Raw genomic sequence first — 144,179 nt, 5'->3', positions numbered from 1 at the left:
AGAGAGAAAGAGAAAGAGAGGTCCCCTAGAGGGGACGCAACGCTTTTTTCTTACATGACGATTACGACAAAAAATCTATCCAAAAACACCACGCATTGCATAAAGACCACTATTTTGCAATATTGGTACATTGCAGTTTGTATAATAGCGACAAATAAAAGAGAAATTTAAAATAGGGGGGGTTTCGCCTGTATTTCAGATCAGATTCGAACATTACATATGTGTGTGAGACGAACAGCACTACAGTTTCGCTTTCGTCTATTTAGAAATAAGTGTGTGTGAAAACGATGTGTATCTGTGAAAAGTAACTTTTTTTATCATATCATAATCTGATCAATATAACTGCTCCGTCCGACATTTTAAAAACAACCGACTCAACTGACGCGAATGTTCAAAATAGCCTTACCTCTATTATATTATAATAGTACTGCCAATCTTAAAAATAAAGTATGTATACACAGTTAGAAATATAATTTCGGGAAATAAAGTGAAATAAAGCGCATCCGTAACAAGTTTAGTATTCTTGAGAGTAATGATACTTTTTATGCCAGAAAAGTTTTGTTCAAATTCGTTAAAATGTTACTACTAGCACAAAGAAGTTAAACTTCAGTAAATACAAAGAAAAAGATAACATTTTTATCGCGCATTTCTGGAAGAAATAAGCGCCCGTATGATAATTCCAAAGAAAATAAGCTCCGGGCAAATGAAACGGCCTTGCGAGGAACGTTTTATGAATTCATAACATCTAGATGAAGTTTTTATTTTGTTCATTATAAGGAAAATTCGATTTCATTATTTCTCTCACGAAAATCATGTCAGGTTGTTCGTTCGATTTACTTTTCCAAATGGATAAAGAGATAAAAAATCGTTTACGTGGAAACGAGAAATAATATAATATTTCATTTACGTAAAAATTAAAACAATGTAAATGATTTTTTTTGTAATAGTAATTTTTTTTACACATTCATAAATGTGTACTTATGTATATTTAGGTAGGTACCGCCCACTCATCAGATATTATACCGCCAACAGCACTACATAGTATTACTGTATTATTGACGAGATTTATTAACGACAGGCATAAGGGACATAGCATCCTAGCTCCCAAGGTTGGTGGCGCTTTGGCGATATAAGGAATGTTTGATATTTCTTACAACGCTAACATCATGGGTGGTGGTGATTAATTACCATCAGGTTGCCATTTGCCCGTCAGCCTACATCAAATTAAAAAAAAAAACCATAGTAGATATGGAAGATTTTTTTTTACAATTCAAAATATTCTTCATTCAAGCTCTTATTAAAAACTTCTAAATTGCGTTAGATTATTAATTAAAGCGATCACCGGAATGTAGATTCTTTCGAAAATGAGGGGCAAGAATCTCAGTAGTTACTGGCCGTCAAAGACTTATTTAATTGTTACTTGATCGAATATCATTACTAATTCCACTTAGATATTCCCGTTGTTTCGTTTCGAAAACATTTCGAATCCTTTTCTCGAAAACTGGTCTCGGAAGTCAATCTCCCATTAAAAGGACATATGCCGAATAAAATGAAATAACGAAATATATCTATATCTATATATAGATTTAAATATTTCATGATTTATATAGCGCTTTTAAAAAAAAGTGCATAACATAGCCTTTAACTAATGTCGGTCTTACAGCTGGATTACATCTTATATTTTTATTTAACGTTTTTTTACCCTTTAAATCACCTATGTAATTACTTGTTATTTTTTTAAGGAAATATAATCTCTAAAATATTCTAAAATAATTCACAATATGAGTAATATAAACGCTATCGTCCAAAACGTAAAACTTACTTTAATTTTTGTATCTATAAAGCGCTGCATCGGAGCTTTATCCTAATGGTATGTTATTTGAAAACAAAACAACGCTAAGACCGAAAATAAAAGTTAAAAGTTACAGCAGCTGTAGTCTTTGATTAAAATAAAAACGTAATTTGTACCTTTGTTGGCGGAGTGAGCGCGCGACATTAATTCCCCGGACCAATTGAATCTGCCGAGATCGAGTGTCCAGTCGAAGGTTACTTGCTTTTGTAACATTAAGAGAGAAATACGAGAGACTGTGAGCTCTTTATCGTAAATTCTACCTAAAGTTTCAATCGCTGCTCTCCGGTAATAGTTTCAGTTGAATTGAAAAAGCTGTAGAGTAAACGAATAAAAACTAGTGCACTTTGCTGTTTTAAATCAACAAAAACATCTGTTTTTATTTATATTAGCTTTATTGATCTTGTGATCAATGCTCGTGCATTTGCAACTTACAAAGGCAAATTTTGTGCTAAGCAGATATTTACGATCGCGGCAAATTTTGAAATTTATATTTACAAAAGTTGCAATTATACTAGGATTCCATTATAAATAACCGTATTTATTATTGTTCCGGTTTCAAGGATGAGTGAGCCAGTGTAACAGGCACAAAACATAACTTAGTAACCCAGGTTGACGGCCAATTACCGGTGTCGCTCTCTTAAAAAAAGTAGTCTATGGATCTTAATTGAGCATAATGCAACTTTGGAACAATTTAAAGTATTAGGTATATCAGGGCAAATGTGCCGTTCATTATTTTATTTTATCTATTGGTATATGTCTAGTTAATGTGCTTATTATAAGTAACTTCTGCTTTTATAATTACCTTAATAGGTATTGCATTTAGATCAAACTTAAAAAAATGTATTAATGATACATTGGTGTAAGAATCGAAATCAATAAAATTAGAAAAAAAAAAACAAAAAACCGAAGTCACATTCTGTATGTTTCATAAATTTTTATTTAACTAATAAAAATCTATCGACACCAGAATTCCCGAACCGCGATAAATATTCAAGTCTATCGAAAATGGATCTTCTTTACTAGCAAGCGACTAACCTTTCGCCTTAACTCCATATTTTATTTCAATAACGCAACAAGGAAACTTGTATTGTTGTATAAAAGAAATACTGGCAATGTTACACACGTGTAGCAACGTATCTTGCATAATAAATCTGGCGAAAATGCATTAAATGCTATCGTAAATACTACTCGAATTCTTAAAACGATGTTATCAGCTGGAAGGTAAGCTAGTGAGCTTAACAACAAGAGTTATGGTGACATTTTCTATTACCTATCCGGAATTATAAGACGTATTTTTTTCCTCGTCGCTATAGTAGAAGGAGTCGATTTATTTAGCAATATATGCTTTTTGGATACGGGGTAAATTTTGCTCTGTTCTCTTTAAATAAAAATTGCTGGATTTGTTTAAATTAATTATTCCACATAGTGATCGTAGAATGAGGTGAAGCCACGTCTAAATATCTCAGTGCTTTTGAAAACCATTTTCTCTTAAGGAGTTGCCACACTATTCTCCTGAGGGTAAATAAATTATATGAGGGTATACTTCAAAATGAAAATCGCAAACAATGTCTACGAGAACAAAGTCGCGGCATGTAAATACATTATTAACTACAACATGGAGTCAACGACCCGTACTAGGATAACTTGCGTCGAGGGTCTAGAAACAAAACCACAAAGGCCTAGATCATTAAAACTGTCTGTACGTCTCATACCAGCACTTGTCATAAGTGGTGACCAACCCGCTAGCTTATGAACAGATGTTACTACAGCATTATTCTCCAATTACAGAAAATCGACTATTGTATGCTAATTATCGCAGGCTTCTATTTAACTTTACCTTATTGGTGAGTATATTCAAATATACAAAGAAAAAAGCGTTCAGTACGTTTTTCATTCCTTTTTCGAATGATTTTCTTTTTTTGTTGTTTGCAAGCCATTCATAAAAAAAATATCAGTAGAAAAATAAATGTTCGAAACATACAAACTCGTATAATATGTTTTATTCACGTTATCAATAATAGTTTTGATCGAATTTCGACCACGAGATGAACATACTAGTCCTCGCGTATTAAAGCTTTATCTCTAACTGAAATTAGATCCAGTTCCAACCAAGTTGAAATTTTGCAGACACGTTTGATACTGGTCACAATTGAATCTAGTTGAATTGAATTCGTTTTAGTACATGGATTAAATTAAAAGTTTCGTGTTTTTAAAAAAGATTACCTTAGGTATAAAAGCTCAGTTCTGTATTTATATATCTGTTACTAATATGGCTATAAAATTTATATATACATACGTTTACTTGGTGGTAGAGCTTTGTGCAAGCCCGTCTGGGTAGGTTCCACTCACTCATCAGATATTCTACCGCCAAACAGCAGTACTCAGTATTGTTGTGTTCCGGTTTGAAGTGTGAGTGAGCCAGTGTAACTACAGGCACATCTTAGTTCCCGAGATTGGTGGCGCATTGGTGATGTAAGGAATGGTTAATATTTCTTACAGCGCCATTGTCTTTCTATGGGCGGTAGTGACCACTTACCATCAGGTGACCTATTTGCTCGTCCACCTACCGATATCATAAAAAATAAAAGGGAAATATTACGCTACGGTAAAAATATAAATTGCGCCAAAACTCTAGGACTTTAGGTAAAAATTATTTTGTCGCGCTCGTGTCGATATAATTTGGTTACTATATCGATTCACTGCACGGGCTAATTGACATGGACGGGAAGCGGAAGTGACGTCATGGGCTAAGATTTATTAGAAGCGGCATCTATTGTATCTGATTTGAAGGCAGGCCTCCTGTAATATATGACGCCCATCCATCATTTCTACCATTTTAGTAGATTTATGCGCTTCGTCGATAACTTATTACTACTATCTAGTAAATCACTATGGCCATAAAATAGTATAGGATAATGACCTCCTTTGATCCCTTAGGGCAAACCATGCAACCAAAGGTGTGTTATTTATTTATTTCGACACAAAGCGAATATTTTAATAATTTTTTTTTTCATTTATGTCGTTTATTTGTAACATTAAAAAACACTTGATAAACTAACAAACTAAAAGTGTATCAGCTTATTTTATAACTGACATACATGTACATGTTCAGTCTGAAATATCCTTTATCCTTTAAAAAACAACGCGACATTGGATTTGGGACACACTCGCGTAAAACCCTCACGACTCTCTTCTGTCTCCTGTAGTAACACCCTTTTTAGCAATATGATAAATGTATAATCTACCTAATCCAGATCTGACGGGTTCATATTTTTTATGAATTACCATTTAGTATAATATTTTATGATTTTTTTCAAATCCTCACAGTTTTACCGGCGTTACATTTGGATATCAAACGCATCCCTCATGATGTGTTTAGTATTCGTTGACATTTATGGATAAAGGTCCTAAGGGTTATGAGGTAAAGACATAGTCATAAAGATCTAATATGATATATATATTTTTCTAATCTGATTTTAATTTCTTGATATTAACATACTCAACTAATATTCGATAGAAGATAGACATAAAATTATTCTTTGATTACTTTAGTTCTTTCTTTTTGGAATCACTGAGTCTGGGTAGGTGGGTGGACTTTTTATAGCAAATTCTTCAGCCAAACACGAATACTTTGTATTGTTAAGTTCCGGTTTCAAGAATTAGTGATACCGTGTGACTAAACTTCCCAACTCTGATGGTACATTCTTTCTTTCTTTGAGACTTATTGAGTATGGATAGGTGGGTGGTCCACTTATCGCTTATTCTTCAGCCAAATACCAATACTTTGTATTGTTACGTTCTGGTCTCCAGCATGAGTGATACAGTGCAACTAAAGGTAAAGAAACATGACATTTTGGTTCCCAAGCGGCAATGAACTTGGGCGATTATGACAACATACCATGAGGTGACCTAGCTGCCCATTCGCCTACGTATGTTATAAAATATATATATATATATATATATATTGATCCGTATTAATCTAGATGTATAATTTGGGTAAGATATTGGGAATTATATGTGTTGATTCGTTCTCTTTCCATTCTCTATTGGTTCATGAGTGGAGATTGACATACTCTACTTTGTATCCTGAAAAACTGCACGCCAACAAAACAACAGGCAAAAATTGGTACCGTGTAATTTCTATGTTTTAATTTGGTCTTCTTTGAATATATATTGTTGGAGATTTCTTCAGTTAAGAGTGGGGTTATGATGACGGTTGCTACATAAGCGGCTGAATACCAGCGCCTCGCCCTATTCTGTTGGCAGCCGTCGGGCGAGATAGACGTGTGTCGTAATTTAAGTTTTGTCATATTTTATAAATTGTTATTTGTTATGATTTTGAAAGAATTTGTCTCATTTAATTCCAAATAATTATTTAAGTAATTATAAATTTTAGTTTTAGGTAATAAATGGTACTTTTAAAAAAATTAAAACCGCTTCTGATTTCTAATAATATCATATATATTTAAAGATACCTATACGTATGAGAGCCGTGTACGTCGAAATTTTCCTTTTTTATGTAACTATAATAATTTCAAAGATTAGAAATTATAATATTACTACTAAGAATAATTAGTTTTGATGCACTTTCTTGGTATTTTGGTTCAGACTTTGTTTTAATTATAAATATTTAGTCTTACACTTAAAAAAAAAAAACAAAATAGTACTAGACTGTAGTACTAGTAAGTTTTGTTATTATTTCATTCCTGTGAGATTGTGTTAGACTTTTAGGACTACCTAAAAATTTGAGATTAAATTAGCCATTGTATTAGAAAAAACCTTCCATCAATTATTAAAATCGAAATATTTTGTATATATGTCCAAAAGAATACTCAATATAGAATTTTGGGTACCTATTAAATATATCCCTCATAACTCGCGAGACTGAACGATCTCGGCGTATCTGTTACTGGTTTAGACAATATGCTCTTCCAGTCTATGTAGCATCCTTGGTATGCACTAATGGAGCTGCGATAGCCGTTGACAGCTTCCGCTTCAATTATTCGGCGCTTCAGATTTTATCTGGGACACGAAACTGGAAATGGCTTCGTGAGCCTACTTTTAGTGTCCAACAATGTCTAGGCTGTAATTAGTATTGCTCTATTATGTAATCTAAGTGTTTTCACTGAAACAAAAAAATAAACTTATTATTTTCCGAAAAAAAAGTCGGTCTTATGTCTTATATCGTAATAATCATTTTATAAATATTAAAACAATTATATTTTTAAACGCGTGTAACTTCACAAGCGAATGTCTTGGCTGGTCGGATTTTTTAGAATAAAACATATAAATAATATGGTATTACGTAATACTATGTTGCTTTTGTGTTGTAGTACTTCTTTATATATTAATTTGGTATTCATTATCGGGCATGTAATTCAATCTATTAAATAGATAAGTTTCGGATGTTTAGGCATTTGTGGTCTTCCTGACAGGCGTTAGGATAAGCTACATTATATTAATTTGTAAGAATTATTTTTAATTTACTTTTATATACAATAATATTATCTTCAAAATCATAGACAAAGTTTGATACATGAGCTCAATGGACACTGATTTGAAATCAATCAGAAATCACTTACTGAAAGCAACGTGTAAAAATATCTTACTTGTAACAATTCTTAATTCAAAAACATTTCGAATATCATTCCAAAGGTGCAACTTCAAATTGAATACAGATAATAAAATGTACAAACCAAGAAACTAAGTAAAAGAGTTAAATTAATATTCTCGTGATTCCCTTTTAAATGAAAAGATATCTCCTCTTGATTTATTAAAATTCAGAACATACTTTTAAATTTGCAGCCTTTCATTTCACTCTCCTTGATAATTAAGTCGACACGAAATTTAAATACTTTTAATCAAATTCTAATTTTGTAACAGTATGAATAGAATAATTTAGAAGAAACTCGACTAAAGTTTTGCAATAAAAAACGCTACGTTTATTAAAATATTTCAAGGACAGCATAGTTTAGATGGTATAGATTAGATTGACATTATGTTTTAGGAAATTTTTAGATATATCGATATAGATTTGAACTTTGGAGTAGACTCTTCTCAATTTTCAAATTCATCTGATTGACTCACTCAAAGTGTTATAAATTCGTGTCAACAAAGATGGTGTCATCATAAATATGGTTTTAAATGTTTGATAAACGCTTTGCGATGTAACACACAATTTTATCGTTTTATCATGAAAAAAAACCAATGCATTTAGCATCACTCTTGTATTTAGATTGTGTGAATCAGCAGACCGCACAATTGTATATGATTAAAAAATTTTGAACGGCTGCTAATATCGGAGCGTAACCAAACCACAATGGGGATAGATAGGCCCATGACACTTCAGCAGTCTAAAATGTAATGTAATATGAATGAATTTACAGTACGAAATTATACTACAGAAACCAAAGACTTCATAATCCTGATATTTAATATTAAATATCATAAAAATGTGCACTCGAGCAAAGTGTCAAGGATTTCTTGGATTTAACGTTTAGATCCGCAAAGTTGCTTCGCTTCCTTTAAATAAATAAATCTAAATCCATTAAAATCATTCACGGAATTGCATAGATCTGCATCCTCTGTGCCGTCAGTTCCGAAGTGAAACTGATCATTTGCTGTTCAGATTATTAAGTTGTGGAAAAATTACCCTACTTTTACATTCTATAAATAATCTAAAACGCTTCTTAAATTTAAAGTCAGGCGTTGCTATTGATAGCAACGCCTGACATATATATGTATATATGACATATATATGTTGACATATATATAATTGGAGACGACTTTAATTACTTTTTTATATACAACTAAAGTCTGGGTTTCATTTGCCTATAGTAGTATTTATTTTTTGTGTATTAGTTTATATTTATATAACTGGTTCATTGACCCAGATTCCATGTTATAATTCTATTGGCAAGACGAAATGGATAATTAGCAGAGTGATAGTCGTTTGTACTATACGATTCAATGTAATTGTCACTAGGAGAGCGAAGTATGATTATTTGCAGTGTTTTCACTCCTGTGTCTCCGACAGCACGTTATGTGTACCTGGTCCTTCGCCTGACCTCACTCTTTTCATTTAGGATCGACGTCGTATCGAATAATGAGAGTATTCCAGTGCATGCGTACAAGCGTGAATACTGAATGCTATATACCTACACAATTCTGCATTGGCGGTAATAGTGAGAGACCATCTTTACCAAAAATAAGAAATCTCACTTAGCAATTTAAATTATATTTCTAGAACTCATGTGTAAAATGTGCAACCCTAAAATACTTACCCTATAATTACAGAGAAAGCACGCGCCAAAATTCCTTTATGATGGCAGATTAGTCTTCACGAAATGTAAGCCATCGGCATAGCGTTAGAACAGTCAAATATTTGACTTTTTTAATCATCTCGCACTAGTTTAAGCTTTTAAAAACGTTAAACTCGTGCCGTAATTAGCCATTCAATTAACAGCCTTTACACTAAGGGGCGTCGTTCAGCTACCTGAATAACATTTAGCCAATACATCTTCCGTTCAAATACCTAATTGGTCATTTCCATTAGAATTATATATTTGTGTGGATAATAAAACTCACAATTACAGTAAGATGGCCTAGTGGCTTGAATACAAAAACTTTAAACGAATCTTAATCACAAACAGCTTAGTGGGTAAAAATAAATGAAATAAAAAAAAAAACATTTTATAACTAAAAGGCATTATCGTTTTTTTTTTTTTAATGAATACCACATCTACAAATAACAATATTTTCCGAATAGCCTAACGTATAGTACTGCATTTCCAAACTTGGTGTTGAATTTGTAGGATAGTTAATAGCTCAATTGATTTCTCTCTTGGCAAAGGAAATTGGAAAGTTGTCCAGTATCATTTCTCAAAACTTTAACATGGTTTTATTCCTACGAAATGTGAATGCCATTTTCACAGAATGTTTTAATTAATTAATTTCAAACAAAAATATTTAATTACCTTAATCTATAATAATTTTATGTTGAAGTTATACTCCCTTTGGCACGTTATGAAAAAATAATAAGGGTGTTCTTTATGGTGCGCGCGCACAGGTTAACTAAAGACTACATGAAGTTCCTCGCTAAACAAACAGACAACTTCACACCTTATTATATCAGTGTTGTTGAAGTTGTATGTTTAAATTTGTGAGTGTGTGTAATAATTGTGATGAAGAAAAAAAGAAATTACATTTATAATCATTCAATCAATCATTTATATCCAGCACATGCAGCTCACAATGTTTTTGTGTCGACTAGAACTCTTATCACAAATTTAGCTTATAAAATACCGCGATTTATAGTACTTTGACTAAAATCTACTTTGCAATTTCAGTAGCATCAACTGAAATATTATTAACCAGCTGCTCCATGAAGTTTTACACGCGTTAACCGTTCCCGCTTCGCCCGATGTACGATACCGTGATATTAGATCGTAAAAATTGGGATATCGAATGCAAAAAGAATATTTCAAATCAGACCGGTATTTCCAGAGATGTGTGTTCAAATCTCCAAAACAATCTCTCCAACTTTATCATATTACTGTAGTTTTTCTATTATTAAACGAGGAATATATTTCAGAGGGACGTGCAAATAGACCACTTAATGGTAAGTGGTCACATTTACCCAGGCATTTACATAGGTGAAGTAAGAAATATGAACCATTACTTATAACCCAGATGTGCCACCAACCTTGGGACCTAAGATGTTATGTTCCTTGTGCCTGTAGTGGCTGGCTTACAAATCCACACACCCTTCAAACCGGAAGAGAAAAATTATGCGTGTTGTTGATTGGCGGTAGAATATCTTATGAGAACCCGTCGGGGTATACCTACCCAGACGGCCTTGCACAAAGACTTACTAGCAAGCAAATTTTTAGTAATAAATATTTTATCTGTAAATACCTTTAAAATTTATTACTCAAGTTTATAGTTTACACAGCCCTGTTACTAAAGCCTTATTCAGACTGCAAGGGATTCGGAATCTCACATTGTCGGAGTGGAGTTGGTTCAGATCGTCATCTGAACGGAATTTGAGATGACGATCGATTTATCTAAACGGAACCGGAAAATTCATGGCCTAATCCGAGGCTTAAACGTAAAACGTTTCTGTATTTATGGTTTGACAAGATGGCTGCCATTTTCTATGCGGGCATTCAATTTGAATTAGTCGGTCTATCCGGATTAAACTCACTTGGAAATCACGTTACATTTTTTTTCTTTTGATACGTTATTTCTTTAAAATTTTACTATGTTTTGCTTATTGCATATGGACTGAAGGTACAGGTGAAGTTTAACTTTAAAGCCTTTGATTATTTATATATCGATAGAGTGTTGCACTACAGAATAACTAAAACAAACGAACCAAGTTTATTATCTTGGTTGCGTGACAGCTACACTTGACAGTCGTCACACTACTTTACTAGTGTGTATGTATGCAGGCGTTCTTAGCATTGACAGTCCACCTAAAAATAATTAAAGTTTACAGCTTACTTTATTACCATTTTAGTAAGCTACTTTTTAGATACATCTTATATGTGAATATTAATTATATTTTATGTTCGTATTCTACGACTTCGAGTCCTCGCACTGCTTATCCAATTGAAAGGGCCCTTAGAATTTAGTACATTACAAGTTCGCTAACCCCATTCCCCATACTTAGTCTTAGAGACTATTGTCACAGACTAGCTTAACCAGTTTCACGCTTAATTAGATGGTTAGCTGGGAATATTATTTATTCCTATAAAACTGTTATTTTATTACATACTCGTACATAATAATCTTAAAAATTATATATATCAGTTGATTGTAATGGTTAATTTAAGGAAATTTTTATTTGATGCTTGAAATATAACGTGTTATTTATTTTGATAAGACTCAATAGTGTATGACAAATGAATTCAATTTAATTTGTAGATTTAAGTATTAAATTTTTTTTTAGGTTAAATCTTTAAATATTTAGTAAAAACAAATAGTTTTATACAACGTACGTACGTGTGGTATGGGTTCCTTTGGGTTCAAGCTCGCTTCATCAAATTCGTTTCCATGATTTTTCCGTGAAAGGGTTACGGATAGAAGGCATTTCGCATTTATAATATTAGTATGGTCAAGTTTTCGTAGGGTTCGCTTCTAAAGTGGACATAGTGATAATTTTTATTTATGAAATAAAAAAAAAACATAGAAATATACTTAATATGTCATATATTTACCGTATTCAAACTATCATAATAATGTGTAAGTTCCATACCAATCGATATTGCGATTTTTTTTTATTTAAAGTAGTTAGGCCACTGGAAAACTTACAGTATACTCAATGGTACCTTAGTAAGAAAATGTAGAACCATTCCTTACTTCGCCTCGGCTAATATATATCCCTTGTGCCTGCGGTTACACTGGCTGACTCACCTTTCAAACCGGAACTCAATAATACTAATTATTGCTGGGTGGCAGTAGAATAACTGATGAGTGGTTGGTATCTACCTAGACGGGTTTGCACAAAGCCCTAAAACCAAGCGATGGTTTATCTTCTTTAAATATAACCGACGTTTCCAGAAAAAAATTAAATTAAAATAATCTTTTCAATGGGACACTTAGTTTTTTAACGCATTACCTAAATAAACAGATCTTTATAATAAAAAGGAATTAAGACTTTAAAAATAGGCAACATTTCTTTCCAATCCCAGCATGAGGTACTTTTAAATCCTATGTAATCCTTCTGAGGGTCACGGAGTTAGTGTTAAGAGGATAACACATCCTTCTTATAAATCCTTTCCGTAAATTACTTTGTTAAATTACTTATAAAATATATGATATCAAGTAATCTTATTATATTTTAGGTTAGTCGAGACAAAATCAAAATATTATTTATTTAAGTAACGCAAACGTCATGTTACAGTTTTGAATTAATTAAACGTAAAATTACAACCGGTTCGGAATCTAGATTCTATCGAGAAGAACCGGCAAATAATTACGTTCAATGTTAGTAATGCTTTTTTTGACGTTATATTAATTAAAGTTAAAAAGTACTCTGGAATTCTATAATAGAAAATAAAATTCCAAATAAACCGTATTACTATAACTGTAACTGTTCTAAATAACCGTCCAGGAAGTATATATTGTCTTTGCGAAGTTGGAAACTGAGCGGTTGTGGTATAAGGTTGCTTTATCTCCTGGTTTTTATTATTAGACACATACATAATACTGTTGTAAATATGTACATTTTAAGATACAACCAAATTAATATACTATAAAGTACATTTTTGTTAAAGGAATGTGATTCTCGTACACTTAATTTTCTAAAGCGTTAGCGATCAAAGATTTATAACTTGGCTAGACTAGCTGCGCTTGTAGTCTATATATATGTAAATGCATCTTTCCTCATGCTTCACATCTCTTATCGTGCTTATTCAAACATCTTATTATACATTGAAATTTCAAAGTTACCGACTCGATCAGAGAGAGGCGCAGAATCCAGCTAGGGCTGTCGTTATATATTTATTCCATAAAAAAATATTTACGAATAATTACAAAGTTGATCTAGGACAATATGGGTCTCAGTTTATAATAACATAGTCATCAAACGAAATATATATCAGGTACTGGCTATCCTATCTAGGCTAATTAAAAAAACTGAATAATCCGTATAGTTAATCGTCGTAATAATATAAATTATTTAATATTAGATTTATACATACTGTCATGTTAACCTTAGAAATATCTAGTAGAAATATAGAATAATATTTTTTGTTAAATGAAATATTAAACTAAACATTTTTCTAAACATTATTAGTATAATGAGTTTGGTTTTCTAAAAACGTATGTCATTCAATTAAAATTTAAAATAAAACAATGGTCTTTGTCGTATGTGTCACTTGTAGTCCAAGTTTACAATGCTACATCAAACACAGAAGTTTACAATTGTCTCAGTCTAATCATCTTCCCAAAAGTTTAGGTTCGAGATCTGACAAGCACGAAACGCTTGACAGTAACTTGTCAAATTAACAGAGTAAGGTTAGCAGCGAAACTACGAAATATAATTTTTTGGTTTTCAGTCAAGAGAAGAATACCGCGGCTATTAAATGAAACTTCTTAATTCTTCTTCTTGGCATGCGTTAAGAGATTTTTTAAGGTTGACGACTGCAAATATTTTATGACGGCGCTATGATTTTATTATATAAGGTGTTTTATTGACACAAAAATCGCAATTGTTATTTAAAAGCTATCTGCGTTTCACTAGAGCATTATATATGAAATATTATTTTAAAATTGATTTTAGTTGTTTAAAGTGCGATAAATAAATATCACACTTACTATTTTTTAAATGGTACAATATGTTGATTATATATTTACAAACACCCACATATTATGTTTAAATTCAAATGTAAATATTAAACTTTGCTTTGTTACTTATTTTGTAACATTTTTCATATAAATGAATGACTAAATCCTTACATTAACATTATAAAACAAATTTCAAATACTGTAAACTGTATTTACACAGATTAAAAAGATCAAACACATTCGCATCGCAAACTGCATTGTGAGTAAACGCGTCGTTGTGAGCAAAAAAAAATCCTTATCTTTTAGATAAGCATAAACAAATCCTTGCGTATCGAGCTCAAGTAGTTGTTGTTTGCGTTATGAACCTTATGTGTAATGGATTAGAACTCTTATCTGGATAACAATGTTATGCAGTTATGTGATTATGTTGACGACTTTGAGAATGGAGATTTACTAGCAGCGGAACGAGTTGTACGAAACGTTGAAGATTATACACAACCGATGAATTCAAATAATATGGAATGTAGTTCAAATAAACGTAGTCGCTTAGAAGAGATGGAGAATAAAGATGAAGAATGGGCGCAGGTTTCTCGAAGTAGAGCGAAAAGAAGATCTATTGAGGATATTCAATTAAGTGTTACTTGCAAAGATAAATTTCCTAAACAATTCGGTTTGGGTAAACTACTTAAATCGCAAAATATTGATAGCGTTATGAAAATTACATATGTTAATCCTTATAAAATTCTTATGAGTTTTAACACAGAAGACTTAGCGGAGAGGTTTATGAACTGCGAAGGACTTCGTAGTCTGGGTTGGAGGAGCCAAAAAACATGGGACGTAGGAATTTCTTATGGTATTGTTAAGGATATCGATTCAGATTTATCAGAAGAAGATTTATTAAATTATCTACGAAGTGAAATCGAAATTTTTCGGTTAAGAGGCTTAGTCGTAGAAGCGGCAATGAGTGGACATCAAGTGAATCTAATAGAGTTGGGTTCAAAGGATCTTCCTTACTTCCTTATATTTTTATACTGGATTTGAGAATCAAAGTTGAACCTTTCATATTTCCTGTAACCCAGTGCTCCAAATGTTGGAGATTCGGACATACAAAAACCTTATGCCCTTCTAATAAAATTATATGCCCAAAGTGTGGTGGACATCATGAAAATTGCGAAAGTACCTCATTCAAGTGTGTCAACTGTGGAGGAAAGCATTTAGCTTTATCAAAATCTTGTCGAATTTATAAAAAGGAAAAAAGAATCAGAGAGCTAATGTCAGAATTTAATGTCACATATAGGAAAGCATTGGTATTATACGTGCCTTCTCCTTCACCTTGCGAAGAGTCGCAGTCAGAGAATAGATCTTCCACACATGGCAACCCTAGCGGTGATGTTAAAATTGTTGATGTACATAGATCTTCAGATTCTTCATCTCCTACTTTTACCGAGGTAGTTAGATCGGTGAACTCCCGAACTAAAAAAGTGAACCCTAAAAAAAAAGTGTGTCAACGAAGACTATCCCTGAAAAGCAATCGGGGCAAGAAGTTATAGTGGACGTTACTTTAATGGAAGTATCTCAAAATATGAGTTCAGAAAAAAAAGTGCAGTGCCCTCCCCCTTGCGAAGAGACTCCACATGAACCTAAAACTGAGGATCGATCATTATCTTTTAAGGAACTGATTCAGAAAATTAGGAATATTTTTATTTTAAAAATCTACAGTATTTTTTCAAAAATTAAAAATTCGTTACAAGTTGTTATGGACTGGGTAGTAGCTTTTGTTTCAAAAAGCATTTCGGATGTATCAGAGTTTTTTAAGAATATGTCTTTATTTATAAATGGGTAGTAGTTATGTAAAACACTTAAATTTTAATATATTTCAATGGAATGCTCGTAGTTTAAGGCCTAAGTTGTCATCTTTTAAGAATTTGTTGATCCAGGAGAAAATTCATGTGGCTGCTATTACAGAGACGTGGTGGAATTCGGAATATAAATTGAAAGTTAGTATCTAATTATAATATATATAGGCTCGGTAGGAATGTCCCATATGGGGGTGTGGCCCTAATAGTGCATAAATCTATAACATCACAAAGGGTTAATTTTCAAAATAATAACTTGGGCATGGAAATTATTTGGATTAAAGTCTTTAACTACGGCCAACTGGAAAATATTATATGTATATATTGCTCTCAAGAAGTTTATACGGTACAAGCTGACTGGGATTTCTTATTTAATCTTTCAACTACTAAAACAATTGTTCTAGGTGACTTTAATGGACATCATACGTCGTGGTCTCACAAAACTGACAGTCGCGGTTTACAAATAGTGAATACATTTTTGAATTCTGACTTCATTGTTTTAAATGATGGTTCTCCGACGAGATTTCATATGGTCTTATGGATTTCATCTCCAGATATAACTTTTGTATCATCAGATATTGCCTTGTGCTTTAACTGGTGGGTTTTAAATGAATCACTAGGAAGTGATCATTTGTTCATAAAAATAAGCTCAGGTATTTCTGTATATATGAATTATCATAAAAAAAGGAATTTTAAAGTAGCTAATTGGCCGAATTACTTTTTATATTTAGAAAAATATTTTTCTGATCTCGTTATTCCGGATGATTTACAGGCTTCTTACGATCTCTCTATTAATTTCATCAATGAAGCGGCGGATTTTTTTATTCCTTATATTAAATTTTGTCAAATTCCTGAAAGCAAATTCTCACCAAAACTTTATTGGAACGCTAAGTTATCTGAGGCTTTTGCAATCCGAAGACTTCGTCTTGGTAATTTTAGGAATAATCCTACTCCAGATAACCTTGATACATTCTTAGATGCTGTTAGGGAATCTCAAAGGCTTATGAGATGCGCCGAGAGAAAGGGATGGTCAAGTTTCTGTAACTCAATTGATGAAAAAACTTCTTCCAATCAGGTATGGAGCAGAATGAAATGGATGAAAGGACGAAAACAACCCTTCGTAGGTATTGATAAAGACCAAGCTAATCGTCTATTATGTAATTTATGTCCCGACTCTGTTTCACCATCGAAGCTAATATTTCTTTCTTCCAACCCAATTTTAGAAGCTCCTATTACAATTTTTGATTTAGATAATTGTATGAAAGCAAAAGACACAGCCCCCCAACCCAGCAAAAGACAAAACCCCAGCCCCTGGAGAAGATGAAATATCATTCTCCATGTTAAAAAATCTTCCAAATAATGCTAAATTATTTTTGTTAAAGTTATTTAATGGCTTCCTAGAATCTGGTTTTGTTCCTTCTCAGTGGCGACACATACGTGTTATTCCAATTTCAAAAGTGCTTTGCAACATTTAGCTCGATGTACCTCGAATTTTCGAGGAATCCCCGTAGCTTACGAAATAATAAAGTTAATCTTGGAACTAAACGCCTCTCCTAAATGCCTATCTACAATGGATCCCATCTCATAGTGGCATAATGGAAAACGATATAGTAGATGAGCTTGCTAAAAAAGCATGTTCAGATGGCTTAATAGTAAGGACAAAACCATTCTATAGCGAGTGTTTATTTCTAAGAGCCGTTGCTCGGATTTATGGAAAACATATTTCGATGAAAGTTCCACCAAGAAGGATATTTGGTACAAGACTATTCAGCCGGAACCGATGAGTTCTCCTTGGATCAACAATAGCTTAAATAGATTAGATAGAGTAAAAGCTTTAAGAATACGATCTAGACACATTCCATTGAACAAGTTTGCTTATATGATGAATAAGACTGATTCCCTTTATTGTGCGGAATGTGGTAAAATCGAGGATGTGTATCATATAGTTATTGAATGTATCCGGAACGAACCATTACGTACTGAAATATTTATGTCTCATGGTGTTATTAGAGAAGTCGGGGGATTAAACTGCGTCCTGGCATATCCTTTATCCGCGAGTGCCAGGGCTCTTTATAAACTTGTAAGATTGGGTTTGAGGGTAAGATGATCAAGATCATCATGTCTCAAACCCAGTTTTTCTGGTAAAGGAAGACGTATAGAGCGTCATAGTCATTTGTGTGACCAAGATCTTTAAATAAAGAAAAAAAAAAAAAAGATCAAACAACCCCTAACCTATTAGCTTACACAAATAGAAAGAATTCAATGTTGTATTTTCGCGCAAAAAATCTAATTAGGTACATAATTGTATTAAAAAAAATGTTTACATTTTTTTTCTATCAGTACAAGATACTAGCTACAATGCCAGCGATAAGCCACAGCCTCAAATAAGGTTTTACCCAACAGATACACTGTGTCTAATTGTAAAATGTTCTTAATAACTCGCGCGTGTCTTCCTAATTGGATTCTGTAATATTAAACCGCTCTCCATGATATTACGGAGCAAATCTCGTAATAAAGGTATGATAATTGACTTATTTTAAATATACTTTTTAACAAATATACGCCTTTCAAAATTATCTTGAATTTTTTTTTGTTAATTTATTATTCTCAAATAAGGTTTTACTTATTATTTATTTTTTATTTATATTTATCGTTAAAGAAATATGTTCTTAAACAATCAACCGTTCTTTTTCTCTTATAATAGTACCAGCCAAAGGGAGAAGAGCCTTTGGCCAGCAGTAGTATACCAAGAAAAAGTTTTGAGCAAGTTATTTTGGAGCGAAGTGCTGGAGCAGGTTGGTAGTACAATTGTGGCAAAGTTTCATCAGGATACTCACAACGGCTTCCACCACCACCAAATAACTATGAGATAATTTATTGTTTTCAAAAAGCAGGTTTTACAGGTATGTCAAATTGTAAACCGATTATAATGACACTACAGACCCATTTTAATTTGAATAAAAAAAACTATCTATATCTTTGTGAATGTCATATAACTTATAATATTTGATATCTTATATCTTCGCTTATTGTGAAACAATTTCAATAAAATCTCCTTAATTTATTTTCATATTCGTGCAAATATAATGCTTACTCCGACTGAAAAATATTATTTAAATCTCGAACTTATGAAAAGGAAGTTCTCAGTACGACGAGTATTTTTTTTAATTTAAATGAAGGTAAAGGCAATTTTATCCTCAGTTTAAGTTGTCTTATATATTTTTTTTTTTTCGATATATAGTTTCAAACGTAAACCATAGCAGTTTACGTTTAAAACTTACACAAGCGTTACTCCAATTTACGCATGTGTGATTGAAATATAGTAAAAGAGATAAAGGTACGTGCACAATTTACAATAAAGGGAAGTACTTGATAAATAAAAATATATACGCACCAGGTCTACAAAGGTATATTTCGCACCGAAGTCACAATTTATACAGAGAATCCTATATTTTCCCGGCAAAATATCGTCGAATTCCGGTGTTATGAGGACCTACATAAAACAAATATGCCAATTTCAACGATTTCATTATATTCTTATATATTCTTTTAGCTTGCGAAGTCTACGCTCCCGTTGAATTTGACCCTTGTCGAAACTCGTGAGCGTATATGATTTTATTTTATTAGGATCTTTCAAGCCTAGCGTGTATTTCTATAGAATGATTTGGGTCGCACAGATTAATGACATTTTATCTAGAAAGTGAAGTATTATCGTTTACACTTGATAAATTGGAATAGTATTTTTATTCTTAAGTATTATGTACTAATCCTGTTGATTAAACACATAACTATTGTTTATAAGTCGACGCTTTTAAATTTTGTAAACGGTAAAGAAGAACATTTACAGGTCGATTTATCATTAGATACGATATATAAGTTACAGCCAGTTAATGGCCTACTGGTGGTCTAAGGCCTCCTTTCTCATTGAAGAGATGGTTTGGATGTTATTAACCAACGCTGCTCCAACGCGTGTTAGTGGATCAAATGTGGCAGAATTTCATTGTAATTAGACATATGCAGGTTTCCTCACGATGTTTTCCTTCACCGCCGAGCACGAGATGAATTATAAACACAAATTAAGCACATGAAAATTCAGTGGTGGTGGGTTTAAACTCACAATCATCGGTTAAGATGCACTCGTTCCAACCATTGGGCTATTCGGCTCGGTATAGATAATAAATTATAAATGTAATTATCGCACATACTTTTCTTAGGGTAACAACAACAACAATAATAAACTTAACTAATAATCTTACTGAAATTGCTTGAATAATGTTGCTTCGTTTTTTACAACAAAATGTAAAAATAAGATCTTCAGACTCCAGTATAGTACATTATAATTTAAAAAAAAAAAGTTTTTCATTAATTTTCACTTTTAAGTATTTTCTCTTTTAATTTTGTAGTCATTTTAGACAATTATTTTTGCAATATATGTTGTTGGTACCAAACAAAATAAAAAATAAAATCATCAAACTGCAAAATAGTATTTTAATTTAAGAAAACAATTAATTTTCAATTTTAATCGAATTCTAATATTTTTTGAATGAGTTTAGGTAATGTTTTTTTTAATATATTTTTTGTGTAAGGTTAATTTAATACTATGTAACATATACACTAATAAGTTTCAAATTCATAAGTTATAACTGGCCATAGTAACATAATTACTTTAATTATGTAACTATGGCAACGGCGGAATAAACTAGAAGGACATTATGGTTGAATATAATTGTTAACAATAAAATATTTAAATAAGAAAATAATCGACTTTAATTTGAAAAATAAACTTAAATCTTTTATTTGGGACCTATATTTTATTCCTTTTTTATGTTGTGAATACATTTTAAGAATATATAAATATATATAAGACCTCTATAAAATATTTCATGCATATTTCTAACACGCCACCGCTGCACTTAATGTTTCCACGCCTCTCAGACGTGGTCGTTGCCGTCCTCTTATTGTTCGCACCAGTAAAAAGGTTTAACTCATCCTACATTCTGTAGATACTTGAAAATCTCGCCGGTAAAACTGAAAGATCTGTATCATATCATGACTCGAGAGGTACCTTGTTGCTTAAAGTATTAAGGTCTCGGGGCCTCCTTTGTGGTAGAACTTAAAATTCTAAGGATATTCTTATTATAACATTACACGTTATTACCTTTAGTTATTTTATTTATAGAATATATACGTCCATTATTTAAAAACGTATATCAATTGAGTAGCAATAATGTACCAGCTGTGTTTTATTGTATAAGAAGCGAAATTAGACCTGGATCTCAATTTCACTATAGGTATTTTTTTTTAATGCATTTGATGGCGGACGAGCATATGGACCACCTGATGCTATGTGGTCACCACCGCCCATAGACAAAGACGCTGTAAGAAATATTAACCATTCCTTACATCACCTATGCGCCACCAACCTTGGGAACTAAGATGTTATGTCCCTTGTGCCTGTGATTACACTGGCTCTCTCGCCCTTCTAACCGGAACACAACAATACAGAGTATTGTTATTTGGCGGTAGAATATCTGATGAGTGGGTGGTACCTACCCAGACGGGCTTGCACATAGCCCTACCACCAAGTGATAGAACAGGATATAAGTCTTTTAGAAATATAGAATTTTATTTACAGTATAAATAGAGTAATACCATAAGTTATAACATTATAGACTTCCTTTGTCTCCTCCTTTTAATAATAATAATTAAAAGTAAATTTACAGTGTATTTACGATGAATGGAGCTAGAATATGAACAGCCTGTAAATATTCCATTGCTGAGGTGATGCACTGGGCCATCTCTGGTATTGATAATAATTATTATAATACTTTTATTGTAGATCCTTTATCCATATACATAATAAGATAAGATCATAATATTAACAATAAAGCCTTGTTTATACCTTAATAAGAATTACATAATTTAATGTCAATTGTCAATAATATTTCTAAAATACAAAAAAATATACTATTATCATAAGCAAAACAAATAACTATTATTGTATGTATTATAATCACTATTAAAGAGTATAATTTAACGTATTATACATATTACGGAAAAATCAAGTACATTTATTTATGTTTTTATGCGTTGAGTACTTTGTAAACAGCAATACAATATAACCATTGTAACCCAGTGCTCAAAAATTAATCTTATATTCATCTTGCTTACTAAAACGTTGTCTAAAACTTAGACGCAAATTAAAATTGGATAAAAATGTAAGTACAAACACCGAGTCGCGCTCAAAACACCAACTAATAAAAATTACATTAACCACACAGAAACGAAGTTGTCTTCTAAAATGGAGCCTCTGAACTTTCAGGTAAAGTTAAATAGTTTTCTCGCACTTTGTTTGGTTTAATTTGGTATAAAACGAAAAGAGAGTGCTTCCAACACTGCGCTCACTTCAAGACTAGGTTTTTAAACTGACATTTATTTTGTACTGGCTTTTCGCTGCCGCTCCAGTAGCATGGAAATGGTGATAGCAACTCCGAAAAGAAAAAAACATTTTGTCGAAACATTAGAACCGAACATTTATTGTACAAGAACAACTGAGTTTCTTGCCGGTTCTTCTCGGAATCTACATTCCAAATCGGTGATAGCTTTACGATAAAAACAATTCCATAAAATGACTTCTATGAGAAAATGAAAATGAGATTCTATAAAGATCTACGACCTATCGTTATGTGAATTGAAAAATATGTTTTTAAATATATATATTTAAAGATCACAGAGCAAATTAAGCGACGTCGAAACTGTCAAACAAAGTTTATATCCGAACATCGATCGTTGTTATGAACACGAACGTGCTTATGTTATGTCGATGGAACCTCCGAGAATATTATACTAAGAACGAGCTACGAAGAATGGAGTGGGCTTAAAATAATATACCAAAATACTCCTTTAATATTATTTGTAATATTGTTGTTTTTTTTTTTTTTATCTTTCATTATTTTATCTACTTACACATGATTTAAATACATTTTTAATGTCTGACTGATGTTTTGACTTGATCTACAATCCAAAATAGTAATATAAATTTGTAAAGTTTTTTACATATTATTTTTAGAGCTTTCATCTAAGAATCAAATTCAAAGCTTAAAGGCGTAAAATTATAGTATATTTCGACTATAATTCATGTAAACAAATACTGAAATAGTTAAGCATGCGGAACGCAACCACGGGCTTTATTTTTATTTTAGTCTGTTTTCAAAGTTAGAGAAATATTATATCATAAAAAAAAATATCTAAAAATAAACATATTATATTAGAATGTTCCGATTGTTATATGTTGCTAAATACTGCTCATAAGGATGTAATCCGAGACTTCAAATCCAGGGGTTGGGTCTATCAAAGTTATCGGGTTTCATCTCAAGACATTTTCAGTAGGTAGGCCGAGTTAGGAAACTCTTATGCCTTGGAAAGCAATTAAAAATAACAAACACTTCGGTCAATATAAAACGCAGCGGTGAGTCAATCGTTTACAAGTCATGTTAAGAATGTTTTATTAAAACAGCATGATACTAAACTATAAATAATTTAATTGCTGAATCTTAACCGTCAGCACAAGTGTAAAGATTTCAGTCAGTAAAAGGTGAACATTCCTGGAACAGTGTTATTAAAATGAATCTAGTGAGACAAATGCCCATTGGTCATTGAATAATTATGAGATCATTCTGGTCAACTGCAGTGCGATTCTGTAACAATTCACTTCGTACCCCACTTGTGAAATGTTGACAACTTACAGTAATATGCCATTTGTTTGTGTATCCTATACATTTTATAAATATAATAATATAAAAATAATAATATCACATTCTTACATTTCTCGCTCGTATTCTTTGGTGAGTTTTGAGTTTTTTTGTTGTAGGATAATCTGTATAAATAGTGATTTAACTTCGAAAAATTGCCTTGTCCAGGGATTTTTTTTATAATTCACGTTGAATACTAGATCCACCTAGACGTTCGAACCCAATCTGTCAAGCATTCCGAAAACAAACAATTCAGTCGTCCGACCGACATGCCTAACATTCCCGGGCACGTCTGTAATCTCGCAAAAATAACAGTTGGATTTTGAAAGGAACTAAATCAAAAAATACCTTTACATAGCGTGTCGCTTTTTGTAAGAACAAACATTCCAACGTTGCTAAAACAACCCGACATTTATTGCAATACAAAACAGATAACCCATTTCTTCTTAAGATGGCTTAAAACAATTTGTAACGAATTTATGACTGAATATGAAGCGGAACGCTAAGCTTCGAATTTATTTTAATTGAAAGTACCATATCATTGGCGAAGGCTTGTCGTGAAACTAAATATGACCGTCTGAAATGTTACTAAAATTATATATAAAAAAAAAAACAGTATAAAGAAGTAATAAATAAAATTCTAATAAATAAAATAAAATATTACCTATATTAAAATAAATAAGTACGTAATATATTTAAAATTATTTTTACATACCCTTTTTCTCACACATACATCTTTTTTTTATGTGTATTTTAAATGTGTGTGTGCGTGGTTTGAAATTACATTAGATACCGATATAAATTTGTTAGACTTTTTGACCGAGAGTTAACGCATGGTTGTCTCCGACTGGCCGGTTAATACTCAAAGAAAAAAAAATCATATTCGTTTTTATATTTTTTATAGAAAAGATTTTATTATTTAAATAACATGCCTATTAATTATGAATACTGTCAGTAGTAGCATTTCTTGTTTGCCTAAATTTTAGAATCCTTATTAATATTCGTAATAAACCTTTTGAGCATGCAAATTGGGTTATGGTTGAATCGTGAATTTTGTATTCTATTTCACAGCGGCAACGATCAGGTCATCGGCTCGTATTAATTAATTATGTAAATACTATATATATTTAAATCAAGACTAAAATTTTATTTTTAATTTATAGTTTAAATTAAAAACTATAAAATTAAAAAAAACTACTGCTTTTTTTAAGGAGTACATTATGCGCAATATAGACTTGTATATTGTGTAATATGCAAGTACTCACAACTTATAAGTATAATATACGTACTCACCTAACCAAACTATACTATTTTATTTATTCGCTTTACAATATATCCACAATAAGCTAATATAAACTCTGTCACTATATAAAACATTTTTATGTGAAATTACGTAATTTTGGCATTAGAATGAAATAACATAATAAGCGGCGAGGCGAGGCGAATCTCCACGGGAATGTATAAACATAAACAGTAAGCACGAATGTATAACGTCATACTCGTACACCTCGCCACTTAGCTCTTCATCCCTGACGTTTTAATCGCCAGAGGTCTTATTTCACGCGATTAGAAGGGTCGTTCTAATTGAGGTTTTAATAAAAATACAAAACATTATAATTTTGTCAGTCTGAACTTCACACAATATTCAATGAGGATTTGTCACATTTATTTTAAGACAGAGATATTGATTAGGTAGAATCAGAAATATTTTACAATCAGCATATTATATACATTTCAATTATACTACTAAAAAAGTATTTATTAGTCATAAGCGTTAGTATCACTACAACGCTGATGCTACTTAAACATAGTGAGGTCTATGTTGTATGTTACAAAGTGGAATAGAAATTATTACAACGCGAACGCTAATGTACGGACACTCACGCACTACACGAACGTGTGTTCGTCGAACGTTGCCGAATAGAGAAGCGAAAAGGGAGCACGCATGTGTAAATGCGGTATGAAATATTTTATTATAAAATAAAATAAATTTATATTTTATGTAAAACGAATATTTATATTAAATTTAAAAATTAAATACTAATAAAAATATATTTATTATTACAACAATAACATAGCATGCTGTTTCTAAACGTACTTTGTTATGTGACTAACTTCAGGCTACTTTGTGTTCGTTAATTTGCAATGACTGATGTCGAAACAACTTGAAATGATAAACAAAAGTATGATAGTCGTGGGCGTTGCCACATTTTGTTTCCCAGATAATTCATTGATTAATACTGTGATAACTTGATAAGGCTTTCGCGTGTTTTGTGACCGTGTACTAGATTTTTAGTATTTATGATATTAAAGATTTGTGTCATACGTCATTTGTTATAGTTATTATAACAAACTGTAAAACGAATGTTTTTTTGATAAATTTATGTTTACTGAATTTATTTATTTTAAATTATAGCATAAACGATATAGTATTGACCGTATACCGAGAGTTTCATTGATAATTTTAGTAAAGAGATTGAAAACTTAGTGTTTATAATATGTGAATCACTCCTAAAATCTTATAAGACCATAGTACCTGTGAAAAATGTTGGGAAATTCTGTGTTAACGTTTTTAGTGTGTGTTTGTATGTGCGTGCATGTGAAATCTCAGTCAAACAAAGATCTGTACAACGGACAATATAAAAACGAGTACTATAACACACGGCAGCAAGATAGTTCGCGTGAATCAAAACTTCCTAACCCCGGAGATAGTAATTATAGAACTTTTTTGTACAATAACCGAAGATATGGAACAGATCCTTCAAGATACAACCCATACAATCCCAACATAAACCAACCGGGTGGCTTTCCATACAATCCAATTGAAAGTAACCCATTGGATAATCAGTTCAAATATAATACAGTAAGTTCATATGATATAGTTCAATAGGTTACATAGCTAGTTCATTAGCACCAGTCCTAGGCTTTTCTTGTTTCATTTTAAGTTCATTACTAAATTATTAGTTCTTGGATTTTAAAAATGCAAAGATTGTATCTTTAATACAATGTACTTTTATTTTGTTTTATCAGAACATCGACCCAAACAATCCAGATGCACTGTTTCCGGGTGTTCTTGGAGGATGGAGAGAGGACTTACAGGGACGTGAGAGAAGAGACTCCCGTCAGTTGAAGCGGGATATCTTTGTTAACACTAACTATGGACAGGTTCAAGGATTTAAGGTAAGATGTGTTTTAAGTTATACAAGTAAATGAGACATTTTTTTATTATGACTAACTGAAAAAACTGCAGAGCAAACGTACATAAAATATAAAACTTACATTAAATACCGTTCATATGTCTTATGAGATTGTAAACTGTCAACAGATTGTAATTAATTATTCAACTTTTAATAAAACATAAAAGTTCAATAGTTTATAATTTTTCAGGTATGTTATAATATATTTTTTACAATTTCACTGAAATTATAATACATCAATAGATTTGAATCTACCAAAATAAAGCATTAAATTTGAAGCAGTATGTTATAATTTAGAGGTCACATTCTTTCATCAATTAGAATCTATCAAGATAGATTATAATCTAACGGTAACAACTAACAATTTTCCAGTAGTATATTTAAGAAATAGGTATTTGTGTATTTGTTTGTTTATATCCTATACCTTTACACAATATTCATTATCATTAAATTGAAACTTTGTACATTTGTTATTTTTATGTGTATAAAGTGTTTACAATAGTTAAATAACCACTAAAATTTGAAATACTTAATTTACTGAAGTTACAGTATAAGTTTGACGAGTCTAACTGACCTCATCTGGTCAGCTCAGTGTCTTTAAAAACTCTCATAAAAATGAACTGACTCATTGCACAGTAACAATAATCATCTCAATAAGTAATATAATGATCAGTTCTCAATGCCAATGATAAACACTTAAATTCAGATATTCTGGTAAGCTAATCTGGTCAGCTAATCTGGTAGAGTTTTTACAAGCATTTTTATTAACCATTATTAACTTACCTACTTTAACAACAAAATAATAGAATCATATAATGATATCAATAGCCCTACTCAAACAAAATATTCTTCCAAAGGTAAATTTAGTCAGTGAGTTTTATTAGTCATTGTCATTGTATTTGATAAGATCATTAAATTAAGTAATTAAATGTCATTGGCTTTTGTTTTGTTTATGTTTTCTAAGAAAATTGTTGTGTGCAATCAACATATAAAAAACTTATTTAAATATAATTATTAAAATTGCTTAAACTCTTAGTTATATATTTGAATAGGGATGGTACATTAGATAAACAGATCTTTATTGTATGCTGCTGATTTAAATTTGGAAGAGTTATAACAAATGAATAATTTTTTATTTATAATTAATTTCATTAATTATAAATAAAAAATAAGTTGGTAGTTGAAGCTTGATATGAAAGAAATATTCTTGAGGAAATTTGGTATAATAATCCTGCCCCATAACTTCCTTAAGAGAAGATAAAGGATTTGCTTAGCAATGGGACATTTAAGAACTGTTTAACTTAAGTTTACAGCAAATGTTATAATTAAACTTAAAATTGTGCTACATTAAAAATGTTTAACATTTCAATCAAATGTTTTTTCCATGGTTGTATATTATGTTCGGTTCTTGCTGGTAGAACTTTTCGCTAGACCACCTGGGTAGGTACCACCCAGTCATTATATATTCTACTGTGAAACAATAATACCCAGTATTGTTATATTCCAGACTGAAGGATGATTGAGCCAGTGTAACTACAGGCACGAGGGACATAACATCTTACTTCCCAAGGTTGGTGGGCGATGTAAGGAATGGTTAATATTTCTTACAGCACCATTGTCTATGAGCGGTGGTGACCACGCACCATCAGGTTCATTTGCTTGTCCGCCTGTAACTGTACCATAAAAAAAATCATATACATTTGAAATTATATACATACTATATGCCTAGTAATTGCTATTATAATATTGTGATTATCTTTTTGTTTTATCAGGTTTATTTATACGACAACCCAGACCCTAATTCAGGATACCGACCATGGTTAACACCGGTGGAGAGAATACAGGGTGAAGTATCGGTGTTCCTTGGCATACCATACGCTCGACCACCTGTCTTAGAAGGGAGGTTTAAGGTAATGTATACTTATTACTAGTTTTTTTGTTACTAGCTATCCGTCCCCGTTTTCCTGAGGTAAATAAGTGTCTATATACATTTGTATTTAGACCCTAATTTTTTGGATTGAAGAACCAACATAAAAAGGATAGGAAAGTTAAAATCCTCGACTTTTCTCTTCTATAATATTGCATGTATTAAAAATTTAAAACCATTTTTGTCTTGATATCGAATAAATTTATTTTATAATGTTCATAAAAATATTCACTAATAGTTTTTTTTTTTTTTTTAATTGTTCTAGCCACCTCGTAGACATCCGGGTTGGCAGCTGATGCAGGCGGTAGACTGGGGGCCCGCCTGCCCACAGCCAGTTAGGTTCACGGGCGCTACGAAGGGTATACGAGACATGGACGAGGACTGTTTATACCTGAACATATTCTCGCCTAATGTAAGTACAAACAAGTATCTTGAAAGGGAATTTGATTATTTGACTGCCTATTTAGTCTAGTTGCTTGCAAACCCGTAGGTCGCGGGTTTCTTTCCCGATGTAGGATAAAAGTCGTATTCATTTTCTCAGTAGAAGCATTTCTAGATATAAGAACTGGTGGAGTTTGGATGTTGTCAATGTTTACACTTCCTTGTTTTGGAAACTTATGAATTACATGTTAAGAGTTAAGTTATAGGGGGTTCTAGGTATATTATTACTTACTTTTATATTTTACAAACGAATTTTGTTAAAATACTTGCATTTTTTGAGATATGTAGTACGATGAATATAATATAATATGATTTTAAGTGATATATATATTTAAATACGGCGTCTTTTGTTTGATTTCTATTTACACAAATGAATATTATACTTGTTTCCAATTTGAAAATATAATTTCGTAAATCTACAAAGAATATATTTCGACATAAAACGAAATAATTTTAAATTAGTAAACAAATTAAATCCGCACCCAACACGAAACATTCCGAATACGTTCGAATCGCGTTCATCAAAAGCGACCGAGGCGGTGTAGTCCAAATTAGACCAATTAAAGCTTAGCAGAGCCTGAATAATGATTCATTTGTGACACGACGGACGTGACACACGTCGCTTCAATCACTCCAAGCGACTCGGTAACGTTACAAATTGAAATTAAGTTTAATTAGCTAATTTACGTTATTGTAGTACTCGTCGGATTCATGCCAGATATATATTTTGTTTCAAAGAGAAATGCTCTTTATTCGATTAGACTTATGAGTTATTTTAAATTGTAATTTTTGATAAGTAAAGTTTAAATCATTTCTATGCCGTTTTGTTCAGGAGTGAATTTACACAAAAATAAAAACTGAGTTTGAACTTAGTGCCATTTCTACTTCGATTTTTTTTTATATAAGTAGGCGGCTGGGAAAATGTGCCGTCTGATGGTAAGTGGTCACCATCGCCCATGGACAATGACACTGTAAGATATGTATATTAACTATTTCATACATCGCCAATGCGCCACCAAACTTGAAAATTAACACGTCCCATGTGCCTGTGGTTACTCTGGCTGGAATCCTTCAAACCGGAACACAATAATTATGAGTACTGCTGTTTGGCGGAATATCTGATGAGTGGATGGCTAACCTACCCAGACGGGTACAAAGCCCTACCACCAAGTTCTTCGTTCAGTTCTATTATATCGGTTGCTAGCTGAATCTGCGGCTTTACTCGCGAAATTTATAAAACACAAACTCCCAACCACTGTTTTACTCCCTTAGGGGTGGGTAGAGTTTTGTAAAATCCGTTCTTAGCGAATGTCTACACCCTATAATTCATGAGATTTCGTGATTAATCAGGGAGTGGTATTTCGCTTTTATGTATACAGCAGATTATACGATTTATTGACTTCCGACTTCGTCCAAACCGCAACTTTATCGTTGTGAGTAAAACAGGAAAACGGCTAAACGACAACGATAAGATTTAAATTCGTGTGCGATAAATTGACAATTTGGTAGTGGAATTGCGCCCAAAAATATAGCTCTTACTATTCTATCTTAATGACATTGCCTTTAAAACCATTTTCTTTCAAACAGTCATGATTCTATCGCGAAAATGCATATATTTTTTTACACCTTTTGTGTAACCATCCCATGGTATTCATTGAAAGACATCTTTGTATTATAATGAATTGTAATAAATATTCCCACTGGTATGAAACACAATGACCACATAGCAACAATAGATCATTGTTCTAGTTTATTTATTGCTGTATGCAAATCATTATTTATTATCTTCAATGCGATACGGTTAATATAAAAATAATTAAATATATAGTTATGTACTACGTGATATAGGATAGTTTAGCTGTGGCCCCGCATATAATGTATACCTTACATTATATGTAAATTTATACAAATGCCATTATTCTCAAATATATTTTTTCAAATTTTCCGCTGTGTCACAATCAAAATATAGTTTTTTCAAGTATGCTTTTATAATCACTTTTGAATAGTTATTCCATAGAATTTAAATAAATGTAAAGCTACTGGATGTAGATTCTAGCGTGAACAACCGGCAAGAAACGCATTAGTTGTGTTTACAATAATAAACGCCGTTAGAAATATTAACCATTCCTTACAACGCCAATGGCCTCTGGCCTGCAATTACACTGGATTCCTTTCTATAATAAGACAATTTTTAGCTTAGTCTATTAATAAAGTTAAATATTTTTGGAATTGGGATTTTATTAATATACTTATAATTATGTACTCCATAGTAGGGTATTGCAAGCCCGCCTGGGTAGGTGCCTTAGTTTATTTATAAGTAAATATGTTCCAACATCCTATGGGTTAACAAATTATAATTTACTTGTATTCGTTCTTTTTTATGGTATAGGTTGGCGCACGAGCATATGGGCCACCTGATGGTGAGTGGTCAGCACCGCCCATAGACAATGGTGCTGTAAGAAATATTAACCATTCCTTACATCGCCAATGCGAGACTCGTTCGAATCGTTCGCGGCTTCATCCGCTTTTTTGGGAGGGGTGGGTTTGGTCGTAGGTTTCAATTATTTATTAAATGCGGTGTAATGCTTTATCCGTGACAGCGTAATAAGCAGACTTTCGCATTTATAATATTAGTATTGATTTTTGCAATTAAAACACCTTTTTTGTTTATCTAAACAGACAGAAGCTGGATCGACAGCGCAGAAATATCCTGTGATGGTATACATTCACGGAGGTCAATTCGCTTCCGGTGCGTCCAACTTATTTCCCGCGCACACGTTAGCCGCCTTCTACGATGTCGTCGTTGTATCTTTTAACTACAGATTGGGAGCTCTGGGTGAGTCATTATATTTTAAAATAAAGGAACAAAAGTTATTTGAAAAAAAATGGCGCCAAATACTCTTTTTTTTTTTTATTATTACTAAATTTTTTACCGTGAAAAACCCATTTTAAAATAGATTACTTTTCATTAATTTTGTTATTTACCATTTCCCAATATTAGTTATCTTTTATTTCTCGTTTTTGTCTCAAAGGCTTCCTCTCAACCGCCGATGAAAATTCTCCTGGTAACTACGGTATACTAGACCAAGCGATGGCACTGCAATGGGTGAGAGACAACATAGGACCGTTCAACGGTGACACTGGTTCCATTACCTTGTTCGGCCCTGGCGCTGGTGCAGCCTCAGCTGGTCTGCTAGCTGTTTATCCTCCAACTAGAGATATCGTTTCAAGAGTGATAGCACAGGTTAGAAAACGAATATACAGTGATTATATCATAATAAACTTTAAAAAAAAAAACTAAATGATGTGTGTATATTTTTTGTGCCTAATACTAATTTTAATTATGAAGATTTTTTTTAATATTTACAATATTTTAAGACTTTTTACATTGAGTCGTTGCCAGTCAAGGTAATGAAAAAAATACTATTATTATTAATTTGGTGTATTAAATAACGTGATTTTTTTTTTAAATTATAATACAATTATTTAAAAAAGCACTCAAACGTCGCAATGTGATACCAATGTTATTGTGTTGCGTATAGATTTTATTAGATTTTTTAAAATATTTAATTAAACTCCTTTTTTAATTTTCAGAGTGGTTCCGCGTTAGCTGACTGGGCACTTATAGAGGATAAATTCCGGGTGCAGAACACATCGTTAGTGTTCGGCAGGCTGCTCGGATGTCCCATCGATTCATCGTGGAAACTTGTCAACTGTTTACGTCAAGGGAGAAGTTTTTATGAACTGGGAAACGCAGAGTTCCAGGTACATCTAGTTTTATTATGTCTTTGCATAGCATTCATTTAATATTTTATTTCTCAGATAAAGATTCAAGATTTCAAGATAAATGAACCTTAGATATACATATTATATGCGTTTTGTTAATAATAATCTTTTTTATAATACAAATATATATATTATGTTACTATAATTTAACTTCAAAAAATCCTATTGCAACTATACAGACATTCAAAACGCATTATTTTTTTCTTAAATGTATAATTAATACAGACAATTTAAATTTTGACCAGTAATGTAATTCAAGTCATTCAGTAATTTAGTCAAAGTTGTTTAATTATCTCTCTCCCACACTCAAATAAATAAATAAATGTTGCGTGAAATACACAGACGTGCATGTGCAACGCTTCACTGCCATTGGTTGTGTAAAGTTACGTTTCGATATTGTGAGTCACATGAAGTTAACATATTTTATATTGATTTTATATTAATTTTCTTTCAAAATCATACATATGCATCTAGAAATAATACCATAGTTATGTATTTTTCAAGTATATGAATTGATTGTTTTTAGCCCAACGTCGGTTTCATCCCGTGGGGTCCTGTGCTCGAGAATAACTTCACATTCCCCGGGGACGAGTGGTACGACGGCTGGCGGGAACGAGACTGGCATTTCCTAGCGACTACTCCCGAAGAGCTGATTGTCAGGCGACAGTTCAATCCTGCCCTGAGATACATGACCGGTGTGACCACACAGGAAGCGGCTTATGTTTTGTGTAAGTATATTTTGCCTTGAGATTTACCACGAGCGATTTTGTTTTGAACATATGTACATTAAACTACAGGGGAATGGTGGTAACTTACGGTTCTGGCTTTTTCCATTTTTAATTTTGAAACATTCGCTAGCCAACAGGGTGGATTTGTTTTGTTGCAGCCTGAGTGAACTCACTACTATAGCCACTTGGACTATATCATATATAATGTAGATACTTCTTTTAAATATTGTTAATAAACTTAACTTAAATATCGAATTAGGACAACCACGTCCTGTAATGATATGTATACAGTTTTGTATTATAAATAAATAAATGTTTCAAAATTTGTTAAAGATTCAAGAGATATAAGTATTCGTATTTACTTAGTTTGAAAATATATATATTTTTTTATGGCATTGATTGGCGGACGAGCATATGGGCCACCTGATGGTAAGTGGTCACCACCGCCCATAGACAAAGGCGCTGTAAGAAATATTAACCATTCCTTACATCACCTAATTATTTAATTTACATGTTTTCTACACAAGTGAATTTCGGGACGGGCTTTTTTATATCATATAAATTGTGCCAAATTTGAAATGACGTTATAAGTTAACAGTAAAAGTTTTTTTGTTTTCTTTTTAGCGCATTTAAATAAATTAAAAGCTTGTTTTTAAAATCTTTTTTATTTTTAATTTGTTGCTGTCTTTGTTCTTACATTAGTCATATTACACACACTGAGACATTTAGTACCTTGCACCTTCGTGAGCGATCAGATCTATACAGTTTTAGATGTTCGTCCTTTGCAGAAAAACTCTATGGTCTACCGCCAAAATGGCCAATATCAATTACCTTTATTTTAAAATAATATAATCAGGTCAGCAATTTTTCGGTCCTTTTAGACACCAACGAATCCCTCGCGCCTGGCTACGAGATAGACGAGCGCTGGTTCAACCAGAAGGTGCAGGAGTTCGTCTTCCGATACAACTACACGCTGAACCCGCGCGGCGTGTACGAGGCCATCCGCTACATGTACACGTACCACCCCGAGCCGCACAACGCCAGCGCCGTGCGCGACCAGTACGTGCACGTGAGTGAGATTGCTTATAATCAATCATCGAACACTCTCATTATAAATATTTGAATGTATTCATTGTCACAGGACCTAGTCATTGAACGTACCGTTACAGTTTCTCTCGGATTTCCTGTACCGCGCCCCGACGGACAAGATGGTAAAGCTACTGCTGGAGCAAAACGTCCCGGTGTACATGTACGTGCTCAACACGACGGTGGAGGCGTTCCGCTGGCCGGAGTGGCGGCAGTACGCACACGATACTGAGCACTTCTTCCTCTCGGGCGCTCCCTTCATGGACCAGGAGTTCTTCCCGAGGAGACACAGAATAGACAGGCAGGCTTGGACACCGAACGACAGGAACATGAGTCACTTCTTTATGAAGGCGTATTCGGATTTTGCGAGATTTGGGTATGTTTTAGTTATAATAATATAAATATGTATATCTCTAGTAAAAAAATAAACTACCTCGCTTGACGAGTGGCTATTTCTTATTCAGGTTGGAAATACAGTGAAAAGCTAAACCAAAATATTTTTGTCAAGGAGTTATCGGTAACAGAATGGTGTTAGTTTTACTCTTCAGTGCCTCGATAATTATATAAAGCCCTTCATCCTGAACATGATCTTTCGGTGGGAGTTTTCCATCGAACTATAAAGAGATGACAATATCTGTGTTTGCGAGTACTATAATATTTCCTGGATAATTTGCAAAAATCGCTCTTAAAGCCGTTGGGAGAATTCGATACAATTAAACTATTTTATAATTTTACCACGAAATTAACCTGTGCAAATTAGCACCTGATCTGAGGAATTACGAAATGATAATGACCTAAGCCGATAAGTCTTCCTTAGGTTCGTAAAGTCCAAGAATTTTTTCTTAGGCACCTCTTGCTTTTTAAATTTTCATGTAAAAAAAACCCTATGAAAGTCCCCAGTACCCAGATGTACTAAAATCACACAGGTTGTAATTAAAATAGTCCGAAGAACAAACAATATTGAATTTCATTTCATTCTTTTGGAATTCCAGTAACCCAACTCGCTCTCGCATCCTGGGCTTGCACTTCGAGATGGCGCAGGCTGGACAACTCCGGTATTTAAATCTGAACACGACCTACAACTCGAGCATCCAACTCAATTACAGACAGACCAAACTGGCCTTCTGGACGGTGTACCTACCCACGGTTATCGGAAGACTTGTGCCTACATATCCACCATTTACAGAGGTTACTTGATTTTCTTAACCTAAATTTGTAATTTAAATCTTTATTACAATAGGCTATTTGACTGGTTTTTAAAATTCATTTTATATTATTTAGTAGAGGTTAAGGAATCCAGTAAAAGTTGTTTTTTAAATTCTGGTACATATTTGCTGAAAAATATGAAATTAAAAATTCAAATCCGAAAACGCTACTTTGACAATATGGCGCTGCAATGGGGTCGTTGACGTCACGTGCCTGTATTGTAATCTGTGCCACATTTAATTCACATACAGTAGGTAAACGAGGTTAACAAGCAAGTGACGTCATCATTAACCCGACCAATCAGAAGCGTTTTGTGTCACGTGACAAACGTTTAAAAAAAACGTTTTAAATAAATAAATTATTATTTTCAACTTTCGTTAATAAATAACCATTTTTAATCTCATAATATATACTGATTACAATAATTGACACTTTATTTTTCGCATTGTCAAATAGCCTATTGTAAAACAATTGTTTCATACATAAACGAAACTACACAAATTTTAACTTATCGCGATATTTTGGCCTAAAATTGTCCGAAATTGCAAAAAAAATGATCAAACGTTACTATTTGTAACGTCTGTCTCTTTTTTATTAAAATGTCGTATATATTTTTTCAATCTGCTAACCTTTCTTGAAAGGACAGTTAAAATGCTAAATATTGCTAACGTAGAAAGTAAATCGCTAAACAACATGCGACGCATTCCCAATAGGCATTCAAATAATCAACGAAGTCACTGATGGAACGTATTGTGTTCCAGTACTGGTGGGAACCGAAGCAGCCTCTCCAAATAGCGTTCTGGTCGGTCTCCAGCGCTTGTCTCGTTCTCATCGTGCTGTTGGTGGTCTGCTGCATGCTGTGGAGGAACGCTAAAAGGTGACTTAAGTAGAAAAATACAGTATTCGTTGGTGGTTACGATCTTTGTGTCAGAATTACTTCGGTATGTATATTTTGTTTTGACTAAATAATAGACTAGTTAAGTATTACGTGAATTAATCTTATTCATTTATTTTATTTTATTCATACTAACAAATCCGAGCCTTAAAAAATGAGGTTATTATCCTGAGGCACTTACGTAGTATTTGAACAGAATTTTTATCATAGTAATATTACTAACATTTAATTTGTTAAAAGAGTAGTAATGTTTGCTAGACTTTTAATTAAATCATTATTAACCCAACAAATAAAAAGTCATCATGTATCTATTATTAACCCAACATTTTCCATTGAAATGCTTTATACTAACGTTACAATTTTTCACAACAGGGCTATACCGCCAAAGTGGAAACTAATACCGACAATGTAGGTGAAATTTACTATGATTATAGATGTTTCACGTACACAAAAGTTATTGCAGAATTGTACTAAAATCAATACATAAATTTAATTTTCGCCATCTCGAAATGAATGTGAAATCGAGAGCTTAAAATTGAATAAATGTTAGGTTTGGTGATCATTTGTGAGAAAGCAACCATTTATTTCATCTCGGGATGAATGTGGTGTTGCTCACGAATTGTAAATATAATATTCAAATTAAAAAAATACCACTAAAATTTATACTCGATATGTATGTTAAGTGTTACGGTTTACGCTTATTTTTGAGTGCTTGTATCATTGGATGTTTTAAAGTGTGTATTTATTTTAGTCAATTCTCCATATTCTGCACATATTGTTGTAAACCGCTTGTCGCTTTATATTTGCTTCTTGTCGTAGTGCTTTATCTATTATATGAAGGTTCAGTAAGTCGTTCTAGTGGCTAGTTTAGGTCCTCTGTTCAAACCCCGGGTCGGGTCAATAAAACGTAAAAACTACTAAAATAACCGGTTGCAAAACACACTTATTTTCGTCACATTTTTACACGAGGACTTTGTTTCAAGAAGGAAGAAAGAGATAATTTTAAGATGTGCTGGATTCGTATACTCAGAATCTCATGGACCTAATTTCGTACCAAAATTTCATATTCCATGTTAGTGCACAGTTGCATTTTAAAATTCTTCGGTTGTACAAGTAGAAGCAAAATGGATAACATCCAAGCTAAACACTGATCACAGAAAGATGTCATAAGATGACAATAAACACATAAAAACTTTTTGTAGCATATTTGAATAAAATATTTTGTAAGCCCCGAAGGGAAGACAGGGGTGTTATGTTAACTAGTGTCTTTGGTGTCGGCTCTTAAGATTGACTTGATCGAGTGTTCTTAAGTATGATTCAAATCTGTTCAGCCATGTGAAGACCGACAGCTTTTTTTATATTTATGATATGTTTACTATCGTGATCATTGGGTTAATTTAGTAAAACAAATATTTACGCTTAATCAATTCCCACAATTTGATATTTAATACAAGCTCATAATATTAAACGTTAAACAGAGAAACGGACAGATACTACAACGGCGACATATTCATGGTCCCCGAGTTGGAGGAGAGCGGCATAGAGAACACCTCGCGCTCCAGAGACGACATATACGAGTACCGAGACGTGCCCGTGAAGAGGGCGCCGCAGGCACTCACGAGAACGGTGAATATACTATATGTAATCCTGTAAAATTAAGATGATAGTATACCATTAAGGTTATCTAAACTTTTTGACCAATTGTAAAATTTAAAATATTGGATAAGGAACGTTTGTGTGCTAAAGATATTACAAAATTAATACAATTTAAGACGATCACATCCAGACTATTTCATATAAACAATTGTATCGAAATTTGTAATTATTAAATTTGAAATGAAAAAAAGAAACCGCGCGAGTTTGCTTTCGCCGGTGCTTCTCGGGTTTCCTTTTAAATCTAGCTGAACGAATGAGATCGAGACTAAGTCCATCCTCTGAGGCCTTCGGGGTCGCAAGCGGCGACTCCCGCGAAACTCTCACGCCTCCTCCTCAAACTGACGCCGGAACCGTCCGGGGCCGCAGATAAGCCAGCCGCAGACGCTGCAGTCGTCGCAGGCGCCGTCGGAGGCGTCCACCGAGTCGGCGCCGGCGCTGCCGCTGCGCGAGAGCGCGCGCCGGCCCGCGCCCGCGCCGCGCGCGCGCTCCGCCACGCAGCTCGTGCGCGGCGTGCCGCAGACCTCCGTGTGACGTGCGTTAAGGTTTTACCCGCGAAGTATTTAAATGTATCCGTAGGGTTTGTAGCGTTTTAAATATCGGTTTTCGATCTCTGCTACGTATTTTGTAGTGACCTACTTTTCAAATCAAATGACAGAACACAATCATTCCAAATTATTATGGTACATTCCAGTGGCGGGAGAAGTGAGTATAATAGAATAATTATGGTATTTCGATTCAAGTTCAAAGGTGTATATTTATACTTCAACCGTCGAAATTATCACTCAGTTATAAGAGTAAGAAAATAAAAAAACAGCTAAAGAATCATATAATTATTATTTGTAGCACGATTTTTTATCTATTTTCAGCCAATTTTGGATAATACTAGAAAAATGTTCTCATAGTTCGCAAGATTAGGAAAAAAGAAAGGCTATCCATAAGAAATAATACTTCATTATATATTTAAATAATACATGAAGCGCGAAATTAACCATTAAAAATTTAGAAAACGTCTCAAAACTCACGCTCTAGTATTATATTATTAATGGAAATAACCGTGTAATTCGCCCGTACACTTAATTTTTGGACTAAACGATTCTCTTATTTTCTCTTATACAGGAAATGATAGTTTAAAATAACTGGTAAATAGATAATATAATACTTGTAGGCAGCTATAATTTTGCATCAACAAATGAATATTTACAACTAGTTTTCGCATACGGTTTCGCACGCGTATCAGGGGAGGGGGGGGGCGATCTTAGGTTCTCGATATAAAAAAGTACCCTATCTCCTTCCCTGGGGATCAAGCTTGCTTCATACTGAATTTCATCAAATTCGGCTTAGTGATTTAACCGTGTAAGCATGAAACAGACAAGCAGACCAGTTACTAACGCATTTACAATATTTCTGTAGATATGCACGCGTGTGTGAAGTAAAATTTTTATTGAGAGCGAAACTACATGTAGGTACGTGTACGTACACGCGATCTGTGCTGTGTGGGTGTGCATATGAAATGTCCATATGTTTGTTCTCTTTTTCGTTAACAATTATATGACCACCGTTAGTTAATTTTACCTCGTAAGGTTGTCCATAACTATGTTGCCATTGCTAAAGCGCTTTAGACTGACATACTCTAAGTTCTAAGCTTATTATGAACGTAAGATACAAGTTTTAAACATATTTTATTAAGTTACCGACTATTTTATTTTTATAATTATTTTTTTGTTTTCATTTTAAACTATTTTAACAGTACGTAGTATTTAATATTTTCAGTACAGCCGGAGTATGATTTAAAAAGCCAAGTGAAATTTTAGTAATTTTAAATTGTCGAGGCAATTATAGTTTTAAGTGTAAATGTTTGTGATCGTCCGTCCGTCCATTATGAGATATGTGCCTTTAGGTGCCTAAATTACTTAACAAATGAAAGTATTTATTATACCTCGTTGAATGTATATTTTTTTATTTTAAAACGTATATTACTGCCAATGTTTATAGCAATGTGAAATAAAACGTTTTAATGAGAATTTTCTTTTATTATTTTGCCTTGAAATTACCTAAAATCTAAATTAATACATTCCCATCAATAAAAAAAAAGCAATTTTTACATAACAGTATGGAGTCACCATACTATCAAACACGCATTCCAAGTACAAACTTTGATTAACAAACTTTTTTACACTTCTGTCCAAATATCATGAACGTGTAAAAACGTACACGAATGTTCTATTATACTGCATGCGCTCAAAAACTACCGCACGTTGAAAATACAAAATGGCTGCTCATTGTATTCTTGCCTTGTTTGCGCGAGCGTTAGAAGTAACAAACTCATCGCATCAAGATCAAGAAGACGAGAAGTATGCGTAGTCTAATATGGAGTTTTTTAAGCAAGGCTATGAAGATTTGTAAGCGGCCTGACGCTGACGGGATTATTTCCGACGACCGTACTGATTGTCATGTCGATTGATGAATTTGTAAATTGGCGAATTTTGAAGGAGTATTTGTATTAAAAGAACAATATCAGCGCCTGATCGTATATATATTATTTCTAGGACAAATGGGTCACCCGATGGTAAGTGCTCAATCTCCACAATATTTATTAATAAAAACAATTCCTTCGACGTTAATGTACCGACCACTATTAGATTTACGATGTTTCATACCTTTTCTTGCATTTCCACTGACTCGCCCAACGTTTAAACCAGAACATTGCAATACCTACAAATATAGTCAGCGGAAACTTCTTCCTCTAAACTCATAATGCACGTAATACTGCTTTCTGCTCGTACAGCAGCACTAGAATTGATTACATTTCATTTCTCGTTTTCCAAGGCCACAATCACATTCTGTGTGCTTTTCACGCGTAGTGTACGGCGAACATTCGCCTCCGCACACGCGTCTGGCCTCAGGTGACTGGCGAGGTAAAAGCTTCCCTGGATGTTCCATTAGATCGACCACGTAGTTCGCTCTAAGAAGTCCTGCGGGATAGTTCTCATTGTCATTGAATTCTTCCTTCTGGAATATTATTATGGATAAGGTTAGCAAACGCTAAATTACAAAACGAATAATTAATAGTATAAGGTAAAAAATAAAAACAAAATGTGCGCCTTGAGACGCCCGATAGAAGTAATAACTTAAACTACTTATTTAATTTGGGAGTAACTTTGGTTGTTATTTAAATTTTATCTACCTATATTAATATGATAATGAAAGGAAAGGTCATTTATTTATAAAATCTTTTATGAATTATAAAATATATTTTATTCTTATTTGCAATTCTTGAATTTGTAATCGTACATTAGAATTTTGTGTAAGAATAATGTACCTATTATTAGTAGCCAGAAAGACTGGCGGCGTAACGCGTTACGTAACGATATGGTTTACTCTCCCGTAAGAAGTTATAACTTCAAAAACTTTAGTATGAATATAATAAGATTTAGAGACCCGGAATTAGGTTATTTGAACATCATAAATATAAAGCAAATCAAAAAATGTAATTATTAATAAATCTTCACACACATACATTGTTCTAAACTCTTAAATTACAAATATTAACTGTATCAATTTCTCATTTAATTTTAGAAGCGTTATAAAATCCTTAGCTCAACATTTTAAAACGATTGCATTTATGTTTAATAATTAAGTTTTATAATAAAAATCTAATTATTGTATTGTAGAACCTTCTTAACATTCCGCATCATAATAGAAATGTCATTTGAATGAATAAAAATGGAGTATTCGTTATAGGAGTTAAACATACAGAATCCACCTCCGGCACGGCCACTTCGCACCACGCGTGCGCGCTGCACGCCCGGTGCAGGGAGCACGGCAGCCCCGCTCGGTCCGCCAGCACCTTATACAACAACGCTCGCTCCAGCCGACCTCCACATCGGACGTACCCAATACCGATCACACATGACTTTAACGCTTTCTAGATACAAATATATTAATAGTAATTATTTGAACATTATAAATAATCATAAACTATCCGTCGTCTGCGGCTTCGCTCGCGTTTTAAGTTGTCGCGTTTGTCGCCAGGTATTAGGCGTAATAGAGTAGAGCCTATGTTCTTCGTTGGAGTTCGATTCACACCAGAATAAATCAAATTCGTTGGCCATGAAAGAGCTATAGACAGAGTTAATTTCGCATTTCTATTTTATTGGTAAAATATAAACTAAAACTTTATTTTTAAGAGCAATACCTACCCAAAAGTCTTCTAAAACTACATTTACGATAGAATAAATAAGAAACAATGTAAATTATTTTATAAGATTTCCGTCAAATCCGACAATTACGTTCTTATAGATCCGTGTATACTGTATATATAACAAAGTAGTTTGTACCATAATAAATAATAAAAAATAATCCATTGGTCTCTTACGTTTCACAGCTAAACGAAAACGACTAGCATAATTTTGATTAACTTTGATACAGAACTAGCAACTGCGACTCTTAGCAATGCTATATTTTATGCGCGAACGGATTAATGGCTACGAGCTAGTTACGATAAAATCATTCTCATATTATTTACCATCAAGTCCACTAAATGCAAGTTGACACTGGGCATGGAACAGTCACGTTCCTGAGTCAAACCACTCATTTGCTGCGCCACAAACTCGCCCAGCATCTGAGCTCTTTGCTTTAACGAAGATGAAACTTCATCGCATTTATCTCGATATCTATTAATTTTGACGTAGTATAAAACAATTATATTATCAACAATAAAATTCGACAAAAACACAAAAGATCTATCACTATCCTTTATCAAGATTATTTGAACATCTTACCTCACTTCGTAATGTGCGTCTTCGATTTCGAAGTAATGCAATGATTTTGCGCTAAAAAGTATCATAAACTTAGTAGGTATTAAATAATTTATATAATATAACAACTAATTAAATAAAATAAATAACAGAACTTACGGATCGCCGAACCAAATTCGCAAACGCAGCAAATAGTTTCGAAGATTTGAATCATCGGGCATTAAGGGAAAGTGGAATCGACTCGACGGTGAAACCGTCAGCCTTGACTCTGATAAAGTTTACAAACATTTTAGACAGAGTAGAGGATATAGGTATTTTCTAAATAATAAAATAAATAGTTACAATAAAAATCAAACTTAATGATACAGGACACTACCATTGAGTCGCTTTCATACTAATTACGTTATTTTTTTATTCTTTCACCCGCAGTCAATTTTGAATATGTGTACATATTTAAATTATATTTAACATGACTGTCATGCAGTTTGCCATATATTTCTATTTGAAGGAATCAAATAATTTCTCTATCTGTACAAACTCTCCAATTTTATAAAATAAATAAATATTAAGCGCACTACTCAAGCTTTTGGGCTAATAGTATACCTTAATATTTATTAAAGTCAATCCTAGAATGAGTCGACAGAACCATTGTAAGCGCGGGTACATAGTGTGCAAAAATACCCATGAGCTGCGCGTATGAGGCCCTCGCGGATGGTGATCTAGAGAGGTCAGGCGCGCCAGAAGATCTCTTAAAAATATTTTTTTGGGGTTGAGGGGAGATCGAAACACTGCTTGTTGGGCTCAAGACGGAGCTGTAAAGCAGAGTGTAACTCACGTTGCGATCTCATATCCATGGCAGATGTTTCGTAAGGCTGCTGAAACATACAGAAGAAAACAGGGTCACGATGAGGAGGATGAAGGTTTGAAAGCGCTTGTATGGTAAGAAACATTTTGCCCAAGTGTTTTTGTACGTAGAATCCATCCTGGAATACGTATTTTTTATTATTATTTATAAAACTGCGTAAAAAATATGCAAATGTTAAGTACTTATATCAAAGAAATATCAAGTATTCTTATTATGGATGTTACCTTAGTAAAGTCATTGATATCCAGACGACCCGTGTACGCGAACTTGGCGGATGGGTGATGTCGGAAAATTGATTCCAATGCTGGTTCCCATGCGCTAACAACATATCTCGCTTTTTTGTTTTCTACCATACTACAAACATTTAGAACAAAAAATCACGAAATCAAAAGAATTGTAAATATGAATATAGCATCTATTTATTAACATAAAAAATTCCAACAGAAATAGCAATAAAATATAAAAAAATACAAATCTTGCATTTATAAACTTTTAATTACAAAATGTCGGCGTGCAAATAGGTACAAATTACATAAAAATCTAAGCTGCCGAGCGTGATTAACGCCATATTCGGCAGCGAGAGATGCTAGATTTTCGGCCGCGATGCAGAAACAAGGATAGCGCATCCGCCAAATCGCTAGACCAGGGTAAGTGTCGCCGGGGTTAAGAGTGTTCTCTGTGCCCGAAGAATCCCTCTAGCTTGGAGCCCGCAAGATGTGGTAACCGTTGAGGCGTCACGGTAGCATGCGCAATCGATTCCGTGATGCATCCAGAAGAGACGCAGTAGATACTTCTGATTTTTAGAGGGTATTCCGGTGTAATAGGATGCACCAGGAGTTCTAGGCACCGGCGAGTCTCACATTCCATTTTCGATCATATGAGGGAAACTCTCAAGCGTACACATACATTACCCGTCTTTTAAAAATTTTACACCATATTTAACTACTAACTAATAGAAATATGCTTAGGAATGTCACTAATATATTATAAGAAAAGTGATCTTACTAATGTATAGTGCCCAATTCGAGATAAACATCCGCCCCTTCATCGGTAACACTTGCACAGATAAGCGTGCACAGAGCTGTGCGAAGACCAATGTGTTCTATCCGTAGATTATTCGACACAACCTATAAATAATATTTACTTAAAATAAACATACGTGACTGACTGACATACAATACATAGCTTAAACTGCTGAGTCTAACATGACACTTGACACAGGAATTCCTTATGATACTTACATAAGAGAGCCCTGAGGACGAATTTTTGTATCCCAAAATGTGTATCCCTGTTTCCTATGGGGTAACTCAAAAGGGTCAAAGTTTGTATGTCTAAGTTGGTCATTTTTGAAAGTAAGAAATATTGATATCAGTGTTTAGACTTTTGTTTGAAAGAATAAGATTATTAAAATTTCAATAAATATCGTACTTCCTGTGATTGCTGGAACACTGACAAGGACTTGTAATATTTTTTTTACAGTAAGTATTACAGTAAGTACTACAGTAGCCGGGTAAAGATGGCGTTGACTCATTGATTTTCAAATTATACAAATATTTAATAATTGTGTTACCTCTTCACCTTCTTTTGACGTAAACAAATCCTTTGCAATTTCATCTTTCATGAGTCCGCTTAATACTGCGCAAGTCATTATTTTTAGCCTAATGTCGATACGCTAAAGGAAAACGAAATATACATACATAAATAAATGATAAATAATCTTGGATTTAATATTTGTAAATTTTCGTACAGGATATATGTACGTAGCGTCATTGCGAACAAGGTAATACATGACTTCAAATAATATTAAAATTAAACATTTTTCTTTAATTTGCAATATGTCATTACTTCCTAGAATTTGATTCTTATTAATTTTTAGTTGTGTTAACAAATTAACTGGTTTGATTTCTGGCTAGGAATATTACTTTTTTTATGATAATTGACGCAGATACTTCTTGCCATTCCGCGTAGTTTCGGATTTGGCATTTCTTGCCCAAACAAACTCAACTGACTCACGAGTGTCAATCAACACTAATAAACGGCAATAGAATTATTTTAACGTGGAACGCGCCTTCGTGACTGAATAGGTCTACTCCTTTCAAATTTGCAATAATGACTCATATTTATATACACAACGGTTAATCGCAATAATTACAATGGCTTTTGTATTTTCTATTCTATTAAGTGATATTCATACCTGCAAAATATTAACTAATTCTTGCATGAATTCCGCATTGAGCATAGCGGCAGTGCTTACGTGGTAGTTCTGGAGATTTATATAACATTGCACAGCTAACCGTTGGGCTTCAATGGGAGTGTCTTTGTCTATTTGCATATTAAATAAAAAACAACTATTAAATAATAATAAACAAATATAAAAATTAAGATGAAATTCCTTCATCATGGATTAATATTTGATATGATATATATGATATTGCACATTAAATATTTTAATGTACAAATGTTTGCGCAAATATATAATAGTCACGCTTTGTATATATGTATGTTTTTAACTTCGAAGAAGGATAGTTGCACTGGATGGTGCTAATATAAAATTCCTCGGACCAACTTCTCAATATTCAATAAAGAGCTAAATTACTTAAATAATTAAAATTATCAGAAAACTGATATCTTGACTGATCTTAGCATGCCTATTCACTATATACCATCATATTAAAATATGACGAGGAAAATTATTAATAAATTGTGATACCATATCTATCAAACTATTTTAGTACTGAAAGTCTAATAAATAAATTATCTGAATTACATTTTTTATTTATATTCCGCAAAGATGAAAAAGTTTTCGGTTCGATGACGCTAAACGCAGCTTTCGGTATAATCCGACACAGTTCACCCAAAGCCCGAAGAGCGTTCATTCTTATGTAAAACCAAACAGCTGCATCGTCGCTTAAAATTGCTGAAACAATAAAGGTTTTATATATATGTTAAATAAACTGATTCATACGTTTAGTTGATATAATATACACACGCTACCACATAGCGCTTCAATGATGTTTGTATCGGACATGCGAACAGCTGCCGGCAGCAGCTTTGTCATGTTCGCCACGCCCATAGCTGCGTCAGACAGAAGTTCCACATTCGAACTGAGCAACTGATGGCAGAACACCAGGTCTGTACCCGTTTGATAAAGAGCCTGGGAGTAACAAAGAAAAAATAAGCAAATGGGAACAACGGGGATCTATTTTCAATTGGTTTATAAACAACTGACGTAATATATTATTAACCTACAAGAAAAATAATATCATCCATCTAAAACACAATTTTAACGACATATTTATGAGTCATATGGACATTTTATGAGATCGAGTTATTTTGTGTCTAGACTCTCGAGACTTTTAATTGATGTGGCAATATTTATTTTTCAAATGTCTACAATGGAGGTACACTTTCGGCTTAATGCCTTCGGAGCCTCTTAAAGCCTTTTAATTTTATCACCATCATTAAATATATCCGTTTCTAATAAACTAGTACAAAGTTATCACTCTGCTGAAATGTAGGTATTTTCAAATAGGCGTCTTCCAGACTTGGTTTTTAGCCTACGTATCATTTATGAATTTGATACTAAATTAATCACAAATTGTATGAATGTTAGGTGTGAAATACGGTGTTATAATTTATAAATCATTTAACTAACATCTCTTCCATTAGATGTGAAGGACATCTTAGCAAGAACTCCGAGACAATGTGGTTTCATAGCAGGTAAAGCCATTTCGAGATATGCAAGCAGTCGCAGCATACAGCCCGACTGGTAAAGATGCGTTGCATTCTCCTCAGTCTCGGCGTAGTTTCGTAAAACTCCAAGAACTTGAGTGTGGACGTCACGGAATTCATATGACTGATCAATTAGTAAATATATATTTCAACATCGTTTATTTCATAATATATAAATCATATGTAAAAAATAATATTTTTTTTAATTTTAAAATTAGTATTGTAATAGTAGGTAAAGAGCATTTTGGGACAAAATTATGAGGCATGATTGTGAAATAAGCTTTGTATTGTAAAGTCTAGATGATTTCCTGTTAGACGTTGGGCTTGAAAGTTTTAGGTTTAATTGTTAGAAATTAGTCTATTGATGTTTTGCTCCATAAACTTTATGAATATGCAACATTATTAAAATTTCTGTAGCAATACATTATTTTATTTAACTCACAGAACTCGTAAAAAAAAATTCTGACTAAGCGTAAAGAAAAATTGCACAAAATTTCCACGCAGTTCCAATATATTTTTGAACTATTACAAAATAATATTTAGTTTCACATACTTCCAAAATATCACAAAGATCCAACACTCCTGTAGACGCCCGAAAAGTTTTTTGGACTACTTGGTCCTTGTATCTACAAATTAGCTGGTCTACAGTTTTCAAAGCCGCGTGTTGTATGGCCAGGTACTTGCTCTGCATTAGCGCCAGCAAAGAAGGCCAACTGAATTGCTGATTCTTCGTTACTTCTGAAGCACACATCGGATCTTCAAGCAGATTGCTTAAAGTCTAAAAAGATAACATTAATTTTTTACTACAAAATCAACATATTCAGAAAATTCACATCTTAAAAGTGACCGTGTTAAGTATCTCTAGTCTCTGCAGAGACTATCTTTCTTGACAACACTACTTTGACTTGAATTGTGGCAATCCTTATAATACTGATATCGTGTGCCTTTAACTGTTTCTGCTATAACATCGTTTATGTGGTAGAGCTTTGGACAAGTCCGTCTGGGTAGGTACCACCCACTAAATTCTATAAGCCAGTGTAACTACAGACAGGGACATATCATCTTAGCTCTCAAGGTTAGTGGCGCATTGGCGTTGAAGTAATGTTTAATATGTCTTACAGCGCTAATTTGTATTTGGTGGTCAACCTATACCATCAAATAAAAGGGCTATGTGAATTTTCCAATTAACGTGTATATTTTTAACCTGAAGACAGTTTTTCTGAACGTCGGGATCGAGACTGTTTTTCATACGCGAACACAAACTGTTGAGAATATTTGCAGAAACTAGTTGCTCACAGCCAAGGGGCTCTCTGGTCAGCTCTGACAGCACGAGAGACGCAAACTCGAGCACAAATATGTCTTCCATCTGATGAATAATAGCAACAATAATTGGTAATTTTGTAATGAAAATTTTTGTTGTGAAAATAAAAGATATATGACTAGTATTTAACTATAAGTTTTACAGAAACATAATTATTATTGAACATTAATATTTAAATAAAATTTAAATATCCGATTGTGTCATCAAATAAAAATCTGGTAATGGAAATCAAATTATATAACGTTCTTATAAAATTATAAATTAACCGGAATTTTTGCTCTCCTTGCGCCCTGGGTTAAGACGGGTCTGGTTACTGGTTCGCCTCTATGGGTGTACCGTGATGTTGTATACCTTTCTAAATAAATAATAATCGATGTACGCTACTTGATTTTAAATCTGATCTGGGGATATACCGTACCCGCATATTAGCGCTTTTAAACAAAAAATAACTCTTCAGCTTTATATAATAGTTTAGTATGTTTGTTTACCTTCGCTAGCATAAAAGCTATTTTCCTTAGATTCTGCGGATTGAAGAGTACTTGCTCGGGCCCCTGAGGTAACTGGCATAGCTGAGCCAGTGCTTTGAGAGCAAACCGTTTTATATTCAATTCTGGATGTTCGATATGCGGTAAAATGTATTTTATAGCGTTCAAGTTGAATAATACGTAGCGATTTTGAATCTCTTGAGCAGCGAACTTCGTTATTGCCCGAAGTGTCTGATACAATAAACTTATATTTAACATAAAATATTGATACGCGAATATAAAATGACACGTACTAAGATAATTGTAAATATTGTAATGTAAAATAAAAATAATAAAATAAACGAAATACATTTCGAAAATAGTTTTCAAATAATTGAATTACCATAATTATTTATTTAAGAAAACTACAAATTAAATTATTATTGTCTGTTTTAATCGTTCATATATATATTTTTACCGCATAACCATGTTGTCGTTTTGCTGAGAACGTTGCGACAAATTTAATATTATATTACCTGGCAAAGTATTTCAGATTCAGCTGATTCTAAAAGCAATATTGCAGTATGAGCGCTCTCTGGTGTTAAGTTATATGGGTGGAAGCTATAATCCTTTTTCTCTGCTGATCTATTTTCTCTTTCTTTTTGCAATGGTTTAGCCATGATCTAGATATGACAATGAGATCAATTCTTTATATATTATGCAAACGTTCTTATAATTAACGTAAACGGGTATATAAGACGTATATGATATAAGCTTCGTACGATAACAACCACACTAAATTGATCTGTCACTTTTTTTAATTTTATTTATCAAGCCAGGTGTCATATTAAGTTTCGTTTTTAATATAAATCTTTTTATTTGCAATAAATTTCGTAATATTTTTAGATATTTTAAAGATACTTATTTTTTATTTTTAATAGATATTCCGAATCATTTACATTAAAAGTATAGTTTGACCGTTAAGTTTGTTTGAGGCGAATTCTTTTTTTAAATGAGATAATGTCTTACTTGTAATCAATGTCAAATCCAGTGATTCCATCATCTTTGATCAAAGTTTTACAATTATAATGAACGATCGTTTTGAGATTTTTAGAATAGATTTATCTTAACTTAATGTATAGGCGGAATATATTTTTACGTATCATTGGTTCGTTAGCTAGGAAGTTTAGGAGGTTACAAGAAATATGGATACTGCCTTGGTTTGGAAATGGAAAGTTAGCAGCAATACCACGTTGGGCCCTTGATATTTTCGTCCTGGTTCTGAAATTATTTTGCACGTGTGTTATGGCTGTTGCACGAACCCTTATTCCTGAAAGTATGAAAAGTTTGCATGGAGAAACCATATTGGTAGGTACCTATTATTGACAAATTGTTATAACCAAATGATTATTAATTAATGTTAATTAAAACCAAGTTCTCATTTGTTTTTGTCATTTCTACGTGCAATACGTTATACTGGGTACGAATATTATTTCATGAAATTGAATTAATTTGTAGGTAACAGGCGCAGGTTCCGGTATAGGCAGGGAGCTGGCGATTCAGTTCGCTGAGCTCGGGGCTACAGTCGTGTGTTGGGACAAGGACGCGCGAAGGAACAACGCTGTTGTCGACGAGATTAGAAAAAAAGATGGAGATGTTAGTTTAATAATCATTAATTTGAAGACAATGAACTGTAGAAGCTCATGATTTTTATATTATGTTTATATTCAGATGTATTGCTCCTATGTTTATAATACGTGAATATTTTAACATTTTAACTTTTTTCTTTCTCTTCACTTTATTATTAAGTGCTTAATTTGCAAAATGCAGTGGATGAAAACTTCGTAAGGAAACTTGAATGTGTAGGATGAAAATCCACAACAAACAAATTACAAACCCATTGGAGCAGCGTTGTGGAATAAACTTCGGAACCTTCTCCTCAAACGGAGATCCCAGCACTAAATAAACATGAAACACGTATAGGCTGCTACTAATTTACTTTTTTAATGATCTACGGGAGCCGAATTTAACTCTGCCTTTAGCATACTCTATATCAAATTTAATGTCTATATTAAATGATCATTACAGATTCAATGGTTGGCACAGTAACAGTAAGCAATGTCCGTATTTTCATATTAGAGATTCCGAAATGTATTTTTTTTTATTCTGGCTTTTATTTGTGCCAAGAGGGCAGCCGAAATATTTTTTTGGTTCTAGTGCTTTGGCTACACAGTAGATGTCACAGTACGTGAGCAAGTGGCGTCTACGGCAATTGGCATTCGACGACTAGTAGATGTAACGATGGTTGTCTGCAATGCCGGCGAGCTGACGTTTGCACCACTATTACGTCTTAACCCAGAATATGTTGCAAAGCTTATCGAAGTCAATTTGCTGGGCCATATTTGGGTAACCCATTTTCCATTACGGTACCCTTCACCTAGACTATAGTGACGTAGACTATTATAAATTTATATTTTTTAATCAGTTTATTGTAAGTAACACAATTTCTTACTAATTAAATCTAAAAAACTACTACCTATGTATCTAGTAATAATTCTACTACGTCTACGGTTTTGTTGTTTTCCAAAATAAATATTCCGTTGTAGGTAATTCAGGCGTTTTTACCAAGCATGATAGAACGGCGACATGGGCATATTGTTGCTATCAATTCTAGTGCAGGTCTCATGCCCTATGTAGACATGGTGCCCTATTGTGCTGCCAAATCCGGATTAAGAGGTAACGTGTTTGTACGTACGTACGTAGGTACGTTGTTTTAATTTTGTATACCTACTTCTACTTTTAGATACTTATCCCTATAATATCCAAGAACTATTGTTATATAAAACTATTTTCAATGTATAATAAAGACATATTTTTTATACTTGTTTTAATATTTTAACAATTAAGGTTTCATGGACTCGTTAAGTGAGGAACTCCGTTTAGACACTTGGACAAAGGATGTCTATACCACTTCAGTTTACCTAGGTACTGTTTCCACTGGTCTATATCCGACGCCATCCCATCGCTTTGTGTCGTGGTACTCACAGACATCAGCTAAGGAAGCGGCGAGGATTATAATAGCAGGTATATAATGTTTAGTGACAAACTAAAGGAAAAACATTCGTACATTGCAAATGATTATGTATAAGTTTTACTTCGTGGTTGGACTTTATGCAAGCCCGTCTGGGTAGGTATCACCCATACACTAAATATTCTACCATCAAGGAGCAATTTTAAGTATTATTTGGTTTCGGTTTGAAGGGTATGTGAACTTGTGTAACCACAGGCACTACCACAAGTTCCCAAGGTTGATAACGAATTGGCGATGCAAGGAGTGGTAATTTGGTTAAATGGTTTTTAACGACGCTGTTGTCTACGAGCAATGGTGACATTTGTCCGTCGATAGATCAATTCACCTTAAACCAAGAAAACTAAATCAAAATCAGTACATCCATTTTGGAGCTACAATGCCACAGTCCTGTAACCAGTTAAAGTTTGCATCGACTAAAAAAGTCTTAAATCTTTAGTGATCTCGTGTTTATTGTATAGTGTACTTATGAAGTACAATAACTAGACAAATATTGTGTCAAATTTATTTTTATAGAACGATAACTCATTTTAAAATGATAAGCAGCATGTATCCTAATTAATATTATAAATACTAGTGTAAGTTTACTTTTGCTGTGATTTCTGTTGTACGATCGGTTGAGATCGTGAAATTTGTCATACACTTTGTGTGGGTTACAGAAAAGGTACAAGGGGTACCTAGCACCTGTCCCCTCTACCTCACACGTGGGTGAAGTCGCTGTTGGAAGCTGTTGTTATAATTTTATTGAATGCATTGTTGTTTTCAGGAATAAGAAAAAACAAAAAATGCATTTGTGTGCCTACGTTGATGAAGTTTTTTACTGATCTCTGCAACTTTATGCCGTACAGAATAAGAATCATTTTCACGGACTTCTTTAATTTTGGCCATAGAGGCTGGTTCTGTTTTTGCTAAGAAAAACTCAATTCATTATGTACATACTGTTAGTTCTTTAACGTTTTATTTCATATGTTTTTTTTGTTATATAATATGTTTTCATCAATTATTTCTAAAAGTGCTTACTTAATTTCTTTGATTTTGCGATTTTGTTCTTCTGTAGATGATTTGTTGAGGAATTTAGAATAAATAAATATTGCATGTAATAAAATATATACTTACTGTATAGTTTTTAACTTTATTGTAATTAACATTTTAAAATTATTATATATAAAAAAGAAACATAAAAAATTAAAGCCTTTTTCATAGTTTGATAATCCTTAATTTGTATCAGACACACATACATTGATTAATAATTATAATTAAAATTTTAGCAAAAACAATCAAGTTAATATTTAACAATGTATAGTAAAGTTTACAATATCTAAATTTTCTGCTGCTGAACTATAGTCTCCTCTCCGTTTGAGGATTGTAGTTAATTTCCACCATGCTCCTCTGATGTGCTTTGGTGGCATTTAGCAGATGTTGTCAACACAAATTAAATACACAAGCACATAAAAATTTTGTATTCCTTGCCTGGGTTTCAACCACACCTTTGATTAACATTCAGGTTGTTCCAATCATTGAGCTATTTAGGATCTTTATAAATTGGGCAATCAATATAATCTGATATTAAAATATTTAAAAAACAAATATTTATAGTAGTAGTATTATTAGTAGTAAGCTTCTAAAAATTATGACAGTAAAACCTCTTTTCAATGGACCACCACACAGTTCAGTCAAGTATAAACAGGCATTTATTATTTAGGTGGGCAATATTTTCCACACTTTGTAATTCACTAAGCAAAAACATAATGCAATTTGAAGTGTTTTAATTTATTTTGACTAATTTCAAGGTCATTTTTTTAAAATAATAATTCTAACACAAAAGTAACAACATAATATTAACAGCAAATAATGCTAAGTGCACATATGCTTGCTTAATTCGTAATTGTTAACACTCTGACCACATTTGTCACACATTGCCATTTCGATGTGCTCTATAGCATGTTGATCTCTTGCCTTTATATCTGAAAATCCTCTGTGACATACATGGCACTTGTGACATTTTGGAGCGTGTTGTAATGAATGACGTTGAAGAGTTGCATGTGACGCAAAGCTGCGTCCACATGATTCGCACAGATGTCTCTGAGGGGCTTTGATTTCTGTATGCTTTTGAACATGATTATATATTGTTTTGCGGTCTTGTGATGTGAAGCTGCAGACTTTACATCTAGAAAAAAAAGAATATTGGCATTTTTATAATCAGGTATAGATAAAATTGTTTATAGATTTCCTTTTATCTTACATATTGGTCTAATATTTATAATTTCATTAAAATATTATAATTTTTCATAAGAGTGAAATTGTTTAGATAATTGTTCTTATATTGAAAATAGATAAATAAAAGTCACCTGTATAAGATGTTATCAGGATTACCATGTTGTCCTTTTCTATGATTGGATAATGCCTCATCACCAATGAATGTATGACCACATATGTCACAGACTCGCTCCTCGGACTTCAATACATGTTCCTTAGCATGCTTGTAAAGCTGAAATCTTTCACTGAAAGTCTCCCCGCATTGCTTACAAGAATAAACAAAACCCATTGAAGCTATGTGATCTATTTCACACTTTTTACAATGTGCAATAAGTTTTTCTCCCGTTTCAAACTGTTTCCCGCAATTACAAGTCAAAGGTGTGACCACACTGTGTATAAGGGCATGCTGTCGCATCTTCTGCTTCGAGTCAAATAAAACATTACAGTGGGCACAAGTTCTTAAGGCATTATCACAGATGCTTAAATGATGGGACAGTTTATGTATGCTATCTAATTTAGCTTTACATGCAAAGCAAGAGAAAGATTTGTCTGCATTTTTTATTTGTTTATTGGGTTCTATTTCTTTTGATAATAACTCTTTAACAATTTCTATGTCTGAGTCTAATACATCAATGTCCATGTTTATAGGCTTATTGAGTGAGTCTTTCTTCTTTGGACTCGGTATTTTAGATAATTTATTATTTACTGTTTTGACAGTTTCGGAGCCCTCAGTTCTATCCAACATATTGACTATAGATGGTATGTCTTCCTTACCCAAGTTATTGAGATATTCTTCTATGTTTGCCGTGTTATTGAGGAATTCTAAGAGGGAATCGGAATTGTATTCTGAGTCTGGAAGTGGTTGAATTTGAATTTTCTCTGTCAATTTTTTACTTTTTTCTTGAAGAGAAGATTCCAACCAATCTTGTGAACATCGGGCGTTTAATTGAAAATTGTAAAATTCGTTCAATTGTGATACGCAGGTTTCGCAAATTAACTTAGACAAATTATCATTAACAGCGACATTGATTGGGAGGCAGGATTTGATGTGTAAAAAAATTGTCTGGTCTTCTAATATTGAAACATGCCTAGATTCCGTATCCAAGCAAATACGACAACAGTTTTCTATGTTATCATTCATAGTAAATAAATATTATTAATTGTACGTCTGGAAAATTCTAAAAAAGTACTCCTACTACCGCTAAATAACCTCAAGTTTCGGTGTAGTGTTTTTATAACAATTAAATTAAATTTTTTGTTTATTTAAATGACCTAGTGTTTACAATTTGAATTTGAAATACATTTGACGTCTGACATCGTATGATCGTCATTTCGTCCGTTAATTTTCATTATAACAACTCAAACCAATAATTGCAAAAATATACAATGAAGTAATATTATCAAAAAATATTGCATAGCATACAAAATAATGAATATCAAATGATATATATCTATAATAAAACGTAGTTAACTGGATTCATTCTCAAATTGAAATCAAATACGGTTCATTTATTTTCAGACGTTACAATTTACTGTCAGAGCTTGAAACAAAATTTGACATTTCACAGTTTCAATTTTATATTTTGCGCAAAAGCTACTTATATATTTCTCGTGATTTAATATTTAAGTCGGTTAGTTGGTTACACATATACCAGGTCAATGCACAAAACCACTAATCGGATGTGACTGAAGGGATACAATATCTCGAATAGAGTTCGCTTAATGCAGTAAGATATTAAATACTGTTTTGTTTACAAAGTTTGTTGAATATGTCTACAAAAGAAGAAAATCCTGGTTTGGAGGCCGAAGAATCTCTCCTGTATTCGGCTAGGCATGGAGAAATATCTGTTGTAAAAGCTCTTTTAGAAGCTAACAAGGAAGGAAAATTAAGATTGGACATAAACTGTAAAGGTAATCTTTCGTGTTATAAATAAAACCTAATGCGTATATAGAATACAACAACTAAATAAAGTTAATAATTATCGTGATTACGGTCATATTATTATTACAATGCTTCTATAATAAATGTAATATTTTCTTTAGAAAGACTAGGCTTCATTTAACTATGATAAAATATTTCATTCTGACAAATGTGGAAAAATTAAGCCTATTTTGGATATTTACTATAACTTTTGATTATTTATACCTTATCATAGTTATACAATTGCATTTTATATTTTCTGTTTGTAGTGTGTTTTATCTAATTTAATGGTTGTATGGAATAAAACAATTGAACCTTGAAGTCAAAGCTGAAAGATTTTTAACAGTAGTCTACTATTGAACACACATTTTCAATACAACTCTGCTGAATGCTATGCAAAGAATTAATAACTAAAGAACTCAGCATTTATGTAGTATTTTTGTAAAATATTCTAATAGTTTACTTATGTAAAAGCAAATGTTATAATTACCTAGGTAAAAGCAAAACTAATTTAGGATGGACCCCTCTCCACTTAGCTACATATTTTGGTCATATGGATGTAGTGGAGGTACTGCTGGATGCTGGAGTTGACGTAGATGAGGTCAACGACACTGGTGACACTGCTTTGCACAAGGCATCGTTTATTGGGAACGAGGTCAGGTTTAATCAAGTGTAAACTATTTACCATTGTCTGTTAAATCAATTGTTCCAAATGGTTAAAATAATAACCAAATCATTTTGTTAAAATGAAATTGTTAACTGATTGTGTATTGTGTAAATTGACATCTAATGGATATTGATCAAATAAATTATTGGAATCACTAAATATACTTCATTAATTTTTTTTTAATTAGAAGTATATGTCCCAGTGCTTGGCAAAGGGCATATTTTGAGGATTATGTTTAGAATAAATTCCAATTCCCTGACAACGGGTTTGTGAATATCCAAGTGACAGCAATTCTATCTGACAGATGCAAGTTTACTCATAATACTTTGCTTCCCCAAGAACAAGTTGGTTATAAACCATAAACTATGCTCACATATGAAACATAGTAGTCTGCCCAGGTGTAAATCTGTAAACTTTAGTTAAGATTAATGTTTTCTAGCAACTAGGCTAACTAGATTGTAAAATTAGTCTAGTTAGCCTAGCTAGCCTAGCCAAATATTTAGTAAATTGTAAAATTAGTTTACTAAATATTGTTTTATTTATAGGAGTTAGTGATTCTACTCCTGAATTACAAGGCAGATGTAAATATAATGAATGGGGAAGGTCGAACGGCGGCAGATGTGTGCAAAACCCAGGATGTACAGAGATTGTTGGAGGCAGCTGGCCTTGCAGAGAGGAGAGACAGGGAGAGGAAACTATTGACAGCTGCCAGGGAGGGACGGATTGAAGAAGTACAAGAGTTGGTTAGTATTGACAATTGTTTTTGCTACCTACAAAAGTATGTCTAAACATAGTATGGTTTACAGGAGCAAAATAGAAAATCACATGAAGGTAGATTTAATTCCTATTAATAAAGTTATAATTTGACATAAATTCTGCAATAGTTGTTTAAATAATGTATTAACTTTAAATAATTACAGTTATTTAATCAAATTCTTTGTTCATTCTTAATTTCTTAGCTAAGCGGATCGAGTCCCCCGAACATAAACTGCGCGGACGCGCAGGGCAACACGTGCCTGCACTGCGCCGCCTACCGCGGGCACGCGCGCGTCGCCGTGCTGCTGCTGCAGAACGGCGTCGACACCACGCTCAAGAACAACAACGGTGAGGGCTCGGCGGTCTGTGCGCGGTCTACGACCGAACACGAATTCACGCCTTGCGGCTGCCCGGCCCGCAGGTCAGCTGGCGATCGACCTGGCGCGCGACGGCGACATGCGCGAGGTGCTGAGCGTGCGGCCCGTGCAGCGCCTGCAGCGCACGGCGGCGCGCTTCGAGGGCCCGCTGCTCAAGCGCTCGCGGTTCCTCGGCTGGCGCCCGATGTGGGTCAGTGCTCCCTTTGACTTACACGTTTTGAGTTTGAACATTACATCTATAAACTTTCTGACCATAAAACTTCGTTTGCGACAGTACTTATTGCGAGCTAAGTATAGTATCTTATGCCATTGTCAGTGTCGTTTGACGTAGCTTATACGTTGTTTATGTAAACGTATGTAGCTTAAGATATGATGGAAATAAAATAGACTTAAAGTTGGAGACCAGTAAAGATTATCAAAAGAGTTTTGATGTGAAACGCCTAACGCGGCGGATCCGACGACTATTGGCGTCACATTTCGCCACGCTTTTTGATAGTATAAAACATTTACCGCAACGTTCAGATAAAGTGCCGTGACGCATCGCCAAACGCAAGAAACTGTGCGACTAATAATTTGCTCATTTAAAAAAAAAACTATTTTAGGAAAGCAGACGCGCAAATGGTCCTGGCAGTAAGTCGGTTTTGAAATTAAATATTGGCAACGTAATGTGTATGAACCATTGCTTACATCTCGAATGTGCTAACAAACACTGTAATTTGACTTGCTCATTAAACTTTAAAAGTAATTCCCATTGGTAAAAATTACGTATCGCTAGATCCTAATAACTAAAAATTGTATTATAAACGTCGGTCATAAATTTTCCATTTGATGCGCTATACTGTCATCAGTTTTAACGAGTATTTACGGTTCATTCGTGCAAATCAATAAAAACGATAGACAATATATAGAGTAGAGCGTCATCAGTAGGGTAAATGTATGACGATGCCAGTCATTCAGTGATTCAATAAAATAAAAAAGTAATAACGCTAACTGATGTAAGCGTAACGAATCATTTTTTAAATGTAGTTACCGGTTTTTAGTCCCAATCATCAAACCCACTTCAGTGTAGTTACCGATTCCAACTATGACTTATAGAATAATTGTTCCTCAGGCCGTCCTCCAGCGTGGCGTGCTGCTCTACTACGGCTCGAGAGCGGAAGCGGCTCGAGAGGGCGGTCGCTGGCGGGATCGGAAGTACTTGGACGGGGCGAAGTTCACAGCACCTGACACCGAACCCGCACTCATTGTGATCGCCTACAGCGACGGAGACAACCATCGCCTTGCTGTACCGCAGGGAGGCAACGTCTCCGCTTGTAGACAGGTGCACAATTGCTTGAAATAACGTTATTTATCAAGTACTTAACGTTATTTAACAAGTAATTAATAAAGTATTATGTTCTAGAAACAGGTCGTGATTAATATATCTCTAAAAAAAAATCAATTCTATAACAGTTAACTTCCAACGGTAATCGTACTTCAATACTTTCGATAACAATTCGCCGATATTGAAAGCGCCATTTTAGTTTGACATGTCTATTATTAATACCACAGATTATTAAAGTATCGAGTAATTATAGTCGGTCATTTCAAGGTCATAGTTGTTTATTGGTCTTTGATTAGAATTGACTATATATTTACACATCTTAAAATATAAAATCAATATGGTTTCTAGTCATGGGTAACGGCACTAAAAGAACACATCGCGTATTCCGGACACTACCTGTGGGCCGGCGCCGGACCCGACACCGCTAAAGAGGCCACGGAGGACTTGGAGGACGAGTGCAAGCCGCTGGGTATGGAGTCCGCTGCGCTGACTATATATAAGTCACCTCTTACTGTAATCCTAATACTAATAATCCTATACAATCCTATACTAAATAATTGAGAAAAATACCTTTAAGATCGATTTGATTCAAAGGTGAGTGAACAATTAATATTTTGTATTTAATATTTTAGTCGAGTATTTCCCGGCCATATGAAATGTTGTGTAGGTGTATATTGGTTAGCGGACGAGTATATGGCTAGTATATGACGAGGCGGAGAGACAATGAGCCACCTGATGGTAAGTGGTCACCATCGCCCATAGACAATGGAACTGTAAGAAATATTAACCATTCCTTACATGCACCACTAACCTAGGGAACTAAGATGTTATGTCCCTTGTGCCTTTAGTTACACTGGCTCACTCACCCTTCAAACCCAAACACAACAATACTGAGTACTACTGTTTGGCGGTAGAATATCTGCTGGGTGGGTGGTACCTACCCAGACGAACTTGCACAAAGCCCTACCACCAAGTAAAATTATTGTATAGAATTGTAACTAAAAATCGTAAGACAAAATGAAAACCACACACATTATCTCGAATATATAATCTTTAAGTTGGAGTAAAGAATACAAAGGTTCGTTAATTAATTTAAAAAAAGGTTTTTACTTTAACGCTTTACAATCGAGTCATTGCGATATAAAGAGAAGGACCGTCCGCCGGCGCAGGCTCGATGCAGGACGCGCTGACGGCGGCCACCAACAGCCTGGCGCTGCTCGACACGCAGCTGCGCGAGTGCGGCGCCATCGTGGCCGCGCTCGACCGCAGCGTCACCGTCGGCAACTCGCTGCACCACTCCGCCTGCATGGTGCGCCGCCTCGCCTGCCGCCGATGGCGTTTTACGCGACACACTTACTCATCATTTTCAAACATATACAAATTACACTGTCGTCCTGACCGTTTGAGGCTCTGCATGTTATAGAGCACTGACTGACCGAGCACATGTGTGTGCGCTAGCACTTCCTCATAATCCGATGGGACGGCAACGACGGACGGACGGCAGGCTATATGGTTTTTCTAGTACCGTATCGACATAAAGTCATCCTACATGACAAGAGTGCTCGCAGGAGCCTACTCGAATAAAGTGTATTTCGATTAAACCTGACCGTGGAACTCGAGTAGCTCCCGCCGACCGGGCCGCCCGTGTCGGGGGAGAGTGCGAGTAGAGCGGTGTGTCAGCGCTTCCAGCACGCGTGCGGCTCGGGGCAGGCGGCGCTGGCGGCGCTGCGGCACTGCGCCGCGCTCGTGGCGCAGGCGCGCGACCGGGACTCGCACGCGCTGGCCCGGCAGGTGCGACTCCAATTCTGACAGCTACTTTATAAATTATCGACCTGGCCGACCGACAGAAATTAAATGTCAAATCAAATTCATTTGTTAAATCATTATTCGGAATTCGTTATCCACTCATATGGTGCTCTAGCGCCTCGGAGACCTTTAGAGCCGGTCCTGGCGACTCCACCTTCCCTTGCACGCGAGGGATGCGTCCAACTTTTATCCCAAGTCACGTCATATATCGCCATCGTCACCAAACAACACGGAGAATTATTAAAGCAAAAGATTGTTGTTACGTGATCGGCATGAGGAACCTAACGTTGTGGTTCTCTTTGCCGGTGGTTAAATTTAGTATGAGGTATTGTATGGATCGTACGAAAGGAATTACGAGTATTCCTTACAGTGGAGACGTTTATAAGCGTAGGTGACCATTCACTATTAGGCAGCCTAATTATCGGTCTAAATTTATTTAATTAATAAAGAATGATTTACAAGTACAAATATTTTAAGTGCTAGTAAAACGTAAAATGCGCTCGCAGATAGAGAGGAATAGAGTGCTGGAGGAGGCGCTGGCGGCGCTCGCCCGCACGCACCACGCGCTGGAGATGTCGGTGGCGGAGGAGCTGACCAAGGTTTGTGTAATACTCATTTCCACATTGCGAACAGCCAAGTCACTTTAGTGTGAGATGATATGGAATACTTTCAACTCTAAATATATTTGTATTTCATCACATTAACAGCCTGTAAATTTCCCACTGCTGGGCTAAGGCTTCCTCTCCTCTCCTCTCTCAAGGCAGAGGAGGCCTTAAGAAGAAGATAATGTTTGGAGTATATTCCACCACGCTGCTCCAATGCGGGTTGGTGGAATATACATGTGGCAGAATTTCATTGAAATTAGACACATGCAGCCTCACGACGTTTTCCTTAACCGCCGAGCACTAGATGAATTATAAACACAAACTGGTGCTTGCCTGAGTTTGAACCCAAAATCATCGGTTAAGATGCACGCGTTCTAGCCACTGGGCCATCTCGGCTCATATATTTGTATAGTATTGCCATAAATAAGTTACATTGTGTAAAAATAACCTTGATCACCATATAGGTGGATATATGAACAAAGTATTAAAATTGTTTCTTTATTTACAGAGTAAACGAAAGAAAAAGGTCTCCCAGTCGACGAACGACTCAAAAGAGAATTTCTACGACGTATACGATGGTAAATATTTTCTTAGTGGTAGGGTTTTGTGAAAACCCATCTGGGTAGGTAGTAGGTACCACCCATTCATCTAGACACGCGGTAGCGAGTCAAGCCAAGTTCAAGCAAAGGAACTGTCGAGCAGCACGAACTGCTAAGTCGGAGTTTAGGCTGCATATATTCCCCTAAGTTATAAGAAGAAATTATATTTTATGTAGTTATAAATAATTTTCAGGACTGATCATTGAACTTGGCACCCATTTAGATCTCACTTCTTTTGTCGTTGAAGTCGACAACCAAGGCCTATATCATAATATTGAACTCGGCTCTCATTTAACATATACGTTTTGATGGGATCCTAATCTACCGCTAAGCAGCAATATTATATACCTTAGTATTGCTGTGTTCCGGTGAGTGAGCCAGTGCAATTACAGGCACAAGGGACTTTTCTTCTTAGCTCTCATGATGTAAAGAATAGTTAATATTTCTTACAGCGCTAATGTCTATGGGCGGTGGTGACCACTTACCATCAAGTGGCTCATCTGTCTCTCCGCCTACCTATATCATATATATGTATGTACAATTGTACATATATAGTATATATAACAATTTATATGTGGTGTTTCCGTTTTTATAATCTAATATTTACTTTTAGCTGTTAAAGTGATATTACTTACCATTGTGTTTTATTTTAAACGATGGATATCCTCAATAGTTATTATATTTGCTCAGTATCTGTTAAGCTCTTATATCTTGTACATATCCAAGTCATTATTTAGATTCCGATGACGATACACTGGTTACGGCGGGTCTGTCCAGCCCCCTGGGCGCACTGAGTCCCTGGGGGAGCAGTCCCGACCTCACGAGGAGGACTCCAATCGGCAGCGTCGACGGGGATGGTGAGATCATATGTTGCTGCTGTCGCTTTTTTATGAAGTCTACTATGTTTTATTCTGCAAATATTGTACGAGACACCTTCCGTAGGCGAGAGGACCCCCACGAACGGCGATCGGCTCGAGCTGAGCGGGTGCCTGTCGGCCTCGTCCGAGTCGGCGCACTCGCTGGGCACGCTGGTGTCGCAGGGCGGACACGTGTACCGCAACGCGCGGCCCTACGCGCGCCACGCCCGGCCCAGGTACGCATGGCGGTACGGGGCGAGGGGGGGAGTTTTAAAGCTTCACTTGTTGGGACGTATGAGGCAGTCCGCTCCGGTGACGAGTCAGTGCTGGCATCGGGGAACAGCAGACTTTACCGAGCTCGAGGTGCAACTGCCGTGAAGCGAGGAATAGCCCGACTTGCACTTCCACACGACTCAAACGTCCAGGTACGTGAAATATCCATGCCTCGCCTTGGACTTAGATTTGGTCGCAGGAGCCTTCGAGGAGCAATTCGAGCTCCTAGTCCTAAATCGATGGCACTACTGAGCGTCTGTTTTTGGTCCCGACGGGCACCTGTCGTAGCCAAACTACGCATTATCGGGAATATGGCCAGAAATAAATAGTGAAACGGAATCTTCCATCGTCTCTCATTTTTCTCTTTGCGTGCACTCGGCCTCCCTAGAAGGAGCAGTCCTATGGGAACGTTGTTCAATTGTTCAAGAGGATCAATAATCACGACATTCAATATATGTATTCTATTTAGTTTCAAGACATTCTTGTACATTTCATCAACATCTAAACATATCCATATTAATTTTCTTTAATACTTATTTATGATTTATTCTTATAAAGTCTTAATCGTAGAACAGTTATTATTATTAAACGATGTTTCAGTTTTGTGATTAAAGTTACAAATATGTTCTATTAATTTATTGAAATAATTTTATGTGATATGTTTTTTTTTAACAGTCTTTGTTCAGCCAATAATCTTTGTGTTATCCGTTAAGTTTGTGTGAAATGTTTTTTTTTTTATTTATTTTTATTATTTACTTTAATTTAATTTTGTTTTGTTTCAGTTCGGAGTGGTCGTTATAAATTCAGTCGAAGTACAAATTTTACTTAATAAGATTATTGCATTTAATCAACAAAAGCGCAAATAAATATTTTGACAATGGCAACTGGCCAGCAATTAAAATCCTTTAACGAGTGATATTCGTGCAAAAAAACAATATTATTACTTAATTTACTATTATAAAAATGACTATGTGATACTTTTGTGCTGATAGTCATAACCGCACAGGTTACAACAGATAATCAAATGTCGTATTACTTTAAAAAAAAATAGAATAAGGACGTTAGTGCAAAAAATGGTAATAGTTTATAGTACCAAAAGCGAATGATTAAAGGCAACATTAAAAAATATTTGTCTCAGGAACAAAAAAAAAACAACCTCGGTGTCGATCTAAACAATCAGTACATGTCAATTTATTAAAAAAAAAACATAATTATTTGTAATTGAATAGTAATTTTGATATGCATTTAAAGTTTATAACAGTATTATTTTTATTACAGAGTGATATCTCATTTTGAATGGTCGTATATTTTAAATTTCGTTCATCTAATCTCCATTCAATTACATTCTGAACACCAATGACATTTTAAATCTAGCATCGTTACGTTATTGAACATCTGTCCGTCATTCGTTTGAATATCATCCAACAAGAGTGATGTACATCATATAGCCTATTCCAGTCGAAGAAGGAATAAAGATAAACAAACCTTAGATTTACATATTTCATGCGACTTGCTATATTGTGCAGCATCATCAGCTAGTAGGAGTTTTTGATTAATATATATTTATAATACAACAATATTACACTTAAGTACTATATCCACTTTAATTTTACTTCCAAAGTTCCGATAACAATTTCGTCGACGTTCAAAACGCCATTTTTCGCAAATGCATAAATATCAAGCTCTCGACTTCGACTCGAAGTTCTTTATTTGGTTTTTATCCTATTATGAATGGAATAGACTATAGATCTATTCATTCGCGAACGCGTGCCCCTCCACGCAAAACTGACTTGTGCGTACAAGATGTCTTAGTGTGCGTTAAATATAGTCTAATATGTAAAAATTATACAAATTAGATAATATTTGTTAAGATTATTTTATTAAAAATTAAATAATTAAACGTGGAAGGGCGCGCCTCGCTGGTGAATAGATACGCTTATATTGTCTTATAATGTACTGATATCAGACAGGATATAAACATTGAAACATATGAATACATTATATATAAAAACAAGAATATGAAAGCGAGTAAAACTGCGAAGCGCAGCTATACTAAAACCTGAGACACGTGCTGCATCTTCTGGTATAAGTTTTATATATATTGATTTCATCGGTATTTTTTCAGTTAGGCGATACAGAACAAACGTCACCTCATTTATTGTGTATATAGTAAGAGTTTATATTATCGTCCAAGTTTTGCAAGAACATAACGTATCTAGAGATAAAATGTCATTGTTATATACATCGATCCTGTCGAATATATACTTTCACCGATGTTTCCAATAAAGTAATCTGATTGGTAGAATAAATGGCAATTAATTTATTTACGTTTTCATTAATTTTTAATAAGACCATCGCTAAATGTGGCTATGAGTGCATTCGCGAATTCTGTTAATAAATTAAGAGGATTACAAGAGCTAAGTGCCCTTGAGAATCGCACGCACACACTTACAAAATCGACAAAACGGCAAGCCCGTGAACTAATGGTTAAGCGAGGTAGCGAGGTTACGCCCAAATATTCTTATAGATGGCGCCAAACCGAGCGAAGTAAGATCAATCATAAATCTCATAAAAAATAGATAGAACAACAGAATTGTTTTTATTTCTTTCGATGTTAGTTAACAAATGATTATAAAATAAAACTGATTCAATTAAACTTAAAATATTTTATTTATATTTGGTACTACAAAAAATAACATTTAGTGTTAATTTTTTTTATTAAAATCTTTTATTTAATTTCACTTGTATGTATGAATGTATGTACATATGTCCTGGAATCTTGCAATCAATATTACACCCACTTCCACTGAAGCTATGGAGCTGAAAGTTGGCATATAGGCACATATTTAGTCTCTATGACAATGCACGATTCATGAATTGCTGCCATATTCAATCCAATATGGCGGACGTTACAAAAAAATTAAAATTTTTGAATTACGTACAAATGACACTTCTAAATATTCTAGTTCTCTGGTTCACAACAATTACATTTTTTGTTTGTTACGACTTTACTTTTTTTATTATTAAAATTAGTTCGTACATAACTCTAATTTCTATTATAAACAAAATCGATAAAATTAAACTGTTACACAATATAAATAGCTTCCGTGTTATTGTTTTCGGCTTTCTTTATTCTGTAAAAAATAAATATATGTTAGTAATTATATTTTTATTAATTATAAAAGTATGTATCTAAATATGTCCCATAGTACTTTTAATGAATAATATCAAATTGCTTCGAGTTCATCGGGGATCGAGTGTAGTCACTCTCATTTAATGTTTTCCTTACTTCGACCAAATACACTATGGTAATATTTAAAGAATAGCTCGAAAAATCTGATTCTATGCGAACTGATTGCACATTTTTTCTAATAGATGTTTTCAATATTCATAATTTATAAAAAAAAAAAATTTTTACTAATAAAATACTCTTACCTTTTAATATCGTTCATATGGATGTTCGGCGCTTAATTTATATAAACGTCTTTTATTTTTCCTCTCGCGTTTCACTTTATTTCCCATTTTTACACAATTAAATTTTATAACAAATAATATAATAAAAAACAAATGCCTAATTATTACTACACTATTTTAACTTAATATATTTATTTACAAGAAAGAATAATATTTATTATAAGAAAACATGAAACAATGAATTTACAATTAAAATGATAAAAAAAATATCTCGTAACGTAATGATGCGGCGAAAAGATCGACACGTCTGTATAGCATCACGCCTCGGCCGGCAATGTCTGTACACGGCGTTTACGCACACATGCGTACGCATTTTGTTCGAAAATAAGAATATCTGATTTTGATCAATCTATTGATTTTACTAAAAAAGTGACACAGAGGTAAAGTAGTATATTGCTTGTAGAATAATCTGACAAAAAACCAGAATTATTGAATGTATATAAGTATAGTTATTATTTGTTAAAAGATTTTTTAGAGGTAACTTTGTGATTTTTTTCTGTCGTACCAAATTAATTACATCATGTTTTCAAAATAACAAATACTTAGCATGTATCCTGAAGATTATCATATATTTTTTTCATTTGATTTATTGCATTGGATCATATACTTTTTTGCATTATAAAACTTGCATTTAGCTCATGTGGTCCCCTTAATTCGACGTTAGCGTCGCTGGAAGTCTGTTATTTACATTACACGAAATTATATTTTTCATAGCACAAAGAACTCGTACAAAACAATTATTATATTATTTGAAATTTAAGAGTACGTTTTGAAAGTAGATAATTAATAGGTTGGCGAATAAAAGTTTATTGTATTTGTCTCGGTATATAAAATTTTCTTAAGAAAACATTCTAATACATCAATACGATTTATATATCTGGTAATTATTTAACTTAAAATGAATTGTAATACTTAAAAATCAAATACTTAAAAATAACTGTCAATTTATGAAAAATATTTTTAATTATGATATCACTATATCTAAATACATACATACAAATATATGAAACTGAGAATATAACTAACCAATAATATTATATTGAATAAAAATATATATCAATAAGTACTATAGTTATCTGAAGACAGGATGTAGGTTAAAGGAGAAAAAGAAAATCTGTCACAGAATTTTCTCGTTTTAAAAAGCAATACGCACTAACTACCATACAAATGTGATGATTAGGTGCCATTTTCTATGAATATATTTTTGAATGTTTCAGATTGAATTAGCTTTTGAATTACTTAATAACTTTATTGGTTTGTGTTGTTACGTACCTGAGTTGGGAATAATGTGATAAATACCTTATGTCATAAGTTTTTTATTGGTTATTATTATTGTTTGTAGCTTTTATTGAAATTATTGAATATTAAAATTATTATATATTTTTACCCTTTTGTTTCATTTATTTTTTTTATTCCAAAGTAACAATAGTAAATCGATATACATTTCAATTTCACGTATATTTTTAAATCAAAACTTAGTAAAATTGTGAAGAAAACGTACAATAAAATATACATATATGCTTAGAATATATTATAAAAAAATCCGCATTGTGAAAAAATTTCACCGACCTAATAACGAAACAGAAAAAGGTGATTCATAGACGACAGCATAAAGAGTAACTATATACCTGCAGTATTTCAAGAGATTTTCCGTGCCATTATAGTTGTACGTCGTACTGTCAGTCGGTGAGAGGTATTACGCCCCACGATGGGCGCCACAATAATTTCTGTGGTGTGGGGAGGGGACGGTGCCTACTTGTCTCGCCCGACCGCTGCCAGTTGCGCTGCAGCGCTCGCCGCGTGCACACGTCTCTCAGTGTCTGCGAATATCATACATTCCACACATGCCAGTCGGATCGTGAGTGTCCATCTGGTTACGTAATTCGACTGCTGGCTTGTTTGATTGATGTGTCAATGTGACGCTTATACCTAAAATGCTATAGTTTTGATGTTGGTTTGTATTTAATAATCGTAATTGTATTATTTTCCGCTTGTAGATTTTATTTTCACACAGTCCCTTGTCTTTTATTTAAATTAAACATTCTTAGATGATTTTTATTTATAACAAATTGATTATTAATAAAAATAAAAGGGAGATGTATTAAAATTGACCTCATTCTAAGCGCTTCCAGTTGAAGGTACTGTAGATTCTCATGTCGAGGGACACATTTGCTCCATAAGTCTTTTAATACGTAGACGACATTTACTTAACCTAGAATGTAAATTCCAGCAAAAAGTGAGTTACGTCAAGATACGTCTAGAAATTTACATGAATAACTTTAGGGGTTTAGTTGAAAGTTTACCTAACGATACTTAATATTATGTAAGAACAAACAATTTTTTTTTTATACATTATGATATTATTATCAATATATCGATATTATTATCAATATGATAATTATTTATAATAACAGTTAAAATTTCAATACAGTCAATATTTTATTAATTATTAGTTAAAGTGATAATATTCTTATCGATATATTATTATGACAATGAACAGTTGTAGTGTTACCATCAATTTAAATATATTTTCAAATATAGATTAAAAGTATTGTTACATGACATTTATAGAATCATCGTTTAAAAAAAATAAAAAAACGATTTATATTCCTTTTCAAACAAACTTATGAATGGAGTCATTTTTAATATTTTTGATTATACCTTTGAAACTGATAGACCGAAAATTAATTAATATATAAAAGAAATTACTATTTTTTAGAAGTATTGTGATATTTTATTATTCCTAATTTCCTACTAGCGTTTTGCAGTTAGTCTAAGTGTGCCCAATTTTAATCCGACGTCGAGCGTAGTTACTGAAGTTATCGTATGTCGAACAAATGGTGGATAGATGAACGGAGATGTTTATTACAAACACCCTGGTAAAGTTTTGGAATCTATAACGCAGTCTTTGAAGCATTAAAGACTTCCCCATATTAAATTCGTACTATATCACTTGTCGAACATATATCAAATTCACTATCGGATTGTGTTCCAATGGCTCTATAATATTGTTCGTATGTTAAAAGCACACGATAAGGGGAGGAAGTATAGATAAGGCGTACAGAGGATTAACTGTTTGTAGCAGTCAATCTCAATAAGATTTCGGAATTATTGGAACCGCATACTTTGACCGTGACCTTTAATATTCGTCTAGATCCTGGCTTCCAGCCAGTTTAAACTAGTTGTTCGCGTTTCGTCTCAGCTTAGAGAACTTACATCTTGTTGCGCCATCTTTAAGATTTTGTGCCTTAAAGATTGATTAGGCAAATACAAAAAGTAGGCCAATTTTGTAAACTGAACAATTGACACTGAGCTGAATAAGACGATCAATTAATGTTCAGATGACTATAGAGACATAGTTTAGAGGATGTGCTTTATTTTTAATTGATTGGAGTTGTATTGTCAAAATTAAGATTGAACACACGTTCCGAATTCGGCTGTGCTGTAATGTATTTCTGCAAGAACTCACTTCGTATCTCACCTGTGAAATGTTGAAAATAATCTTACTGTGATTCTCTATTTGGATGCCTGTATCTCGTAAATGTTATAATTGAAACAGTCAATTTCGTATATCCCTTTCTGAAATTTCACGATCGTGTACTGCGGTGAAATTCAAGTTATTTCTTACAGCATATCTCCTCAAATATCTCTGTTAATATAGAAAGTAGTATTATATAATATTGTTGGTTAAACTACGTATCAAAAATCATACCAATTTATTTCGAAATAAACTAATGTAACCGCAAATGAACAGCCACTAACAACGGGACTTCATTCGTGCGTTATTGTTGAATTCAAATTACGATACTCATATAATATTAAATGCTACATGATTTTATCGTGACTTAATAGACTTTCAGGGCGCACTGACGATTTTAATCAACTGAATATAGATTAATTTCCATAGCGTCGTCTGTAAATAAAGCTGCTTTTCACGATTATAATTTCCTGTATTATTTGACAGCACCTGTGTTCGAAATTGAAAATAAAAACGTACATTTTGATTGGATATGATAACATCAGGAGCTCGTTTTCTCCACTTGTCACTTTGACTCGTGATTGAATGTCATTTTATTTTTTAATATCTTATATTGACTATGACTATGAAGTTTTGGAATTATATTATTAAATTATATCGTTAGACGGATGTTCAAACGCTAATTAGGCTTCAATTGGTTTATTTATAAACTGTAGTGAAACCTTACGATATAAGCCCGTGTTTTTTACGATAAACAATTGTCAACATTATAAACATGCTTAAAAGAGTATTTATTCTGTATATTATAAGCCGACCTGGGGGCCTTTAGTTTTAGGTATTCCATAATAAGACATTTTCCTTAAATAAAGATAAAAAGCGATGATTTTTAAATACGATAAAAAAAGCAGAGTTCTTTCGCCGGTTCTTCTCTGGTCAGGGTATTATCTTTTCCGAAGCGGTGGTAGTCTAGTGGTGTGGTGGTAGTGCAATGCTTCTATATTGAATAAAGGAACTTGAGTTTAAGTTTGATAAAGTTAAACATGTTATTTATTACAAATAAAAGTAATAACAGGACTTCGTCATAAGACAATTCCCTCGAAAAGTTTCTTGAAATCGGTAACTAAAAATAGTTAACAAGTCCAGTTCGCCAGTCGTTCGATCTATATATTCCTAGGGAATGCAGATTTTATATCGCTCTGATAAGGCGATAAAGGTGACTCATTCAATGGGGGTTTTCAAAGGGTGCATTGCGTTGTCTGAAATAAAACTGCAGACATAATAAATCAATACCTCTCCACTATCTAACTATATTTATCACGACTTGATATTTTAAATCATACATTTAAAACAAGCTTTATTACTTATAAATATATATGATAAAAAATAAAATAAAATATCTTAACAACAAAATAGTATATTAAATCAAACAACATACTTATTAAAAGTAATACTTTTCGAATCCTATTTCATTTAAGTTTTTGGCCTTATATATGACACAACAAACGAAATTAAAAATTACTCAAAAAAAAAATTAAGACACATTACGGTTTGGAATATAAGCTGAAATATATTTTAGTTTGAGTGTGATGTTGAAAATTACTTGTTCTTTATCAATAGAAATCTTATTGGCGCAAGTAAAATATACAAAAACAATAAAATCACTAATGAATCTGAGTATCGATTTAATTCAATTATTCCGAGAACTCGATTACATTTTAACTAACGAATATTTGAACGATGTCCATTGCATTACGACGTGTATAATGATCGTGTATTGTTCGTTTATAATTTATATTCGATAGTTTTCTCTGTTTTATTAATTTTCTAATCCTAAATTCAAAATTTATAGAAAATATTTTGCTTCGGTCCAGTCCGGATTTATGAGGTGTAATGTGCTTAATCTCCGAAACCTCAAAAGCTGAGTTCTTCCGTGACAAATCTTAAAATGAATTTAATATGGGGTGTTTCGCAAACCCGTCTACCACATAAAATATTCTAATATTAAACAGGAATGAATACTTAGTGTTGTCGTGTCCCGATGTGAAGAGTGAATGAGCTTTTGTAACTTCAGGCACAAGGGACATAATGGCTTAATTCCCACGAAAGTAGCGCATTATTAATGGTTAATATTTCATACAGCACCATTGTCTATAGGCGACGGTGACCACTTACAATCAGACGTGCCCGTCCGCCTAACTATAACACCATAAAAAATAGTAAGCATACACTAAATAAAGCTTAATAAAATTGTGTGTGTTTTTTTGGGATTACTTTACTAAAACCAAGCCCCTCACGAACGATCATCCTTGATCCGCCAATGGATTAATCCATTCCATCAATCCAAGGAATTATGATATTGAAATGAATATTGAGACTTTCAATACTATATAAAGAAACACTCCCTATATATTGTATCATTTGTGTATAAGTTTTATGAATACAGATTGTAAATATTATTTAGAAAATGACGTACAGGTAAATATTTCGACACCAAAATCAATTTCATAAGACTCGTACCATAGAGAAAAATTGATTATATTTGCGTTTAATCCGATTCGGCTTTTTATTTTTTATAATAAACGTAAAGGGTAAATGCAATGACACTTTTTAGTAGTATTATTTCTACTAAATACTTTTTATACACGTAATGCAATATTCTGCTTCTTAAATTACCTTCTACAGCAATTTATATTTTAATCGCTTCTGTTTCAATTGTAACCGTAACTTTGTGTATAAACAATTGTGTTGCCACTGCATAACACTTGCCAGATTCCAGTTGTCACAAGTTCCAAAGTAGGTATACCTGCTTAATTTTTATTCAATACACGAATTCCAACCACAAGGTACATTCTAGCGGTGCAAAGACAATGGGAACTGAGGATTAAAGAACAGCAACAACAAAAAACAAGTCAGATATTATATTGTTGTGCGAGTTGCGGAGCGTCGCTGGCTGCAGTAGCGACGGGGGAGCTTCAGGTGTAAAATGGAACATGATCGCCGGCTGTACAAATATAGGTAAGTTGCTTTGTGTGAACTTCACTTTACAGTTGACAGTTTAGCTTAAAAGAGACGCTGAGCCCACTTGTTCGTGTGGACGCTGGAGATATGACCTCATTTTGAAACCTGTTTTCTCGATCTTCGCTTTTTATATTTTGTTGTGTCCAAAATATAAATTTACATCATTAAGTTTCATTAACATCGGTCTCCTGCCGCAAAATAGCCATGATTTGTATCGCTGTGTTCCTTTTTGATCGGTATATAAATCTGTGTAATTATGGGCACAAGGGATATAACATATACCTACATATACGGTAAACTGCGCATTAGCGGTGACTGATATGATTAATATTGTCTCCTCTTCCATTGTCTATGGGCTGTGTTTACCGCTTATCATCAAGTGGCTTATTCACCCGTCTGTATTTCCAGTTTGAATTAGGAATAAACATATATAACACAATTTAAAAAAAAAAATACATTTCTAAAAATAATTTACTTACAAAATTCGACTCCTCAAAACTTAACCGTAAATTATGACAGTTTCATTTAATATTCTCAAACAAAAACAATTTGTAAAAGTAAATAATTTATAATACGATACATCCAAACGAACATCAATGTTCTAAATTAATTTCTGCAATAAATATCCAAACTCCAGCGTATACGCATCAACAGAGAAACGTGGAAATAGCTTGAAAATAGCAACAGCTTGTAAAATCAACTCTCGACGCGCTAACAATCAATTACCTACAGATTGCCGCCACTAACTCATTGCCTCCCTGTTGTAGGGGGTGACGACAGAATACACATAACTTAATAGTTCTCTTTATTGGGTATAATCGGAAAAATAATAATGACATTAGTTCTAAATGTACGTTATACTGCTCGCCAATTTTCAATCTTTTACAAGTAGCTGAATATTTGTTTTTATATAAATCACTTAAGCGCATAATGCCCATCTGAGTCGGCAATAGCCATTACCTTTTCTTCAAACATCAATACCTCATATTTCTGGGTTCCAGTTTGAAGTTTGAGTGAGTTTTCTATTTGCTTAATTTTTATTTCTATATCTCGAACTATACAGTGATTGAAAACTAATAAACACTAGTAATTCTATCATTCGTGTGACCATCAAACAATACTGGAGTAGCGTGATAGAATAAACTCTAAATAATAACTGACCAAGTCAAGATGGCCCAGTGGTTAGAACGCGTGCATCTTAACCGGTGGCTGCGGGTTCAATCACCACTGCAAGCACCACTGGATTTTCATGTGCTTAATTTGTGTTTATTATAATTCATCTCGTGCTCAGCGGTGAAGGAAAACATCGAACGACGCAATTCTGCCACATGTGTATCCACCAACCCGCATTGGAGCAGCGTGGTGGAATATGCTCCAAAAGCCTTTAAGGGAGAGGAAGCCTTAGCCCAGCAGTGGGAAATTTACTATTTTAAGTATTCGATACATTTAATTAATTCTAATCATATATAATACCAATTTTCCAATGTTTCAGGTATTATAAGTATGTACACTTTTTTTCGAGTTAAAATGTAACCTACTTACCTATGTGCTATTCTAGGCTATATCTGTGCCAGATATCATTCAGATCCGTTCATCCGTTTTGGTGTGATTGAGTAACTAGCATACATCCGTTCAAAGTTTCGCATTTATAATATTAATAAGATAAGATTAATATTTTGTATATAATATATATAATTTATTAAACAGAAGAAACAAATTAAAACATATTTCTATACCGGGCACAATGTTTCTGTATAGTAATAAATTTTTTATTACTTGCTGGCACTGCGTGTAAATAATGTTCGCTATAAAGTAGAGCTCCAAATCTGTGTCGAATAATCATTATTCGAATGAAGGTCGACTTATCCAAGGACAATAAAGTCAATGTTATTACCGGTAATAATTATAAATCTTAGACATATTCGACGATGGCAACATTCGAAAGAATTAATACACGAAAATAATTATATTCTTTCATTCCATATTACTTTTGTTTATTGTTTCTCGTGATATAAATTAAATAAACAGTTTAACCTGTTCTCTCTTCTGTTTAACAATAACTTGAAATGACTTATAGATCTGTTCACTCGAAAAGGCGCGCTCTCGACGTAAAATAATCGGCGTTCGTTAGTGTTGTTTGTTCCAATGGCCCGTTTGTTTCTTTGCTTAATTTATTAATAAGCAAAAGAAAAAAAAAAAACTAGTGACATTCTTTTGTGAAATTAATGTTTATTTATATTTTTTAAATTTCTAATCAAAATTATCGGAGGTTATGCTTCGTGTACTCCCCTCTGGGTGCTACCACCCACTTAACAATTATTTTACCAGCAAACAATAACACTCGGCACTGTTGTTTCAATCCAGTGAAGAAGAAATAGGGATTTAAATTGTTTTTAGATGCCACCATAATGATTGTGAAATAAGTGGTTTACAATGTTAACATTGACAGTGTCTATATTCGATGGTGACCACTTACCACCAAATGACTGAATGAATGACTGAATGATTTCTACTTGTTATTCTAACTTCTTTTTGAAATATATAATAAATAAAAAAGTACATTTTGTTTTACACGACGATACATAAATAAATACGGATACATTAGCTTTTGTTATTATTACTCGCAGATAAAACAGAAGCTCGCGACGCGACGTAACGTTTCCTCTCGTAGGCGTATATTTTGTTCCAATAAAGTGAAGTAATCAATATCCGTATCGTCGATATCATTGGCTCGACTAAATTGTATTGTATCTTGTTACAATATATGAGTTTAAACGGTAAACATTGTTAAATTCCCTGTATCACATCCCGCAGTCTGCCTGTTCATAATTCGTATGAATAAGTTAGCATTTTAATAAAAGATTTGGCCTAGATAACCATTGCTGTTGTTAAATTTTGATCGATCTGAACTTTTCGTTTGGACGATTTAAAATGCTGTCTTGCTCTTTCTATCTTTACGTTTTCCAACTCCTCGATTTCGAATGTTTTATTTGGAGGAATTCTTATCTAACACACACACATTCAAAAGATACGTATGTATAATATACAGTCGTTAATATATAAATCATGTTGATTAAGTCTTATAGTCAATAAATTCTGTATTCGATTTTAAATTAAAATGGTTATTTTTATTACTACAAGTATTTAAAACGGGATATTTATCATGGTTTTTATTTTTACTTGGTGGAGCTCGATATTTCGACATTATCTACGAATGTCTTGTTCACGTGAACAAATATCCCGTTTTAAATACTTGTAGTAATAAATTCTGTGTTAATTCTTATAATTTTACCAGCCTCTGCCCTCGACTTCGATCGCAAATGACGGGGTAAGGTCACTCATGTGACACCTGCCAGGTAATCTTTGTGTTAAGTCTGTGGATAAGTTATCTCTATTCCAAATTGTATCGAAAATAAAACAAATGTTTTGCGTGATTGAGCAGTTATTTTGTATATCGCTCACATTTATAGAGACAGCTGAATGATAAAAATAATTCGTTTATAATAGTGTAAGTTAAATGAAAAGAAAGATAAATACATACGTATTTTATTTATTATTTTTTTGTTTTATTTGACTTAGAAAACGACTTTATATTAAATGTATTTTTTGTTTTGGTATATAAATATTTAATCCGTAATAATACTTATATAAAATCGGAATAAGACAATTTTATTTACACAATTATATTTTCTAAAAAATATACCGACTTTATAAAATTTTTAAAAATCTTCTTTTTTTTTAAATGTAATGAAAAAATATAATATTCTCACAAAAAAAAATCCTTAATAAACTTTTTCTCGAAATATCGGAAAAATATTTGTTCTTAAAGGTCCTTGAAACCGCAATGTTTTCGAAGGATGGCGATAATAATGAACGCTCCGGGCTGGGCCTGGTATCGATCCCGACCCGAATAACGATCCTCGAAGGCGGTATTATATATACAGTTTGTATGATTCAATTTAATCCGACTGAACCTATATTTATTAGTCTAATAAAGTCTCTCAACTAACCATTTTAAACGCTTGGCTAAACAATAGAATGTTGAAAAATGTTACGTATTGTAAAAATAAGTAGCAATGACGTCATTCGTTAATTTCCCTCATTCTATTTTTCCTCCACGCAGCACAAACACCAAGTGATGTTTGCTCGGATATAAGCTTGCGATATTCTGAAAGATAAACGTGGACTGGCGCGGCGTAGATAAAAAATAAATTGATTAGAAGGCATTCGATATCCTGATGACCAGTAAGCAGTTCGCGTTGCCATTATACCTATAAATATAAATAATCAAAAAAGGGATTTAATCGGCAATTATACAAAAACGTATCGAAATTTCGTAAGTATTTTCAGATTTCGTGTTCAAAGTATCATGTTCAAAGTATCATGGGAGAAAGCCAATAGTAATCGCTTCAATTCGACTCAAATGTATTTGTCTAAGCCCTTGTTCTTGCATGTGCAGTCAATCATGCGAACTAAGTCCCTTGTGCCTATTATCACACACCGTAAAACACAACAGACGACTCCCGTGAAGCTTGCATGAAGCCTTATAGAACGACTTATACTATAAGTAAAATATTATCTTCTTGATAGTCTTCGACCACAAGAGATCAGAAGCGATATTTTAAATCGTTTGTTAAATAACGCATTAATAAAAACGGCAACACAAGATTATATCCATGATTAAAGTGCGTGGAGATTTTTTTGAATGTCATGAAGAATAAATACATAATTATATTTTATTGATATAACTTTGTATTTAAAATTTTTAAAACTGAGTTTCTTGTCGGTTTTCTTGGTAGAATCTACATTTCGAACCGACGATAAATTTACATTTAGATACCCTACTGGAAAATGACGATTCATAAGTGCTTACTCGTATGATTTGTTTTCAGAAATTTAAAGTATAATTAATTATTTTTAAAATTCAGCGAACTAGTTAGATTGTTAATGTATTGTGTGAAATAAACCTTCTAACCTATTCAATTGCCTTTGTTACGTCGACACAATGGATTATGCTCGAATACACAAATACATTTGTATTTACCCTTTAGACATACGTATGATTTATTGCAACACAAATACTATTTATTACATACAACAAATCTAAAAATTATATACGCATAAGGAAGGAAAAATCCGCAAAAATGGTCGCATTGCTATCATTGCGATCTGTTTCTGCATAGAACTCGACGTAGTAGAGACAGTTTATAATAATACTAATATTCAGTGGTGCTTGAGAATAGCAATTTTCTTTATGGTATCGGTAGGCGGATGAGCAAATGGGCCACCTGATGGTAAGTGGTCTCCACCGCCCTTAGCTGCGCTGTAAGAAATTTTCACCATTCCTTACATCATCAATGCGCCACCAACCTTGGGAACTAAGATTTTATGTCCCTTGTGCATGTAGTTACACTGACTCACTCACCCTTCAAACCGGAACACAACAATATTGAGTACTGCTGTTTGGCGGTAGATTATCTGATGAGTGGGTGGTAACTACCCAGACGTTTGCACAAAGCTCTACCACCAAGTGAGCAGTAATCGATTTAGCGATATATACATATAATATCATATAAATTCGCTAACTACATTATACTTAAATAATATTAATGACTTAATTACCATAGAGCGGTTTCATTTCGCGACCAATTTTACCCAGAAATGTAAGGTTTAATTTAAAGCATTTTGCTCGGCCTTTAATAAGATCGACCTTATTCGGATAATTATACGTAAAATATAATAATATTATTTTAAATCAAATATGTATTTTGAATTAATTATTATGAACAGCGTTTGTTTGTTCGTAGAGTTCATTTCTGTATTTATTTAGACATTCTTACAGACCAATGATAAATTGTTTTTAAGCATTATTTATAATCATACAATTCCTTTATTAATTGAACAATTAATTAATGATTTCTTTGTTGATTGAAATTAATTGTATATTTTAATGTTTTATTACAGTTTTGTTTTCATTCAAATTCGAATTTTCTTTATGAATACCTACTAGTTGAAAGTAGGTAACTATTGATAAATATCTTCTTTAAAGTAGAACTCATTAATATTGTATTAATACAAGTAATGCTACAAAATACTGAGCTTAACAGATAAGTCCGATTTATATGTTAACCTACGAAAATAAAAGTGATTAAAATACCTCTATACAGAGCGAATGATTTCAAATGTTTCAATATGATAAGACGCGTTTAAATATGTTCTGACTGCATTTGTTACGGATTCTTCTTACAGTTTAGTATTACGATTTAAATTTGTAAGAACGTTGTATAAATTGTAGTTTATATATGTTCCATTGGAATATTAGCCACATCTACATTTCCACATATGCCATTACTCTTTGGACACATGTTACAAGGTCATCGCAGTGGATCGATAGCGTGCGAGCTTCCGCACTCTGATTTATACTTGTGTAGACCCTGCCTTACTATTTGTTGTCGGGGATCTTTATATTTATAAATAGCGAGCGAAACAAAGCAAGTTCCGCTTACTTTTTTTGCTCACTTATCGAGATGAAAAGTCATCCATATCTCAAACTACTGGTTTAGTTATATTCATTAAACTCGTCTGTCCGCTTGCGTTTGACAAACAAATGTATTACTTTTAGTTTTGTAAAGCTTTTCTTCTAACATTCGATTATTATACACTTCAAGCACGAAGCAGTGTGTATTTTTTTTCTTTTGTGTAAAATAAAAATCAGTTTTCTTTTATTTTAATATTTATTACCCTTTTTAACTTGTTGAAAATACACGCATAATAATGTTTGTTTAATTATATTTCTAGTAGTATCGTATTAGCATAGATCATATTATATGTCGCTTCTTAATTTATCTTTGATAATGTTATGCATGTACGCAAAAACATAAACGATTTTTCGTACGTATTTTACGTACATACTATTAATACTATGTACAAGCATAAACTTGTTGTGTGCTAAAGGATATTGCAAAACTTATAACTTCTTAGTTGTTTGAACATCTTGGGAATGAGATGATCGCCTCCAGGCTATTTCAAATGTATGACCAAAATTGTATAGATATAATTGTTGTAAAATATTATGTCGCATAAAAAAACCACAGAGTTTCTTTCGCCGATTCTTCTCGGGTCCGAGGTGATTATTTCCGAACCGATGGGAGATTTACAATTAATAAGCAAGTGTAACGCTCTATTCTTGATGAAGCTTTTTAACTTTGATTAAAGCGCAACCTACTTTTATAATTACCAATCACACAAAATAAGGTTGGAATGTACCGGTTTTTTTCTTTCTTTGTAATCTCGCTTGACTCGTGTTCAATCTTTTATTTAGCGAGTTAAATATTTAATCAAGTATATAGCTGAATGTTCTTGGCGCTTCGAACAATCCAATTAGAGCTTGAATGCCAAGAAAATGCTTACCATAATTTTATACTGTAGAAAAAAAAGTATTTAAACGTATTATAATCTAGATTATGAATAGACTTTCATTTGTTAGGCGTCAACCGTATAGCGTTGCTTGCGTACAATATATTCTGAAATGCTGACATTCATGCTAGCAGCATATCCTCGTTGAATTACATTAATATGTAATTTAAGTCCAACATGAACAATTCGTGGAGGTATCTGTAGACCATGATTATATTCGGTATAACTAGTCTATTTACTAACTACTCAGCATCACTTCAATATCAGCTCTATTTTGAATTTTGTATCCGTCCATCTTTTCTCTCAGAGTAAATGTTGATGACTTTTAGCTTCTGTAGAAGAAACATTTTCCCAAATAGTTAGAAGAAAAAGAGCATAAGACTTAAATATATATATATTTTACGGTGTATTATACCTCATTATATTATTGCTGATCTCCACTGATCGAACTTGTGTGAAATTTTAATTTTAAGCAAGCCCTCTGAGTTCCCTCTTATCAATTATTCCACTGCTAAACAGCATACCTTCACGTCTATGAGCAAAGATGATCATTTTCGTTCAGTTAGTCCATTTGCTTGTCTGTGTTGCTAATAAATTTATCGATTATTTTAATTTATTTTATATTTTAAAAGTATTGGGGTTACCCTGAATACTCTTGCAATAAGCTTTGACAAAATAAATATTTTAAATATATAATAAAGAATAACTAGAAGAAAAAAAATACGAATCCCGTTTTACAAATTTTCATTAACATATTCGTATTGAATCTCAACTAATTTTAGGTAAACGGTAACGCTCTTAATGTATATTTTTCCGAAAGATTGCCCTTATAAATATATATTATTCTTAAAATAAAAACCAACATAACAATCGGGTGCAAATATAAAATGACTCCCACGCAAAATCAGTTCATGGCCGTTTGTAAACGTTACATATAAAAGGTAATTTTTAAATTCCATTTTTCCATTTCCATTTAGTCTCCTCTCAGCGTCGGGATCGTATTGATCCAGCGCGCGACCTTGAGTCTCATTCCCGAAGAACAACCCGAAGTTTCACACTTTCTTAATAATATATTCTATTATCATTTGAAAAATATAAAGGTGTTCTTGATAAAAAACTTGATACATTTGGTGCTAATTAATTTACGCCTTGTATTAAAAAAAAAACATTTCCTCGGACAAAATGTATCGTAAAAAATATGAAATTAGCATTCGTAGTTTTTCTTACAGGAAATACAAAATGGTATAATAATGTCCCTAACTAAGAGTAACTACTGAGTTTCTTGCAAGATTTTAAGTAGAATCTGTATTCCAAAGCTGTAACTTGAAGTAACCATGTAAAATGGCAATTCAAAAGCGGTTGGAACATCCAATTTGACTAAAGAACAATTTGATTGTAAATCCAATTTAAAATACAAACGGCTACGTTTTGCCATAATTAAGGTATTTTCCGATAACAAACGTATTCTGTGTATTTCTTTGGGCTATTTTTTTTTAATTGCAACACTTATCTTTGGTATGTAGTTCCGTCTCTCCGTTTGTATACTGTTGTTTAGCTTAGCAATTATTTTGATTGCTCTCAATTGGCAAATAGTAAACCGTAAATGAGCCGCGATGGCCCAGAGGTTAGAACGCGTGCATCTTAACCGATGATTTCGGGTTCAAACCCAGGCAAGCACCACTGAATTCTCATGTGCTTAATTTGTCTTTATAATTCATCTGATGCTCGGCGGTGAAGGAAAACATCGTGAGAAAACCAGTGTATTCCACCAACCCGCATTGGAGCAGCGTGGTGGAGTATGCTCCAAAAGCTTTCTCCTCAAAGGGAGAGGAGGCCTTAGCCCAGCAGTGCGAAATTTACAGGCTGTTAATGTGAAAAAAAAATCGTAAATAATGTATTGTGTTAGGTCTCCTAAGCATATATGTATTTATAATTATACATTAGAGCGCTACCACATATTTTTAGAACGCTCAAACTTTTTATACTCGTAGATAAAAGCGCTACGATTTGTATCGAGTCAAGCGATCGATCGGCACTTCAGTAGGTACTGCGCTCATATATCTAACCGCACCGCTCACGCCTTTTTTTCGTGAGTTCGTTAAAATATATCTAAAATATTTTCATCTGGTCCAAATTGCAAAATACAATTACATACAACGCTTAAAATCAAAATGTTTGTAACGAATGAAAAATATGGTAAACGTGGCTTAAGATTAATATTAAAGCTGGTATGAATATTTCTATTTGCATATATTTTGCTTATCTACGAATCTGTACATATATTATAAACGCAAAAGTATTTCTGTCGCTCTTTCACGGCCAAACCACTATCGAATTTAATATTATTTGGTATGAAGCAAACTTAAACCCCTAGGAAGAACAAAGGCTACTTTTTTATGCCTAACCTGACGACCAATCATTAAAGCCGCGGGCAACAACTAGTATAATATAGAATTGTTCATGTATATGTTATAATAAGAGGTTTAAAACGCCCGGTCTTTTTTTCAGATTGAATATAATTAACGTACTGCATAGAACACGTTCGTCCAGAAACTATGATCTAACATAATGTGAAATTTTATCATATTCAGTTTAGTGTAGTATTAATCGAGTTAGTAGTTTTTGCGTGTTTAGTGACTAGTGATTGACAATACTCACGTCCTTTATAATACTAGAAGAGTATAAAACAAGACCACATAAGTTGTATAACATACACGCAACTAATAACTTTAGTTATGTTTCGACTTTACTCAAACATCGTTGTATATGTTACATAAAGAAATTAAAATGTATTTTCTTTTAGATTTTTATAGAAACTTTGCTAATTTTATTTCAGTGCTCTGCAACTTTTCATATACAAACTAGTTAGAAACCAAATACCATACAATAATTGGTCACCGGACCCTAGTCTAAAGACAAAATTAGTCTACACGTAGTATACACAGAAGCATAATATTATAAATAAATATAATTTTTGTTCGATGTTGTTCCCAGGACGTCACTACCTGTGGCCCAATTCAGCCGAGGCGACTTCAACCTCTGGTCGGTCCTGAAGAATTGCGTGGGGAAGGAGCTGTCCAAGATCACGATGCCGGTCGTATTCAACGAACCTTTATCGTTCCTGCAGCGCATGCTGGAGTACCTCGAATATGCGCACCTTCTAAGAATGGCATCGGAACAGACGGATCCAGTAGCAAGGATGGAATATATCGCCGGTATGCAGCTCTAGTAAAACTGTCATATTAAGAATATTATTTTATGAAAGTGAATCTTCTTTTAAATGTCCTGATTGACAAACGAGACATAAGCTTGCAACAAAAAACGGCGCTTTAAATCGCAGCGAGTCGTTCCTTACGCCCGTGTGTCAATGCCATTGTTTAAAATGTTTTGAAGCAACATTACTATGTCATAATGAGCCACGAGTTTTACTCGTTAGCACACCTAATCGCTTCTTTAGAATATCTACGAAACACTTAACTCTTATTGTTATGTAATTGTATTGTCACAAAATATAAACATAGATATTCCTTATCATTTAACGGATTTTATGAAATCCACATAATCTCGATTTCATGTTGATACTTAGATATGTGCATATTTTTTCTGAATAAATTTAATAATAGACATCAAGTCGTATTACTTATTAATCTGTAATAATATTATCAATGTGAATTATACGAATGTAAAGTATAAACGGATTTCAGTTGTAGAACAGAGGTCGAGCTACTTAGGCGTATTACTTTCCTAATTACGCTTTCCAGGCTAAATAGTCGAGTATACAACACAAAGGCCTATTGAAGCCGGGTGCGCGGTTTCAACAAGTTGCGAGCCCCAGTTGTTATGAATTTTATTTCTCTAGAACAATAAAATTTACGTCTTTTTTGCCTTCGGCTATTTTCCTTTTTTCTCGAATTAGTTATTCATCTCAAGTTACTTAAGTAAGAACAGGGAACTTTTTTAATTTTTTTTACTTATTTTTTTGTATCTTATAAAAGCTATATAGACACCATTTTTCTCTATACTAATATTATAAATGCGATATTATACTCTGTCTATGTTTCTGTTACGCTTTCACGACTAAATTACTTAACCAAATTTGATAAATTAGGTATGACGCAAGCTTGAACCCCAAGAAGGACATATTATACTTTTGTATTTTTAAAACGTACACCCTCCCACACTAACACGAGGCTGAAGTCGTGGGGGAAAACTAAAAAACTGAACGTTTTTGTATAAAATATATCGTCACTGCCTGGTTAGTCAGAGAACCCGAGGTTCTGAGTGCAAACCCCAGATCGGTCCGATAAAAAGTTACTGGGTATTTCTATCGAAAGATGTTAGTAACCGCCCGAAGTCTGGTAATTGGAAGTGCGTACATTGAAGTACGTCGCAAGGCACGTGAAGCCGTTGGTCCTCAGATATTTCCGGTCGTGTCGGATTTACCGTTCCATCAGATTATGAAAGCGATAGAATAAGCAGAGCACCAGTGCTTGCGCGTGCTCTTATGGATTTAATTTGTCCTGCGTAGGTGGTTGGTCTCCCTTGAGATAGACTACTGACTGAATTGGGTACTTTGACATCATCATCATCATCATGCTATTGTTTCAAATCAGGTTTACAATTACATATAGAAGGTTAATTTGGCATAAACTACAAACAAGCTTCGTTTTTTTTCTTGTTGAAAATATTATAAGATTGTTTTTCCAGCATTTGCAGTGAGCGCTTTGGCTTCAAACTGGGAACGTCTGGGCAAGCCATTCAACCCTCTCCTCGGTGAAACTTACGAACTAGAACGTCCCGAGTTCAGGGCCGTTTGCGAACAGGTAAAACGAAAATAGTTTGACCATGAACTGACCCTATATAAGTTATACAGGATATAATATTTAGGTTTGTGAAAAGTAAAATAGCAATCAGTTGTTCAGACATAATTTATGATATTCTTTTCGGTATAATAATAAAAGTGCCATGGAAACATTATCATTGCGAAAACAAACAATATACACGAAAATTGTTTCTTATAATTTACCTCGATCGATCTCAGAAGTGAGCGACCAAACAATTCTAAAACAACAATATATAGTGGTTATATGAATAATCAACAATAATTATTTTTTCTAACAAGAAAATTTTGTTTTCTTGTTGTATATTTTAATCAGTTTTGCGTCAGTTCCTCGTGCACATCTCAAGTTCCTTCGTTATAAACTTAATCACAGTTCAAGTAACATGAGAGCAATTTCACTTAAAGCAGAAGTAGTACACAAGGCTTGTATGTAATTGTGCTGAGTGCTCCTTAAAACTACTAAAATCTAACTATAGAAGATAATTATTTGCTTAGACAGTTTAATTATGAAAATGGTTTTGATCTTCTAAGACAATTTGTTAATTACGAAAGGGATTACCTTAAATATGTTTCAATACATTATTATACCTTATTGAATTGTCTACAAAAAATATAAAATCAGCTTACAACTGTGGCTTCTCTTACGAACGTTTTTCGGTTTCAGCACTAGTTTTGATATAACACTCACCCAAAAAAAATAAACGCCGACCCAACTCCTGTGTGTGCGTGAAACGAGAAGAACTAACAAATACGCATTCATGTTTACTGTATTATTAAGGATCGGTAGTGAATGATTTATTTATTCTATAGGTATCGCACCATCCTCCAGTATCAGCATTCCACGCTGACAGTCCTCACTTCGTCTTCCACGGCTCCGTGCATCCAAAACTCAAGTTCTGCGGTAAAAGTGTGGAGATTCAGCCCAAAGGACATGTTACCGTCGAATTGCCCAGGTCTTATTCTAATTTTTATTTTATATAGAATGCCAATATCCATGCACGAATGTGATCACTTATAATCAGGTGGATATTTGCTCGTCTCTCTTCCAAAAATATTAATAAAAATCATAATTCTCTCACGCTATTGTGCGCCCATGTTTTTTTATTTAAAGTTTCGTTTGTTTTTTTTTATATCGTTGTGATAAAGACGTTTAGTCATAGCTTCTAGATTTCCTCATTATTATTTAACAAATATGACAACTTACCAAAATATCTGAAATGAGTTCTCTGTTTTATCGCCTCAAAAACCTACTCGCAGATGGGGTGAGGCATACACTTGGAGCAACGTGAACTGCTGCGTTCACAATGTGATCGTCGGCAAACTTTGGATCGAACAGTACGGAGCTATGGAAGTGACCTGTCATGGCGGGGCCGGACTCAAAGCCAACCTCGCGTTCAAGCCAGCCGGTTTCAATAACAGGGACTTGCACAGAGTAGATGGATTTATTATTGATCAAAGGTATGAATAAGCGAAATAAATTAAAAGCGAACGAAAGTAGCTTCCATATTTAAATCTGGCTAAATTTTTTTGTTAATTTATTTTTCAGCAAAAAGCGTCTCCGCTTCCTTTATGGTAAATGGACTGAATACATAAAGTGCTGCAGCGCGGCGGCACACGAACAATGGGCGCGCGAGCGCGGCGACGACGCGCAAACTCCTTCGCATACACCCAAGAAAGTTCTCGCCAAGCTCAATAGTTTCAAAGTCGGGGCATTGAGATCTATGTCTATACAGGATGTAAGTTGAGTATCGATTTAATAAAACCAATTGTATAAATAAATATAATATAATATTTATATTTATAGAATGACGATGCAGAGAACTCAGAAGACGTGCCAAAGCCAGACGATTCCTTTAACATCGACATCCCAGGATCCGTTACGCTTTGGGAAGCGCGACCGAGACCCAGCAGCAGTGCACAGGTTACTTGCATTATACGTTTCACCAAGTTTTTAAGCAAATGAAAAATTTATTTTAGAGATATATTTAATTATAATATATTTAAATGTGTCACAAAAGATCACATCTACTTCAGATGTTAACTGCTTATTCAATATTATTCAATAATGTATAATATCTCCTGTATACTTTTTTTGAATTAAATATTCATGTAAGTTTCTGTAAAACAGTTTCAAGACATAATTAATGATCTTCCAGTATTACCAATTCACCGAATTCGCGATGTCCTTAAACGAGTTGGAACGAGATATGAAGGGACAGCTATGTCCCACGGACAGTCGGCTGCGACCAGACATTCGGTTGCTGGAGCAAGGAGATATAGACGCAGCCGCTACTGAGAAAACCAGACTTGAAGAGAAGCAACGAGCGGCGAGGAAGGTTCTCAAAAAGAACGTCGATGCTTGGCAACCAAGGTATTGAGATTATTAAGGTTATATTTGTTACCTTAAGATCTATCCAGACTATTGATAAAGAATATTCGTTTGCAGATGTAATTAAAATCGAATAAAATATATCTGGAGTACTTTGTTTTTGCGATATCTCAAAAACAAATTCACTTAGATTTTCAATAATATTAACTACATTCAAATCCTACAGGATTTTGAGTCTTAGTTGTTTTGCAAACTAACCAAGCAATCGGCATTTACTAATTTCATTTAAAAAAATAGCGTACAATAAACATTGTCGAATAATTTTAACGGTTTTAAATTCGTTAAAAACTATCAAGAAGTTTTTTATTAATGTTTTTTTAATATTAGATAATACATTAATATTAATAATATCCATTTATACTTTAATTACGTGTTTGCAGGTGGTTCAGCCAAGGCACAAACCCGTATACGAAGCAAGAGGACTGGCTCTACAACGGAGGCTACTGGGATCGCAACTACCAACATCTTAAAGACGTCGATATATTTTAAATTCTCGTCTTATCTGTGTAATCTTCAACACCAATGTGTTATTAAAATAAATGTTGTCATAGAGTCATTGATGTTATCGCGGAAATTTAAACCAAGAGTGAGGATTGACGTTATAAAGAGTTCGTCATTTTAGATAATTCAAAAGTAAGCACTGCTAGCTACGTAGCTTAACAAAAATGTAGTAGTTACATATTTTGAAGTTTTATAAATATAATGTCGGCCGGCGAGGAGAAAGTACAGTAATTATGAATAAGCTAATTTCATCCTTTGGCTTCTTCCAGAACATTCTTTGAAGACTTTTTACCTTGCTTTTCTCTTCCATTATTATTTTACAAAAAAAATAAAAATATAAATTCGCATTATTAATATATTTGATATTATATATAGTTTATATACAGTCTTTGTAGTATTTTGTGACTAATTCATTAAAAACTCTTGTAATTTTGCCGTTTAGCTTCACTGAATATTGATATTATGTAAAACAAATCATGATAATAGATCGTTTTTTATATTTCTATTTATTAAACTTATAGACTCAGGGCAAATATTTAAAAATATAAATTGAGAATAATATCATGTACTTAGGTAGTTTTATCGTATCGGTAGGATCATAGATTCAGAATGAAAAGTTTAATTATTTTTAATAACACTTAGCGAAAAGTATATTTTTGCTAGCTCATATTTTATTATTATTATTGATTAAAGAATTCAATATTTTTATTAATAGAAGTGAACATGTATATTAGAGACGTATTTTTTTCTGTGATATAGGTATCTTAAGTTTTTTTTAATTCTTTTTTTTAGGTTACAGGCACGCGTTTATATTAAAATAATATTGTGAGAAACGTATAGCTCGATTGAAACATTTTGATACAAATATAAACTAATTTATTCTTTCAAATGATTCGAAACGAAAACCCTTTTTACAGCACAAAATGAGTATTAGCAATAAATGTACCTCACAATTAATACAATATCTTGTACGTATATATTAAATGTTTCATTTTGCGTACTTCGAATAATATCCTTGTCTTAAATATACATATATTGCACAAGACATTCCGTAGCGAGAATATTACGAAGCAGACTAATATTAAGACTTAGTATAATGCATTATTACACAATAAAAACTTCTTTTTTTAATTAGACAAGGTACGTATTACAAAGCACAATAAATAAAATCCAATGAGTTTCATTAATAAATACATGCCCTGTCTAAGCGGGATAATCGCAAAGAGAATTCGCTTGTAAGGTAACAGCAAGATCATTACATTATCAAATACGAATGAAAAAATGTTGTACAATGGTTAAGCCGTTTCACTCGCATGAATTTTAGTGTCGCAACTACACAGCAAAAATGTTTTATTATGTTCTGATTATAGTCGGAGAGTAATATATATTCTATTTTTAAAATTTGTAGCCAAATTTTAGTCATTCTATTTATCATGAAAGCGTGTGGATGTACGTAAATATTTTTGCATTATAAAATTTTACCAACACGAATAAAAATTTATTCGAAGTTCAAATAGAAATTAGAAAATAGAATGTGACTTGTAATTAGATATAATGTTTCAGTGGTTTATAATAAGGACTATGTACACATTTTTATTTGAATGCACTACTTTTATATGAAATTTACTTTAATTCGATGTATAAAAACGATATTCTTTCGCTTACCTTGACTCACATTATCAGCTCAATGACAAATTTATTTTTATATAATTCTTTGTCCGAGAAACGGGCAAAGGTATTAATCCTAAATTCCTATAATTATAAAAAAAAAAACAGTTAGTCATCGATAGTTCGCCAATCGATTAAATCATTTTCTGTAATCGATAATATATCATAATATTGTGATATGAATAGGAAGTGTCGTCCTGTCTGTCATGTAGTATGTACTATGCGGGACATTGATGTTATTAAAATAATTCCATTGTTCGTTTATTAATATTGTAGATTTTTATGTAGTGTACCGCATTCTCGTAATTAATGTTGCTGATATCAAAATCATTTGGAAAGCTATAAGATTTACGAGGTAACAACTTCATTATAAAAATAATATTCGTGTCTAGGTCAATATGAAACTTATATGTGTACATAGGTCTTCGTTCTAGGCTTGTGAATATCCTAATTAATTAATAATATGAAATGTATACTCAAAAATAAATAGGTTGCCAATTATAATTGGAGTTTCAATTAAAATATCATTCATTTCAATCGTTTATTCCACTCGCTAAATTACAAATATAAAATTCATTCACAACACTTATATAAATAATATCACTATATTTTGCACGACAGAATGCAAGAAGTACAAATAGTTTTTTTTTTTTATATTCAGAACATCGAGAGCGGACTTATATACCGTTCCAAAATCAATTATATATTTTATTTTAATAATTAAAAAAAATATTATTTTGATAGTTTCATATATGTTAACCAAGTTTTGAGACTTACATTTTAGGAAAATAATTAAGAAATAGGCGTTACAAAATAGATAATACGTATGTATTTTAACATTAACGTATGTATTACACTATTTGAAATTATTCTATGAATATTGTTTCATGACAAGATTGATATGCCTTATTAAAAAAAGAGCGTGCAATTTTAGACTATTTAATATCCAGATAGAGTGTCGCGCAACAAAAGATCTAAACCAATCGAGCGAACTATATTATCTTATTATCTTGGTGTGCGTGACGGCTACGCTTGACACTCAAACGTCATACAACTTTACTAGTGTGCGTGTACAGAGGGGCCCATTGTTGGCCACAACTTTTTTCAACGCGTTCTCAGCTTTGATACTCTATCTAGACATATAAATAATCAACTAAGTACAGGTAACAAAGGTTGCTCTCAAATTCGCGCTCGAAGAAGTCTCACTTGTATGGAAATCGAACACATTAAAAAAAAACAAACTATTTTTCATTAAGTAATTTTGTATAATTTCCTTAAAAGGCATTCTGAATTTAGTAAAAATGTAGAAATGCATAAAATATCGACTATACAATGAAAATGACAAATGGCACTTTGAGTTCCAAATTTATCACTGGCTGGTAGGAAGTATACAATATCTATAATATCAGTATAACGAATACGGGCACAAGACAAATGTATACAAGTACATACGTATGAATTTATAACCGTTGATAATATTACTGAGGAAAAAATACCACGATTCGACGATCTTGATACTTTCTGTACATTTTTAAGAAGTACGTACCGACAGACGTGTCGGGTGTGAGCTACGAATAATTTCGGACTTATTTTTAATGCAACTCGTCCCTTTTTTATATTCAGGTTGCACCTTAATATTATTATCAACGATTTCTCGACTATCACCATTTTTTTATCCTATTTAAGTTTAAAAATAAAAAAATACTTTATCATACACCAGTCTTATGTACAAAATTCAATCATTTAAAAATATTAATTACAATTAATTTACAATTAATATTAACCTTATTCAAACGTTCAATATTTATTAAAAAAATATATTATTAATAATGAACTTACCCCGATTACAAAAATCAGTTTAGAAAAATTAAGTGAGATTTTAATACGTTTATTTTTTTTGAAGAAAAATAATCGCATCAATATTTCTTGGTTAATTGTCGATCACGTTCAAGTTATTTATTGAATGTTATTGAATAAGGATTTGTAAATATATTTTTAATATTTGATTAAATCATTTAAGGCAGAATGTTCACGAAATCCAAAACAGACCCGAATAAATCTGGTATCAATGCAGACTGTTTTGGCAAGATATTTTAGCAAATTAAATTTAACAACTTTAGACAAACACTGACACAATTTTTTTTTATATAAAAATAAGATAGTCTATTCGGCTGTAATTATTTTTTAAATATATTTAAACACTCTGTATAATTCTGATATGATCATTTTGTCACACAAGAATGATTCTTGGCCAAAAATATTGATCCAAAGTTGTCTTTTAAGACCTTACTCATTTCGTCTTATCAAATTCGAATTACTAAAACATACCGAATTGTACACAGCGTCGTTACTGCGCCTCCAGACCAGAGTCCAGGAAGTCTTTGATATGTAGAGGTACTGATCGGGGGAATACCCGGAACATCTGGAATAAAAAAAAATATATAATTAATATTATGCAAGACTCCAAAATAGTCCAATGAACCATATTTTATCTTATGGTATATACTGGCGGACGAGCACATGGGCCTGCCAATGGTAAGCGCCACCACCGCCCATAGACAATGGTGCTGTAAGAAATATTAACCATTCCTTACATCGACAATGACGAATAAAAAAATAAAAACGGTTGTAATTCATTTCACGCTCGGCGCTAAACGAAAAAATCTCAAGGAAACCTGTGTAAACAAATGTTTTTATTCATTATTTCGCAGTGGAACAAGATGAGGATACCTTCAAAGCGTCTCTAATAGGAAAATTAATCAAGAAGTGTCCGATTTCCGGACTGTGACTATTTATAAACAGGTTTTCCAAAAAAATATCATTTTTAAAATCGAAACCGTAAAGTGTAGATTTACATATTACGTTATACTTGAGATATCATACATATTACGACATTATGAACTTTAATTCTTAAGATAATTCTTTGTTTTATAACTACAAGAACACGTTAATTAACAAAGACGTAAGTCATTCTAAAATTCTGTAAAACTATAAAAATTTTATGTGCACTGGTATACCATCGAAAATATATCTATCATTGTGTGGCTATAATTCAAACAATATGTTAAAGATATACTTTTTTGGTACTATAGGTAAACTACAGAAACCGACTTACCTGATTAATATAATAAAGAGAGCTAGGTATGGTAATCTCGTGGTATTCTCTTCGAACGGCATCTACGATATGTTCAACAGCCTCTTGAGGTGAAAGGATCTTCATCAGAGAGGGGAACTTTATCTTCGGGTTCTTGCAGAGACCAGTGTCCACAATATACGGACAGATGCAGGTGAGTTTGATCTGGAAGAAAAGACGACATAAACATAAACAGCCTGTAAATTTCCCACTGCTGGGCTAAGGCCTCCTCTCCCTTTTGAGGAGAAGGTATGGAGCATATTCCACCACGCTGCTCCAATGCGGGTTGGTGGAATACATATGTGGCAGAATTTCGTTGAAATTAGACACATGCAGGTTTCCTCACGATGTTTTCCTTCACCGCCGAGCACGAGATGAATTATAAACACAAATTAAGCACATGAAAATTCAGTGGTGCTTGCCTGGGTTTGAACCCGAAATCATCGGTTAAGATGCACGCGTTCTAACCACTGGGCCATCTCGGCTCATTATAGAAAAGACGACAAATTAATACGAATTAGTTTAAAATAGTAATAACATTGGTAGAAAAAATAAACACTTTCAAAATATGTATGAGCATTACTCACTCCACTGAAATCCCTCGGGTCCTCTCTTAATTCTTCATGAACAGCTTCCATCATACCTCGCACAGCGAACTTAGTGCCACAGTAGGGTACCAAGTTACGAAGACCGATCACACCAGCCATGGACGACATGGCCACTATGTGCCCATGGTTACGTTCCATCATCCCGGGGAGGAAAGCTTGGAGAGTCTGAATATAAAGGCAAAACATAGCTACAAAATTATCCAAAAAATAACCTTTGGACATAAAATAATAGGTGAATTTTCTTTGTTTCAGTTTCGAAATATAATAAAAGAACAATTAATATCTAAATTTAAATATAACACTTGATCAATTTATAATATAATGCTGTGGACAAATTTCGTATTTTACTTCAGTAACCTTCTTGCACCCAGTTGCCAACTTACCCAAAGATGTGCCAGACAGTTGACTTCGAAGGCAGTACGTATCTCCTTCTCGCCAGTCTGTAGCAATGGCTTGCAGGGCATGATGCCTGCGTTGTTGATGAGGATTGTCACTTCACCCACCTCCTTGCGGATCTTTTCTGCCATTTCGTTGATCGAGGTGCGGCTTGTTACGTCACAGCTATGGACGGGATAGTTTAAATAAATATAAATTAACAGTCTTTATGTATGTGGTTTTAATAGGATTATTCACATTTATATTCAAAGAGTTGTAATTACCTTTTCGAAATTAGAGTTTAAAAATCATCTCGAGCTATATGGCGAGGAAAAAAGTCATAGATGGGATCTTAAGTATGACTGTAAGTTAAATTCCTAACCTATCTCTGCTACATGAAACATGATTTTAGCAAGCAGCAGCATTTGGATACCTAAGGATTAGGAAATAGTTGATCCAAAAATCATAAATCAAGATGTTTAATCATGTGTGTGATGCGTTAATTTATGAAGCTACTTTCGTTTTATGAAACATACGCGTATTTAGGTCGATCTGCAGTTAACAGTAGTTACGGATTTCCACATCCGAAGATGTCGGATGTCTGAACAAAATCGAAGGTTTAACAATTATGTATGTATTACGATTTGATAATTAATATTAACGTTAAACGTGTAACATATCTGTAAACATTAGATAATATTATTTATATCAACATTAAGATATTTTTTTATTTATAACATAATACTATATATATTTAATAAAAAGGCAAAACATCTCTCTCTATATATATATAAGTATATATATATATATTCTTTCTACGTCCAATTTTTCGCAAAGCATAAGATCATTTTGCTAAATATAAAACTTCGTGAAATATATAACAGTTATTCTATTTATAATTATTTTTTTTTATTTACAAAGTGTACCTGTTTAATAAAAATTAGAACTTACAGATAACTATGCGCTTTTCCTTTGCTATCCTTAATCATTTCGACGGTCTCCTGGTTGCCTGTGGAGTTGATGTCCACGCACACGATGGTGCCTCCGAGTTTAGCGAAGCTCAGCGCCATCTCACGGCCCATACCGTGGCCGGCGCCTGTGATCTGCAAATAAAGTAAGAAATAAAAAATCTGAATATCGACGCAAACTTAGGTGAACAAAAAACGCGATTTTATATTGGACCACTTAACTTTATTTATACTTGACAGACTTGTAAGTCCATGTTTTCAAACTTTCTTTACTGGACTTAAATTTATCTCAATCATTTCCTACTTTAAAAAATATCTAAATAGAGAATCAGCGTATACTACTATGATGATTTGCATTTCCTTCATTGATTCATATTTTTTAAGAATTAACCTCAATTCAAACACCTATTTATTTATGACTTAAAAACATTTTTGCTAACATTTTATTATGAATATGAATTCAGGATATAATTATGCAATCTTTGTAACCAAATCTAAGATCGCCATTGAGAAGTTTTTTTGTTTTGAAGGTTGGTTTTTTATTTAAGTTTATTAAAAATATATTACTTTAATGCAAATGAGGTTTAATTGGTCAATTGTATCCTATAATGTTCATTTTTAAATTATAATGGCATTCACTATTTTAGTATTTTTGGTTGTAACAAATTAACAACCGTATAGCCGATTCTGTTATCTACAATTTGTAAAATTGATCTAATAGAATTGGAATCAATGTTATCACTCTAATGTGATTGACCCTCCTGTGTCCTCCGAGACATTCTTTCGGTGATGACATTCGCAAAGCTAAACATTCGTTATATCTGCAAGAACGCAGCCTTATCCGGCGCACTTGAAATTACTAATATCTCGTTAATGATATACGATGATTCCGATGACGTCATCGTCAACATCATACTCTTGACATTTTATGATAACACACTTTTATTGCTTTCAAAATAGCTCAGATTAAAGATTGTGTACAATGAAATCAGTGATATTGATTGCTAATAATCGGCCTTTAGCTATTTAAGAACCGACCGATTCTCAACTAACTTACGAGAGACTTATAAAGAATGTTAAATATGTATGGACTACATATTCATTATTTTGGAGTGGCGGAATTATTTATTAAAAGTACCTATAATAAAAACAATTAACGTATCTAATTATAAGTCAACAGAGCATTTAATTAAATTATCGTTTTTATAATCTGAATTAAGTATACAATTATTATTGAGCATAGGCTTACAACTAAATGCATTTAGGTTAAGATGGAAAAAGGTGTCAGTAAAACGACAGCTTCAGTACCCGTTTACACGTGTAGCTTTAGTTACATTTTCTCGTGATTTGTTGCAACTTCTTTGTTGTTATTTGCGTAAATGCTTCCTTTTTTATATGGATTCTCTGCATTCTCGTGGTTTTGTACAATGTTAAAGCATGACCTTCAACGTATCCTAAATTATATCAATCGCACCTTCACTTGACAGACTTACCTAATAATTTGGATAAAGGTAAATTGTTTGAAAGATACAGGCAAAGAAAACTGACCAAATTTACTGTCGCAGTTCCCTAATTATTTGCGATTTGAAAAATCTTTTAACAACTGTGAAAAAATTCATTAATCTTACATTTCATAAGAGATTTTGTTTTTACTTTTCCTTAAATTATCTAGTGCATCTTTAACTTTTTAAGTAGGGGTTTTTTGGAATAATTTTGCGGTTTGTCAGATAATGTCTAAAAATATCTCTAAAAATATGACAGTTAATTAAAGATCATAACATCACCACAGAGGTTTAAGTATTCGCAGTATCAATTGTTTCTCACCATAAGCATTACATATCCAGCAGTACAGAGATTAATTTATTCGATGCCGTATTTGTGTAATTTTCTCTGTATGTACTAAATTGATACAAATATTATAATTTAGATTATATTCGTTATGTATATTAATAATGTATCATATTATGACCTTTGGCATTTTAATGTTAATGACCTCGACGCTGCGAGGCGCATAATTGTGTTCAGCGATAACAATCGTTTTTACATATCAATTTAAAATAAACACTAATAAAAAAACGCGGGTAAATCGTCAGAACTACCATTAAAATTCGACCTTGAGATTTCACTGTAATCAGCTTCAAGAAGTTTCCTCTTATCTATGCACGTATACTTAACTTTAATTTGCAAACAATTATACACATATAAACAATGATTAATTATTTTATTTAATCAAAATATACTCTGATATATTTTGTACTGTATGCTTTGCATTCATTTATTCAAATTCGAAGTGTACAGTGCGTATTAAATATATGTAAGTGTTATATCATAGCTCAGTCAGCACTATGCACGAATATTACTAAAAAATAATCAATTTTAATAATAAATTAATGAAATAAACGGTTTGAAAAGAATCACATTTTGTTGTATAGCAATAGGATATTGATACATTCAGTGGTACCCAGAAAGGGTTAAGAATAACTTTAGATTTATCTTGAGATTTATATTTATATATATTTAATCAAAATTAAATCATAACCATTAATTAATCAATAATAATAACTTACAAGTATAATTTCGCCCTTAACGCTTTTAGGTTCTGGGGGCACGAAAAACTTATAAATGCTGTAGAACCAGGTCGCGTACATCTTGACGATGAGCACGATCACCTCCAGGGTGAGCACTACGCCTTGGTAGATCTTCATGCTGATGCCTTGTTCATCCGTCCTGAAAATAGAAAATCGCTTTAAAGAATATGCTCAGCGGTATTTTTTTATGTAGATACGCATTTTTTGGAAGTAGTTAAAAAACGGACGTGAGAAGAAGCTTTAAATATCGTATAAAATTTGTGTTGCTGCGGTTTAGAATTTACAGAACTCCGAGCTTGATTCTTAAATCAAGTATGATTTATAATTTATCAAGCAAATATTATTTTTGGATGAACATATAAGATGAAGATGTTCATATAAGTATGGCATATACTTACTAGTATGGCCATGACCTATAACGGTGTATTACATATGCCATACTAGTAAGTCTATATATGTATATGTATATATATATATATATATATATATATACATATGTATTGTTGAACGAAGTTTGAGTGACGTCGCCGGGGAAGTGACGTCACCGGACAGACGACGTGGCAGAAGAAAAGATATGACAGGGGGCGGCCATATTTAGTTGACTTAAGATAGAATTGAATAGTCGGTTGCTTATGATTTGAGTTCTTTAATGTTTTTGTGCTGTATATGATTGTTACTTGTGTATATTTTTTTCAATATTTGATGATTGATAGATTATATATGTATAATACGCCGTTATAGGTCTATATAAATAGTAATCGATCGTCAGTAAGTGAAAAGTGTCGTGCATAATCAATATTGTTTTTCCTGTACGGTGTATATGCCGCAACGTGCATCAGACAGAGTTGTTGTTCGCGCTTGCATAAACGTTTCCGATATAGTTTTATCGACGTACAATAGTCGGACTGTGAGTTGTTCAATATATATTTTTTTGATAATTACAATTAATTAATACAGTAGCTAGATTTCATAAAAATAATTATCTTAAGTTGTCTCAAGCATAAAACTTGCAAAAATCGTTATTTTTTATTTTATATAGGTTGATGGGAAAACCCCCGCCTAATGAAATGCTTTTTATTTCTTCAATGTACATAATGTACATTAATACCTTGGGAATCAAAATTGTATGTCCCTTATGCCTATAGTAATATGCTCATTCACAATTTAAAACGGAACAGGAATACGAATTATTGTCTTTTGTTGTTGTAGAACTCTTGGATGGTTCATTTTCATGATACTCTTCAACCCATATAATATTTATAATTATTTTATCTTCTTCTATCTAAGTAGCAAATACCAAAAATTTGCTAATTAATTAACGAACTCCGCAACTACATATAAACGGTAATTTAATTTGCATGGAACTGTTGACACAAGACCAAATCGATACTCCGATACCGCAAACCACATAAGGTGACTCGCGACTGATGACGACATCATTAATTTATTTATTACTTGAAGGGAAAATTACATTCATCATTATTATAAATTATATATGATTAGAATTATTGCGGTTGCAGACATTTCATTTTCTGTAAATATTTCTTATAACTAGCTCAATTTCTATTCCTTTCTATTAATTTATAATGTTGTTAATATAATATAATCAGAATGAGGAGCTACTTCATAATAGTTTTACCTCGAAGTGATTGCTTCCGTCTAATATACGGATTACACAAATTTTATTTAATTCGACATTTATTAAAGCAAGGACTTTCGCCTTCTTTAGAAATTTGCGTTCACATCTATCTACAATATCCTCAAATTAGCTTGAGTATGAGGACGAACAAATGTGCCATTTGATTTTCACCAGCACCATCAGAGACTTTGGTGCTGTAAGAAATATTAACCATTTCTTACATCACCAATACGCCAACAACCTTAAAAACGATGATATTATAACTAACCATAGATATACTAACTAATTTACATTTCGAACCGGAACACAACAATAGTAGAATATCTTATGAGTGGGTAGTAACAGCCAAGGCTTGAAAGCCCTACCAGTAGGTTCTTCTATAATATTTAAGTCGCTCAAGGTTCCTTACAACAGCACTATTTTGGCCAATACTTTTACCGTCCTTGCCGCACGTTTCTGGAACTCTCTTCCTGTTTACATTTACCTACCTTAACAATCCTACTATTAAATATTTTAAACTTGAAATAAAACTGCAAATTATGCCTTCCACTTTAATTTAATTTTAGTTCGAGATCATTTTTTTTTTTGGTATGTACGTATGTATGTATATTAAAGTTAATTTAACAATTTTGTTTTCAAATGATGTTTTATTTAATAACATATACCTACATCACATATTATACTACTTTAGAGTTTTTGAAAAGGATCTTTTACAAAAGTTAAGTAATCTATCGTTTTAAATTGCCGCGACGATCGGAATTGCGATTCAACGGGGAAATGCTGCTAGCATTCCATTCCACACGGTCATAGTTTGTACAGTAACCAATTTTAATTTCTATTGGTATATATATATTATTTATTATATTTACTTATTAATATATATTTATATTGCCTCAAAGTTAATGATTCTTATGGAAATAAAGATGAAATTATAATAACCATAATTATTCTAATTAAATATCTTTTGTTTCTAACTTTTAGTTTTTGTAAGACATTTTTTGTAAATTTTCTGATGAGTTTGGGAACATATTTAGATTGTAATTGTAATAATGTGGTTTCTCAGTAACACTTTAACAAGATACAGAGATACGATTTAAATGACGCAAATATCACTGCGAAATACTTTCAATGTTAAAAATAACAATGTTTTAACACCTTCCTTTTCGATTGTTGATGACATTGTACCGTCCAATTCTGGAGCGAGTTATGACCTTATTGTGGCAATGTCGACTGTAAACTTATTTAGTTATAAAAAAATTACAAGCATAACTTCGCCCTTAGCATCTTTATTTCCTGTGGGGCACGAAAAACTTGTAACTGCTGTAAAATTAGATTGCGTAAATCTTGACGATGATCACTCTAAGGCAAGCACTAAACCTTAGAACACTAATTAGAGAATTAGTAACGATATTCATAATATAAACCTAAAAACAAATTATTTTTATTACAGACAACAGTTAATCTTCAGATAGAATTAAAGCATATGACTGCTAATCGAACCAAACATCTTGTGAAAAATATCTCGCTCTTAAGAATTTCAATAGATTTTTAATGATATTTTTAATGTCTGAGATTCAGATTATTTTTGTGAACAAAGATAGGTTGAGCCTGGAAGTATCTTTGAAGAAACCCATAAAAAATATAATCGTTGAAGGTGATTGGTACGTGAAAATGATTTTGCATGAACTGAAACATAAGATAGCATGGAATGATTTTTATATTTTAATGTTCGTATTTATCGCTTCATTAAAAATACCTCAAGTATTAATAGCCGCTTTAGAATTTCAACTAACTAATTAACAGAAAATTGACGTCAAGTCTAAAGTCCACTAGTGGTGATCAATTTTGTTATTAAAGAATATAAACAAACAACAGCCTTGTTAGGGTCATGATCAGGTCATACGAATGAAGATGTGATTATTTAGGAGACAAGAAACAACAACTTTGTATACATTATGTCATATGTGAAATATTAGATAGATAATATCTTCTACCGGTGGTAGATTTACATTTAACATAGTTCTGTAAAATGATGATTGAATTGATGTGCTCATAAAAGCCTGCTGGAATAAAGAATATTTTGATACAACGCACAGCCTGAGCCAGTATTTCAAACGCGATGGATTTTTTCTCAAAAATTGTTATTGAAATGTTGAGCACTAAGAAAGGATTTTTCTAAATTCATTAAGGGTCAAATTTGGGTTGTAAGTTTTTATGAAAATTCGTCAGTTCTGATGTTAGAAATATGGAAATCGATATTAAGTCTTATGTCAATATGTTAAAGACAGTTGTTATAGCTATTTTGAAAATTAGTCACCTAAAGGGTGCAACATAGGATGAAAGTTTATATGGGAGTTCGTCATTCTTGAAAGTAAGAAATATGGAAATTGATGTTTAGACGTTTATTTATGAAAACAACTATTACGACATTTTTGAATATTTTCTTTTGTATCACCCAAAAGTATATCGCCAAAGTCACCCAGACTTTGGAGAGATACATTTGGAAAGAAGATCAACTTTTTTCATGGTTTGATATATAATAGAAATCAGTGTTTAGGTATCTGTTTCTCAGTTCATTCAATGCATACATTCAATTAATCGCTAAAGAGGGTAAAATTAGGGTTGGGTTACACAGAACGTATGTACGAACGTAATCAAAGAAAAATGAGGGTACGGGCAATGGTTTTAAAAATATCTATTACTTAAGAAAAATCGTTGGGCGACCTTAATAATTTGATTGGATATCCCATCGAGTCTTCGGCTAGTGGTATTATACATTTTTATTACAATGTATATATAATTCATACCTACAAGCTAAAGTGACTTATTGCGAGGTGATTATAATACTGTACTATCAATAAAACTGAGCTCAACGACTTGCGGTTTCATTCGTACAGATGATTGGTGGTGATTGTCGATCGAATACCTATTTATAATAGATTTATATTTACAAGCATAAACGACGACCAGTCGACGACCAATTTATTAACACTGTATTTAACTGAAAAACAGCATTAAGCCTCTATGAGTCTTTTTGATCTGATCCGGAATGAATACCCTAAAATTAAATTTTTTACTATTTTATTTTTTTAATTCGAAGTCTATTTGAATGTAGAAAAATATTAATAATAGTTAATATTAACCTAGTGGTAGGGTTTTGTACGAGCTCGTTCAGTTAAGTACATCCACACACTTTGAAGGGTGAGTGAGCTAGTGTAACAGGCACAAGGGACGTATCTTAGTTTTCAAAATTGGCGGCCCATTGGCGGTGTAAGTAATGGCTATTATTTCTTATAGCGCCAATGTCTATGGTCGGTGATTATAACCTAAATCAAAAATAAATATATAACTAGGTGACACGTCCAAACGTAGTGGTCGCAACGACAACTCAAGAGTCGATTATTAAATCTACTCTATCGACGTCGCTCGGCGATACTATTGACGTTAATAATTAATTATTATTCTAGAAGCTTCTAAATATGAAATTACTGATAAATAATACTATCGAAACTCTATACGGCCTTGCCATGCGCATGAATCGCTGGCGCGTTGCAGTTAGCAGGAAATAAAGTACATAATTATGCTATTATGATACAAACGATTTTTTAACATACAACTTGTACAAATACAATGTTTTCATCATTCCGACTTGATTCATTTAGAACAGTCACTGGTTTTAATTGGCTAGCTCATTCAAAGTATCATCGTGTACTGGTCGCGATTGCGATAATATGCACGTATAAAAATACAGATTCTTGGTATGTATATGCCCATAAACAGTAAAGTCAGACGATGATATCAAGTTTTACAGGCAAACTTTAAAAGATATTGTGGATTACAAATTTAGAAGTATAATCTATATACGAGTTTCTATAATCTATATAATTGAATATATACGAAATTAATGTAATACAATCCATAACAAGACTGACTTACACTTGACTTTCAGCTGAACAATGATAATACATTTAAATTAAATTATCAGCCAACTAATTGTTTCATGATTGTAAAAAATAAAAACAAAAAAAGACACTTAGTTGTAAATGATATTAATGCAGTACCTGGTATGGTGAGTATTTTGTTAGAGATCAACCAATAATAAATAATACTAAATCGCAGAAAGTATCAATACTAGATTACAATATCACGATACTAGATCACAATATTAGTCACGAGGAGCTGTGCCGATATATTTCTCGGACATGTGAACACAATACGCGTATACAATTACGTTTAACCGATTGCCATCATCTGCTGCTGCCTCACATGCACGACAGATATCATTTCCATCAAACAGATTGCGCATATTTGAAAAAAAGGATATTTGAAATTTACTTTCTGCTTAAACACATATTCAGAAATATTTTAGTCTTTACTCTCTCCTAACCATAACAGGAAAACAGCCAAATAAACAACATTTGACAGCAAATTGACGCGATATCATTGGTCGAGAGCTTGATTAATCACTAACAGGAAAATATTCACTATGGATTTGCGAAAAAAAGGCGTTTTGAACGTCGACGAAACTGTTATCGGAGTTTTGATAGTAAAATAAAATTGGAAATATGTACTTAAGTGCAATAGTGATTTTATATCAAGATACGATTCAGCAAAATCAAATAAATCTGTACTAAAATGATAAATGTAAAACGAACTCTGTATATCAGTATGTAACGCTTTCACTACTAAACGACATAACTAAATTTGATACGGTCACTAAGAAATTAGTAAGTATGGCACAAAATATTGTTTGTTATGTGATCTTAATATAACATCATCAAGACAAATGCTCCGGTGTTTATAACTGGTTTTAGCTAGGTTTAAAATAATAATATTTTTTAACAAAAATCATATTGTATACATATAAAGTATCTATACTAAATATATCGTAGTTATTCGCGATGGTTGATTCTTATTCATGGTTACTTTTGGTTGAATTTTGAAATAAAACATGAAACAAAACAACAACAATTTTCTTAAAAGCACCCAAGTAACAAATATAGATTCATGAATCGAGATCATTCATATAGTTTCACATTCGTAAAACTAGATATCATAGTCTGAGTTTAGAATCATAGTTTGATTCTAAACTCAGACTATGATATCTAGTTTTATTATAAATTTCGTAAATACAAAGATGATACAAAAAAGATGACATTGAATCTATGAATTATTACTATTCAATATTAAATATTTAGTTAAACATTAAAAAAAGAGCAACAACAGGTTATTTTTTCATACATGCATGACATGTGAGAATTGTGAAGGATATTAATACATATGTATGAGTGAGTAACAAAAAACGTAACGTCCCATTTGAATAAGTTAGAAACACAACAATGACTCTTGTATTGTGTTTGGTTAAATTTAATGAAAATACTGACACAGTAAGATCTTGATCGTATTCTCACAAATCTGATATCGAGACTAGATATATAAGATCAAGATAGATAGATAGATAGATAGATAGATAGATAGATAGATAGATAGATAGATAGATAGATAGATAGATAGATAGATAGATAGATAGATAGATAGATAGATAGATAGATAGATAGATAGATAGATAGATAGATAGATAGATACGATCAAAATTTCGAATGATGATGTTTTTTTCGCCGATTTTGGCCAAGTTAACTGACATCAGTGTGTGTGAAAGTGAAAACTTTGCCTACTTCCAAGCTTCGTATTTCCAATGAAAATATTTAAAAAAAAAACATTAAAATGTTTGACTGCATCGGGAATAAAGCGGTAGCTAGTTATAGATATATATATATAAAAATATTATTTTCCAAAAACTGATTTCAAAATATTTCCTGAATGCTCTAAATCAAAGAAAAATTTAACCTTGTCCAGAACCAACTACATTTTAAGGCGTAAGTAGGTGATATAGGTTACCTAATGGTAAGTGGTCACCACCGGCCATAGGCATTGACACTGTAAGAAATTGTAATCAATCTTTTTATCATTAACGCGGCACCAACCTTCATAAAGTAAAGTGTTATGTTCCTTGTCCAAGCCAGACCACAACAAACCTAAGTATTGTTGCTTAGCGGTAGAATACAGGATGACTGGGTGATACCTACCCAGAAGGGATGCATAATAGCCCATCCATCAACGAAATTAATATAGGATCACCAGCTTGGAGCTAAATAAAGTCCGAAGTAAAAAGTACTAACAAATCACTAAAATAAAAATTCGCACATGCATAAAACCATATAACATATATATGCAGACGAATCGAGAACTTCCTTATTATTTTATTCATAATAAAATCGTACAATGTATCTAACGGCAATGGGATTGTGTCGGAATATTAGATATCTGAATTTAGATTTGGTCTTGGTTTTATAAGTAACGTTTACGTGACGTGAAATATAAAATAATTTTGGCAGTACAGGATAGATACATGTTATCATAATTCAAACAGTGTCTGCGAATTTATTTGCGTAGGAATCGGACTGTAAGACATATTGCTTGGAATGAGTATCCTTCAAATTAAAACAATATTAAACGAATACTGTTAAAAATAACGAAAATCACTAACAATTTTTAAGGCAATTTATCGTTATAATGTGAATTACCAATTATTTTGGTTGTCATAATTATATTGGTGATTTTCCATTCAAATTTCCATAGCATATGATTATGATTTTGAAATTTTTCATAATGTTAGTAACAATCATGATAATAACAGATCATTTAATATTTTAAAGTTACCTATTTTTATTATGTCGACACCGGACACTTAGCTATTATTGCTGCCAATTGATGGTAAGTGGTTGGCATCAAACAAAGACAGAAACATTGAACCTCCCATACATCACCGATGCGCCACTTCCCTTGTGTCTATATTTACACTGGATAAATTTCCCTACAAACCGGAACACAACAATAGCAAGTATTTGGATGTAGAATATGTAATAGATGGGTGGTACCTATTCGGACATGCACAAAGTCTCAGTACCACAATATTTTCAGTGGTTTTTTAAAAACCTGACAGACAAAATTATTTGAGCATTAGTATGAATTAGTGTAATATTATATAACACTCGGCTAACCTGTTAAGTTAAGCCTCATTGAATCGATCGTCATTTCCTGATCCGGATTCTTGAATATCGTTTGATTTTCTCTTCCAAAGTCTCGATCAAAAGTCTTGCTAATGATTTTTTATAGAAATAACTAAGACTTTTTTTTTTTAATCAATAAGAATATGGCTTCTGTATGACGTATTATGTATAGACCCGGCTATAGAGCGGGGTATGCTATGGAGCAAACTTACTAAATTAAATATATTATAAGCATATACCAATTGAAACACAATGTAAATAAAGGCTAAGTCACAACTAGTCTTTGATGAGAATGGTCGTAAGCAAACGTTTCATTACGAAATACTTCATACTATTGTGTAAACTGGTCAGAAATATTTCAAAATCCCGAACACTTTAAGTGTAAATAACATATAGATGAAGGAATATTTAGAAAGAACAAAGTTTATTTTATTTTATAATCTATTCAACGAGTTCTTCAGTCACTCGGTCGAGCACTCCTAGGGAACATAATACTCGCACCACACATTGGTCAATGCGCGTGGCTAAGAGATAAGTGAAATTATTACTGCATATAAGACCATCCTAAGAAAAGATTTGTCCAATTAAGGTCATCCAAGGTCAAAGTGGCCAATGAAGGTCACGCGCATTATCCAATGAGCGCACAAGAGCAATTTCTTTTAGGAGCTCGTCTCGTGGAATGGTCTTTAGAATCTCATGTTCGTCTATACTATACGCGAACTTATTCAACCTAAACTTTCTACGAATAAATACGAAAATGTTTGCAGTAATTACCAAAAAGGACTTAGATCACTCGATCACCAATTGACCTTGCAATGACGTAGATAATTGTTCATTTTAAAGCGATGAATTTGACAATACAAATAGTAAAAAAAGGCAAATTAAATTAACTACACTGAAACTATGTGACTAATATTCGTCCGTCCGAACGTCCGACTCGTAAGTAAGTTTCGACATTGATCGGCTTAAATCGACTCGTTTAACATACTCATTAAGGGTATTTCAAAAGGGTCTTAAGAAATAAGTTCGAGGTATTCGTATTGTTTTTTTCGTGTAGAAAGAGCAATGTAGAACATGGGCTTTTTATAAATATAATTCATACAACGCGTCCTCCAGTGATCGAAATTCGACCGTAATTCATTGCTACTAAAATAAAATTTGAGATTCATATAAGTAATTATACCTAATTCCTAAATTAATTTTAGTTTTCTGCACTCCTCCATATAAACGTTAATGATGGCAACACTCTTCCGTGAGCGTAATATGCTTAGTAGGATATATAATATACAATAATAGGTAGTTAGGATTTGCACAACTATTGTGTACAAAAACCAAATAAACTGTGGTAAAATAAATATGTGGTTGGTGATCTTTGTGCCAACCCATCTGGGTAGCTACTAACTACCCATCACATATTCTACCGTCAAACAGCAATACGTAGAATTGGTCTGTACCAGTTTGAAGGATGAGTGAGCTAGTGTAACTACATGCACAAGGGACACGTCTTAATTCCCAAGGATGGTGGCGTATTGGCGATGTAAGGAATTGTTAATATTTGTTACAGCGCCAATGTCTATGGTGCTAGTGGGCTACTGGTAGAGAATATGTTCGTCCGCCTACATGTTTAAAAAAAATGGCATGTGTTAAATTGTATTTTAATTGACAAAGTATATATTTGAGCATTAAGCAAATATATCAGCGCAATGGACTTTTGTGCGTTTCAATGAATAGGAGACCAAAATTGGTACAACGTTGTACAGAGTACAAATGTCAGTAGTTGATTTATAACAATTTATTCCTCAATTATTGTGATAGAGCGAGTCAACGTCCAGAATCTTCATTATTATTCAATAGCCTAAGCAAATAACAACTCACCCAACTTGTGTCGAATGTCCAAGGTCAGTAATAAAAAAAATACATTCAACAAAATCGTTAATTAAGAATTACATTAAAATATAAACGTTTTATCATAAAATAATATGATAGGAACATTTGTGTTATCTATACTAGAGAGAGACACAGAGAGAAAGTGGAATTAACTGACGAAGACTTTATCAATGTCATCCAGACTGTAGCAGCTTTATAGGATAAGAGATTGTAACATCAAAATGAACCTAAGGAACTGAAACGTCGTGGTTTTCGATAAGCTGACTGGATGCAGAATGAAGAATAATAATAATAATATTATTTCAGGATAAGATTTAAACGTAAATATATAGTAGACGTAGATATACATTTTGCAGTCAACGTAGCTAACAAAACAAAGATTTATTAAAAAAAATTCTTAAATTATTTATTTAAATTCTTTGTACAAGATTTACATATTATATCATTAGATGTAAGATTATTTGATGCTATTAAAAACCGGCTTTTGGAATCATACCAAAACATACGAACATTCCAGAACTTTTAATACGTCTAGACGAATCAATTACTTGTGAATTAATCTAATCAATAACAGAATCTAAATGTCAGAATAGTTAGAACACTTAAATCTCAAACAAACATCTGTCTAATTCTTGTTAATATCTCATATGCTGCTCGATGGTGATGGAAAATATCAATATAATAATAAGGAGGAAACCAAAATCAAAATGAATATCCACATCTACCATTCCGTATGGGAATAACGTTTAAAAATAAGCTCGTAATATCTTTAAAAGGAAAGAAACTCTTAGTCAGGCAGTGAAACATTTACTGAATGGAAATCTGCCAAACGTATATCCATCAACCTGAATGGGAACAGCTTGGTAAAATAAGCTCGGAACTATCTTCTCAAAACGATAAAAGCCTTAACTCTATGTTAGACATATACAGACTATCCCATACCTCTTTTATTTAATGACACTCATGTTAAATAAGCGAAAATTATCAACACTTAAATATTCGATACACACGAATAATTCTTTTCAAGACGATTATTTATTATTATTTTCATAATTTTTTCGTTTATCAAAAGGTAATTGCGATTTATGCATAATATATAATGCATTTAACATTAATTGTATATAATTATACGATGTGTAACTAGTCTAACTACGTATTTTATTTGTCATTTTTTACGTTATTTTTAAGATTATTAGTTCATCATTGTTTATTGCAATATGTATTATAAATATGTCGATAGGATTGCGAAGTGATAAACACAATATTTTCCTTATCAGATTGTCTAGCCATCAAATAAAAGGTGCTAAATTACCATATAATCGAAAAGTTCACGCAGTCTTATTGTATTCGCGAAGTTAAGTTGACTGTCAGTAAAGTGCAAACCTTGTGATTAGGGAGTGCTTTATATTTCGGGACAAAGCAAAAATTCTGACGACGGCATTTCTGACCCAAAAAGGAAATAGACCCAAAATGGAAATAATGTCATAACACCTGGACTTGTCGCAGTTTTAGGTCTTTGCCCATTAAGTATAAGAGACTTCGTTTATATTCTTTATTCGGTTTTAGAAGCGCTTATTCTGAGCAGAAATTAATAAATCCTCGGTTCAGAGAATTATTATGAAGATAAAAAATCCAGGACAGAAGCAATAAAAACTGACTTTCAGAAAAAATTACCTGACGAAGTCACAGATTTTTGGGATGGCAAAATATTAAAGTTAAAAATACTAAAGCTGCGACACAATATGTTTACAACAATATTACATATATTTACAATATTATACATCCTTTCGAAAAAAAGCAGTGACCAGACCTTCATTGTATGGGCACGAGGAAAGGTAAACTTCTAACACCTAATTTCCGAATTCGCAATGTATTCAACATCCTTCTTGGAGATGGATGTAGTCGTTCCTATATTTATTATTTTATTAATAGTAATTTAAATTTAACGTTAAAAAACACATTACTCCCTATAAGATATTAATGATAGAGAAGAGGTGACTTAGTATTTGTTGATTCACAGGAAGGATATATATTAATTTAATTGTACTTTATTGACAAAAGTTCTACAATTTAAATGGTGGAAATGACTAACTATTCCGTTTCTTATCGGTTCTTCTTGGTAAACTCTACTTTCCGAACCAGTGGCAGTACGACGATTCAAAAGTGCTATTATGTGCCTACTTGTATAAAGAATAAAATATAAGAATCATTTTGATTTATTTTGTTAAACCTTGTCTCGAATGCACTAAGGCGACTAAAGCTCCTATCCGAAATGTGTGCTTCTTGAAGGCGCTTAAAGAGTATGAAAATTAATGTAAAAATTTATAAAGTTTATATAAGCTAATTTAGCCATCACTCATGGTATTTATGAGAAGAGGCAGTCACTGTATCACTTTTTAATGATGAAGATAATAACAGATGAAAGTGATTGCCAACTTAAACAGGGATAAAAACTCAGATTTTGGCAAACGCTAAGTTTCAACCAAGGAAGAACTGACCTAAAAATTTTCGATAAGCTAATTTTTTGTGCGTTTTTTTTTTTACTTTACTTGATGTACTTATTTTTGTTATTTAAATAGATTTTCTTTAAAACACTAGATGATTTTGTATCGGAAAAGAGCAAACAATTTCTTTCTCGACTATATATCGACGACAGTTTTCTTCTTGGAATGGTAATGCTACTTTTTTGGAAACTAAAAGAAGAATAAGTCGTTTGATCGTTGTAAATGACACTGCTGAAAGGGCGGTCAAATTAATGCAAGATTTTAACGGAATTATTACAGTTGAAATAGAGTAAAAAAACAATTCTTGTTGTACTGTGTCCAGGAACATAAACGTTTGTATGCAGACTGGAAAAGACTACATTAAAGATCAGTTACCCCTGACTGATTATTATTATTTTATGTTTTTAACTAAAGAATAATGTTTGTCTTATTTTATTTTAATTCTTATTCACTTCATTTGTTGTATTTATATATAGTTTGATATAACATTTATGTTAGTTTTATAGCGGACAAAACTGTCAGGTAAATAAATGACTTAATAAACTTTGTAGCTTGGTCGGCACTGGTTGCGATCATGTTAAAAAGATGAAATTTCATATTTGAGTATGTTTTAGCATTTATAAAAAAAAATAGAGGGTATGCATTTAAAAATTAAAAAAAAAAATTTTGTTTTGTCATATAAGGGACACCCTAAATTGTATATACAATAAGACTAAATGACAGGGATTATAGGAGAAATAGAATATATAAGAAGTTTTAAGTTTTACCGCGCATTTTGAATGTCAGTACGCTATTAAAGTGCCCCTGACTTTCATACTGTCGTTATTGGACACTGAGGTTTACATAACCCGATACGATATCGTTCTCACATTCCAATATGATACCTACTCAGCAAGTGCTAGAACTATGTCCAATTAATTCATTTACTACAGGGTTCAAGCGAGGGTGCAACATGCCCGTGTATAATGTTAGATATTTATATAGAATTTTAATACGCAATAGAGACTAGTCTTAATGTAATAGTAAGACATAAACAATGACAAGGATTTACCATAATCTATACACACATTCGAAATCGTTTCATTTTTTCGCAATCATCACTACGACACACACACACACGAGCTAATAACACGAGAGACATTGTTTTGCCCAATAAAGGAAAAATACGAGTACTTTCAAAAATGTTAAGATGTAAATAATTTTCTTATAATGTGGGAAGTCGAGGCGGGACTAAAGAAAATGAAATATCTGACAATGTAAAAATAAAAATAAATCTTATGTTTACCGATCGTAGTCGTTTTTAAGATATAAGTAATTGTAATGCTTCATCAGCGACTAAAGATTTATTCAAATTTAACTTGATATCGTATCGGAAAATGTGAAACCGCTCTAACACTTAAGGCTTCCGGTTAAGGTAATATTGGTTATTTACGATTACGTATGCTATTAAGCATTTTATCGCTTTTAATTTTGTTATTGCGTGTTCAATTTAATTTGTGAATCGTTATTTGTATACGTTTCTTATCTTAAACAAATCTATAATTATAGAGAATAAATAAAAATTATTTAAAATCTTAAATAAAACCGTCTCATGAATAAGATATGTTTACATATTAATCAGCACATTATTAGCGATAAAATTGTGTTTATTTTTACGATAAAAATTATTATTTATTTTTTATTTTATTTTTTTTTATCTCTGCTTTTCTTATAGATAACACACTAAGACGTAATTATAAAAACTGTATACTAGAGGGTCACTGTTATAAGATCTTTATCCAAATATACGCTAAATTTTAAATACTACCTTGCGTTGTAAAACTCACCATTATAATCGTAGTCCTCTGTTTTTTTCTATGATAAAGGTTGGCAGACGTGCAAACAAGCCACTTCATGGTAAGCGGTCACTACGACCCATAGACATTAGTGCTGTAGGAAATATTAAACATAGCTTAAATCATCAATGCACAACCAACCTTGGGAGCTAAAATGTTTTGTCTCTCGTGCCTGTAGTTATACTGGCTCACTCACCCTTCAAACCGGAACAGAATAATACTAAGTATTGCTGCTTGGCGGTAGAATATATTATGAGTGGGTGGTACCTACCAGACGGACTTGCACAATACCCTACCACCAAGTGAAATGTCCAGTTTTCTCACACAAAGGAAACTATATATAGTTAAAAATTAGACTATTTGTAAAAACGCATATCTTTAAAATATAAATTGCTATAATTCCTTGAAAATATATTCCCAGTGGATAGTGAAAACTAAAACGAATATTTAGATATAACATATCCGTAGTTAAGTCCGCTGTTTAATTTATTACATACTTTATGATTCTGTACAGGTTTCAATAAAACGTGTTTTGCATATTAATATATAGTATGTGAATACGCGTAAGATGTATTAAGTGAAGGAATCAAATAAATGTAATGTAATAAGTTATTATAAGTTTTAAAAATCTCACACACAATGAGGTAGTTATTTCTACGCAATAACAGGTCATGCTAAAATAACGCAATAATTATTTTTATTCACAATATTACGACAATTTGTTTTAAAAGAACAATGTTTATGTAAAGTAACAGCCTTTGTCTCACGACAGGGTGAATAACTATTCTCATGCCAGTTTGACGCTTATGACAGTACGTTGGTTCACTATGAGTCGGTTGTTACACGGGGCAGAACTTCAATCGACACACGCATTTTTCCTTCCTAAACGAGCACGTGATGATAAAAAAAAATCATGAATGTGAAAACTGGAGGGTGATCCATGTATCTACCTGTACTATCTATACTAATATTATAAGTGCGAAAGTAACTCTGTCATCTGTCTGTTGCGGCCAAACCACTAAATAAAATTTGATGAATTTGTTATGAAGCAAGCTTGAACCCCAAGACGCCTAAACGCCTAAACATCTGACGACCATAACCTAAATCGACGACAGGGCGACAACTAGTAGACTATAATGATTTCCAAATATTTATACCAGCACTATTAATCGCTTTACCCCACGAAACGTTCAAAAGTATATAAGTAGGTAAAGGTATTTTCAGTACGACACATTGCTGTAATCTCAAAAACATGTAGGCGTCATTTAGTCCATTGAGATTGAGTTCGTTGCTATATTTAGCCAATCCGGATCTTTAAAATAACTAGATAAAACAAGATACGAAATTAATAAATCTGAGACAAAAACGGAACCGGTTCCCTATAATAGTTTGAATAAACTAATCGTTCAAAATCAAACATTTCTCAGCGAGTCACGTAGCGCGCACACATGTTACCCCACGTACAGCGGTCACCTTCACATTGACATACTTGTTACGATATACTCCAATGAAATGCTTGTTATTTATGCAATTTGTCTATACGTTTTTTAGAAATTATATTTTGTTGTGACCAATCAGTCGAATATTTTATACTATATATTGTTAACACTGACAGTTGATAATGAAATTAAAAAATATATATATGATGATAGTTAACTTCGTATATCTATAAAATTTACACACAATAGAAAGTAGTCAGTGAGTAATTCTACTTAAGTCAACCTAACTTTAACCGCGTGCCCTAGCCCGCTTACCTATAGATCGCGATTGGCATTCTTATCTTTTGATCACGTCATATGATTGACTAGCTTCCTTCCCTGAATACGAAGGCGAGTGCGGAAAAGGGCAGGTATTGGGTAGCCTATATATCCTCTCTATTTCAAATTTCATCCAAATCCGTTTAGTACGTTTTGCATGATTTAGATTTTGATGAGAATCAGTTTTCAGGACATTTAGCGTTTATAATTATTAATCGGAAGTTCCCAAAGCAACAGGAGATATAGTCATTCGCAGATAGAAAACGCAGTAAGCACCAAAAATAGTTTTTTGGAATATTATATCTTTCAAAAAACGTTAACGTCTTAGTAACCGATACTCTATATATTTACGAATACTTATAAATAAAACAAAATGTAAAAAATTTAGAACGTTTTATGAAATAAAATATATTTTATAATTTCATATTATTGATCAATATCAACCCTTTTTGGTAATATTATAATTAGCCACAACCGTATCAAAGTATTATTACGAGAAATAATGTTAAGGTTTCATACGAGTATACCTACTGATATTACTTTACTATATTACAAATTACTGACTCACAGTATATTGTAAGTAGTAGACAATGCAAATTGTACCCTTTCTTATCTTGCCAAGCTACCTACCTACCCACGGTACCTTCATACGTAACTAATGCAAATACAGACCGGTTAATAACAATTACGGCGTACCAGTATTATTGATAAATGTCTATTGTACGAATATTTTTCTTGTTAACTGAGGACAACTCCAATAATTCATAGAGGTTACGATACGATCTGAATTCTATTCTGATTCAACATAAACAAAACTGCAACTGGTTCGTTCAGTTGTAGAATAGGTAAACGATTACGTTTCGATTCGTTTGCGATGAAGTGGTAAAATATGCCACTAGAATTAGCCACTTTTTTGTATATATTTAAGGACTTAATATTAATAATTCTTATGTAAATAAAATTTTATAATAGATGTTAATGATATAGATCTATTCACTCACGAAGGCGCGCCCAGTCAAGTTTTTTTTTTATTTTAATAATACACACTAAATAAATTAAAACGAGTTGGTATTTTTTTGCTGTTCTTACTCTTAATTATCTCACGCACACTAAGATATATTGTAATCACGAGCGTCACTCACTCTTCTAAGGCAAACCGATAATAATTTAACTAAGGTGGGCGTGCCGTCGCGAGTGAATAGATCAATATATGTATATTGGAAATAATAACAATTTAATAAATGTTACTTTGAATAAACCAAACAACATCCCTACTCATGTTATAAATGCGAAAGTTTAATGATTGGTTTCTATCTACTTATTTTTGCATAAAGTGACCTAGGGTTCTTATTGCACAAGAATGAAGTCACGAGGAATCAATAATCGATAAAAAATAATTTAATAATCGATTAGTAAAATCAATTAACAATCGATAAACAATGGATCCGACGCAACTTGGTGCATCGAAAGTTATTGTAGATTACAATAATTTTCGTATATTAAGTTAGTATCGCTTATTGTGACCTTCAATAATTAAAAGTTATGTAATAATTGTTTTGAATTTCCGAACATGAACGTTCATGAATGTATATCCTGCTGCCAAAATATTATAAACCTACTTTATATTTAATACTAGTTAAGCCTTCGGCTTTACCCGCGCGATATTTATAAATCTTTACCTATAGAACACAATCCATCACCTCAATATAACCACCTCGAGGGGTGAGTTAAAAAAACAGTAGCCTTTATTCTTCCCCGGAACTCTCTCCATAACAAATTTCATATAATATGTAAATCGGTGCATCGGTTTAAGCTTGAAGAAGTCACAAGTAAAGGCCTTCTCAGTTATAATATTAACTACATAAGTAACTACATAGATTTAAAACCCTGTTCAACGGGCCTTTTATTGATTACCTATCTGTTTTATTTATTTTGTTATTACATAATACTTATATGAAATAGAATTAACATTATAATCGCTGTAAATAATTCATACGGATTCCAATTGTATAATATAAAAAATATTTTTGGTAGATACCTACCCACTAAATAAAAATATTTGAACGACAAATATTTTTTTGTACAATTTAAATGATCTACAGCAGTTTAGAAATTTTCTAAAGTAAATTAGAAAGCGTATATTTTTAAATAATTAAAATATTATCGGCCTGTAAACATATCTACTCACTCGAAGCACAAAACCTTCTTCTTCCCGGACTGTACCATAGACACGTTGAACCACATTGCCACTAACCTTAAACACCAGTTTTCGGTGGTTTCCAACGCAAACGTTTACCGCTGATTAACCGAACACTATTTGAAATATACAACTATTACGTTGTAGAGTCAAAGAGGCGTGCGGCAGCCGAGCCAGACTTTCACTAATGCAGAATGTTGCAGGTGCAATTGCATAATTGGAGGAAACGTTACGAAAATCTTCGCAGACGTCCTGCTTGTGTATCCTTCCCTAATTCCGCTTGTTAGCATCGATACGATGAACAATCATAAATATTCTTGCGTTCGTCTGTCCGTCGATCATTTGATTATTTTTTCTTTAATTTGTACCAATTCAAGCCTCGATAGAAGATATGTAGGTATATGGACCGCTTATACAAAACTGGCAGGATCTTAATAACTTGGACTATTGTCATAAGTATCGCAACCGATTTATTTAGAAATGGGGTGTATTAAAGTATTTAGAATTCTTTAACATCCCATTGACACACAAAATACAGATAACTTGTTAAATTAACTTTTAAGCAATGATACCAGTATATCTAAGATATATAATGACTATCATAATGTGTAATATTTCCCAACACATCATCGTTGTAAACGCAATATTAAGTTTATCGATGTACTTACTTGTGACGTAATTGCAGCGTAACACATCATTAGAGACTTGAATGAGTAAAACATGTGTTACGTTAAATACGCATCGTTTACAATAATTACAATACAGTATTACTTTACTGAGCCCTGATTGCCTAGTGCATAGAAACCGTCAATTTTTGCCGAAGATCATGGGTTAAGATCCAGAAAAGCATCGCAGAATTTTCATGTGCTTAATTTGCTTATAATTCATCTCGTGCTCGGCGTTGAAGGAAAACATCGCATGAAATTCTGACACATGTCTGCCCATCCGCACTGTAACTGTGTGGTTGTAATCTTCTTCTAAGAGGGGCTTTTGAACATTATCAGGCTATCCTTACTTATAACTTTTCTAACTACTAAAAACTCCAAGATAGAGTTATCTTCCATAACAGATGTTTATATAACACTACCTCCAAACAGGCGCGTTGCCGTTTTCCTGTATAAAAAGATAATTTAATTATCGTCATTACGGACACAAAAACCACGTAACAGTGTAATCGACTACAGACATATAAATACTCGGTTGATTTGAAACAATTTACACCCCATTTATTTCAAATAAAACGAGCCTTAAATGCATGTCATATCCCTGAACGTCAATAAAAAATCTTAAATCGTGAAGTACTTGCAGTATGTTTGTGTTAGTTATTTTAATCGGAGTCAAGAAAGTACTCCATTATAAGTGTGATGTTTTCGTTTTGGTTTAACTGAAATCTTCTTCTGATCACTGAACATCTTCATATCTTATATATTTACCAGCAAAACAAGTTGCAACAAATTTGATTGTGTAAAAACATTCTATGTATTAAAAAATGTATGTGGCAATTTTCATAGTAATCAGTCGGTGTCGAAGTCTACTAAACTTCAGTAGATATAAAAACATCACTCTATTCAAATATTGATATTGCTGATCGATTAACTATTGATCTTTGAATGACGTCGATTTTTAAAATATTATATATCATTATCAATAATTGCATATTAATTGTTTTTTTATTATTTTCTTATCAATTATACACACATCTATAATTTTATTTATGTATATTTTAAATACCCTTATTATTAAAACGAGGTTATGTTAATCGAATGCAAAGAATTATACATAAATATAAAAATATTTTCGATCGATTTAAAATCAAGTACATAATTATATAAAGACATATGAGTTTATAATTTTGTTCTGTTTTTGTTCATTGAATATTATATCCTTATGTATTATTTGTACAATTTGCATATTTCTTCTACAACGTTATGTCAACTATAAGTGTGGGTCAAATATCATAACTGAATTTTCAATTCCAAAAACCGATATATATGCATTAATTTAACCGATTTTCAAAATTTTGTTTAAGTTTAAGTAGAAAGACCTAATAAAAAAATATTTATCTAAAATATTATTTTTTAAAGAAATAATATGACAACATTATGACAAGGGAATTATCGCTCTTTTTTTTTCTTAAACATTTGTTATATTATCTGTGGCATAAAAATATGTAATATTAATCCGAAACTGACTTTTATTAGGAATAACGTTTTAAACTTGTTTTTATTAAGTGCGATGGAATGTTGCATTTTATTTGTTTATAAGTAAGTCAATCCAAGAGCCGAGATAGCCCAGTGGTTAGAAAGCGTGTCTTAATCCACGATTGCGGGTTCAAACCCAGACAAGCACCACTGAATTTTCATGTGCTTAATTTATGTTTATAATTCATCTCGTGCTCGGCGGTGAAGGAAAACATCGTGAGGAAACCTGCATGTGTCTAATTTCAACGAAATTCTGCCACATGTGTATCCACTAACCCGCATTAGAGTAGCGAGGTGGAATATGCTCCAAACCTTCTCCTCAAAGGGGGAGGAGGCCTTAGCCCAGCAGTGGGAAATTTACAGGCTGTTAATGTAAAAAAAATGTAATGTAAGTCAATCCGAACTTATCCTTCCCTCAATATGATAAGATATTTAGTAAGTGATCTAGTCACAAATAACACACAAAGCAGCGGTTTGATTTAGTTTCCAACTATAACCTGCTAACGGAAGACCACAATTCGCAGTACCGATTATTATCATTAGTATTAAATTGTACACGCGCAATTAGTGTAACGAATTTATCTGTTCATACTTAAGTTTTGTGATTTGTTAATAAGTAAGACAATTTATCGTGTAATCTGTATATGAATTTATTTTATGTAGCGAAAACAAAACCAGGCGAATAAGCACACATATGTATGTACATATATTATACGCTAATTTCAATTTTAATAATTACAAGTGCGTGACTTACATATTCTTTAAATACAAATCATTATAAAACAACATGTTATTACATTAATTTGTTGTGATTTTTATTGAAATGTAATAATAATTTCAATAATGAGGATGTATCAATCTTGAGATTGAATCCAATGAGATTTTTGTAGATATAAATATAATTATATACATCACAAACGAAATTATATAATTGCACCATGTGCGCTAACAGTACAATGATCTCGTAAACTCGTGACTTTCGAAGAGAGATAAATTCAAAACGAAAGCCTGCTTCGAAAGGTAAGAAACGTATATATTTTAAACATAAAGCTACCGCAGCCGTGAAAGTGAATCTTATAGAATATAATGTTATAATCTTTTGGACCCCAATAACCTTGAAAGCTGTAATAAAGCCAGGAGTCAATGTCACGTGGTGCACGACACGTAAAAACTTATAAGGTTAATCGCTAGCGCGTGAGTCCGATGCGTTTCGCTTGTGTAACTGCGCGTGAGTCTACACGTAAATAGCCGTATCGAGCTTATAGCTTACTTGCTACGGTTGCCGTCCTTAAAATTTTATTTAAACCGTATATTGTTTACGGCACTGCTAGTGGGCAAAACTTTAGTCATTCGTTACAATTACTATGCCAGGCGGCAGGCAATTGGACCTGATGGTGGTTAAAAATTATAAAAATATCCTCGGGTGAACTTCCTGAGTCGGGTCTTGAGTGTTGAAAACATGTGGGAGTGATGCCCAGAGTTCCTAATCTCCGCTGTTCACACACACATACTCATTCTGGGGAAAGTTAAAATTGTCTGAATCGGTAAATGTGGGACTATGAAAAAGAAAAGAGGTTTTACGTTTTTCATACTCATTGCAGCGTTTGCGCTTATCATATTATTATAAATTTTCGTTATGATATTCGTGATTAAGAGGTCAAAATACGTTGTTATACCAAATTTCAGATCAGGCATTCGGGAGTTTATGCAGATCCTCTTCAATCCAACCACAATCCAAATGAAACTAAAATGCCGTAGGTACATCTTGAGGGTGAACGGTGACAGGAAATTGTTTAATTTTATTCAATTTATAAATTAGTTTTACAAAAATAAAATATTTACATATCCTTAACTTGTATAGTCAAGGATGTTACTGTATAAATAATCCGATTAAAAAAAAATCATAATGTATTCTAATTAGAATTTTTTTTTTATTAATCTTTATTTTGTTATTTACTATTGTTTTTGTTCGAATTACTTGTACACAATTACTTGGTAATATTATTTATGTTATTCGACACTCGTCGTATAAGTATATTATGAACATTAACGTTTAATTTTTTTTTATATTTTAACATACCATTATATTAGCAATTGCCTACGCATTTATATATATTTTTTAAATTACAATGTTAGTTTCATTTCTTTCCCAAGAAGTTAAGGTAAAACTGGACCATTTATAAATTTATTAATTTTACGATTTTTCCCTTTGCATGAGTGGTTCAAATAATACAACATATATATAACATAACAAAAAGATTTTAAGGGTGGTTTAAATCGCAAAAATAAAATAGTTAAAAATGTTTAAACCTAATTTAATTTTACGCAATGTTTAAAATGAACTTTAATAATGAAAGCGTTTCGAAACGCTGACAAGCACCATAGAAATATTACGTATGTAATGTAGGTTTATATCAAGGAAAAATACCAATAACTATAAAAGTTATAATCTTTAATGGGACTTTTACGGTATTTTAATAAAGTTGATAAACAAAAACGATTGATACAAATACAAACAATTTATTTGATAAAAGAAATATGAATTTAGAAAGAAACATATTTAATCAATACGTGTGGACAATACAATCCGTGACAGTGTAATTAACAACATTTAATTATTGGCACGGATTCGCATCGCAAACTGCATTGTGAGTGAACGCGTCGTTGTGAGCAAAAAAATATCCTTATCTTTTAGATAAGCATAAACAAAACCTTGCGTATCGAGCTCGAGTAGTTGTTGTTTGCGTTATGAACCTTATGTGTAATGGAAGAGAACTCTTATCTGGATAACAATGTTATGCACTTATGTGATTATGTTGACGACTTTGAGAATGGAGATTTACTAGCAGCGGAACGAGTTGTACGAAACTTTGAAGATTATACACAACCGATGAATTCAAATAATATGGAATGTAGTTCAAATAAACGTAGTCGTTTAGAAGAGATGGTGAATAAAGATGAAGAATGGACGCAGGTTTCTCGAAGTAGAGCGAAAAGAAGATCTATTGAGGATATTCGATTAAGTGTTACTTGCAAAGATAAATTTCCTAAACAATTTGCTTTGGCTAAATTACTTAAATCGCATAATATTGATGGCATTATGAAAATTAAATATGTTAATCCTTATAAAATTCTTATGAGTTTTAACACAGAAGACTTAACGGAGAGTTTTATGAACTGCGAAAGACTTCGTAGTATGGGTTGGAGGAGCCAAAAAACATGGTAGGTAGGAATCAGATTTATCAGAAGAAGATTTATTAAATTATCTACAAAGTAAAAATCACAGAATGCCGAAGCCGGTTTTCCATCTATTATTAAAATAAAACTGAGCTAAAACGTTTGGGTTCTGCAAGCGTTGACAATATACAATAGGTAGCGAACTAGCAGGCTGAGGGATATATGCAACATATATTACTGTTTATTTGTATTTAATGCGTTATATGTGAAAAAATATGAATATATTATGAATACAATGGCTGTTTTTATTTAACCATCGCCAATTTTAATTTATAATGTCCTGACAACAAAATAAGCTGAGTCAGTTGAATGTCACACTGTTTTTATACAATAGTGTTTATATATTTTTACTTTTCTTACTTACTGTCTGTATAACTCAAGTGCGTTTATTTTTGTATTAACGACAAAATTGACAATATTCTTCAGTTTTCCTCAAATTTTCAGTAATAATTACGGTCGAATTTCGACCACTGATCAGTCATTAGTTATAATTGTCGGTGGAGCGAGATTATTTAGATTTTTTTTAACGTTTCGGTTCAATTTTTAAAAAGGATGCCTGCCTTTAATTTATAGGGAAAATTTAAGATACACAATAACGTCAAAAACCAAACACGTAGCGCAAGTTCTAACGTATTTATCAACTGTATTTTGCTGTGTTGTCATAATCTAACTATTCAGTTATTCTAAATATTCGTATTAAGATGAATGTTAAACAGTACATTAGTAACCACATCCCTCACTGTTATCAAATCTACAAAAATATAGCTGTTTTCTTTTGAACGCGAATAACACACTGCTAAATATTTGTACGTTTAATTTGTACCAGCATATTCAGCGTGTTTCAGAGAACTTGTTAGATAATAATCATATTTTTAGAAACCAGAAGCAGAAATTAGCCTAACGCTAACGTAATAAAGAAATACGACCGATGTGTACGCGACGGAGGCCCGGATCTAAGTGGGCGCCCGGCGGTCTACCTGCTCTTTTTATAAGCAGTTGTGAGGGTAGTCGTGTCATCGTTGGGATAATTGCTGATAATATATTATAATTAAACGTGTATCGTAGCGACAGCAACGTCTCCAGGTCTGCTAATATTTAATATACATCAAGTATATATAAACCAGTGCGATATACCTTAACCGATAAAAACTTTTAATACATTAATTTTGTTGTAACAATGACATAGCTAGGATTATTAAACCTTGATAACATATCTCACGTATAAATAAAAAAGAACTTACCATGGCGCCTTTGACAACAGGTTCTGCGCGGTGCCATTTTTATGCGTTTCTACCGAAGCCATTTGGATCTGAAAACAATAGCATGTTATAATTTATACAAATATAAATGTTAAGGTAAGTCTGTCTGTCTCTCTTTTTGTCTGTTGCTTTTTAACGACCAAACTACGGAACCTAATTTCATAAAATATGATATAAACAATCTTGAACTTCTAAGAAGAACATAGGCTTTATGCCTTATACCTAACAACCTAGCTCTAAAATGTGTGCCAAGCCAAGGGTGACAACTACTGAACAAAAAATAGCTGTATAGCATATTATTTAGTTTAAATAAAATTCATATGTTTTTTTATAAAACGTCATCTTCAAATAAAAGGTTATATATAAAACCTTCATTTAAGCTTGAAGGAGTGACGTCAGAACTCAGAAGACCTTTTTCTTTCAATCAATATATGACGCTCTTTCTGTTCATTTATTAATCTAAATTGTTTCAAAATTATCAAAGACCAATTCAAAACCAAATCGTGGGCTGAACCTTAATAAATATAATAATTGCAGGCGAATAATATTTTTTTATTCTGTAAAATGGATCGCCTTACAAATATATGTATATCTTTATACTCTCTGTAGGTTAGATCGATCGAATCGATCGATAGGCGTTAAGCTTGATCTATTCAAATCAAATCAAATCAAAATATACTTTATTCAAGTAGGCTTTTAGAAATGCAGTCGCCTTTAGACAATTTCAAATAGAAATATAAATATATATACGGTAATTGGTTTATTTTCGCCGGTTCTTCTCAGGTCTGAGGTGTTTCTTACCGAACCAGTGCAGGACTTCTTCTCTTGACAGTTAATAAGTAAATAATGCTTCTATATTTAATCAAGATTTTTGACTTTTGATTGATTCGTATCTTTTTTTATAATAATAGTACATTTAACATTTTAAATGATATCTCTGTGAGGAACTGAATTATTTGCTTACGGTTTTTTACTTACTTAAAACATAAATTATTCGAATAAGAAATATATATACTTAATGTATGCGCTATTTTATTTAAGACTGGTGAATTTAAATATAATAAGCAATAAAACGATCGCAATTAAAATATAATTGCCAACACGGTAAAAATTACTTTAATAGTCGTTTAAAACAATGAATGCACACACAATCTAAGTAACTCTTTGTCTTAAGTTAAAGTTTTTTTAAGCTCTATATAATAGAGTTGACTCTATTTAGTATAAAATAAAGTCGCTTCCCGCACTCTGTACGCTTAGATCTTTTAAACTACATCGTTTTAATCAATAGAGTGATTCAAGAGGAAGGCGTGTATGTATAATACATGCATCTTATAGTAGAGAAAAGCCGATATTTACAAATTTTCAAATTACGAAAAATGTAATAGTTTTTGTTTTAACGTTTTTTCTTTAATCTGAAAGTTGTATTGAAGCCGAGACAGGTAGCTATTTGCCTATAGCTTCATACATTTGGTAGCACATGTATGAAATACGTGTGAGTAAAAATATATCGTTTTTATTACATAGCTTCGCTTCGCTTCGCTTGTCCTTTTCTGTAATAATCCGTGTAAGCAATATTCCATGATGATCGATTGGGACGTTAAGTTAAAGTGTAATATATAAATAAACGAAATATCTCACGTTCATAATATTGGTTAGTTTTGTAATGTCACCCGAGCCTTTTCGAACTTAATCGAAATAACAATGTATTCTGACAGTTGAAGTTATATTTAAGCACTTAATGTTATTGTACAGTTTCAACGTGAATATATATTTCAGGTATTTGGAGAATCCATTTTCGGATTCAAAAGATCCTTTTAGAGATAAATATTATAAGTACCGCTCTCAGTGCATCAGGGTGAGAATAAAAAATTATATCTTATTAGATAAAAAAAAACAATATAAGTGACATAAGTGACATTTCACTCATATTGTTTTTTTTTTGGGTCGCCTAATGTTAAATGGTCACCACCGCCCATGGACCTTGGTGCTGTTAAAAATATTAAGCACCCCACGCCAAAGCGCGATGGCGCACCTTGGGAACTAAGATATTATGTCGTTTGTGTCAGTAGTAACACTGGCTCACTCACACTTCAAGCCGGAACACAACAATACCAAGTATTAATGCTCGATGGCAAAATATCTGATGAGTGAGTGGTAACTACCCAGACGGGCTTACACAAAGCCCTATCTCCAAGTAAATGAAAAACTTATATTGTAAATAGTCATAGTTGACAATTTTTACAATTTGGTGTATCTTTATTAGACAGATTATTATTAATAATATGCTATAGAAATTATTGCATATATTTAAGATATCATATAATATGCAGACATAGTTTAATTCACTACAAATCGAATGGAGAAGTTCTAAAGTAATATTATAGAAAAGCACTCGTATCTACCATTAAACAAAAATTCTAATTATTTTAAAGCTAATTACGTAATACGTAATACCATTACTCTTCCTCAATTATAAAAAATAACACGATATATTATTGTTTGCTGATAATACATCTTTAGTTTTTAAATTAAGAATACTTTCTCAGGTCAGAGGTGTTTTTTTCTGAATCAATGGTAGATTTTTAACAACCAAAAAGCAAGCGTAGCTCGTCTGTATTGAAAGAAGTTTTTGATTCGAGTTGAGTTTTGATATTGTTTACTATTTCCGAAGAACAAATTTTATAAAAAGTTTCTATGAAAAGATATTAATTTGTGATTTACGACTGTTGGCTAGTTACATTTTGTAATTTAACTACCTACATACAAAAATATTATATAGGTATAGGTTTTTAATTATAAATTATCACCATTAAAATATTTGCTTAATTATGCAATGAAAATATTACGTTTATGTTGAACATTTTACTTATACATGTATATTAAACTATTTTATTTTGTTATTTAAAATTTAATTGGATGTTTCAGGCGATAAGATAATAATTATATATCATTTAGGAGAATATTAATTATAATTAATAATAATATGCCAAACGATTGCACTTATGTTAACAAGAAAAAACAACTTACGTCTTTTTAATTGAAAATAATATAACACTGAACTGTCAACCGCAAAATGGCGGGAACTTGTAAATATAATCTGCGCTATTTTAAACGCGTCCAACTGACGACGGATGCCGCGAATGACTGGCTAACAGGCGAAGTGACGATTCGCGATGCGTTCGGAAATTAGGTCGTAGTTATACATACTGCCATTGAGATATTAATCACATCTGTTCATATAGACCAAGTTCGAACAATTTCATGACTTTCCATTTATTTCCTCTTAAAAAAGATATATTAAAACGTTTTGTACATGTCAAATTAACAAAATAAATAACTTTACATATACATATATAGTATTCAATTATTCAAATTGATCTCTTCGAAACTTGATGTTGACTTAGAACGTGTCTCGTTGGTCTAGTCGCTCGCTTGTACGGATGCCAGATCCCGAGGTTCCATGTATGTTTAAATAATAACTGCATTTTTGTGTAAAACTAAGTAGCTTTGAAACCACTTTGAGCTATATTTAGTTCTGCCAGATTATCCTTGCATTGAATTATAAGAGTGAGTTCGTGACTGTGCAACTGTCTTGCACGCACTAGTGCCATTTAAGATAGTTTTAAATTAATATATCATGTCTATTCGCTTCCCTTTGATATAAAAGTGAAGAACGCCTGTCTAATCCACCTAAAAGAAACATTCGAACTAATCGTAGTAAATAAAACTTCAGCAAAGTTTTGGGCAATAAAATATTTGTGTGACGACGGGGTTACAGAAATAAAAATCGGAAATTCAGACCAATTAAATTTAATTAAAAAAATAATTTAAATAATTTAATTTTTAAATTAATTCCTGCCTTTCCAAGTGACACTTATCAACCTTGTTATTTGTTTTTGAACTGGTTGTTTTCATTAAATTAATTTAAACGCAACAATTGCGTCAAAGCACAACTCGGCTACTCGATATTATGCTGTTACCGCTTGTGGTCATTGCCTTTGTTGCTATTTTTGTATTTCTTTTAGATTTTGATGCAACTTCGTACGTCCATACAGCCTATGTAATGTGCGAGATAAGTTCTTACATTTATCGAGTTGTCAAAGTTTATTTATTTATTGAAAAAGTTACACCATCAACTTATCACTTAGCACTTAAAATTAATATCTGATGTGGGTAACATTCAATGTGATACGTCTTTCAAAGGTGTAAACAACATTCTTTGTTTTGATTTTAACAGAAATTAAAAAAAAATCATTGTATTGACTTCAAGCAGATTATAAAATATTTGATTTAAATAATATAAGTTTCCCTAATTTTTAAATAAAAATTAAAAAAACAATAATTAGAATAGTACAAGATATACGATACTTCATCTAGTATGAGTTATAATTTTTACTTTAAATTTTCTAGATCTAACTTTACATACATACATACATAACATACATTAAGTTTAGAAGTTTAAAGAAATAGTTGTCTGTCCTGATTCGAAGACCTATCATTGTTTGGGATGTTCATGTTTAATCCATTGTTCTATCAAAAGTTCAATGAACTGACATAAATTATTTAACTTTAAACATTTTTATTATTACTGTATACATTGCTAATGAATATCTGTGTTTTGTGCAATTGTAATGTTTTAAACGACACACACGCATACACACACGATGACCGAAGTCATGCCTCGTAATTATATTGAAAAATTGTATAATTGGCTGTGTATTTTCATACCATTTTCACCTAATAATTAAAAAAAAAACCAGATTAACAGCAATACTTATATAAGTATAGTAATAGTGTTCTAAAGTTAAATTAAATATTTTATATATTAATAAAAAAAGTTGTTACATTATTAATCTACATACTACAAGTTAAAAAAAGCAATGTACTCTAGTATTATTCCATAATTTATATCATATCATATCGCCGGCAATAACTAAGCATAACAATGAATTTCGTTATTAACGAAATTCATTTATATTAATTTTTTAAGCAACTCGCTTAAAGTTTCGCACGTTAGCCCTAGTTGCGTAAAGGTCAGTCGCATTTCATCCGTCAAAACATTCCATTCGGCCTTGAAAGAGAATGCGTGGTACAGCACCAGTTAAGTCAACGAGTTCATTTTCTAGGTCAAAGATTTAATTTGAGCTCATTAACGTGACCATAAAACTGCTATGAATAATATCTAACAATATAATCTAAGTTTTTTTTTTTTAAATATTTATAATATATTTATCTAATCTGGAACACTTTTAAAGTTACTTAACGGCATGAAACTTTGCACCGGAATTAACCCTATTAAACAGGAATTTACAAAATTCATCTTCTAAACTGGTTGATTGGGGAATGAAAGTTTGTATGGAAATTCGTCATTTCTGATGTTAGATATAAAAAAAGTATTTATCCTTATATTATTATGTCAATTTTTTTGTAGAAAGTTGTTATATCTTTTTTGATAATTCATCACCTAAGAGGGTGAAACTTCGGATGAAAATTTGTAAATTATTGCCTTATTTTACTGTTCAAAATATGGATATCTGTATTTGATTATGAGTAAAAGATTGTTTTTACAGAGTTTTAAAAATTCATCACCTAAGAGGGTGAAAGTGGGGATAGGTCTCATAGAAAATGTGCTTTAACCGAGGTAAAATAAGGAGATATGCGCAATGGATGTCACAAAAAATCTCTTATATTTAAGAAAACTGTAAGTTTTCGAACAGTATTTCCGATAGGTCATCGGGTACACGGCTATTTATAGATATGCTTATTTGAGTTTCATAACACTTGTCTTATAATAAACTCTGCTGACGTTATCCTGCAGGTAAATATTATACTAACTATTAATGAGCCATAGCCACAGTTCATACATACATACAGGTGTTTCAAATAAGTAGTATTCCAAAAGTTGAAAGTGACTTCAACCTTGAAGAAAAATCCAGATGGCGCTGCGATCAGAGGGATCAACATAACCTAATTTTTTCACAGAATTAGTCGCTATACATGCAAACAAGGCGAGTAGTCTTTATAATTAAAATCAAGTTCAGTGATTTTTGTTTCTATTACTTACTACATGTGATATAAACGTGCACTACCTACTATTGGTTTCGTTGTTTTTTTTTTTACATACATGTATCTAAATCTAATTTGGATACATTTCTGTGTTTTTTTTTTATGAAAATTAATTTAGACCGTTGCGAATCAAAACAAAAACAATGACAAAAACATAATTACTAGTTTTAACTTATATATTAAATAAAATTATACCTCACATTAAGTCAAATTAATTGTTAACTAAAATAAAGAGGGAATTGATATTTTACACAATAGCATAAATATTTTTAAATTACTTTTAAAAAAACCTTCTTAAAATCCAGTTAAAAAAATAATTAAAATGTTAATTTCATTTAAACTAGCTTACAACTAAATTGAAATATTTTTTTAGGGATGCATCCGATACCGATACCGATACCTATACATCGGCGATACAGCAGGTTTTCTAAGAGTATCGGTATCACCGATATTTCTCTAAGAGTATCGGTATCGGTATCGCCGATATTTCTCTAAGAGTATCGGTATCGGTATCGGTATCGCCGATATTTCTCTAAGAGTATCGGTATCGGTATCGGTATCGCCGATATTTCTCTAAGAGTATCGGTATCGGTATCGGTATCGCCGATATTTCTCTAAGAGTATCGGTATCGCCGATATTTCTCTAAGAGTATCGGTATCGGTATCGGTATCGCCGATATTTCTCTAAGAGTATCGGTATCGGTATCGGTATCGCCGATATTTCTCTAAGAGTATCGGTATCGGTATCGGTATCGCCGATATTTCTCTAAGAGTATCGGTATCGGTATCGGTATCGCCGATATTTCTCTAAGAGTATCGGTATCGCCGATATTTCTCTAAGAGTATCGGTATCGGTATCGGTATCGCCGATATTTCTCTAAGAGTATCGGTATCGGTATCGGTATCGCCGATATTTCTCTAAGAGTATCGGTATCGGTATCGGTATCGCCGATATTTCTCTAAGAGTATCGGTATCGGTATCGTATCGGCAAAAAGGCGTATCGATGCATCCCTGTTTTTTTTTGCATTAGCAGCCTGTAAATTTCCCACTGCCGGGCTAAGGCCTCCTCTCCTTTTTGAGGAGAAAGTTTGGAGTATATTCCACCACGCTGCTCCAATGCGGGTTGGTGGATACATATGGTGTGACAGAATTTCGTTGAAATTAGACACATGCAGGTTTCTTCACGATGTTTTCCTTCACCGCCGAGCACGAAATGATTTATAAACACATATTATGCACATGAAATTTCAGTGGTGCTTACTTGGGTTTGAACCCGCAATCGTCGGTTAAGATGCACGCGTTCTAACCACTGGGCCATCTCGGCTCTATATACATATAAATTGATATATTATTACGTAAACACGTTACGCTGGGGATACCTAGCCGTTAGCTGTACACGAACTAATAATAATTAATGAACTATGTACAGTCAGAGTAAGAAAACCTTCATCAGTTTTCAAATTCATTCCTTTATCAAGTCATAAACTCTTAGTACATTTTGAAACTAAAGCATTAAACTGAAAACTGCACATAAAATTAAACTAACATAGTATGATAACTAGGTTCAATATAGTGTACATTGCGAAGCAATATGTCAAACTCAATCGGAGCATCAACTGAGCACACGAAAATAGATCTTAAGGTGACGAACGTTTTCTAACTCAATATGTCAAACTCAATCGGTAAAGCAGATTATCGCTCATACTGAGCACACGAAAATAGATCTTAAGGTGACGAACGTTTTCTAACTCAATATGTCAAACTCAATCGGTAAAGCAGATTATCGCTCATACTGAGCACACGAAAATAGATCTTAAGGTGACGAACCTTTTCTAACTCAATATGTCAAACTCAATCGGTAAAGCAGATTATCGCTCATACTGAGCACACGAAAATAGACCTTAAGGTGACGAACCTTTTCTTACCCCGACTGTACATAATTACTTCATATGTAATGTTTTACGATGACACTTATTTTCTTGGTATTTATTGAAAATCAATTTATACATCTGGCAAACGATTGTTAAGTGCATCATATAAATATTGTATTATATGTATAAATATAGCATTATTCGAATGATTTCATGAGCGACGATCAAGGGTTAAAACCCCAGGGAAAGCCAGTAAGCTTTTTATAATAAGAATCATTTTGACAATCAGTTCAAATTAAGACTGGGTTATGTACCAATCAATTATTTATTTATTGTGTTAAGCGTAGTTATTAGTAACGAGAACATGAAACGCTCATCTCACGTAAATAGTCTGGATTTCAAGCGTAAGAAACTGCAGCATCAAAGCGCAGCTTCTTATATTAACCTTTAAAGAAACATTACAAACATTTTCTGGCATAAGTATATTGCTTTAATAGCTTTTTCATTAAAAGAATCGAACTCAGTAGGGATTTTTTTATAGACAATGGTTGGGTGTTTCAAGCATCAAGCATAGTGGTAAATGTCGAAGTATTAAAAAAAAAAGTAATTAACCGCCTGTCAATGTCCAGCAGCAGATGTAACTCTTGACGTCCCCTTAGCTTAATCCACACCACACTACTTCAATTTGAGATGATGAATATTCATGTGACAGATTTTTATCCGACTCGTATATGATTATTAGATTCTTTGCCACTGAGCTCAAGATTAACACATATTAAGCACGTATAGATTTAGCGGTACTTGTCCGGTTTCAACCCGCAAATCTTCGTTTACGATACACCCCTTAAAACAGTGGTAAGGTATCTCAGCTCACAGATCCAAAACTACACCGAGTCCAACTTTGTAAATACAATAAGGGCGAGCGAATGATAAAATATTTTAACAATATAATTAAAATAAATGAAACACATTACTTGTTTTGATTATTTTATAATTGTAGACTTAATCACAAATACCGAGGAAGCATAACTGAACTGAGCAAATGTTACATCAAGGATCCGTTTAAAAGCCAGTTACGTTACTAGAATAAATAAACTTCTTTGCATTAATATGAAATAAAGAGATATTGAATGGAGTAAGTATAATCCCATAAATCTGTCCACTCGCAAATCAAGTTCGCTATACCCGTTGTAGACGGTTCAACGTTGATCTAGCTTGCCCAACTATCCATGGTTTGCGTCATTGCTTTGTAGTAATATATGAAACTCTTCAACGTACAAGACTATTTGCCGCTGTCGAAATATTTCTCTAGATTGGACGAAAAAATTCTTGTTTGCTTCAATGATATTTTGCAAGGAAACCACTTTATTTAGAGGACAGGATTGAAAGTTTCGCCAAGAATATGTTAATTATCTACTTCTATGAATACGTTTTATAGCATATTTTTGTATTAAGAAATAATAAATTTAATTCGATTTGATGTGTTCTGGTATGTGTCATAAGAATTTATTTTGGATATTGCAATCGCGTAGTCTAAGAGACATTCGTCAGATTTCGCGCCGCCTTGTTACATTATTTCCTGCTAATGAGGTATAATAAAAATAAAACGAAAAACAGCTTTGTTCACATTGTATTGACATATATATTTTAAGCGTAATTGAATCGAACCTTTGTCTATTCATGATTGTATTTTCGTTAACCTCTTAGTATGTCGTGAGCATTATCGCAATCATATAATTTTGAAAACATTTTAATGAATCGTTAAATTCCGCTGTCATATTTAGGCGGGAATGGGAGTAATTATGAAAACGTTGATTAAACATATTAGTCTCTATCTTACGTGACTATAATCTAACTCATGGCGAATCTACAGAAATAGAATAAGTCTTATGTCAGGGATCATTTAATCATCATATTATCATTCAATTAATTATTATTAATAACAAGCTTTTTTTGTGTAGGTAAAATTACAAGAACCGTTATATATAAATAAATATGTCTAATATGTTAGTATGTGTGTATAAGTTAACTATATATATAATTTTATGTATGATGAGACTTCAAATGTACATATTTGAATTCTATTAATATCTATAATTCCGAGCGCAGAGGAGCACTTAGTATATTTTTAAGAATTCAATTGTGCATTTCAAAAAGTGAAAATAATGTACAATATATTAATTTTCAGGTTCATCCTATTGACCTCTGGAGGTCAGTACAGGATTGTAACAAGACGAATGTGTTCATGGGATATGAAGGTAATATATAAAGCGTAGAGGTGGACATCTGAAATACCTATCTAAGATACAGGATGCTAAATACGTATTTTCATCTTGTATCTATTACATACATTACATTACATTAACAGCCTGTAAATTTTCCCACTGCTGGGCTAAAGCCTCCTCTCCCTTGGAGAAGAGCATTTTCCACCACGCTGCTCCAATGCGGGTTGGTGGATTCACATGTGGCAGAATTTCGTTGAAATTAGACACATGCAGGTTTCCTCACGATGTTTTCCTTCACCGCCGAGCACGTGATGAATTATAAATACAAATTAAATTCTCCACAGACATTGTGTTTTATTTTAGTGTCCCTGCATATTTTTGTAATCAGACAGCATCACAATTTACGTCTGAGCCTTTCTTTTTGATCGATATATGGGTTACAGACTTCTTCATTTTATCAGGATGTATCCTTGAAGTGGTATTATGGTTTTCTTGGTATTTTGGAATCCTCGGCCGACCTGGTTGGTATTCGGCCAGTCTGTTCAATCATCTCAACGATGAATCGCCATTTTCAGGTCGTAATACGGATCTCCCTGGTAGTCGACATTTGTGCCCTCTTCACAATTCCCAACGCGTCTTCGCCGTCGTCGTAATAAAATATTTTCGTGTGACGCAATATCGCAACCACTGCATGGAATATTCTTATATTTAAATACCTTTTTTTGTTATAATAAATTAGTCTTAAGTTATCTATGCATTTATTGACAAAATGTGAGTTGTCTATGTGATAATGATGATAAAAATGTGTAAAGAACTGGTTTTAATGAAGTCTCAAATAAAACCATGATGTTTTTTTATGTCTTGTCACATTTGCGCGATCAAATAATATATCGAAAAATAAACATACATTTAGTAAAATGTTGCCTTCTTATTCGTATTTTATGTTTACAAAGAATTTGAAAGATACGTACATATGTTGTACTTATACAGACGTGCATTCGACGCCGGCAGGAGACTCTAGACCGGTGAAACCCCGAACGTCGCCACTTTATAGTGAATAATGCATCAGGATAATTAAGAACTGTTCAATAAAAAATATCATTAAATTCGTCATACAATCGGCAAATGCATACATCGAATAACAAATAGTTACAATATGTAAGGAATATTCTAGTTCCCACTGTTTAAAGAAATAATAATTCTTATCAGTTCATATTAAAAACATCAGAATTGAGAAATTCTTCTATTTTGAAATCTGCTTGTTACTTTGCTACGTTTTCTTTTTATTACACTAAGAAATCCCTACAAGCTAATTTTTCGTGTGTTTTTCTGATGTATGTTAGCATGTTTCTATATCCTGGCAACAGAACTACTGTCGAAATGGAAGAGTCTTATGTTGAGGCCTTGAAATGTTAACGTGAACGCAGGGAATTTATCGTTTTATTAAATATTTTATTTTACATTTGAAATATTATGATCAATACCAACGGCTACAGAAACCATATACGCTTAAAAACATTTTTGCTAATAATTTATATCAGGCATTTATTTTTTTTTATATTTAAAAAACAATTGAAACAATGTGCTTAAAATTATAATTTTACTTATCACTAGCTGTGCACTGTGATTTCACGTTCCTGTTTGAAACACATGATGAGTATTTCATATACAGATTCGAACGTATAAACTATAAACACAAATTTTGGCAAGTAAACATCAATTTCTGTGCACTGCCCAAAATCTCGGGAAGGCAAACGTTGAATAAATGCTCTATACAAATAATTTTAATCTCAACATTGTTTTTTTTACACATTGCCTCTTGTGATCACCATCTCCTTGCCTCACGGGAACTTATTGCACTGCACCGCCAGTAACATTACCAATAATAAATTATCGTATTAGCAAATATTAATCAGCTTTTCGGGGGGCTCGTGAGAATCAAGGACCGGGGCATGTGCTCTGGCTGCCCCATATGTGCCTTAAGGCGAAGACGGTTATGCTATACTATTGGAAATTATAAAATTGTTATACTATTGGAATTTTTTTAAATTAGTGTCTTTATTTACACATGAATAACACGTGTTTTTTCCTCCAAAATATTAATTAAAATCAACAGGATAGGGTTATATTAAAGGACTTACGGATAAACGCAATTAATTATCATAACTAATATTATAATGAGAAAGAGAGTTTATCTGTTTGTTACGCAATATATAACAAGTCGGCTCTCGGCCTCACAGAAGGAGCCGGCACTGCACGCCGATTCACCGCATCACCGACACAATTGCTCGCAGGGACAGTTCTTGCCAGAGCTGACATACCAGAATCTGCCTATAACCGGGCCATCCCTTCGAGTCCGCGCCAGGTGTTGATAACGCCTTGCTTACCTCTAGTTCTCATGTTATACTATGGTTATCACTGATTCTACCATAATAAACAATATTATTGTATATATACACTGTTTTTTAAACGTCACATTGCATAATTTGTTATTTTCTCTTCAGTTTATTTAAGCGACACACTAAAGATTTTTATTAATACTTTTACAAGCAATGCTTCAAAATTAGACATTCGCTCGGGGCAAGTTTCTCTTTTGTTGTATTATCTGGAATAATGCGTTATCAGACAACGTTATCAACCTCTATATAAATATTATGTAGGTACGGGCAGTATGTGTGTGTATTTAAAAGCGAACCATTCTTTTGCACGATTAAATTAAAATTTAAGGTCGAATTTAAGTGCACCATTATTTTTTAACATTTGAAATCATAAGAGCTTGAACTAAATGTATGATGATAAGCCGCGACCTTATTATTTTATTAAGTTACATTCTCACAATTAGATTTAAGTCGAGCAATAAAACAAAAACGACTTTGAATAGTCTGACATACTTTGACATACTACTTCGAAACATCTCGTAGTCTAATAAAATTTTACATTATTTGTTTTTCAATCACAGATAATGAATACCTTTAATATGTTTTAAGGCGACCTGTATTATCGACCTAATAGTTGAACTTAAGTATAATCAAATAATTCCAGAAGACGACAAACCTACTGAAATACAAAATATGAAAAATAGTTTATTCCTTAAATTAATTGCAATATATTATATAAGCACAATATCAGCAGTTAAAAAAACAACCAATACAATGTTTTTTAATAAATTAAATGACTAAAAATTTAAAAGTAAAATCATCTTATATTGATGATGATAACTATGGAAAGATACAGAATCTATCGAGAAATAAATAGACGCACGCACAACACTCATCCTGATATCACACAAATTCGTATGTGTATATAAGAAATGCACATTAAACACACACAAAATTTAAATTAATTTACAACAATATTAGTTTTAGGATATTTTGTAAAATACCTTCTTTTTTAAATTGTAAATGTATGGGAATGTACTTGCTTGTGACGCACGGCTCACACTTCTAACGTCAGATCTGCACTATTTACGATTTATGCTTAAAATATATCACAATTAATTATTATTAATAAAAATTAATGTAATGCAATGCTTAGGGTTTTAATAATCATAAAAATAAAACAATAAAATGCTAATAAATAAATAATATACGAACTTCGTACAGTTATTTAATATAGGCCGCGTTTTTTAAAATAGACGCTATCGATTACTAAACTTTCTATAAATAAAATCATTGGTTCGTTGCGTGAAGTTCCTTTAGAATTGGACAATGTTTCTAAACTGTAGAGATTAATAAAAGTATCTTACGTGAAATTATTATCAAAACGAATCCAAAGTTCATAGCTTGTATTACAAACATGGCTCACAGTTATCACTTATCAACTTCATTATTATGTGAATTTCCTTAAGAGTGCCGACAAGCAAGCACGTATTTAAAAATGTAAGTTATTTTCGTTTATTATATTTCATAAACTATAATAATTATTATTAATTACATTTTTATGTTTTTTAAATGGGACATTTTGAAATAAGTTCATTCATTAAAACAATTTTATTGTATTTCAATTAATTTTTATTTACTACGTGATATATATTTGCATGTTCATTGTGACACGAGATAGCTCAGTGGTTAGCACACATCTTAACGAAGATGGCGGGTTGAAATTTGGGCAAGTTGATTTTTCATGTGCTTATTTGAGTTTATAATTCATCTCGTTCACGGTAGCATATGAATCCTGCATGTGTCGGATGAACATCACGTAAATTTGTATTCGCATTGGAGAAGCGTGGTGGAATAAGCTAGGAACCTAGGAACTTCTCCTTAAATGCAGAGAAGGACTAAACCCAGCAGCATTAAGTGTCTGTTAATTTAATTTTTTATTTAAAAAATCAATACGTGCAAAAAATATACGAAATTAGAATCCTTTAATAGAATATTCCTCTACCTGTAAATAACTCATTCGAGGAGGTTATGCAGCGTTCCCACCAAAGTAAGATTCAAGTGCCAAAACGATGGGCGTGCCATTCATTAAAGCGTAAAAAAAATTCAAATTCAAACGTGTGAAGTGTTAAATAAATTATAAGCAATATTTAATATGTCAATCAAACTGCTATTGTTTAATGAGTTTCATGTGTTATTATATGAATATATTCCATTAATGTAAACTAACAAACTGAAATTATCCGACTGTTGGGCAAAGGCCTTCTCCACCGGCCTCTCCTCTTGAGGAGAAGAGCCTAGAGACATGGAAGTATTGGCTTATTCCACGATACTGCTCCAATGCGGTTTGTTAGATATTTATTATTTCAAAGAAAAATATATTTTTTAGTTAAGTTTAAGTTATGTGAAATTAGTTCAGACCTACCGAGCTCAGGATGCCATATAGCTTGTTCTGGTTATTTTAGTAGAGAAGTTAAGCAAATAACTTTTAATGTGTCAAAAGATACATATTACCTAAAATATCCCAAAGGAAAAACGACTTCATAAATGACGTTAAAAAAATAGGGCGTTAAGGCTACACAAATGTTAAGTGTCCAAAAACGTTACAAGTGATTTGTGACGACGTTAAGACTTAGTCTGGTACCAGTATTATTAATAAACAAAATAAAAAAATCAAATCTAACCTATATCAAAGTATTTTTTATTCAAATGGGTTTTTATAAGCGTTTTTATATGGATAAATTTAGTGCCGGTTTAACCATATCCGGGTTCCTTACCAATACTTGCCCAGGGGCCACTTTGCCCTTTCTAGGTGCCTAAACTTTTATCTACCATATATAGCAATTTCATTCAAATTTACAATGTATTTACTAGATATGTTATTCGCCTATTTAAACATGAGTAATATTTGGCTTCAACAATTTCATTAAGAATGACAACCTTGTCTGCCTAGTCAAGTGGTTAAGTTATACGTATCGTTACCAACGTACAGTAGATTCTACTGAAAAAAAAAACAGCCATAACCTCGGTAGTTACATTTTTCTTCAAATGAAATACACACATACTTAACAATAAATTTATAGATTTATACACGAATTAAAGTATATGTCATGAATGGATCTCTCAGACTGCGAGTACCACGCTTATTTATCATCTAACTGTTCATTTATTGTGTAACATCATCTTCAAGAAAATACTTGTTAAACGATGTAAACAATTTATTGTGCAATAAAATTATTATTATTTCAAACATACATTAATCAAGACCAAATTCAAAATCTGAATTACATTACCCGACATTTGGACTTTGGAAGGACATTCATGTTTGAAGACACCAAAAATCAAAATGAAAATATACTTTATTCGAGTAGGCTTTTACAAGCACTTTTGAATCGTCATCATATTAACAAACTATTTTAAGTAAAGCTACCACCGGTTCGGAATGTAGATTATACCGAGAAGAACCGGCAAGAAACTCAGTAGTTACTCTTTTTCAACATCTAAAAATACAGTCATGTTAGTTAAATACATTTACATATTATGTATGTTATATATCCTGCCTGGAAGTGAACAAGTATTAACTCCACGCTTTTTTATCATCTATATAATCTTGTATCGAATAATATGCCTTCTTTACCAATTTATTTTTTAAAAATGACTTGAATCTATGAAACGGCAAAGTTAAAAATGACACCCACTCATCAATTACTCTATCCCCAAATACCAATAAGCTGTATTACTCTGCAGCAGTTTGAAGAGCGAGTGAGCCAGATACAAAAACCAAAAATACTTACATTATTTATACATATGTTCGTATGTTTGTATTGACAGTATAAGAAATGGTTTATACATCTGCCAGTTTCTATGAGCGAAGATGGAAATAGACTCGGCGGTGTTTCTTTAGCATTAAATTCCGTTATTTCTGTCTTTTTATTAATGATATTAATATTAATGATATTATTTGTATAACATACAATAATATCATTATATAAAAAGAGTGTAAATGAAAAATGCTTGATAAGATTAATCGACGACAAAATGTGCCACCAAAAAAAATCTCTGGATAGAAATTTAAATGGTTAAACGATAAATAATGGCGATAAACAGAAATTCATTCATTAAGAAGTTAATCTCTCCGCTCAAATAAGATTGTCATTATAATACTGTACACCTTCCTATTGAACATACAATGAAACAAGCTTATAAAAAACAATTCAAAACAAGTAACACAGATAATTCAACTGTACAGTTTAAAAATTTCTTTTATTTAACATGAAAAGCCCACATTGACAAATGAAATGGTTGCACAAACTGTGAAAGCAAAAGAGAAAATTAAATATTTTATAGTTAAAAGTATCTCACTGCACGCTTCCTACAGCTGAGATACTGTAAGAGTTCCCGCAATTTTGTAATCCCCAAAGAGTCAAAAATCTCCTCTAAAAATGACTCTGAGGCCAACTGTACATGATAAATTTCTTAAGTTTTTCTTAAAAAATTTTTTCAAAAAAGGAAATGTTTTTATGAAAAAGGTTTGTCTTTGCAGTATTAAAATTCTCAACAGATAATAAAGATTCCTCAAAGTTTTTGACATAATGTACTTCTCATTGCAATTATTAAACGTGATGGATTTCAATATACAAGACAAGATTAATCCGATCGTTTTTAAGGTCACCTACCTTGAAACAGTACAAGTCATTTTATAATATCCAAGATAACACAAGATACTGTGACTATTAAATTTTGATAAGTAGTTATTAATTTCTAACGATAAGATGATTACATAAAGATTTTAATCTCACAAAAATAAGTCAAAGTCAAAAGTTCATTATACTGATTGTTTTGTAATTAATACTTTCAACAGTCAATGTTTTTCAAAGTAAAAATATATACGACGATGATATGTTTATAACATTGAGACATTAACTATATATAAATAAGAATTTAAAAATTTACTGTTTAAATCATGACCACGTGGAATGGTGCAAAAATGCTAGCAGTATTTTTCCTTTGAATTGCAATTCCGATCAAAATTTCATGACAACGTGAAATGGCGGGAAGAATACTAGCAGCAATGCCCCGTTGAATCGAAATTCCGATCAAAAAATGAAGCAGCCCTCCTGTCACCATTGGTGACAATATGGCAAGGTGTAAGATACGGTTGAAATTTTATGAATAGGAAACTATTAGGAAAATATCTTGGTAACAAAACAGACCAATCACCAAACCAAACCTAACCTTTAAGCTTTGATTTGGTGATTCTATTACTAAATTGAAAATTGACATCGTTTTGTTTCGTCCTTTTAAAAAGGAAAACCATTCGTCCTTTTTTTGTATTCGCTGAAAAAAAATTTTATTACTCGTTTCCCTAACATGAAGTGACGCGATGAATAGAAAAGTAGTGAATAGTTTTTATTGAAAGCCTTTTATCCTACTAATTGAAATATGAACGCGATATCTTCGTGTCCTGTTTGCATTTAAAATTTTTTTGTTTGCATTAAATTTCAGTAGATTATCTATCGCATTCATTGAAAAAAATACATGCATTATTTATGTATTTATTTTCAGTATATATAAGTGAAACATTTATATAAATATAGTTACCTGCCTCTTTATTTTTATACATAACAATTTATATTTTTGTACTACCTTAAGTTTGTCTGGTACAAATTGCTTTTAATCAATACGACCGCCTTTTTTGTCTAGCTCTTTTAAGTTTGTTATATGCAAATGTATTGTATTGGCTTCCGTCCGCGGCTTCTACGGCTTGTGTGGATGACCTATGCATTTGTCTGTACCCCTGACAAGGATGCAACCATAAACAAACTACATTTATAATGTTAGTTAATACATTATCTATAAAACTAAGATTTTCTTTTATTTGGTGTATGCCTGCTCCGCTCCGCTCCGCTAGTTGTAATATTTAGTAAATAATCAGGAACATTTTTCAAAAAATATAAAATAATGGTATCTGTTCCCAGGTTCGATATACAAGGAGCAATAAGCCTTGTGTTTGAATTACTTTGGACCTTGATCAAGGTGAACTATGAAACTATTCGAGGAATGTGGAGGGTGGTCGTTCCTCCTGAACCAAAGGACGTTAAGGATGATGTTATATTTGTAAGTATTTTTAGCTATTTTATATTCGGTGAATAGGGCTTTGAGAAAATTACATTTATTTTCATTTGATTTTATGCAAGCTCACCTGGATAGGTATCAGCCTCTCACCGCATATTCTGCCACCAAGCAGCAATACTTAGTAATGTTGGCTTCCGTTAATAACATCTCAGTTCCCAAGGTTGGTGGCGCATTTTTTATGTAGGAAATGGTTAAAACTTATATGGCTCCACATGAATGATATGGGAAAATGTTACACTTAATTGAGTATATTGGATTGTCAAATTAGATAACTGGAACCGGTCATGGCATCGGTCGCGAGGTGGCTTTGCGCTTCGCAAAACTCGGCGGGACCATTGTGTGTGTCGACATCAACGCGAGCAGCAACGAAGAAACTGTCAAACTCATCAAACAGGAGAAAGGAAAGGCACACTCCTATCAGTAAGTTACGTCGTAGGACTTTTAGGAAAATATAATCAAATTACAAAGCTGATATGACTGAATCTAAACAAAAATTACAATAAAGAGAAAAATAGGCTTAAGAAACAATGACTGCAATACATTAAACACATTAAGTACATTTAATTCTTAAACGGGCTTCAAGCCTAGGAATCTTCAGTTTTAAAAACGAATTAAAAAAAAAAACAAACAAATAACTACAATAACGTTTTCTATGTGTACCGAATGATCAAATATGTTAAAAGGTGTGATGTCACGGACCGTGCAGCTGTAATGCAGCTGGCCGAGAGAGTTAGTCGTGAAGTCGGGGACGTGTCTATTCTGATCAACAATGCTGGCATCATGCCTTGCAAGCCTGTCCTCAAACAAACTGAGCAAGAGATTAAGCTGATGAACAATATCAACATTAACGCTAATCTATGGGTGAGTTAACTGTCCACTTCAAAACATGTGCTATATTTTTATCTTTCATGCGTTCCTAAACCATTCATCCGTTGTGTTGAAACTAAGGGGAGATATTCTACGTAAGCCCACGAGCGTTCCTGGCGCACACAAACATGTTTTTGTTATATTTATTAAGTTATTTTATTGAACATAAAGTTTACACCTGAGGCTTCGTTTGCCTTTTAGGGTTCAAGCTTGCTTCATAACAAATATAATCAAATTTAGTTGAGTGGTTTGGC

The 144,179-nt window shown here is 32.7% G+C and overlaps 8 protein-coding genes across 18 annotated transcripts in view; 5 read left to right on the top strand and 3 right to left on the bottom strand.

The window, feature by feature from the left end:
- Positions 1 to 25,868: 25,868 nt before the first annotated feature.
- LOC113402139 (liver carboxylesterase 1F) lies at positions 25,869 to 39,401 on the top strand. Of its 2 annotated transcripts, XM_026642296.2 has the most exons (15): positions 25,869 to 26,613; positions 26,781 to 26,930; positions 28,720 to 28,857; positions 29,140 to 29,286; positions 31,995 to 32,151; positions 32,348 to 32,559; positions 32,910 to 33,080; positions 33,628 to 33,829; positions 34,711 to 34,898; positions 34,999 to 35,291; positions 35,908 to 36,103; positions 36,883 to 36,998; positions 37,389 to 37,424; positions 38,495 to 38,642; positions 39,039 to 39,401. In XM_026642296.2, the coding sequence occupies exons 1-15, from the start codon at positions 26,296 to 26,298 to the stop codon at positions 39,201 to 39,203; spliced, it is 2,637 nt and encodes an 878-aa protein (XP_026498081.1). In that variant the 5' UTR covers positions 25,869 to 26,295; the 3' UTR covers positions 39,204 to 39,401. The 2 variants fall into 2 exon arrangements, with proteins under 2 accessions (XP_026498081.1, XP_026498082.1); XM_026642297.2 differs by lacking the exon at positions 37,389 to 37,424 and having other exon boundaries at positions 25,871 to 26,613; positions 39,039 to 39,398.
- A 1,816-nt stretch (positions 39,402 to 41,217) lies between these two features.
- Positions 41,218 to 50,491, bottom strand: LOC113402135 (uncharacterized). The gene is made up of 18 exons (XM_064215531.1): positions 50,348 to 50,491; positions 49,836 to 50,063; positions 49,231 to 49,392; positions 48,580 to 48,804; positions 47,950 to 48,150; positions 47,289 to 47,448; positions 47,062 to 47,211; positions 46,489 to 46,616; positions 45,865 to 45,966; positions 45,300 to 45,421; positions 44,519 to 44,648; positions 44,265 to 44,412; positions 43,589 to 43,697; positions 43,454 to 43,504; positions 43,198 to 43,345; positions 42,427 to 42,597; positions 41,375 to 41,681; positions 41,218 to 41,334 (listed from the first exon to the last, which is right to left on the bottom strand). Exons 1-17 carry the CDS (start codon positions 50,489 to 50,491, stop codon positions 41,463 to 41,465), a joined length of 2,598 nt encoding a protein of 865 aa, XP_064071601.1. The 3' UTR covers positions 41,218 to 41,334; positions 41,375 to 41,462.
- Positions 50,492 to 50,925: 434 nt separating this feature from the next.
- Positions 50,926 to 53,845, top strand: LOC113402131 (17-beta-hydroxysteroid dehydrogenase 13-like). Its single transcript, XM_026642285.2, has 6 exons — positions 50,926 to 51,179; positions 51,330 to 51,467; positions 52,029 to 52,217; positions 52,418 to 52,547; positions 52,719 to 52,895; positions 53,666 to 53,845. Exons 1-6 carry the CDS (start codon positions 50,946 to 50,948, stop codon positions 53,809 to 53,811), a joined length of 1,014 nt encoding a protein of 337 aa, XP_026498070.2. The 5' UTR covers positions 50,926 to 50,945; the 3' UTR covers positions 53,812 to 53,845.
- An 805-nt stretch (positions 53,846 to 54,650) lies between these two features.
- On the bottom strand, positions 54,651 to 56,375 carry LOC113402127 (gastrula zinc finger protein XlCGF26.1-like). The gene is made up of 2 exons (XM_026642275.2): positions 55,248 to 56,375; positions 54,651 to 55,066 (listed from the first exon to the last, which is right to left on the bottom strand). The coding sequence occupies exons 1-2, from the start codon at positions 56,294 to 56,296 to the stop codon at positions 54,754 to 54,756; spliced, it is 1,362 nt and encodes a 453-aa protein (XP_026498060.2). The 5' UTR covers positions 56,297 to 56,375; the 3' UTR covers positions 54,651 to 54,753.
- A 288-nt stretch (positions 56,376 to 56,663) lies between these two features.
- Positions 56,664 to 65,367, top strand: LOC113402126 (oxysterol-binding protein-related protein 1). Its single transcript, XM_064216337.1, has 14 exons — positions 56,664 to 57,066; positions 57,571 to 57,731; positions 58,289 to 58,486; positions 58,703 to 58,847; positions 58,921 to 59,066; positions 59,988 to 60,197; positions 60,549 to 60,669; positions 61,370 to 61,509; positions 61,881 to 61,991; positions 62,513 to 62,605; positions 63,120 to 63,189; positions 63,948 to 64,067; positions 64,153 to 64,303; positions 65,123 to 65,367. The coding sequence occupies exons 1-14, from the start codon at positions 56,925 to 56,927 to the stop codon at positions 65,139 to 65,141; spliced, it is 1,827 nt and encodes a 608-aa protein (XP_064072407.1). The 5' UTR covers positions 56,664 to 56,924; the 3' UTR covers positions 65,142 to 65,367.
- Positions 65,368 to 69,533: 4,166 nt separating this feature from the next.
- LOC135193289 (oxysterol-binding protein-related protein 1) lies at positions 69,534 to 89,715 on the top strand. 8 transcript variants are annotated; one of them, XM_026642271.2, is made up of 10 exons: positions 69,573 to 69,672; positions 74,136 to 74,307; positions 84,721 to 84,941; positions 86,434 to 86,549; positions 87,377 to 87,519; positions 87,824 to 88,024; positions 88,113 to 88,302; positions 88,371 to 88,487; positions 88,723 to 88,937; positions 89,336 to 89,714. In XM_026642271.2, exons 2-10 carry the CDS (start codon positions 74,276 to 74,278, stop codon positions 89,442 to 89,444), a joined length of 1,344 nt encoding a protein of 447 aa, XP_026498056.1. In that variant the 5' UTR covers positions 69,573 to 69,672; positions 74,136 to 74,275; the 3' UTR covers positions 89,445 to 89,714. The 8 variants fall into 8 exon arrangements, with proteins under 8 accessions (XP_026498058.1, XP_026498056.1, XP_026498055.1 ...); XM_026642270.2 differs by having other exon boundaries at positions 69,584 to 69,764; positions 74,147 to 74,307; XM_026642268.2 differs by having other exon boundaries at positions 69,584 to 69,764.
- Positions 89,716 to 91,651: 1,936 nt separating this feature from the next.
- LOC113402128 (estradiol 17-beta-dehydrogenase 11-like) lies at positions 91,652 to 127,560 on the bottom strand. 3 transcript variants are annotated; one of them, XM_026642277.2, is made up of 8 exons: positions 127,410 to 127,560; positions 124,365 to 124,432; positions 98,776 to 98,935; positions 96,192 to 96,343; positions 95,249 to 95,426; positions 94,845 to 95,030; positions 94,240 to 94,422; positions 91,652 to 93,546 (listed from the first exon to the last, which is right to left on the bottom strand). In XM_026642277.2, exons 2-8 carry the CDS (start codon positions 124,424 to 124,426, stop codon positions 93,472 to 93,474), a joined length of 996 nt encoding a protein of 331 aa, XP_026498062.1. In that variant the 5' UTR covers positions 124,427 to 124,432; positions 127,410 to 127,560; the 3' UTR covers positions 91,652 to 93,471. The 3 variants fall into 3 exon arrangements, with proteins under 3 accessions (XP_026498062.1, XP_026498066.1, XP_026498064.1); XM_026642281.2 differs by lacking the exons at positions 124,365 to 124,432; positions 127,410 to 127,560 and adding an exon at positions 117,743 to 117,893; XM_026642279.2 differs by lacking the exons at positions 124,365 to 124,432; positions 127,410 to 127,560 and adding an exon at positions 117,677 to 117,823.
- A 10,722-nt stretch (positions 127,561 to 138,282) lies between these two features.
- The window catches only part of LOC113402130 (epidermal retinol dehydrogenase 2-like), an 11,013-nt gene continuing 5,116 nt past the window's right edge, over positions 138,283 to 144,179 (top strand). The window contains exons 1-4 of the mRNA XM_026642284.2: positions 138,283 to 138,423; positions 142,902 to 143,040; positions 143,327 to 143,478; positions 143,742 to 143,919. Coding sequence (XP_026498069.2) covers positions 138,422 to 138,423; positions 142,902 to 143,040; positions 143,327 to 143,478; positions 143,742 to 143,919 — 471 coding nt within the window. The 5' untranslated portion in view covers positions 138,283 to 138,421. The remainder of the gene's footprint in view (positions 138,424 to 142,901; positions 143,041 to 143,326; positions 143,479 to 143,741; positions 143,920 to 144,179) is intronic.

The sequence above is a fragment of the Vanessa tameamea genome, chromosome 2 (genome assembly GCF_037043105.1).
Source record: "Vanessa tameamea isolate UH-Manoa-2023 chromosome 2, ilVanTame1 primary haplotype, whole genome shotgun sequence".
NCBI classification, from domain to species: domain Eukaryota; kingdom Metazoa; phylum Arthropoda; class Insecta; order Lepidoptera; family Nymphalidae; genus Vanessa; species Vanessa tameamea.
The sequence above is the reverse complement of the archived record's forward strand: the minus strand, read 5'-3'. Positions and strand labels throughout refer to the sequence as shown.

Bases quoted from the DNA above. Each gene is read 5' to 3' on its own strand.
- LOC113402127 (XM_026642275.2), bottom strand. From the start codon at position 56,296: ATGAATGATAACATAGAAAACTGTTGTCGTATTTGCTTGGATACGGAA. The intron at 55,067-55,247 runs GTGACTTTTATT...TTTTTTTTCTAG, and splicing joins CCTGATAACATCTTATACAG to ATGTAAAGTCTGCAGCTTCA.
- LOC113402128 (XM_026642277.2), bottom strand. From the start codon at position 124,426: ATGGCTTCGGTAGAAACGCATAAAAATGGCACCGCGCAGAACCTGTTG. The intron at 98,936-124,364 runs GTAAGTTCTTTT...TTCTATTTTCAG, and splicing joins CTGTTGTCAAAGGCGCCATG to GACGGATGAACAAGGCATCA. The intron at 96,344-98,775 runs GTAAGTTATTAT...CTTTATTTGCAG, and splicing joins TTAAGGGCGAAATTATACTT to ATCACAGGCGCCGGCCACGG.
- LOC135193289 (XM_026642271.2), top strand. From the start codon at position 74,276: ATGGAACATGATCGCCGGCTGTACAAATATAG. The intron at 84,942-86,433 runs GTATGCAGCTCT...TTGTTTTTCCAG, and splicing joins AAGGATGGAATATATCGCCG to CATTTGCAGTGAGCGCTTTG. The intron at 88,938-89,335 runs GTATTGAGATTA...ACGTGTTTGCAG, and splicing joins GTCGATGCTTGGCAACCAAG to GTGGTTCAGCCAAGGCACAA.
- LOC113402131 (XM_026642285.2), top strand. From the start codon at position 50,946: ATGTATAGGCGGAATATATTTTTACGTATCATTGGTTCGTTAGCTAGG. The intron at 52,218-52,417 runs GTAACCCATTTT...ATTCCGTTGTAG, and splicing joins ATTTGCTGGGCCATATTTGG to GTAATTCAGGCGTTTTTACC. The intron at 52,548-52,718 runs GTAACGTGTTTG...TTAACAATTAAG, and splicing joins TGCCAAATCCGGATTAAGAG to GTTTCATGGACTCGTTAAGT.
- LOC113402135 (XM_064215531.1), bottom strand. From the start codon at position 50,491: ATGGCTAAACCATTGCAAAAAGAAAGAGAAAATAGATCAGCAGAGAAA. The intron at 45,967-46,488 runs GTATGAATATCA...GTTTTCCTTTAG, and splicing joins AATTAGTTAATATTTTGCAG to CGTATCGACATTAGGCTAAA. The intron at 43,346-43,453 runs GTAAGATGTTCA...CAAAATTAATAG, and splicing joins GACGCACATTACGAAGTGAG to ATATCGAGATAAATGCGATG.
- LOC113402139 (XM_026642296.2), top strand. From the start codon at position 26,296: ATGTTGGGAAATTCTGTGTTAACGTTTTTAGTGTGTGTTTGTATGTGC. The intron at 33,081-33,627 runs GTACATCTAGTT...GATTGTTTTTAG, and splicing joins TGGGAAACGCAGAGTTCCAG to CCCAACGTCGGTTTCATCCC. The intron at 35,292-35,907 runs GTATGTTTTAGT...TTGGAATTCCAG, and splicing joins TCGGATTTTGCGAGATTTGG to TAACCCAACTCGCTCTCGCA.
- LOC113402126 (XM_064216337.1), top strand. From the start codon at position 56,925: ATGTCTACAAAAGAAGAAAATCCTGGTTTGGAGGCCGAAGAATCTCTC. The intron at 58,848-58,920 runs GTGAGGGCTCGG...CCCGGCCCGCAG, and splicing joins CACGCTCAAGAACAACAACG to GTCAGCTGGCGATCGACCTG. The intron at 61,992-62,512 runs GTGCGACTCCAA...ATGCGCTCGCAG, and splicing joins CGCACGCGCTGGCCCGGCAG to ATAGAGAGGAATAGAGTGCT.